The sequence below is a fragment of the Hemitrygon akajei genome, unplaced genomic scaffold (genome assembly GCF_048418815.1).
Source record: "Hemitrygon akajei unplaced genomic scaffold, sHemAka1.3 Scf000093, whole genome shotgun sequence".
In the NCBI taxonomy this organism is placed as follows: Eukaryota; Metazoa; Chordata; class Chondrichthyes; order Myliobatiformes; family Dasyatidae; genus Hemitrygon; species Hemitrygon akajei.
The window spans coordinates 506,619-650,797 of NW_027331979.1; the positions used below are offsets into that span (position 1 = coordinate 506,619).

Below are 144,179 nucleotides of genomic sequence, written 5' to 3' on the forward strand. Positions count from 1 at the left end.
CATTTTACCCAATATCGAACACCACATCACCACAGTCACTATGCGAACACACGGACTCGAGCATGTTTACAAAAAAAGATGTGGTACATACAAAACCATTCAATGCCCAGTTCTTGGGGGCTCTGAACACAGCTCCACAATGTTAATTGCAGCATACCGACCGCTGCTGAAAATATCGAGGCTAGTCAATAGCACCATGTCGCCTAACGAAGCGATCTGTGTGCTTCGGAACAGTTTTGAACGAAAGAACTGGCGGATGCTCAAGGGGAATGTCACAGAGAACAAATAATACAGATCATCGAACAGTACAGCAGCGAACAGGTCCTTTGGACCATGATGTTCTCCCGTTCAAGCTACAAATCCTTCCGACCTAAATTATATTAATTTCCCCCCACTTTCCTCAGAGTCATGTGCCTATCTAAACGTCTCTTAATATTTTCTAATTTAGTGGCCTCTAATTAGCATAGCAGGCAATGCATGCTTTCACCGCCCTCTGAGAGAAAAATAAAATAAAATACATATAAAACCATATACACACGTCCATCTTACACCTACCTCCTCTCACTTTTAATGCACGCTAACTGGTATGAAACATTTCAAACCTGGGTGGAAAAAAAATCCTCTATTTACTCTGCTATAAAAGAGCCCCATCTCCAAGAACATGTCAAATGCTTCAGTTCCAGCCATCTGGCACACTTTAGCCTGACAGGCCAGACCCAAAGAAACGGAAACGCAACTTTTGAACTGAAACTCAATGGATGTAAGATCCGCATGCAAGGCAGCGAGAATTCTGAACTATCGCAAGGAAGACACCCCTTACAGGGGCTGAGAGAAGAAGGATCATTTATGTGACCTAGGATCTGCTATTTTTCAGAGATATAAATTGGAGAATTGGTCCGAGTGAGCATTGAAATCTGGGAAACAATGGAATTCCTGTTTTAAACTGCTGGGCCGGGGTTAAAATTGATTTCTGCAAGACAATAAAGTGCAAACCTTGATAGATTAAGGATTGCGTAGTTAATTTATTTCCTAGATCAGTTGATGGCAGTCAACACCATAGATGAACAACAACCAATTATGCATCCTTTCTGGGAGTATATTTCTTGGGAAAAACCGGGCAGGGCACAAAATGTCTTTAGGATGTGTTCAAACTTAATTTCGTCGAATCACAAACCACACTTTATTTGGTACTTGCCGAATCACTCCACTCCCTCCAAATAATTTCATTTCAAGACGGACGTTATCCCGCCAGGTTCAAGAGCTTCTTTCGAATGCTCAGACTCGCCCTTTATGGCACTGCCATGCAGATTGTTCCCCCTTTTTCATTATCGTTTGCGTGTATCTGACAGAATTTCAAGTTCCCTCTTCATCAATTTTCACTCTTATCCTTTGCATTTGCGTGAGGTTTTGATACTGGACATTAATACCTTCCAGAGTGTGAGACAGATTCAAATATCCTTTTGGCAGTCAAAACAGAAGTATGAAACATTCCTGCTGTTGTACGGAGAGTGAATTAGAACAACGTAATCTATTGTGTCTTGCTCTTTACATCCTTTCATACCCTTATGGCAAACAGTCAGATGTTTTTTAACTATATTGTGCTTATCGAAGTAAGTAGTGATTAGTTACGAGATGCTTGAGATTACAATTTTATACTTACTGCTAAACAAGTATTAGCACACTATTCCGATGTATTATTTGTGACTTCACCTCCAGGTAAGGGATATAGCTTACCTCCTGTTAAGAATTTGAATACTTTTACTGTAATTTTAGGGAAACTGTTGATAGCATGAGTAGATACGAAAGAGGTCAAGTAAAATTTTATTGCAATATATATGACGATTAACATTGTAAGTACTTTCCCAGTTGAGGGCGTAACTGCATTTAGCATATCCATTATAACTACAGTTATAAACAGTTATTTCAATTTCTTCAATAGTGTGTTTGCGCTCTTTTACCTCACTGATCCTGCTTGCTACTTGATTGTGCGCCAACAGGCTTCACCAGACATTGGACCATAAATTCATTATGTGTTTTATTTGGTTAGGTCTTTGCGAATTTTGGCGAAATGTTGCACGTCAAATCTAGTTTCAATATCCTACATAAAGCATATTTATTATTTGTGAAGTGACAATTATGTTAACTTTGCCAGGTAAGTTACTTTTATCTATATTGTTCTGTGTGAACCAAACCTCTGTTGCGTTCAATCTATGAATTCTGCCGCAACTCGCTATTGTGAGTTGATTGTATCTTGAAGGGACTTAAAATTTCAGTTGTTCAGTAATTCCATTTGATATCAGAGAATGTACACAATATACAATCTTAAATTCTTACTCCGCAGACCTCAGCAAAAGAGATGAAAACACCAAAGAATGTATGAAAGGAACATTTTAGTGCCTGGAAGCCATCCCCTGTCCGCTTTCAAACACAAGCAGCAGGATAGCATCAAACCACTCTACACCGTCCCGCTCCCCGAATACTCCACTGGCTCAGCAAAAACTTAAAACTTAAACCACACCCGCCGGCTGTTGCAATCAATATCAAAGACCCTAAAGAGACCGTAAGCTAGAATGCATTAATAACCTCTGTACACCAAGCAGTTCGTAAGGCTAAAGGATCACTTTCTTACCATCAATAGAGAGAGAGAGAGAGAGAGAGAGAGAGAGAGAGAGAGAGAGAGAGAGAGAGAGAGAGAGAGAGAGAGAGAGAGAGAGAGAGAGAGAGAGAGGAGAGCAAGGGGCAAGACAGGGTCGCATTTATTTGGAGATTCTCGATTCGAGATTCACCATCAAATTCTCTATCAGTATCGAGAGAAAGAAGATAATGAGTGCTCAAGATCCAGAGCCTTTGACGTCCGCTGTTTCGATAATCTGCGATGCTTCTGTTGGCGACACCAGCAAGGAATGGAGTCGCGCAAAGCCACATTCCGGAAATACAGAGGTTCCTCGACGATCCTAAGGATACCTGAAAGGCCGCTCGGCGATTTCGGAGACCGGGAACTCACCGCCGAGAAGTGCCGTAATTTGATGCAACTCTAGATCACGGATTCGAAGAGGACCGCAGCCTTGGATCAAGAAAGAAGAGGTATTAGGGTGAAGAATTGTAATTGCCTCACAGATGGACTGGGACGTGTCTCCCTCTGAGGCCATCATTGGTTCCTTTACTCGGCGTTTCCTTATCGTTCCTCGCATTTCCTGCTCGAGTTATCCGATTTGTACTCCTTTAGGTGGGCGATTTTGTGTCTTCATCTCATCGGTCATTTTCATTTCGGCGTTCCATTTCTAAAGAGTTTGATTTCTGTCACTGATTGCCTCTAATTTTCATTCAAGGAACTTCAACACTGTTAAGGATGTGCAGAATTGTGTTTTTTTTTTCGATCCAAGATTAACTACAATTTCCGCTAATATAATTTAGTCAAGAGTATTATTTGCTTTCCAATTTTTATGACGTAATTCGTTTTGGCATATGAGTTATTTTTGTTGGGTCAATGCCCATATTCAGCATTCTGTTAATGTATGTTAAATGTTAGGGTGAAGCTCATCTTCGACAGCAGCATTCTGTGAACGTTCTGCATCTATGTTTATGATGTAACCGTCCAGTTATTAAACAGTTCAAATAAATGTTAATCATTATAGTTAATATTTTATCATTATTGTACTCTCGTTTGTATTTACACAGATTTTCATTTGCACATTGCTTGTTTATCGGTCCTGTTTGAAAACAGCTTTGAATGATTCTATTACGGTTCTTGGATATACTGAACATCTTGCGAGTAAGTGAAACTCACCGTTACATATAGTGCTGTATATACCTTGATAATAATTGTGCATCGTACTTTAAGGATTGCACTGTAACTTGTATGCGGTTGCCATGCAACACTCCTACATTTTTTGAAAAATAGTTTAGCAATTTCTACGCTCTACATTGATCCCCGGTTCGTTCACGTCCCTATTCTCAGAGAATATTGATGCAGTGTTCACTTTCTACTTCAGTCATCATCGGACCCAAGCACAATGCCATTGCTTTATCCACGACTTCCCGCTTCCTCCAAATGTTTATGTATAATTACCATACCTTTGGGATTCACCTGAGTTCTTTGTTGAAGAAAGTGTGACGGTCACTCTCGGCGTTCCAAATTCCGATATTGTGTTCCTTTCCGTCTTCACGCGACGGCCTGGTTAAGATTGTTGCTGCTATGCTATGAGTTATTTTATTTTAGTATTTCTGGTGTAAGAGTGTTGGATTCAGCGAAAGATAAGGAGCCACGTTGTCCGACTCACGAATGATGCATCAACCGATGACAATTCTGGGAAACATGAGGATGTTCCAGAGAACTGAGCGGGAAGTGATTTTCGAATCACAGTAGAGTGGTTTGCAGTCTTTTTATTGGCGGGAGGTGCACATGCACAGACGCCTGAGAGATCCCATCCGAAGGGGAGACCCGATTGCAAGGGAAATAGTTCGGAAGTTTCCACCTGTGATTAGTTATGAGAATTCAGTGTTGGGCGTAAAGCGGTAAACACAGTTACTACAGAAATGAGTTCCAACGCATATGTGCACATTGAAGTTGCTTTAACTGAAGCCCTTCTTCGTTATCTTCTTGATAAATTTCAAAAATGATAAATATGTTTTCTTTATAACTTCATGCTGGTGTATGATCTGCAATTTCCAATAACAGTGTATGGGAGGTATTTAGTTTGTATTGGCCCAAATCGGGGTTCCATTAATGGGAACATCATGAAATTGCTGTTTGTTTGAAGACCATTCACACCGACGCCAGACGTATATTGATTACGGAAGGTAGAGGTCTAACAGCTGAGTCACGTGGCTCTTAGCGGAATTTCGTAATGAGCTAAGTTGGTGTCCGTGCCCCATTGAGACAGTTACATTTATTAACGTGCCTGTCCCGGATTTTTGATGCTGTGTGTAATCTCTTTTGAGATTAGAGTTAGCGATTCATTTAACTGTTTTTTAAAATTGATGTGCTTAAGCCATCGTTTAGACTAGTGTTTGGTGAAACAGACATGTGTCATAATTAAGGTAATATATCATGGCTTCCGTGAGGGTTAAGGTTTGGTGAGATTCAAAGCAATTTTCCAGAACTCATGTTCGTGTTCTGAGCAGGGTGGACAGTCGAATCCCTTACGATCTGCTAATTAGATTGCTGAGTTCGCTAAATGTTTTGAGGAAATTTTCACTTGTTGAACGGAGTTTTGATAAATCATGTGGCAAGGATGTCGTGATAGATCAGGCTACCAGTAACGTGACCTGAAACGATCAGGAAGCCTCGAGAGGTGCTGGCATGGGCACTCCACATTTCTAAAGAAACGTTAGGTGATGGTTGTAGTTGAAGGTAAATACTTTTGAAAGCAAGTTGATAGACATAGATAGATAGATAGATAGATAGATAGATAGATAGATAGATAGATAGATAGATAGATAGATAGATAGATAGATAGATAGATACTTTATTCATCCCCATGGGGAAATTCAACATTTTTTCCAGTGTCCCATACACTTATTGAAGCAAAACTAATTACATACAATACTTAACTCAGTATAAATATGATATGCATCTAAAATCACCCTCTCAAAAACATTAATAAATAGCTTTTAAAAAGTTCTTAAATAGTTTACTAAAATACATTGAATGGTAACTTAAGCTCAGTCCTAACCCCGGTACTTTAACATATCTTGCCCCTGGCGGTTGAATTGTAAAGCCGAAAGGCATTGAGGAGTATTGATCTCTTCATTGCATCGATAGCAACCTGTCGCTGAAACTGCTTCTCTGTCTCTGGATGGTGCTATGTAGAGGATGTTCAGGGTTTTCCATAATTGACCGTAGCCTACTCAGCGCCCTTCCCTCTGCTACCGATGTCATACTCTCCAGTTCTGTGCTCACGACAGAGCCCGCCTTCCTTACCAGCTTATTAAGACGTGAGGTGTCCCTCTTCTTAATGCTGCCTCCCCAACACGCCACCACAAAGAAGAGGGCGCTCTCCACAACTGACCTATAGAACATCTTCAGCATCTCACTACAAACATTGAATGACGCCAACCTTCTAAGGAAGTACAGTCGACTCTGTGCCTTCCTGCACAAGGCATCTGTGTTGGCAGTCCAGTCTAGCTTCTCGTCTAACTGTACTCCCAGATACTTGTAGGTCTTAACCTGCTCCACACATTCTCCATTAATGATCACTGGCTCCATATGAGGCCTAGATCTCCTAAAGTCCACCACCATCTCCTTGGTCTTGGTGATATTGAGACGCAGGTAGTTTGAGTTGCACCATATCACAAAGTCCTGTATCAGTTTCCTATACTCTTCCTCCTTTCTTGTTCTCCTTTCTTTGAAGTGAGGAAAGGTGCCGTCTGATGTGAAAGCTCCAACGGGTTTTTCAGCGGGTAATTTAAATTCTGAGCTTGTTTCGGCAATTACATCATCAGTTGACGAATGTTAAAGTGTACCTGCGAAGACCCGGAGTTATCGTAGTGAGGAGTTCTTACCTAATGTCAAGTACATCCGCGATGGGAGAGGAGAATATGATGCTTGGGTGCAGCAGACGTCTTAGTTTCTGGATGAGTAGCGGTGCACAGCTAACAGGAAAGAAAACATAGCAGCTGGCAAAGAGTTGAACATATCTGGGTTATCATGTGGTGAGGTCCTCAAAGGCAGAAAACATGTTGGTCACTTCTGTGGATTACATGCAAAAAGAAGAAAAATGTTTGGCAGGACGGACTGCTCATCTGATCTTATGATGAAGTTTACGCACAAATTCCATTAAAGGGGAGGGGCGGGAACGTTCTGCTTACATTTCCAGGTTAAGAGAACAGCTGCATTTCTTGTGTCGTAAAGAGGACATGCTGCTGTCTGAGATTAATCGATGAAGGATGGGGCAAACTGTGAAGTGCGCGGTGTGACTTGACATGATCACATGTCCCTCGTGTAGGCCATTTCAACTCTTTCAGTTTCGGGGAGAAGTCTCTGGCTACCCACACAATAAATGCCTCCCACCATTTCCTACACCTTTATCAGGTGACCTCCCACTCTCCGTCTCTCCAAGGGGCAAAGACCAAGTTCACTCAGAATACTCTCGTCAGGTTTGATATCTAATCCAGTCAACATTCGTGTAGATCTCCTCCGCAGTCTCTCCATAATATACACATCCTTCCCGTGGTGAGCTGAGCAGATCTGAACACAATATTCCAAGTGGGTTCTAACTGACGTCTTACACAGCTTGAACATTACCGCACGGCTCTGGAATTCAATCCCATACGCCTTATTACATACACTGTCAAGCTGCGCAGCATCTTTGTGTATCCTAAGGATACAGACCCCAAGATCTCGCTGATCCTCCACACTGCCATGTCTAACCATTAATATTATATTCTGGAATGTGATATTCTGAAATAAACCACTTCCCACGTGTCTCGTTTGAACTCCATCTGCGACGCCTCAGCCCGGTTCTGCATCCAATTGATGTCCTCAAACCTCTGTCAACCCTCCAGACAATTCATTACACCCCTAACGTTTGTATCATCAGAAAAAAAAGGGATCGCTGTGGCCATCCATATTAACTCAACTTGCAATTCATATTTCTATATATCAATCTACGGCCTCTTCTACTGTCGCGATGGGGCCACACTCAGGTTAGAGGAGCAACAGTTTGGACTTCGTTGGGCTGGCCTCTAACCAGATGGTCTGTTGTTACTTTAATTTCTGGAATCTGCAGGATGTTCTTTTTTCTCTTTTTTTCTGAAACAGACAACGTTTATGAGGATAGCGAACCATAGATGCAGCACTTCAGCTAAAGGACAATGTCTGATAGTTGACCCACATTTGCAAATATACCCAAACTCTGTCTTTACATGAGAATAAAATTCAGGAATCCAGATTTCCTCTATGAAGGTAATAATTTATCATAGACATCAGTGATAATTGAAAGGTAATGTCAATTTCTGTTGAAAGTTTGCATAAACACTTGATGTAAAATAAAGAAGACAGAGGAAAAATTGTGCATGAATGATTAGATCTGAAGAGAGTTGGACGGTCCCTTCAAATGAAAATCTGACCCGAGTGCCTGTCTCCAACTGTATGGAATTCTCAGAAGAAACGGGGATGATTAAAACCATTGCCCCTTCCTCCCAAGTGGAAACTTGAGTGACAATGCCTGTTTGTACTGGCCAGCATTACAACCCAAGACATGATGACGTTTCTAATACTTGGATGTCCGTCACAATTATTTTCAACAAATAATTGTTGAAAAAATATTATGACTACTTATGGGTTAGATATGTAAAGTCTTTACATAGCGTTTTGTTTTATAATATGCTTCTGTTAAGCTTGCTGCAGCCATCCGACCCACCCCACTGCTGCACAGTTAAGCAGAAGTATATTTTTCAAATGTTCCGTTAAAATCATAAGCTTTCAATGTTCCTTGTTCTGGTATCAGCTTTCCATGAGATTCATATGTTCATACTCATACACCATTCCATAATAAATTACTTGCAATGGAACTCTGCAGTACCGTTGCTAAAACAAAAATATACGTTCACCAGCATTTAGTTCAGTTTTTAGACTTTCCTATTAAAACAATATCAGGCTCATGAGTGGCGAAATTAATAAATAATATTAAAAAAATCAGGGTCAATAAACTTTAGCCAAGGTCCAACCATAAGGAGCACCGTCCATTTAGAGTGAACAGATGTTTACTCCATTTCTGAGCACCTCTCTAAATTTCCTCTGTGTAAGTGTGTAGATGCACGTGTTGGTGCAGGTACTAAGGAAGTGCATCAGGAATTCAACTTGCTGCAAGATATATAGTGGGGTACTCAAATATTTGTCTTTGTACGAATAAATTTGCACTTTCCAGTTCATCGAGTGCACGACATAGGGAAACCACAATAATATGAAACTGGCTGATAGAGCAAACAACAGAATCATGGACTTTCTTCAATTCTGGATCCTTCTGATCCGCGCTATAGTTACGGAAACCTCGACCGACTCTATTTGGCAAAACAATGTGTATGACTGTTAAACGTTAAACAATAAAATTAAACAAATTGGTAATAACGGTGTGAAAATGTTGTCAATTTGCTCGTAGCCTTTCCACGCTGGTGACGTTAAATATTCTGAGGTGAAGACGCAGCGCCATTGAGCGTTGTTTATTATGACCTCTGGCTTCACTGTAAAGCAAAACGGGACGCACCTTGCACAGCTCACTACAATAACGGTCGCTATAACAGCAGTTGTGGTTCTCTCTGTGCAGTATCTTTCAGGTAGCTTTTGACAACATATTGCAACGAAACGATCGAAAGTGAAACCGACTGTCAGCCAAACGGAACAGTTCACGGTGGCAATACTGAGGAGAAGAATCAGAGCGCAGATCGGAGTAATAAACAGGAAATCAGCGTAGATATCAATTATATTAGACTGTTCCATGACAGCAGTAACGATAACCACCTGTTCTGACTCCCACCAAGTAACGTGTGATTCATTTCGTGAGTCCACACTTCCCTCGAGAAAGGCTCACAGTCCCCATTATATTTACTATAAGGAAAAAGAAGAAAATGTCATCTGTGTGCGGAGTGTGTGCTTTTGCGCCATATTCCTCAGCAAATTATTGAATGTTTCGAGTTGCACAGGTCCTATGCTGTGTTACGTAGGTTTGGAATCAGAGAGTGGAAACTCAGTCCGTTAGAGTCTCATATCTGCACAGCGGTAGAACAGATTGTCTTCTGTTTGCAAAACTTAAAGATATTCCTGAATCCCGAGCAATCTGTTAACTCCAACCAGGCCTGCCAGAACATGTGTTAGGGATAACAGCGACAGTTGAACAGTTGAGCGGGCGCAGAAAGAACACAAATCTAGTAACTTACCAAGAATAGCAACATCTGCAAGTACGGGACAGTAAACGCTCTCTATGTAGTAAATAGCTGGATATCCCATTTTCAACTTGAAGTAGCGATCAGTCAATCGGACAAGTAACTTTATGTACTGTTGAATCGTTCAATGAGCTTTTATGCAGCAGAGAGAAACTTCGCTCAGCTAATTAGTGTCACAACGTTGTCAGCACCATCGGCTACAGATCAGCGAACAATTACCCTGGTCTAATTTTGCATCTTGTGTCACAGTGCAATGGTTTTCCGTCCTCCAAAGATATTACACACATTGACTACAATATTTTGTGTTCAACATTTCAAAGCAGTTGCTGCAAAATTTATTTCTGCGTTAAGATTTACATTTCTTACACTAAATATTGCACCCAAAATTTCACACACGTTCGTGTACTTACAAAGCCATTTTATGCCCCACTCTGGGATCTCTAATCACATTTCCACAATCTGCTGATGGTCTGGGCGGATTAATCTCATAGAAATGCCAGTATAATGGTACACCATGGCCGGTAGAGAGGAAGAGGGAATGACTCCTGCCCACACTGATACGGAGTGAAGTTAAAATTCAACTACCCAGTATATTGTTAGCATGCGAACACAAAGTAGGGATCATTAGGCTACGTACATTTCCGGTATGTATAAGAAGTCCGCCGCTGAGTTCGGACGTAACAGTTTGTCACACTCTTGATCTCCATAACTGGTACATGTAATGATTAAGTGCCGTCCGTTCAACTTAACGAAAAAGTTACTCTCAGTGATTCTGGCAGCAATTTACATACTAACAAAAGCAGATGTTAAGCAAGCCCTCGAGGTGTCGACTGCTACAATTATCAAACGGGAAACACCCGACACTGATGCCGCTCAACACGTTGCCGATTTCCATGAGGCGTGATTGAGGGCATCTCTGTCCTGCAAGGAAGAACGAATCACCTGCAGAAGATGATGATCCAACGTACACAACCACTGGCATACCACGATTAGGAATGCTTACCGTCCGAAGCCCAGAACTCATTTAGGGAAACTGACCACCTGGCCATACGCCTCCAAATTACATTCTTATAGGATCTATCGTAAATCTAAGGACAACAAAGAGAAGGTCGCGGAAGGAACTGGAGAGGTTATGAGATTGTTTTGAGGCTGTTTTTCGGAGTTTGAAAATATAATGTTGAACGAAGGTGTCCCGGAAAATCATTCAAAATCTTCCCAACAAGGAAGCTCTTAGTGAATCAGGTTATCTGCAATCTGCTGTGGGCATTATTAGAGACTTCCAGCTCTGGCTATCAAAAAAAATAACATGATACTGCTACGAACTCGGGAAAGCCATTGCAGATGTGAGGTTGAAATCCTGGACCAAGCATGATCATCACAGAAAGGTGCTTTATGATATTGTGGGTATCACGGAGTCATGGCAGAAAGAAGATTGCATCTTGGAGCTTAATACCAAAGTCATCCAATCTATATAAAGGACAGGTCGGTGGTCTGAGGAGGAGTGCGTCTACTGTGAAAAAAAAAGTACAGGCAAATCTTAAGAAAGAAGTGACATAGGATAGGAAGATGGAGATTCCTTGTGAGTACAGTTAAGAAACTGCACGGCTAAGATGGCCCAGCAGGGAGTTATTCACAGTCCACATCACTGGCCACAATGTGGTTACAAACTACATTAAAAACAAGTATCATGGGGCATTTAAATATGCAAATACATTGCGATAATCAAGTTGATGCTCGATCACAAGTGAGAAAATTCGTGGAATGCCTCAGCGATGGCGTTTTTGGAGCATCTGATTGTTGAGCCCAATCAAAGATCAGCAATTCTGGACAGGACGTCGTGTCATGCGCTTGATATAATTAAAGAGCTTAAGTTAAAGGAATCCTTGGGAACCGGTAATTAAAATATGACAGAACTCACCCCGACATTTGGGAGGGTGAGGCTCTAGTCAGATGTGTCAGTATTGCCGTGGCTTAATGGGAATTAAACAGGCAAGAGTGAGAAGCTGGTCAAGCTTGATTGGAAGCGCACAGTAGCAGGGATAACGCGAAAGCAGTAATGGCTGGAAACTCTGACAACAATTCAGAAGGCCCAGGTCAGATACATCCCAATGAAGATGAAGTACCGTCAAGGCAGCATGACGGAACGCTGACTGACAAGGGAACGGAAGGCAATATAAATACACCTGACAGAGCAAAACATAGAAGGAATGTACAAGATTGGCAATTTTATAAAACCAACTACAGGCAACTAAACAAACCATAAGGTGACGAAATGTGCACACCATTTCCGATTTCAAATGGAAAAGCAGATGGGCAACCAACATTTCCGCCTCTCTCCCTGGCGGGTTGTTGTTTTGCTTGTTTTTTTAACGTTCATTTTGAAGTTGTTAACGTAGAATCCCCGAGGAGAGCCGCCGACGTGCACCTTGCTCAGCTCCAATGTAGCTGAGAATAGTTTCGAGTTAATCAGTATATCACCCAAGACTTCACCTGGACTGTACATCCCGGCTGTGTGTTGAAATAAAAAGTCAGACGGCTAAACAACTTCTGCATAAGTCCCTAATTCCTCAGGACATTCTATGGGGGCGTTATCGTCAACATCCTATCTGGCTGTGTCATTGCCTGTCACAGGAACTGTACCAGCATCGGTTTCATGGCATTGCAAAGTGGTGCCGAGTGTCGGGCGCATCTGTGGATGTGATACTTGATCTGTTAGGAATTCTACGTAGTGATTAAGGAAACTTTCCTTAATGTATCTGACAAACTCTGTCCCATATAGTCCTTCTACAGTATAGAATTCCTAGTCAATATGCAGAAAGTCAAAATCACCTACAGTAATGACCATAATGCTCCAGCAACAGACTGCGGTATCTCCTCAAACCTTGTCTCTATGTACTACGGAGTGTAATATGGGTGGTCTGTATTATGGGCAGTAATATGGTCCCAGAAACGTGCTCACATCTTTCCTAATTCTCTGTTCCACCCATAGTGCCTCACTCGTCAAGTCCTGCAGTCTGTTCTGTTGGGTAACGATACCCCTCCTTCTTCCATCCATCTCGCTCTATCACGTCTAATAAAAAGGAATCCCGGAATAATGAGCTGCCAGTCCTTCTCCTCCTACAACCAAGTCTCATTCATCGATACAATATCACAATTCCAGGTGTAAATACAAGCCTTGAGCAGATTGGCTTTTCTTTCGATACTTTTTCCATTAAATTATACACAGCTCAGGGCACTCATCGTATCATGATAAATCATTTGATTTCTGACTTTGTCTGGGCTCTTAAAAACATTTATATTCACAGCCTCCCCACTAACAGTTCTGGTGCTTTGGTTCCCTTGCTCCGGGCATTTCTAGTTTAAATTCCACTGTGAAGCACTAGCAAACCTTCGGTTAGGATATCAGTCCCCTTTTGTGCCTGTATGGAATAATTCTGCATTGTCAGTTCATGGAGTGCACGAAATAGGGAAACCACGGTGAGATGAAATTGTCTGATAGAACAAATTATAGAATCATGAACTTCCTCCGGTTATCCAATTCTGGATCCTTCTGATTCGGGCTGTTGTTCCGGAGACCTTGACGTACTCTATTTGCCAGAATAATATGCCTGACTATTAAAACATTGAACCATAGAATTAAACAAATAGGTGATAACGCGGTGAACATATTATTAAATAACTCGTAGTCTTTCCACGCTGGTGACATTAAATATTCTGACGTGAAGACGCAGCGCCATGGAACGTTGTTTATTATGATCTCTGGCTTCACTGTAAAGTAAAACCGGACAAACCTCGCACAGCTCAATACAACAACAGTCGCTAAAACTGCAGTCGCATGTTCTCTCCTTGCAGTATTGTTCACGTAATTTTCGACAGGAAATTGCCACGGAACGATGAGAAGTGAATCCGACTGTGAGTCAAATTGAACAGACAATGACGGCAATACTAAGGAAAAGGGTAAGAGAGTAAATCGGAGTAATGAACAAATATCAGCAAAGCTATAAATTATATTAGACCAGACTACAACAGCAGTAACAATAACCTCCTTCAGATCCGTTGTTGCTCCTCCCACCGAATGGAGTGTGATCCGTTTCGAAGGTCAGCACTTTCTGGAGAAAGGATCACAATCGCCATTAGATTAACTGTAAGAAAAAGAAAACAACCTCTTAGCGGAAAGTTACTCATTACTTGCTCTATATTCCTTGGTAATTTATTGAAATACTAAATTTCGAGTTTTGTTGCTATCATGCTGGGTCACGTCAGTTAGGAATCACACAGTGGAAACTCAGTCTGTCAGAGCTCCCCCGCTGCGTAGCAGTAGACTTGATTTTCTCGAGTTGGTAAAACAAATAATGTGACTGAATGCCGAACAATCTGTAAACACCCGTCAGGCCAGGTAGAACTGGATCACAGCGATCGTTGACACTTCAGCGGGTACAGAAATCATTTGTAACAACACACACAGAAGGCAGCTCTAGTATCTTAGCAAGAATTCCAACCGCTGCAAGTACTGGATAGTAAATGCTCACTGTCGGAAATCACTGGATATCCCATTTTCCAGGCGAAGCAGTGATCAGCGCCACAGAATTTGCCAAGTAACTCTTTGTACTGTTCAATCACTCAGTGACCTTTTATGCAGCAAAGAGAACGTTTGGAAGTAGGCACAGAGGAGACATCAGGGATGTTTTTTTTACGCAGAGAGCAGTGAGTGGACAGAATGGGCTGCCGGCGACGGTGATGGACGCGGATACCATAGGGTCTTTTAAGAGACTCCTGAACAGGTATATGGAACCCAGAAAAATAGAGGGCTATTGGTAACCCTGGTTAGCTTCTCAGGTGGGGATATGTTCAGCACAGAACAGTGGGCCGAAGGGCCTGTGTTGTGCTGTGCGTTTTCCTTACTTCTATATTTCTAGGCTCACTGGTGTGACAACGTTGTCAGAAAAATGAGCTACACGTCAATGAACAAACATCCTTGACTAAGTTGTGTCACTGTGCAATGACATTCGGTTCTGCCGGGATATTAAACATATTTATTCACGTTTTAGAAAAATTGGAAAATTTATTATTAAGTTGATTTTAGTGTTTTATGCGGAATATTGTACCCAAATTCCAAAAACACGTCACTATGGACACAATAGGACAAAAGAGAGTCGACCATATTTATACAAACGGACATGGTACTTACAAAGCCATTCAGGTTCCTGACCCTGGCTGCGCTGACCTCATCTTCATAATGTTAATTCTGCCATACCAACCCTTAATGAAAATTGAGAATCCAGTCAATAGGACAATCTCTATGAGTCCATCTCTATGCTTAACGACTACCTTGAATGGAATATCTGGGAGATGTTTAAGTGGCTGGCAAAAACCGGAAAGACACAGACATCGAAAAGTGTGCCTCATCTTTTATCAGCTATATCAGTACGTGTGTATAAGACTAAGGGAAGTCGTTGTGCCTCGTGAACAATCATCTGACAGCCGAACCAGAAGCCCTGCATGAGTAGAAACGGGCTGTGCTCCCTATTAATACACTGTTGAGCTGCCTTCAAGTCACATGACAGAGCAATAACAGAGCCGCCAACAGAAACATCATCTTTTCACTCAGGCGGGTAAACATCACCTACTCTCAGAAACTTCCTAGAGTGATGATCGGAATACGTGTCTGGCCATCAAGGGCATTACTAACAACAGAAGGAAAACCAGTCACGACAGCAGCAGTAATGTCTCCCTCTCTAACGCTCCAGAAAACTTCACTGCAGGCAACAAAACTCTGACCACAAAAGCTATCACCTTGTCCCCTAGGTGAGTAGACAGTTTCTGAAACATCAGTAGACGCTATAAAGACTCAATCCTCGTAAGGTTCCCAACATTCCAGGCCTGATGCACAGAAAGTCTGCAGACAATTTTATTGATGTTTTCACCAATATTTTCAACTCTTGAGTAATTGCAGTTGTTGTCTCAGTATGCCTGAAAGCAAGCACGTTCAGTATGGTTTCAAAGAATTGTACACTTCCATTGATATGCGACTACCGCCCAGTGGTATTGACGGCAAACACTTCATTATTTGCTTTGTTCAACTGGTCATGGAGCACTCCAGTCCTGCGACATTGGACACCCACAAATAAGTTTATCCTGAGAGACCTGGGATCCTAAAAAAACTGAGATCAAGAAACCTCGGGCGGGTCTGAGAGGGAGGCTTGGGAGTCAGCGAGATCAGGAGGACATTGAAAAATCCAGAACACATTGAATAAGCCTTGGAAACAATTGGATAAAAGAATAACAACCTTGGGAACGTAGAGAAAACCCTGGAAAACATGCAACTTGAAAACTAGTGAAGGATCCTTTTCAGATCTTGCTCACAGTGTTTTATCTTTCACGTTTTTTTCCAGAGGGAATGAGGATTATACTCTCAATTTTACAGATCAAGACAGCATAGACAGATTGGTTCGATCGATAAGCTAGCTGGCTCTCTGTACATCTGTTTAATATTCTACGTTACAGATTCCCAATCTCTACCATAACTTTCATCAACAGTTTAAAATACTCTTGATTTGGTTACCTTACTTGTGTATTTACACACTTGAGCCTTGGATCAGCTTTTGGAGCAGGGCTATTCCAGAATTTACACTATTGACTTGAATGATAATTTGTTGAATCAATTGAACGCAGAGTCAGGACATGCACTCAGAATGAAGGAACCTCTCTTCAAGCCACCAATGTCAAAACGGCATTGTTCAAACTTTGCTGGGTCCGTTACTTAGAACCATAGAAAATTGCCGAACAGAAACAGGCCTTTTGGCCATTTTTGGCTCTACCGATCCATTTCTCTGCCTAGTCCCACAGATCTGCACCTGGAACCTATCTCTCCATACATCCCTCCTCTATATACCTGTTCAAGTCTTTCTTAAAAGTTAAAAGTGAGCACGCATTTACCACTTCATCTGGCAGCTCATTGCACACTCCCACACTCCCTGTGTGAAGAAGGACCCACCCCCGTAATGTTCCCTTTAAACGTTTGCCCCATCACCCTTAACCCATGTCCTCTATTGTTATTTCCCTTGGCCTCAGCGGAAAAAGCCTGACTTCACTCTATCTATGCCCATCTTAATTTTATATAACTCTATCAAATCTCTCCTCATTCTTCTGCGCTCCAGGGAATAAAGTCCTAGCCTATTCAACCATTCTCTGTAACTCAGTTTCTCAAGTCCCGGCAACATCCTTGTAAATCTTCACTGCATTCTCTCAACCTTATTAATATCGTTCCTGTAATTTGCTGACCAAAACTGCACATAATACTCCAAATTCGGCCTCAACAACGCCTTATACAACGTCACCATAACCTTAAAACTCTTAGACTCAACGCTTTGATTTATAAAGGCCAATGTACAGAAAACTCTCTTTACGACTTTATCTACCTGTGACGCCACTTTTAGGGAATTTTGCATCAGTATTCCCAGATCATTCTGTTCTACCGCACTCGTCAGTACCCTACCATTTACCTTGTATGTTCTACCTTGGTTTGTCCTTCCAAAGTGCAATACCTCACATTTGTCTGCATTAAAATCCATCTGACATGTTCAGCCCATTTTTCCAGCTGGTCCAAATCCCTCTGCAAGCTTTGAAAACCTTCCACACTGTCCACTAATCTTTGTATCATCAGCAAATCTTCTGATCCAATTTGCCACATCATCATCCAGATCATTGATGTAGATCACAAATAACAATGGACCCAACACTGATCCCTGTGGCACACCAGTAGTCACAGGCTTCCACTCAGAGAAGCAGTCCTCCACTACCACTCTCTGGCTTCTTCTATTGAGCCAATGTCTAATCCAATTTGCTACCATTCCACGTATACCTAGCTACTGGATCTTCCTAACTAACCTCCCATGTGGGACCTTGTCACATGCCTTACTGAAGTCCACTTTCCTGGTAACCTCCTCGAAAAATTGTAATGGATTTGTTAAACATTACCTACCACTCTCAAAGCCATGTTGACTCCCCCAAATTAATTTCTTTCTATCCAAATACTTGCAGATCCTATCTCTTAGTACTCCTTCCAATAATTTATCTACTACCGACGTCAAACTTATTGGCATATAATTTCCCGGATTACTTTTAGAGCCGTTTTTTAAACAACAGAACTACATGAGCTATCCTCCTATGCTCTGGCACCTCACCCGTAGATAACGACATTTTAAATATATCTGCAATTTCAACACAACTTCCTTCAAGGTCCGATGGAATACCCTGTCAGGTCCTGGGGATTTATCTACTCTGATTTGTCTTAACGTAGCAAGAACCTCATCCTCTTAAATCTGTATAGGTTCTATTACCTCACTACTGGTTTGCCTGATTTCCTTGTCAGTTTCCTTAGTAGATACAGACGCAAAAAAACCTATTTAAGTTCTCCCCCATTTATTTTGGTTCCATACATAGCCAACAACTTTGATCTTCAAGAGGACCAATTTTATCCCTTACTATCCTTGCTATCTCACTTACCAATCACATCCTTGCCAGGGAATAACCTCTCCCAATCCACGCTTTTTAGATCCTTTCTCATTGGGCCTTTCCCAGTTCAGAACCTCAATCCGAGGACCAGATCTATCTTTATCCATGATCAAGTAGAAACCAATGGTTTTGTGATCACTGGACCCAAAGTGTGCCCCTACGCACACTTCCGTCACTTGTTCTAAAACTTTTCCGAATAGGAGATCTAATATTGCACACTCTCTGGTTGGTACCACTACATATTGATTTAGAAAACTTTCCTGAACACATTTTACAAACTCTAACCTGTCTAGACCTTTAACAGTACGGAAGTCCCGATCAGTAGGTGAAAAATTAAAATCCTCTACTATCACAATTTTATGTTTTCTGCAGTTGTCAGTTATCTCTCTGCAGATTTTCTCCTCTAATTCTCGCGGACTATTGGGTGGTCTATAATACAACCCTATTAATATAGTCATACCTTTCCTGCTTCTCAGCTCCACTCATATGACCTCGGTAGACAAGCCCTCTAATCTGCCGTGCCTGAGCACTGCTGTAACATTTTCCCTGACTAGCAATGCCAACCCGCCCCCCACTCCCACCATTCATCCCTCTGCCTGTATCATGTCTGAAACATCGGAACCCTGGAACATTATGCTGCCAGTTCTGCACCTCCTGTAGCCAAGTTTCACGAATGGCTATAACGTCGTAATTGCATGTGTCAATCCATGCCCTCAGCTCGTCAGCCTTCCCCACAATACTCTTTGCATTGAAATAGACGCACCTCAGAAGATTATTACCACCACACACGACCCTTCTATTTGAGACTTTGCATGAACTTTTAACATAATTTATTTTCTCTCCCGCTACACTATCTGTTCTGCCACTGTGGTTCCCATCCCCCTTCTAGTTTAAACACACACCCCAATAGCACTAACAACCCTCCCTGTAAGGACCTTGGTCCCCTTGTAATTCAGGTGTAACCCGTCTTTCTTGTGCAGGTCCCACCATCCCCAGAAGAGGTCCCAATAATCCTGAAATCTGAAACCCTGCCCCCTACACCAGTTCCTCAGCCAAGTATTCATCATCCAGGGCATCTTTTTCTTAACCTCACTGGCACGTGGCACAGTTAACAATTCTGTGATTTCCACCCTCGAGGTCCTGCTTTTTAACTTCCTACCTTGCTCTCTGCACTCACTGTTCAGGACCTCTTCACTATTTCTTCCTACGTCGTTGGTACCTGTGTGTACCATGTCATCTGGCTGACAACCCTCCCAATTCAGAATGCTGTGCACACGATCAGAGACGTCCCTGACCCTGGCACCCGGGAGGCAACAAACCAACCAAGAGTCTCTGTCACGACCATAGAACCTCCTCTTTGTACCTCTAACTATAGACTACCCTATCACTACTGCTCTTCTCTTTCCCCACTCTCCCTTTTTCACTGAAGAACCAGACTCAGGGCCAGAGATCCGGCTGCCGCAACTTGTCCCAGGTAAGTCATTCCCCCTCCCCCCCCCCCAACAGTATCCAAATCGGTATATTTGTTGTTGAGGGGAATGGCCACAGGGGAACCCTGCTCTGCCTGTCCTTTCCCCTTTTCTCGCCAGACGGTGACCCAATTATCTTCCGCTCTTTTGACCTAATTACCTCTCTGAAGATACTACTTATAACCTCCTCATTCTCCAGAATAATCCGGAGGCCATCCGGCTCCTGCTCCAGTTACCTAACGTGTGTAGTGCACTGTGTGAGTATTCGTAGGTCAGAGTGCGTATGACGTCAGAGCGTTGGTTAAGGAAAATGGAGATATGTTGACTAAACGTGCTTGTTCAATATACTGCGGTGTCCGAGTCACATCAATACTACACGGTGACAGAAGTGGGATTGCGAGAAAAAAAGGAGTAAAAGATGTCTCAGTTACAGCCACCGTCAAGTTTAAGCCTACGAGGTAATCTTGCTGAGAACTGGAAAGTATGGATCCAGCAGTTTAAGCCTACGAGGTAATCTTGCTGAGAACTGGTAAGTATGGATCCAGCAGTTTGAGCCTACGAGGTAATCTTGCTGAGAACTGGTAAGTATGGATCCAGCAGTTTGAGCCTACGAGGTAATCTTGCTGAGAACTGGAAAGTATGGATCCAGCAGTTTGAGCCTACGAGGTAATCTTGCTGAGAACTGGACGGTATGGATCCAGCAGTTTGAGCCTACGAGGTAATCTTGCTGAGAACTGGAAAGTATGGATCCAGCAGTTTGAGCCTACGATGTAATCTTGCTGAGAACTGGAAAGTATGGATCCAGCAGTTTGAGCCTACGAGGTAATCTTGCTGAGAACTGGAAAGTATGGATCCAGCAGTTTGAGCCTACGAGGTAATCTTGCTGAGAACTGGAAAGTATGGATCCAGCAGTTTGGGCCTACGAGGTAATCTTGCTGAGAACTGGAAAGTATGGATCCAGCAGTTTGAGCCTACGAGGTAATCTTGCTGAGAACTGGAAAGTATGGATCCAGCAGTTTGAGCCTACGAGGTAATCTTGCTGAGAACTGGAAAGTATGGATCCAGCAGTTTGAGCCTACGAGGTAATCTTGCTGAGAACTGGAAAGTATGGATCCAGCAGTTTGAGCCTACGAGGTAATCTTGCTGAGAACTGGAAAGTATGGATCCAGCAGTTTGAGCCTACGAGGTAATCTTGCTGAGAACTGGAAAGTATGGATCCAGCAGTTTGAGCCTACGAGGTAATCTTGCTGAGAACTGGAAAGTATGGATCCAGCAGTTTGAGCCTACGAGGTAATCTTGCTGAGAACTGGAAAGTATGGATCCAGCAGTTTGAGCCTACGAGGTAATCTTGCTGAGAACTGGAGAATATGGATCCAGCAGTTTGAGCTGTTTTACACCGCTAGCGGCGTAGCTGAAAAGACGGAGAAAGTGCAATGTGCTACGTTTCTGCATGTGGCGGGGGCAGAGGCAATAAAGGTTTGCAACACGTTTGTCTTCCAAGATGATGAGCGAGATAAAATTGAAGTGTTGAAGAAAATTTTTAAAGATTACTGCGAACCGAGAAAAAAAACTTACCGTACATCCAACACTTATTTTTTTACGAGGGCTCAAGGACCGACAGAGACCATAGACGCCTACGTAACAGAGTTGAAGAACAAGGCAAAAAACTGTGAGTTTGGACAACTGCAAGATTCCGTAATACGCGACAGGATTGTATGCGGAATACGAGATGATCGTGTGCGAGGCAGGCTATTGAGAGAGGTGGAGCTTTCATTAGAAAAGGCGATTGATGTTTGCCGTGCCAGCGAGATCACGTCAGGTCAGGTTAAAGTGCTTAATGAAGAGATTGAAGTGCACAAAATAAAAACTGTGAAAACAGATAAGAGTAGGACAAAAGCAACTCCACAGGACGCTCAAAAGGAAGTTAACTGCAACAGATGTAGTTATAAACATGAATACAGAAAATGTCTAGCCTTTGGTAAGGCATGCAAATTTTTCAGAAAAAAATCACTTTGCAAAGATGTGCAAATCGCAGGAGCCAGCAAGGAAAATGCATTCTGTGGAACAGAGTGAGGACAACCGTGATATGTGCATTGGCACAGTTGAAGTGGAACAGGAGGTATGCATCAAGAATATTGACAATGCAGAGATGCAGGATGAAGATGATTGGACTCAAGATCTGATAATAAACAGGAGGAATGTGGCATTTAAGCTTGTCACTGAGGCAAAGTGCAATGTAATGTCAACAGAAACATTCAACTCACTGGACATCAGAGGAAGACTGAGAAAAAACTGAGAGCAACATTGAATGTCATTGGGAAGACGAAGATAAGAAAAGTTTTGACACATTGAATCAGTTGGTTCCCAATGCACCGACACTCAAATTCTATGATGTCAATAAACCAGTGATGATGTCTGTGGATGCCGGTTCGGAGGGAATAGGAGCTGTTATACTACAGGATGGGAGGCCTGTGGCGTATGGATCACTAGCACTTACGGACTGCCAACGCCGACATGCTCAGATTGGGAAGGAATTACTTGCAATAGTTTATGTGTGTGAGAAGTTCCACCAATATGCATATGGCAAAGAAATCCAGGTTGTGAGTGATAGCAAACCACTTGAGAGCATATTCAAACAGCCACATCTCCAAGCTCCTATGAGGCTGTAAAGGATGCCTGTCAGGCTACAATGGTACACTCTCACAGTCACCTATAAGCCAGGAAAATAAATGTACATCGCTGATGCTTTGAGCCGTGCTTACCTCAAAGATCAAAAGGAAGAGTTGCTAGGAAAAGAGCTGGAGGTCAACTGGGTTACACCTCAGCTACCCATCTCTGAGGAGAAGTTGAACATGTTCAGGAAAGCGACTGCAGATGATCCTGAAATGCAAATGCTAAGAAACATTACAATGAATGGATGGCCAACATAAAGAAAAGACGTTCCAAAAGAAATACAGAAATACTGGACATTTAATGAGGACATCAGCTATGCATCAGGACTAATGTTCAAAGTCGCAAAATTCATTGTACCAAAACAAATTAAACAGGAAACGCTCAACAGAATTCATGCGGCACACCTGGGGATAGAGAAATGTAAACAAAGAGAAGGGACATTCTCTATTGGCCAGGTATGTCAACTCAGATAAAGGACATTATGTCTCAGTGTGCTGTCTGTAATGAAAGCAAAAACAGCAATCCAAGAAAGCCTTTGCTTCCCCATCCACTACCAAGAAGACCATGGGAGAAGATTGGCACAGATCTCTTTCACTACAATGGTGCAGAATATCTGCTTTGTGTGGACTACTATTCAAAATATCCGGAGATCACCAAGTTACGTGATATGTTAAGTCAAGGTGTCATTACCGCAATGAAGACGACATTAAAGACATGATATTCCAGATATTGAAGTTAGTGACAATGGTCCACAATATGCCAATGGTGAGTTTTGAGGTTCAGATAGATAGATAGATAAATACTTTATTCATCCCCATGGGGAAATTCAACTTTTTTTCCAATGTCCCTCAGAAAGCTGGGAATTTCAACATGTTACTTCCAGTCCAGGGCACGCTCAGTCCAATGGACAAGCAGAGAAAACTGTACAAACTGTGAAGAACATGCTCAAGAAAGCACAAAGCAGCAACAGTGGCCCTTACATTGCTCTGCTTGAATACCGCAACACACCGATTGAGGATGTGGGGTTCTCTCCTGCACAGCTGCTGATGGGGCGTCGTCTGAAGTCCAAGCTGCCAACATCCACAACTCTTGAAAGTAATGCTCAAGTACATGACAAGCTAAAGTACAAGCAAAGAAAGCAAAAGAGCTACTATGACAGACATATAAGACATTTGCCAGATCTGCAGCCAGGTGAAAATGTCAGAATACAGAAAGGAGACACTTGGCAACGATCTGTGTTTGTGAACATACATCAGCAACCAAGATCCTTCATAGTCCGCATGCCAGATGGAAGAGTCTACAGGAGGAACAGGAAGCATCTACTGAAGACAGGCGAGAGGGAGTTTCCACGTACAGATGCACAGAACATTTCCACAGGTACAGTCATTGAAACAAACAACACCAAGTGTGAGGGGCACAACGAAATCCCATGGCGCAATGAAGGTGAAGGTTCGGCGCTGGCCGACCGAGGTGGAAATGCAGACCGCAAAGACACAGAGGTCACTCGAGAGACTGACACTGATGAAGGACAAGCACAGTCACAGTTGTATGGCACACGGTCTGGGAGACAAGTCAAACTTCCAGCTAGATACAGAGGCTAGATCTACCCATAGTCACAAATAGTTTGAGGCAAAGACACACGTGTTATAACTTCCAAGGAGTGAAATAAAAGTTTTATTAGTCTGTGTTAGTAAAAGAAAATATACTGATGTTAGTATTGTAAGATACAATGTAGAATACATTATAAGAAGTTAAGATTTTTTTTAGTTTATGTCATGGCTGTTGCAATGTAAGAAAGGCTTACCTGGAGGAATTGTTTTGATAATTCAGTGTTATAAAAAAAAATCTTGAGAAGGGGCATGTAATGTATTGTGTGATTATTCGTAGGTCAGAGTTGGTATGACGTCAGGACGGTGGTTAAGTAAAATGGATGTCTGTTGAAATGGAAACCTACTGGGCCTGAACACCTTCCTCTGCAACTGGATCCTAGACTTCCTGACAGTCCGGATTTGGAGCAGCATTTCCAACACCATCACACTGAGCACGGGGGCTCCCCAGGGCTGTGTGCTCAGTCCACTGCTGTTCACTCTGCTGACCCACAACTGTGCTGCAACACACAGCTCGAACCACATCATCAAGTTCGCCGATGACACGAACGTGGTGGGTCTCATCAGCAAGAACGATGAGTCAGCTTACAGAGAGGAGGTGCAGCGGCTAATGGACTGGTGCAGAACCAACAACCTGTCTCTGAATGTGAACAAAACAAAAGAGATGGTTTTTGACTTCAGGAGGGCACGGAGCGACCACTCCCTGCTGAACATCTACAGCTCCTCGGTAGAGATCGTAAAGAGCACCAAATTTCTTGATGTTCACCTGACGGAAAATCTCACCTGGTCCCTCACCACCATCTCCATGGCAAAGAAAGCCCAGCAGCGTCTCTACTTTCTGCGAAGGCTAAGGAAAGTCCATCTCCCAACCCACATTCTCATCACATACTACAGGGGTTGTATTGAGAGCATCCTGAGCAGCTGCACCACTGCCTGGTTCGGAGATCGCGCCATCTCGGATCGCAAGACCCTGCAGCGGATAGTGAGGTCAGCTGAGAAGATCATCGGGGTCTCTCTTGCCGCCATCACGGACATTTACACTACACGCTGCATCCACAAAGCAAACAGCATTATGAAGGACCCCATGCACCCCTCATACAATCTCTTCTCCCTCCTGCTGTTTGGGAAAAGGCACCGAAGCATTCGGGCTCTCACGACCAGACTATGTAACAGTTTCTTCCCCCAAGCTCTCAGACTCCTCAATACCCAGAGCCTTGACTGACACGTTGACCTATTGTCCTGTCTATTATTTATTGCAATGCCTACAATGTTTTTGTGCACTTTACGCAGTCCTGTGTAGGTCTGAAGTCTGTGTTGTTTTTGTTTTTACGTAGTTCAGTCTAGTTTTTATACTGTGTCATGTAACACCATGGTCCTGAAAAGCGTTGTCTCATTTTACTATGTACTGTACCAGCAGTTTTGGTCGAAATGACAATTAAATAGACTTGACTTAAATAAACGTGGTTGTTCAATCTGCAGCGGTGTCCGAGTCTCATCAATACTACAGGTTCCTCATTTTTTTGTGTAGAAAGCTCTGCAGTACTTTCAACGCAGAAAGCAGCTCCCATAAACAATACACTTAATATCTGCAAACTTTCTGGGTGTTTAATGCCAAAGTAGAACCTTCTTACAAATGCAGATTTGAAACACAAGATATTCTGCAGTTACTGGAAATGCAGACACATGCACACAAGCTACTGGAGAAGCTCTGAGGTTCAGGCAGCAACTAAGCAGAGGAGCACACAGTCTAGGCATGCTGAAAGGGTTCGGCATAAACGTTGTGTATTTATTCCTCTACACATTTGCTGCCTGATCTGTTGCTTTCCACCGGTATTTTGCAGAAATTAAATAATTATTTTCGAGCAATCAGTTTTCTAATGTTTCAGATCTTTCCTTTGTAGTCATATCCTGCTGATCTGATTCCTCCTCCTCCTCGTAAACTCTAGGCCCCATCACTCTTTGGAGCACCAAAGCCCTGAATCAGGCTGGCAACTCCTTGGTTTCTGACTCTGCTTCATCTGACTCGCTAGTCTGCTGTCAGACTTTGGAGCCGCACTGCAACAACCAAGCTGTCTGAGGCTCAGTCCTTTGAAATTAGAGAAAATGACCTGTGACGAAATCCTAAGGTTTGTTCATTATGGACGGTGCCTTTAAAAAGAGAGAGAGCGTGCCGCTGATTCAGGGAGAGAGAGAGAGAGAGAGAGAGAGAGAGAGAGAGAGAGAGAGAGAGAGAGAGAGAGAGAGAGAGAGAGAGAGAGAGAGAGAGAGAGAGAGAGAGAGAGAGAGAGAGAGAGAGAGAGAGAGAGAGAGAGAGAGAGAGGAACCGAGCAGCTCGTACGTACGTTGCTATGGTGATAGAAGGGCGGAGCTATACAATGGACAGCTGGTGTTCAGCATGTTAAATGCAGATACAGGGTCAGCTGCTTCACTGCCTGGTTCGGAAATTGCACCATCTTGGATCGCAAGACACTTGAATGGATAGTGAGGTCAGCTGAGAAATCATCGGGGTCTCTCTTCCCACCATTACAGACATTTACACCACACTCTGCACCCGCAAAGCAAACAGCATTGTGATGGACCCCACGCACCCCTGATACAAACTCTTCTCCGTCCTGCCGTCTGGGAAAAGGCACCGAAGCATTCGGACTCCCACGGCGAGATAATGTAACAGTTTCTTCCCCCATGCTATCAGCCTCCTCAATACTCAGAGCCTGGATTGACACCAAACTTCTGCCCTCTGCCGTGCCTATTTTCCTGTCTATTATTTATTGTAATGCCTGCACTGGGCTGTGCACTTTATGGAGACCTGGGTAGGTCTGCAGTCCAGTGTAGTATTTCTTTTTTTCTGTGTTGTTTTTCACGTAGTTCAGTGTAGTTTTTGTATTATTTCATGTAGCAGCACAGTCCTGAAAAAAGTCGTCTCGTTTTTACTGTGTACTGTACCTGCAGTTATGGTTGCACTGACAATAAGAATTCACTGGAATTGGCTTGACCACAGTTCAGTTTCCGCTTTTGGAAGGTTGCCTAAAGCTCTCTTGCAGGAGCGACGGCCAGCCTCTCGTCTTAGTTCCACCCCCAATCCAATGGTCAGACTGAAAGAGTGGACCAGAAGTTGGCGACAATCCTGCGCTGTCCTGCCTCTTCCAACCCCACGTCCTAGAGCTCCCAATTGCTTTGGACAGAGATCGCTCACAATAAAATCCAGTCGTCCTCCACCGGTGTCACTCCCTTTGAATGCCAAAGCGATTCCAGCCCCCACTCTTCCCTGATCAGGAGCTTGACGTAGGTGTTCTAACTGGTGAACAGCCGATCCAGCGCTACAAGCGCACCTGGAGCCGACCCAGGGTTTCTGTGCTGCGCGCCGGGAAACAGCATTCCCGGCAGGCTGCTCGGCTTCGTCGACAGGTAAGGGCAGTCAAGCCAGGAAAGGAGGTCAGGTAGGCGTCAAGATACCATCTCCTGAAAGTCGAGATCTGGAAATTGGTTCCGAGCTATTTGGAACCGTTTGTAGTGGATAAGGCTGTCAACAAAGTGTCCTATAGGTTGCGTCTACGAACATAACTGAAGATCCACCCAGTCTTCCTCGTTTCCCAGCTCAAGCCGTTTGATACCTCACTCCTGGCCCCAGTCACCCCACCAGCCCATCCTCCCTGCCTGATAGATGGTTCCCTTGTCTATAAGATGCAGGCGCCTCCAGGCATCTGGCCGGGTGGGTGGTAAGGTCCAGTACCTGGTGGACTGGGAAGGGTATGGTCCGCGACTTGAAACGGACACAGCTGTGTGATCTATTCCAACACCAGCCGGCACTTCTCTGATCAGTTCAACATACATATCCCTCTTCTCCTGAAACAAGTTCTGTTTGTTTCCCGTCCCGGCAAACACACTTTACAGCGCTTGCTTGCTAACCGCAGAGGTAGCGAGGGGGTTCTCTGACTTTATTGCTCTCACTATTGCAGTCTTTTCCGCCCAAGTTTCATGCCCCTCTTTCCCCTCGGGGAGTGGTCTTCACTCCGGAGAACATGCTCAGCTAAAGGTAGGAAAGACCCTCGTCTTGGGCACTGGTCCATTTATTCGCCAGTGGTGTGAGGGCTGATACCGCCTCAGAAGTCCCACTCTTCGCTGGGACTCGTTAGATATTATATCGGACGACTCCGTTCACTCTCTCCGCTGAAACGTGAGCAACTTGGCTTTGAAGTATCCGTCCCCTGCTGCGGGACACTCGGCTTGCGATTCGGTCCGCCCTCCTACACTCCCCTCCTCCGGGCACGTATGGACAGCCCTCGATCACCCACGCATTTCCACTGCCGTTAAGTTAGCGGTAGCCTGATCTAAAGAAAAGGTTTTGCCTGCCATTTTGTCAAACCCATTCGCCACAATGGTAACTGTTCCTAGGGCTTTAACAGTACTTAAAGTGTCGGATGAACAATTCATTAATTCATTACCAGTAACCCCGTGGATTCGCACCACCGCTGAACCCCTGTAGCATCCGTAACCGCGTACCGTGATCACTTTACCGCACTACAGCTTGGCACAGGCGTAAATAAATCGGATCAATGCTCAGGGCAATCGCACAACATGCAACAGCATCGGCACCGGACGATACGCTCACAATGAAACACTCTGCTTCCGTTGGCTGCGTAAGTCTAGGAAAGACAATCTCTGGCCCCGCCAAACCCGCGAGATTCCGGCAAAAACCGACCCCCAAGCCCCCTCTTGTGCGGCGTGTTTTTTTAACGTGTTACAAGTAATTGCCACGAGATAAACACAGTACACCGTTTTAAATTTAGAAGAGAAAGAGCAAAAAAAAAGAAAGAAAACGGTCCATTTAAATGAAAAAGTCGGTTGTGTACAAGTTGCTACTCACGGTTTCCCCGTCGCCAAACCTACTTTGATCTCTGTCAGGGGTTTGTACAATCAAAACCCCGATCCATGTCGAGTACTACGATCTCTTCCCTCTCCATCATCTTAACGAAAGGCCCAAGCCCAAATTTAGTGTTCCTCACCAGAGAATCCTACCGTCCATCCCCGCATCCTAATTGGATGGCACAAAATTCTCCTATCTCTTATCTCCAAGAGTATCCCAAACAAACTTGTAGAGAACTGCACAAAAATAAATACAGAATAGCATCACAGTAAAAAAGTATATGATCCAGGTTATTACATTACAGTTAAATTTATGTTCATCTCATGGATTGCCCAGATCTTTGATCACTCAGCACAAGGCAGTTTGGTGTCGATGTGTAATAAGAGTCTCTGCCTTCCCAGTGTATTCCCGTGGCTATGCAGGTCTTTTTGTACACAACTGCAGGTCTATGCACGTTGTTGTGAAAGTCTATTTCCTTACAGCATGCGGCCTGCAGTTGTAAAGATCTGTATCCTTACAGCACCTTGCCATCTGTTCTAACGATCTGTAGGCTTGCAGTACGTGACAAGCTGTTGCAAAATCAAATTTACTTACAGCATGGTGCCGCCTACTGCAATGACCTCTGACCTTACTCAGGAGCCACCTGTTGTAAATATACGTATGTGTCCGTACAGAATGGTGTTTGGTATTATAAAGGCCTGTGACCTTACAATACAGTGCTGACGATGTTTTTATGTCAGCGTTATAGTGCAAAACTGGTATTGCCCAGCTCTGCGCGATCAGGGTTGTGCTTTAATAAAGCCTGCTGTTGTGCTAGAGTTTTGTATTGTTCTGTGCCCTAACTGGGAGGTGCTGTGCGCTGGCATCTCATTGTGCTTAGAAAACAGGACGAGTGCCTTTAAAGAAATGTGCCGTTATTACTCAAAATGACCTTGTGCACCTGGGTGGATTAGAGGTCTGTTGGAGATTTGGAGGAAATTTGTTACTATTATTGGGCACAGGACCATTGTGAGGCAGGGTCCGTTTAACCGATCGAGTCTATACCAGCTCCTGGTTCAATATTCCCTTTGCCCCCTTCCCCCAATCTCTCCCACAGATCGGCAGGTACACACAGATTCAGCTCAAGCTTCAATTTAATCGGAAAGCAAGGTGAGGAGTAACGGGTATTTCTCTGGGACGCTAAGCCCAGTGATGCCATCGGGGACAGCTTTAAACAATTGCTTTGTAACTCGAAGACAACTCACTCAAAATGCTGGAGAATTTCATCAGACCACTCAACAGCTTTGAAGAGAGAAGACAGTCGTCGTTTCGGGCCCAGATCTGACTTCGGGTGTGTCGTTTTGTATTTCGAGCGTCTGCAGATTTTCTCCTGTTTGTTTTGTAACTCTCTTATCACATTGTTTACATTTACCCATAAGTGGGAGAAGAGAATAGGGAGCAGGAAGGCATCTGAATTGTAATACTTTACATCATTTATTCCTAACGTTTCATGAGCTTCAAAATCCAACTCAATGGATATTTCACCGCATTTTTGAGTTCCTCTCGGAATTTGCTCTGAGTCAGGGCGTAAATACACGTGTTGGTGCAGGAACTGAGAACCTGGAGCATTCCCGATGTGTATTCTGTGATGTAACGGGGATCAGTGACAGAATAAACAAAACTCATTGAAATCCGTTCATAGATATAAAATACCACCTGTGTTACCCACAATGTTATGAAACTACCGGTAATGCTGAAGAGCAAAACGATGGATTTGCGTCGGTTCTCCGTCTCCCGGTCCTTGTCATTCTCTCCACTCATTTGTCCCCGGAGTCCCCTGCGGGCTCGACTGGCCGCTAGAATCCGCCTGACGGTCTGAATATTGAACAGCAAAATCAGAAAGAATGGGACACAAGGGGTTAAAATTCGGTGAAACATCTCAAATGCCGCCCACGAGGGAGAGCGTTTGAAGTACGGTGTAAAGACACAATACCAGGGAACACCGTCAATGATTTCTCGAGGCTCATGTACAAAGCCCCAGGGGACACACTCCAAACAGGCCAGCACACTCACTGTCCCGATAACCACAGCCGCCGTCCTCTCGGTGCAATATTTTGTTTTCAGCTTCTCGCAGCAAATAGCCACAAATCCATCGACGGTGAAAGCGACAGTCAGCCAGACAGAGGCCGCAGTGCTCGCATAAACCAACCACATCCTGAGTCTGCACACAGGAGTGATGCGCAGGAATGATCGGGGAAAATAAGTATCAGCAGTCCACCTTAGCAGCGGATCGGAGATAACGACCAGGAGATCGGCCGCTGCCATTCCCATCATGTAGCGAGTGACACATTTGGAGAGACCGCACCTTCCCCGGAACAGGATCACAATCGCCACCAATTTCGCTGGAAGAGAGACAGGGAACAGCATGTAGGGAATATACTGAACAAAGAGCAATGCAGCAGTGTGAGCGGATCCTTTCATGTTTTCAATGTATTGTTGCCTTTACCGGTGGGAGGGTGGAGAGAAGTCGCAGAGCTGACGGAGACAGAGAAGGAGTTTGTGCAGTAAAATAAGATCAATATGATCTGAATACAGATTCATAACTGATGACTGAAATGTGAAGTAGCAGTGGAAATCTAAAATTGTAAACACTTCTGTAGGAAAAAAAATGAGTATGTGGAAAAGCAGTTGACGATTCTTTCCTCACAACTGTTCTCAGCGAGGCCCCTGACACGAGTGTTAACTAGCTTCGCTTTCCACACAAGCTGCTTCGGGCATTCGTGCTTCCAGAATTCCCCGGGTGTGTTTCCAGTTTCCCCGTTTGCATCTTCAGTGACTTCATAACAGAGCATTGACATACCATCAGACACAGCGCAGTCTGACACAACCTCACAGACAGACATGGCACCTCCCACAGAATCCATCACAGGGAAGCCGGGGAGAGGAACTCTACGTCCAGCCTGAGCTCGGTGCCGTAGTCCCATGTTTGTAGCAGTGTCAGATGTAGACAAAAAGGAAGACATCTCACAGTACTGATAGCTGTGGAACAACACGTCGATGGCGTTAATTGCTCAGTAATGACTCCATTATGTTGTCCATCAATTCTTTCACATTTACTCATATCGTACACATTTATTAAAGATATGCGACGTTTATGATAGAACATGCAACTGCGCACAGTTGCTAAAGTGTTACTACCAGTCGATGGTTTAGTTGTTAAATCTAACTCAGACAACCGCTCCCATACAAACGTAGAGAATCAATTGTTATAATCTATGTGGAACAATATTTCCAAATGCAGTTCACCTGCTACAAGACCCGATCACAACATCATTGAACACAAACAGATGGGAGATCACTGTCTGACCCGTTGCGTTCCACAGGTGTTGGCGGAATCGCGACATTTCTGCAGCGGTCTTCAGATTCAGATCCCACAATCCACAATCCTTGTGTTTACATTCAATTCCTGAACATTGGAATATTAGGACTGGACCTGTGACAGTGGAAACCAGCGACAGAAATAATCACAATACTGGAATTAAGCCTCATTTCCCAGCAACAGCAGTTGACACTGCGGCTTACCGGGAATTCCAAAGGCTGAAATAAAAGGATAGTAGACGTCCTCTATCCGCCAGATGACTGGATACTCCATTTCAGTGAGAATGTGTGACCGCTTTTGCTCCTGACTCTACAGCTCCGGCAGACACTCTGAGCTGAACCTTTCCAAACGGCTCCGATTTATACAGAGGGTCGGTCTCTAGAGATACGATTATGCCCCTGACTAGCTTCCTTCGTTACAGTCACTTGAACGAGCACGTGAATTCCGCACCATTGACTCTGATGTAAATATCTTACCTGGGACATTTTCCACTCATGTGGTGGAGCTCTAAAGCCAAAGGATGATTATTGTCACCGAGCAGCCACGTTCACAGAGTTCACTCTTTTGATGTTTGATATTCATCTGTAAGGCGCTGACCGGTACTGTCCGATCTCTAACGTCTTTCTTTGCGGTTTCCCAGTTTAACTCTCTTTCAGTGTTTCACATCCCTCCTGGCCACACACATTGTCCAAAACACATACACGTGAACGAAGACAGACAGACACACACACACACCACAAACGCACACAAACACAAATACGAAATTATAAAATAGACAGAACAAGGTCGGCATTGCAAAGGTCAGATGACCTGGTTGCTCAGCTAAAAACATGAGGAATTCTGCAGATACTGGAACCGAGGACAGCACAAACACACAGAATGCTGCATAAACTCTGTTGAGTTCCTCTCGCAGCTTTGATGTTGCTGATGTAATAGACTTTCATGAGCATCTCAGATCTGCCAGAGGTCAAACGAACATTGAAAATATTTTTTTTTTCAAACTGCAGAGAAATGGCAGTCCAGTTAAATAACAAAATGTTACTCTATATTGGGAGATGAATAGATTCAGGGAGAAAGACAGAGTCAAACAGATAGACAGACAGGTTGACTCTGGCATTCTCTGCACTGGAAACTTCACACCCTTACCTCCCCATCATTGGCCCAGTTTCCTTATCCTACTCACCTCCAACTTCTTCCTGTCGAGGCACAAGGTAAAGGACAGCCACCCCTCTCTCACTGGCAAGGTGTGTTAGAGAACAGAGAAGTACTGACCGCTCATGGTTTGCACATTCACAGAGAGAAGAGATATTCAGTCCCACACTGAGCACAAACACGAGATACACGATTCCAATACAGCTGTTACACTCAAACCGAGGTGATCAATGTTTACACTGTATACCATACCAGGGTCCTACAGGTAGAGACACAGACCCAGACTCCATTTACCCACGCGAGGTTTGGGGAGGACAGTAACAAGAGCGTTCGCATTGTCAGTTTGGTGCAATAAAGGACAATCAGATGGAAGATTGGGAAACGATAAATCAGGTGTGGGTGGAATTTAGAAAAAGATACTGACAAGCACATGGTGTTCTGGATAATGCGTTTGTGTGAATTGACAATCAGAAGCAGTTCAAAGGCAGAACGGAGGAATAAATGGGGCACTTTCAATTTGGGAATCAGTGGCCAGAACAGAAACTGGTGTGTTTGGTCTAGGCTCCAACTGTTCGCTGTCGACATAGTAATTTGGATGTGGGTCCAAGTTGATTATATTCGTGTCCGCTGCAGTTACAGAGCTTGGTGGCAGAATCAGTATTGCGATAGGTAGAGAGACGGTTTGTGGACGCAGGCACAAGTGAATGAGAGACCATCTGCAATTGGACAGCATGTGGAAAAATGTTATTCCATCCACTCCGACAGGAACAAACTAGAATAGGTATTTTTTTTTTACTTCGGGAAAGAGATAACGATTCACAGAGACCTGGGGTGCTTGGAAACAAATCATTGGCAATTAGCATGCAGGTACAGTGAATAATCAGGGAAAGAAGCAGTCTTTTATCCAATGATGCCGGAGAATTGGAGAAAAGTAAAATGATGGATTTGTGGCGGCTTTCAATCTCCCGGTCCTTGTCATTCTCCACACACTTTCGTCCCCGGAGCCCCCTACGGGCTCGACTGGCCGCCAGAATCCGCCTGACTGTCTGAATACTGACCAGCAAAATCAGAAAGAATGGCACACGAGGGGTTAAAATGAGATGACATGAGATCAAATGCCACCCATGAGGTAGAGTTTCTCCACCTCAATGCAGCAGCACAATACCAGAGAACACGGTTAATTATTTCTCGTGTGCAAAGTGGTCACTCCTGAAACATTCGGCTCTCTGTTCCTTCGCTCTCCCATCTATCGCCGCCAATACCACACTGGCTGGCGGCCAATTTGTGATGCTTACCATTGACAACTGCTCTCCCATCATCGGAGAAATAGTCACACCCTTTTCCTCACCTTCCACCCACTTCCCTCCCTGCTCATTTAATCTCAAATCCTCATCCTCCCACTCCTTTCCTTCGGTGCCCCCTCTCACAACACTCTATTTAACCTTCTGCCGATGGCGTTTTCTGACGCGGTGCCACCCTCCATCCCACTTCCTCCACCACTAACTGAGTCACTGCCGCCTACTCATCATCTAGTCATCCTCCTTCCCATCCTATTGCTCACAAATCTCCTCCGTCCCTCCCCAATAGACAACGAACTGCCATGACTCCAGCTGTCATTTGAGACCTCTTGCCCTGTGACTCCTATCTTCTATCCACAACCAGTGACCCCAACCCCCTATCAGGGTCATGGGAAGGTAGCTGAAGTTTGAAGCCTTCAACCTAGTGACATCAGCAATCTGATTGACAAGGGGTGGATGTGGCTGAACCCCAGGACTGTGTGGTGGGACAATGTTGAGGAGGCTTTCCTCTGTCTGACCAAGGGTGTGTGAGATGGGAGAGTTCGGAGGGAGCTTCAGTACATACAGTATCTGATAGTGGGAGTGTGTGATGGAACCTATAGAAATAGCTTCACTGTGTCTGACCCCAGGAGTATGTGATGGCATAGTGTGCAGGGAGCCTTACTCCATGTCGAAACCCTGGGAATCTCTGATTGAAGATTGCCGAGGGAGTTTCACCGTGTGTCTGTTTTCGGGCGTGTGTGATGTAGAAGTAGGAGCTCCCAACCTGGGTCCAGGGTCCCCTCAGTTAATGGGAGAGTTCCATTACAGAGAAACGCTGGGAACGCCTGGTAAAGGGAGTTTCACTGTCTGTGTGCGGGAGTGTGATCACTTTACTGTCACTGATGTGGAGCCCAGCAGAGAGAGGGAAGACCCGGACACCCACTCACCACAACGGGACGTGGAAGCAGGGAAGCATCAACATCATTTTCCCTATTTTCTAGTACCCTCTCCCCTTTGGTGAGCTCCGAGATCTCTCCATCATTGATCAGGGAGCCCCGCCCACCACGCGATTATCGCGCTCCGCCCTCTCCATTAGTTCGGGAATCCCGCCGACAGCGCGAGCTCCGGTCGCTCTCTGCGATTGATCAGGTAGCCCCGCCCACGGCGCGAGCTCAATCCCTGTCCACCATTGGCCAGCGACCCCGGCTCTGCGCGAGCTCCAATCCCTCCCTACCATTGGACAGTATCCCCGACCACGGCGCGAGCTCAATCCCTCTCCACCATTGGCCAGCGACCCCGGCTCTGCGCGAGCTCCAATCTCTCCCTACCATTGGTCAGTGTTTCTGACCACGGCGCGAGCTCAAACCTCTCTCCACCATTGGTCGGGGAATTCCCATCGGTTGCGCGAGCTTCTCTCCGAGATTTTCATCCTCTTGGAAAACTCCGCTTGTCGCTTCTCAGCTTGACCGTGTCCGCGGAGTCTGAGGTGAGGGAGCGTCCGGTGTTTAAGGAGGGTCCCGGGGTGAGGCAGGAGAGAGTCTGAGAGGGTGCGTCCGGTGTTCAGTGAGGGTCTCGGGGGGAGGAGGAAGAGAGTCTGAGGTGAGGGATAGTCTGTTATTTTTAGTGAGGGTTATGGAGGTAGGGAGTCTGAGGTGAGATAGCGTTTGGTGTTTATTAAGGGTCTCGGGGGAGGGACTGTGAAGGTCAGGCAACACCCTAAGGTGGGCACGGACTGAGGGAGACTCCTGAGGTCGAGGGACAGTCTGAAATGCAGGGTCTAAGGGGACAGAGTGAGGGCAACTCGGGGAGAGGGAGGGAGTAAAGGGAGACTGATGGAAGGACCAAATAGAGCTGGCAAACATCAAGTGGTTAGAGGAAGGTCAGAGGGACAAAGGAGAGAAATGGAGGAGCAGAGAGTGTGGGACAGTGAAGAGGGAGAAAATGGGCAGGGAGGGTGGTAGGTAGTGACGGTGGGAGGGAGGAATAAGGAGAGAGAAAGCATGGGGAACAAAGCAGCAGAGGAAGCTGGAGGGATTGCCTGAGGAGAGACACTGGGACGGTGAGATTGTGTGGGGAGAGAGACTCAGGAGGAACATGAGAAGGAAGGACGAAGGAGGTTGGTCATTGTGATAGAAGGTGCAAGTGAGGGGAGAAAAAGGAGTGGGAGGGGGACAGAGTGAGAAGGAAGAAAGAAGCCCTTAGTCATTGGAAGCTAACCTTCCCAGTGTGCAAACGGAGGGAGGGTCTAAGGTGACGGAATTGCTTAAGACATGAAAGACCAAGGAAGCTGAACTCCTCAACTCCCCTGGGAGCTGAGAATTTGCAGGGACACCTGGATTCTCATTGCGGCCAATGCTCACTCCCCTCATGCTCTCCCTCGCCTCCACACCTACTCCAAGCTCATTGTCTACGATGTCGGAGATCCTGTGATGCAGTGATGATCATGGGCCGAGCGAGGGTTTGAAGGGGAGGGTCTAAATAAGAATGAAAGAATTGAAGGAGCTCCTCAGGTAGAGGGATGGACTGATAAGGAGGGAGATACTGAGGTGAAGGGAAAGTTTTTGAGCTTCTTATGATGAGGAACAGACAAAGTGAGCTCTCTCAGGGTGAGGGATGGACGAGGGTCTGAGGTGGACAGAGTTCCAATGGTGAGAGTCCACTGATGACGGGTCTGTTACAGGAAGGTATCAGAGTGAGAGTGATGGACTCTTGTCTGACGCAGAGGCAATGTCCGGTGTGGAGCCACACGGGAGCACTGAACAACAGATGGAAACCAGGCTGAGGTGAGAGATGGTGCTGAGACTGGGAGGCGGAACATTCTGGTCTTAGATAGATAGATAGATAGATAGATACTTTATTCATCCCCATGGGGAAATTCAACATTTTTTCCAATGTCCCATACACTTGTTGTAGCAAAAACTCATTACATACAATACTTAACTCAGTAATAATATGATATGCATCTAAATCACTAACTCAAAAAGCATTAATAATAGCTTTAAAAAAAAGTTCTTAAGTCCTGGCAGTTGAATTGTAAAGCCTAATGGCATTGGGGAGTATTGACCTCTTCATCCTGTCTGAGGAGCATTGCATCGACAGTAACCTGTCGCTGAAACTGCTTCTCTGTCTCTGGATGGTGCTATGTAGAGGATGTTCAGGGTTTTCCATAATTGACCGTAGCCTACTCAGCGCCCTTCGCTCAGCTACCGATGTTAAACTCTCCAGTACTTTGCCCACGACAGAGCCCGCCTTCCTTATCAGCTTATTAAGACGTGAGGCGTCCTTCTTCTTAATGCTTCCTCCCCAACACGCCACCACAAAGAAGAGGGCGCTCTCAACAACTGACCTATAGAACATCTTCAGCATCTCACTGCAGACATTGAATGACGCCAACCTTCTAAGGAAGTACAGTCGACTCTGTGCCTTCCTGCACAAGGCATCTGTGTTGGCAGTCCAGTCTAGCTTCTCGTCCAACTGTACTCCCAGATACTTGTAGGTCTTAACCTGCTCCACACATTCTCCATTAATGATCACTGGCTCCATATGAGGCCTAGATCTCCTAAAGTCCACCACCATCTCCTTGGTCTTGGTGACATTGAGACGCAGGTAGTTTGAGTTGCACCATATCACAAAGTCCTGTATCAGTTTCCTATACTCCTCCTCCTGTCCATTCCTGACACACCCCACTATGGCCGTGTCATCAGCGAACTTCTGCACATGGCAGGACTCCGAGTTATATTGGAAGTCAGATGTGTACAGGGTGAACAGGACCAGAGAGAGTACGGTTCCCTGTGGCGCTCCTGTGCTGCTGACCACTGTGTCAGACCTACAGTCTCCCAACCGCACATACTGAGGTCTATCTGTCAAGTAGTCCACTATCCAATCCACCATGTGAGAGTCTACTCCCATCTCCGTTAGTTTGTGCTTTAAGATCTTGGGCTGGATGGTGTTAAAGGCACTAGAGAAGTCAAGGAATGTAATCCTCACAGCACAACTGACCCCATCTAGGTGAGAGAGTGATTTGTGCAGCAAATACGTGATAGCATCCTCCACTCCCACCTTCTCCTTATACGCAAACTGAAGCGGATCCCGGGCGTGCCTGGTTTGTGGCCTCAGATTCTGTATTATCAGCCGCTCCATGGTCTTCATCACGTGCGACGTCAAGGCAACAGGTCTTAATGTCCACTGAGATAACCCTGTCATTATTAATGTGATTTATTGTGTCTCTCTCCTCTAGAGTTACATTATGAGACATCTGCACCTCCACAGGGGAACGCAGAACAAATCAGGAGCTTGACTGGGTCTCCAGGCTTCTCAACCCTGTCCCACTTCTCAAATCGATCCGGGTGGTTTGCCCTGGCCTCAAGTCCTCTCCTAAGCTGGCTCCACAAAGCTCTCAAATTTCCATTCCTTCACAGATTGATCCATCTCATTCAATAACTCCAGTGTTTAAGATTCTGGATTTAACACAGTGAGAAGAAGTACTGATGTACATCACTTTTAAATGACCTCACAATTTGTTATTTGAGTCAATAGACAATAAATGCATGAGTAGGCCATTCGGTCCTTTGAGCCAGCACCACCATTCAACGTGATCATAGCTGATCATCCACAATCAGTACCATGTTCCTGCCTTCTCCCCATGTCCCTTGACTCTGCTATCTGTAAGAGCTCTATCTAACTCTTTCTTGTAAGCATCCAGAGAAATGGCCTCCACTGCCTTCTGAGGCAGAGCATTCCATAGATCCACAAGATAGTGACACTTCACCTGTAGGTCTGTTGAGGTCATATACTGTGTTCAGCACACCCAGTGTGGCCCCCAGTATATCGATGAGGCCTGACGTAGATTGGGAGACCGGTTCTGCAAGCATCTATGCTCCATCCACCAGCACAAGCAGGATCTCCCAGTGACCACCCAATTTAATTTCAGTTCCCATTCCCATTCTGATCTGTCATTCCCAGGCCTTCTCCACTGTTGTGAAAAAGCCACATTTTGGCTGGGGAGTGTTATGTACCCCGAGGGTTTATATTTTCTGTGGACAATCACTTTAAAAATGTCAGTAGAATGAGGCCGGCTTTAGGACACTGACCACCACCCATGAACTGGTGCAGCTAGCGAGGGGGAGGGAGAGTCATTCAACACAGATGGGAGAGAGAGAGACAAGGATTAAAATGGATGATTTAGTATTATGGCTTCTTCGCTAATTGTTGCCTTTAACACCAAGGACATTTGGCCTGTTTGTGTGGATCCCTGCTGACACAGCAGAGTGATGCCAGGTGCCTGCTGACACAGGAGGGAGTGGCCAGTTTGATAGACATGGAGTTGATGGATGGCTGGTACCCCATTAGGGGAGATAAAAGACACCCGTTAGGATGTCTGCTGAGACACCGGCAGACACGCCACGAGACACTGTAAGCGTGTTGTGCACCCACAGGAAGGTGGGGGCTTGGAGGACCGAATTGGGAGGTCGGCCACAAAGCTCACAGTGTGACAACAGGACCGGTGGGGGTATGTGGGTGTGTCCACTCATGACAGAGTGACAAGCCCACCACGGAAGAACAGAATAACCGAATGACCACGTCAGTACAACGGAACAAGAAGACAATGGAAGATTTGCCTGCTACAGCTGCTCACATCTTGCTCTCTCTCTCTCTCTCTCTCTCCAACGTCACAACAGCAACTACCTCGCCTTAAACTGAACTGAACTCTGCATTATCTTAAGACTATTCATTTACCCCTAGACTACGATAGAGCTTGGTTTTGGTTCTTATTCCTACACTTCCGTATATATAATTGCTAACCTGTTTTTTTTTATGTATATTTGCATTTTTGTACTATATTACTTAGTTTACTAATAAACACTTTTAGTCACAGTTTCACCAGACTCCAACGTATAATTCCATTTCTGCTGGTTTGGTAACCCAGCTACAGGGTACGTAACAGGAAGAAAAATACTTTATATTGCGTTTGGGTACCCTCCAACCTGATGGTATGAACATCGATTTTTCAAACTTCCTGTAATCCCCCCTTCTCCCTTCCCATCACCTTTTTCCTCTCTCATGTAATTTCCTTGCCCACCCATCACCTCCATCTGGTGCTCCTCTCCCCTTTTTCTCTTTCTTCCATGGCCTAATGTCTCTTCCACCAATCAACGTCTTAGCTCTTTGATTCAGCCCTCCCCCTCCAAGTTTCAACTCTCCCCTGCCCCCACCTTTCTCCAATCCTGCCAAAGCTTTTCAGCCCAAAATGTTGACTGTGTTTATTTTGCCCTAGATGCTGCCTGGCCTGCTGAGTTCCTCCTGCATTTTGAGTGTGTTGCTCAGATATCCAGCCTCTACAGATTTTCTCTTGTTTGTGATGTCATTGTAATGTGTTCTATGTACAAAACACGAATGCCACTCAAACATAAAGCATTACAGCACAGGAACAGTCCATTTGACCCACAATATCTGTAATTACCATGTTGCCAGTGTGATCTAATCCCAACTTCCTCTACAAAGTGCATATCCGACACTCTGCAGGTGTGGAAGGATCAATCCTGCAGTCTGTCTCTCACTCTCTGTCCATTACAATCCTGTGTACGGTGTGAGAGCATGGACACAGACACAGTTTGGGTCTGGATATATTCTGAGGAGGTAATTGATCATAGATTAAGTAAAGGTCTCAACCCAAAACATTAACTCTTCATTTCCCTCTGCAGATGCTGCCTGACCTGCTGAATGCCTCCACCATCTTGTATGTTGCTCCAGATCCCTGCCGTCCCTGGTGCCACATACTGATGTTGTGTTTGTGAATGGAAACTGACAGAGAATGAACGATGGACTTTCCATGTCGGACAGAAAGACAACATCTGGTGAAAAACCACAGGACGACATTAATCAACAGTTGGAAACAAGGCCAAGGTGAGAGATGGAGCTGGAAACAGAAACAGGTTTATTATCACTGACATGTGTTGTGAAAATTGCTTTGTGCTGACAGGAAAGTGAAACACATAATTTGCAAAATAAATAAATACTACCAGAGACAAATAATGAGGTAGTGGTCTTGAGACTAGGAGAAGGTTTCATTTCCTCTGATCTTACAGAGATATTTTTGTTCTCTCATTCCTCTCCACCCCCACCCTGCTCTATGCTGTATTGAGGAGCTTTGGGGCCCTTTTTGAAGAAAGGGTGTGCTGGCATTGGAGAATATCCAGAGGAGACTCACAGGAATGATCCTGTGAATGAAAGGGTTAATGTATGTAAAACATTTGATGGTTCTGAGTAAGTATTTGCTGGAGTTCACCAGAATGAGGAGGATTTAATTGAAACCTATCGGATACTGAAATCCCTGGACAGAGTGGACGTTGAGAGAATGTGTCCCATCATGGTAAAGTCTAGGACTGAGGGTCATAGCCTCAGAATAGATGGACGTCCATTTAGAACAGAGATGAAAAGGAATTTCATTAGCTGGAGAGTGGTCATTGGAATTCATTGCCAACAATGGTTGTGGAGGCAAAGTCTGGTATATTTAAAGAGGAATGTTTTTTTAAGTGACCTGTTTTTACAGATTCCTCCTAAATAATATAATGTGTCTCTGCAGTTACTGTATTTCAAATAATATTACTGCATGTTTTAATCCTGTCTCTTTTTGACACCACATTTGCAACAGGAAACACACGGATTGAGAACAAAGGGCTGTTCATTTCACTCACGCAGGTATCACATGTTGAAAGCCACAAATGCAAATTCACCCACAGAGAGAGGTGACAGTGTTTCCTGGAAAATAGGGTGGTGACGTGGTACAGAGAGAGAAAGGGTCAGAGAGATACCATGCAGTTTCTAGAGCTGAATATTCTATTTCCCTGCAAAATTGACAAATTATTTACTCTTGCTTCTGTGGCCAATCCTGATCTAATAGGAATATCCCTCTGGTTAATTCAGCCTGGCTCTGTTCTCCTGTTCTCCACTGAATGCAAACAGACTGAGAACAGATGGATTCCACATCATAGACATAGGTAACATTTGATGAAAGGTCACAGAGCCTTTTATTTTTTGCAGTAGAGCCCAAATCCAGGGAGAATTAGAAAGCAAAAAAAACTAAAAAATTCAAAAGTCAATAGTATTCATTCCCATTTTCTCATTAATTAGTTGAATCTCTCACAGCTATTACAGAGACTAATGTTTTAAATTAGTGTACTAAATTTGACCAATGTGATGGAACAAGATTTGCTCATTATTCCTTGCAAGATTGCTCAAGCTGTGCCAGATTAGTGGGGAGCAGTGGTGGACAGCCATCATGAGGTCTTGCCAGAGATGTTCGATCAGTTAAAGTCAGTAATCTAACTGGGACAAGGATATTAGTTTTCTTCATTTGAAGCCACTTCATGATTGCTCTGGCATTGTGCTTTGGGTTGTTGTCTTGATAAAAGATGAACTAAGTTTTCTGCCAGAGCTAGCAGGTTTTTACCCAGAATCTCTGTGTTTAGCAGCATTCATCTTCCCAGCAATACTGACCAGATTTTTAGTCCCTGCTCTTGAAAAGCATCCCCACGGCATGATGCCAACTCCACCAGTTTGTCTTTTGTACATTGGTTGTAAGTCGGTCTTTATTTGTGTGTAGTTTTCATTGCTTCTATTGTATTTCTTTATAACACTATGAGTGTCTGCATGGAAATGAATCTCAGGGTAGTGTATGATGACATACGGTATACTGTATGCACACTGGTTATGAAATTACTTTGAACTTTGAAACTCTAGTCATAAAACTGGTAGCACGTACAGGCCTTTTTGCCCTTCCAGACCATGCTGACCATCAAGTACCTATCTATACTAATCCAAATTGAACACACTTCCTTCATCTCCTCCTACGCCTTCTTGATTCCAGTGCTCATCTGGACATTACACTCTCAGGAACTGCATTCCAAACTCTGAAGAGCCCCTGGGTAAATATACCTTTGACTACTGACCGTAAAACTGCACCGTCTGGTAATAACTATCTGGTCTGAGATGGCCACTGGTGACATTTGGACATTGTGAAAGGTGAGGGAGATCAGCCAGAAAGTATTGTTTAGCTTGGTCTTAATTTCAGAGCAATGAGATGTTGCAGTGTCTGCTCTGGGAGTTGAGCTGATGGTTAAAGAGCTGGATTTCCAAGTTTATCTCTCTGTCAAGTGCTCTGAGTTTATTAGGTTTGTTCAGTGATTGCATGGCTAAAGTGATATTTCAGAGGAGCAGACCTTAATTCAAGTTGCTTTTGGAAAAAGATAGGGATTTAGATTTTAAATTTGGAGGGAAGGTGTAGGTATTGTATTATAATAAGACAGGAGCTGGAAATCCATAAGCATGAGATTCTGCAGATGCTAGAATACCAAAGAAATGCATGTAAAATGCTGGAGGAACTCAACAAGTCAAGCAGCATCTATGGAAAGGAATAAACAGTTGACATTTCAGGCCTAAACCTGTGGGTGGGTGGGGGGAGGGTAACAAATATTGTTGCAGACAGGTTTGCTGGAGCCCTTGTACAGGTTTAAAGTACTTTGGCAAGGGATTGGAAACTCGGGTAACAGGGCTGAGGATGTGAAGTTTGTATACAAGTGGATACAGTGTATGGCTGAGACAATGAGGAAGGGTAGTCAAATCATGTTTATTGTCATTGAAATACGTAGATGTATACAGCCAAAGCAGACAAGATTTCTCTGGACCAGGGATAAAGCACAGATGTACACATAACACACATATGAGGCACAAAAACTTAGGAAAGTAAGAATAAAATCTGCAAATGAATCATGCATAAATACACAAAGTAAAGTGCATAAATTAAATATTGTCAAGTACAGAACCAATGAACTGGTGACATTACAAATGCGATGCTGCAGTGAGTTCAGAAGGCTAATAGCCCAAGGGATGAAACTGTTTCCCATCCTGACTCTACTTGTCTTAATGCATCAGAGTCTCCTGCCTGGCAGTAGAAAGTGAAAGAGGATGCTGGATGGATGGGTGGGATCCTAAGGGCCCAGTGTTCACAGCACTCCTGATAAATGTCCCTGATGGATGGTAGGGAAACCTTTATGACATTCTCCACCGTTCTCACTGTCCTTTGTAGAGACCTTGGATTCGATGCTCTGCTGCTCCCATACCAGATGGAGATGCAGCTTGTCAGGGCTCCTGCAAAATTTCACTGATGCAGGGTGCTCACGCACCTGAATATCCTTACAAAGTGGAGGCGCTGCTGTGTAGCCTCGTTCAGGGAGGTGATGTTGATGGACCAGATGAGGTCATCCAAGATATGAAGTCTCAGAAACTTGGTGCCCTTAAATCTCCACAGAGGAGTCATGTTGCACAGAAGGGGATGGTTCATCTGCACCTTCCTAATATCCACAGTCATTTTCTTGGTCTTATCCAAGTTCAAACTTGTGTTGCTGTTCTCACACTTCTGCTCCACTTCCTCTCTGTACTCTAACTCATTATTACCATAAGCACTGTAGTGTTATCTGCAAACTGTATGACACTGTTTGAGATGAATCGTGGATACAGTTGTGCATCATCAGTGCACTGAGCACACAGCCCTGGGGTGCACCAGTGTTCAGTTTTATGGATCTAGAGATGTTGCTGCCCACACGGGCTGACTGTGACCTCACCGTTATGAAGTCCAGGATCCAGTTACAGATGGAGGTACTCAGACCCAGCGAGGATGGTTTCCCCGCCAGTTTCTGGGGTATAATGGTGTTAAATCAATGGATTGGTTCAGCTTCAGACCTTTACCAAGGTTTTTGATGACATGCCTAATCTCTGCAGACTGCTGAGAAAGCAGAAGTGCTGTCATGCTTTATTCACAATTATCTTTCTATAATGGGTCCAGGACAGGTCCTCTGAGAGAGACACCCAGCAATTTAAACTTACAGACATGCTTCCCATCTGATCCTCCGGTGATTACTGGCTTATGGACCTCTGGTTTTCCTCTCCTGGTGTACTATCAGTTCTTTGGTCTTATTGACATGGTGTGACAGGTTGTTGTTAGGACATGACTCAGTCAAATGTTCTGACTCGATCCTATATGCTGATTTATCAGCAACTTGGATACAGCTCACAACAGTTGTGCCATCAGCAAACTTGTATATGGTGTTGGAGCTGTACTTTGCCATATCATAGAATTCTGAGAGAGAGGTGGCATTGGAGTTCATAATGGATCACTGAGAAACGTTGCTGGTGATGTAGTAATGGTGGACAAAGAAATGGCAAATGACCTTAATGGATACTTTGCATCATTCTTCTCTGTGGGGAAAAAAAAAACACAAGCGCTATGCCAGTCGTTCATGAGTTTTAGGGGACAGGAGTGAGTGTCATTGCTATTTCAAAGAGAAAAGAGCATGGCAAACTCAAATGTCTTAAGGTTGATAAGTCACTTGGACCTGATGGACTATGTTACAGATTCCAGAGAGGTTGCTGAAGAGATAATGGATGCATTCGTAATGATCTTTCAAGAATCACATGAAACTTGCATGGTCCCGGAGAACTGGAAGATTGCAAATGTCACTCCACTCTTTAAGAATGGAGGCAGGCACAAGAAAAAGAATTATAGGCCATTCAGCCTAACCTAACCTCAGTGGTGAGGGAAGTGCTGGAGTCCATTATTTTGGGTGAATGATTGGGGTACTTGGAGTCTAATGATAACATAAGTCAAAGTCAGTACGGTTTCTCTGAAGACAGACAAAGCTTGCCAGACAAATCTGTCAGAGCTCTTTGAGGAAGTAACAAGTAGGTTGGATAAATGACAGGCAGTGAAAGGCATTTAGATGGATTTCCAGAAGGCATTTGATAATGTGATACTGACGAGACTGTTTAGCAAATTAAACTCCTATGGCATTACAGGACAGATACTGGCATGGACAGAGGAATGGTTGGCAGACAGGAGACCGTGAGTAGGAATAAATGGGGCCTTTGCTGGATGGCTGCCAGTACCTAGTGGTGTTCCTCAGGGGTCAGTATTGTGATCTCAACTTATTGTGACCACTACTTACACATTTTGTTTGTCTATGAATTGGATAATATAATTGAAGGCTTTGTGACAAAGCTTGTGGATGATGCAAAGATAGGTGGAGGGATTGGTAGTGCTGAGGAAGCCATGTGATTGCAATAGGAATTAGACAATTAGTAAGAATGGGCAAACAGTGGCAGATGGAATACAGTGTTGGAAAAGAGAACGCATTTTGATAAAAGGGACAACATTACAGACTATTATCTAAATGTGGAGAAGCTCAAACATCAGAGGTGCAGAGGGACTTAGGAGTTCTTGTGCAACATTCCCAGAATTCTTCAAGGGGAATAGACCCCAAAAGCAAGAAAATACTGGTGAGCCTTTATAAGATGCGCGTCAGGCTGAGCTTGGAGTATGGTCAACAGCTCTGGGCCCTATATCTCAGAAAGGATGTATTGTCATTGGACAGAGTCCAGATAAGTTCACGAGGATAGTTCCAGGAATGAAGGAGTTGACATATGAGGAGTGTTCGGCAACTTCCAGTACTCACTGGAATTTAGAAAAATGCCCAAGGATCTCACTGAAATCTATTGGAAGTTGAAAGGACTAGACATGGTGATTTTGGAGAGTATGATTCCTATGGTGGGGTTATCCAGAACTGGACAGCACAGCCTCAAAACTGGTGGGTGACCTTTCAGAAAATAGGTAAGGAGGATTGTTTTAGCCAGAGAATGGTGAATCTGTGGAATGCTCTGCCGCAGACTGCAGTGGGGCAGAAAAATTTGTAGAGGCATTGGCAGTGATCTTTCAACAATCACTAGAATCTGGAATGGTTTCAGAGGAATGGAAAATTGAAAATGTCACTCTACTCTTTAAGAAGGGAGGGGGCAAATGAAGTAAATAATAAGCTAGTTAGCCTGACTTCAATGGTTGGTAAGAATTTCCAGTATTAAAAATAAAGTTTGGGGTACTAGGAGCCATGCGATAAATTAGGCCATATTCAGCAAGGTTATCTTGCCTGCCAAGTGTTGGAATTCATTGAGGAAATGACAGGTAGGGAACACATAGGAGAGTCCGTGGTTGTGTCTACTTGCATTTTCAGAAGGCCCTTGACAAGGTGCTGCACAAGAGGCTGCTTAACAAGGTAAGAGCCCATGGTATTACAATAAGGATGCCAGCATGAATGGAAGAATGCCTGACTGACAGAGAACTGGGAGTAGGAATAAAGGGGGCCCTTTTCTGAATTCCAGTCAATGACTAGTTTTGTTTCACCCTGATCGGTGTTGGGATCACTTCCTTACACATAATATTGTATGTCAATAGTCTGGATGACAGGATTGATGGTTTTATGGATGATACAAAGATAAGTAGAGGGAGGTAGCGTTGAGCAAGCAGGGTGCCTACAGAAGGACTTACATAGGTCAGGAGACTGTGTAAAGTGTAGCAGATAGAATACAATGTTGGGAAGTGTATGATCATGTACTTTGGTAGAAGGATTAAAGGTGTAGACTTTTTTCTAAAAGAGGAGAAAATTCGGAAGTCAGAGAATCAAAGGGATTTAGGAGTCGTCCTGCAGGATTCCCAAAGGTTAACCTGCAGGCTGAGTTGGTGGTCTGGAATGCAAACGTGATGTTAGCGTTCATTTTCAGAGGACTAGAATATAAAAGCAAGGATGGAATGCTGAGGCAGTTGTCTGTGTCAGACTGCCTTTGGAGTGTTAAGTAGTTTTGGGGCCCTTTTCAAAGAAAGGGTGTGCTGGCATTGGAGAATATCCAGAGGAGTGTCACAGGAATAATCCTGTGAATGAAAGGGATGATGCATGTAGAACATTTGTTGGTTCTGTGTAGGTATTTGCTGGAGTTTACCAGAATGGGGAGGATTTAATTGAAACCTATCGGATATTGAAATCCCTGGACAGAGAGTGGTCATTGGAATTCATTGCCAAAGATGGTTGTGGAGGCAAAGTCTGGTATATTTAAAGAGGAATGTTTTTTCTAAGTGACCTGTTTTTACAGATTCCTTCTAAATAATATAATGTGTCTCTGCAGTTACTCTATTTCAAATAATATTACTGCATGTTTTAATCCTGTCTCTTTCTGACACCACACTTGCAACAGGAAACACACAGATTGAGAACAAAGGGCTGTTCATTTCACTCACACAGGTATCACATGTTGAAAGCCACAAATGCAAATTCACCCACAGAGAGAGGTGACAGTGTTTCCTGGAAAATAGGGTGGTGATGTGGTACAGAGAGAGAAAGGGTCAGAGAGATCCCATGCAGTTTCTAGAGCTGAATATTCTATTTCCCTGCAAAATTGACAAATTATTTACTCTTGCTTCTGTGGCCAATCCTGATCTAATAGGAATATCCCTCTAGTTAATTCTGCCTGGTTCTGTTCTACTGTTCACCACTGAATGCAAACAGACTGAGAACAGACGGATTTCACATCATAGACATAGGTAACATTTGATGAAAGGTCACAGAGCCTTTTATTTTTCGCTGTAGAGCCCAAATCCAGGGAGAATTAGAAAGCAAAAAAAACTAAAAATTCAAAAGTCAATAGTATTCATTCCCATTTTCTCATTAATGAGTTGAATCTCTCACAGCTATTACAGAGACTAATGTTTCAAATTAGTGTACTAAATTTGACCAATGTGATGGAACAAGATTTGCTCATTATTCCTTGCAAGATTGCTCAAGCTGTGCCAGATTAGTGGGGAGCAGTGGTGGACAGCCATCAAGAGGTCTTGCCAGAGATGTTTGATCGGTTAAAGTCCAGGATCTGACTGGGACAAGGACATTAATTTTCTTCATTTGAAGCCACTTCATGATTGCTCTGGCATTGCGCTTTGGGTTGTTGTCTTAATACAAGATGAACATTAAGTTTTCTGGCAGATCTAGCAGGTTTTTATCCAGAATCTCTGTGTTTAGCAGCATTCATCTTCCCATCAAGACTGACCAGATTTGCAGTCCCTGCTCTTGAAAAGCATCCCCACGGCATGATGCTACCTACATCAGTTTGTCTTTTACACATTGGTTGTGTGTCAATCTTTATTTGTGCGTAGTTTTTCATTGCTTCTATTGTATTTCTTTATAACACTGAGTGTCTGCATGGAAATGAATCTCAGGGTAGTGTATGATGACATACAGTATACTGTATGCACACTGGTTATGAAATGACTTTGAACTTTGAAAACACTCTAGTCATAAAACTGGTAGCACGTACAGGCCTTTTGGCCCTTCCAGACCATGCTGACCATCAAGTACCTATCTATACTAATCCCAATTGAACACACTTCCTTCATCTCCTCCTACACCTTCTTGATTCCAGTGCTCATCTGGATATTACCCTCTCAGGAACTGCATTCCAAACTCTGAAGAGCCACTGGGTAAAAATAGAATCCTGATATCTGCTGTGAACCTTTGACTACTGACCGTAAGACTGCACCCTATGGTAATAACTATCTGGTCTGAGATGGCCACTGGTGCATCTGGGCATTGTGAAAGGTGAGGGAGATCAGTCAGAGATTATTGTTTAGCTTGGTCTTAATTTCAGAGCAATGAGATGTTGCAGTGTCTGCTCTGGGAGCTGGGATTTAGATTTTAAATTTGGAGGGGAGGTGTAGCCATTGTGTTGTAATAAGAGAGACCCTGGCAAATCATAAACACGAGATTCTGCAGTTGCTGGAAAACCAAAGAAATGCATGTAAAATGCTGGATGAACTCAACAGGTAAGGCAGCATCTACAGAAAGGAATAAACTGTTGACATTTCAGGCCTGAACCCGAGGGGGGACCAATATCATTGCAGACAGGTTTGCTAGAGCTCTTGTGGAAGTTTAATCTGCTTTGTCAGGGGACTGGAAACTCGAGTTATAGGGCTGAGGATGGGAAGTTGGTATACAATTAGATACAGTGTATGGCTGAGACAGTGAGGAAGGAAAGTCAAATCATGTTTATTGTCATCGAAATACGTAGATGTCTACCATCAAAGGAGACAATATTTCTCTGGACCAGGGGTACAGGGCAGATATGCACATAACACACATACAAGGTACCATAACTTGGGAAAGTAAGAATAAAATCTGCAAAAGAATTATGCATAAATACACAAAATGCATAAATTAAATATTATTGGGTACAGAAACAATGAACTGGTGACATGACAAATGAGATGCAGCAGTGAGTTCAGAAGGCTAATAGCCCAAGGGAAGAAATTGTTTCCCATCCTGACTCTGCTTGTCTTAATGCATCAGAGTCTCCTGCCTGGCAGTAGAAAGTCAAAGAGGATGCTGGATGGATGGGTGGGATCCTAAGGGCCCAGTGTACACAGCACTCCTGATAAAATGTCCCCAATGGATGGTAGGGAAACCGTGTATGTTACTCTCCGCTGTACTCACAGTCATTTGTAGAGACCTTGGATCCGATGCTCTGCTGCTCCCATACCAGATGGTGATGCAGCTCGTCAGGGCTCCTATAAAATTTCACTGATGGAGGGTGGTCACACACTTGAATATCCTTACAAAGTGGAGGCGCTGCTGTGCAGCCTCGTTCAGGGAGGTGATGTTGATGGACCAGTTGAGGTCATCCAGGATATGAACTCCCAGAAACTCGGTGCACTTAACTCTCCACAGAGGAGTCATGTAGCACAGAGGGGGATGGTTCATCTGCACCTTCCTAATATCCACAGTCATTTTCTTGGTCTTATCCAAGTTCATACATGTGTTGCTGTTCTCACACTTCTGCTCCGCTTCCTCTCTGTACTCTAACACATTATTACCATAAACCCTGTAGTGTTATCTGCAAACTGTATGAGATGAATCCTGGATACAGTTGTGCATCATCAGTGCACTGAGCACACAGCCTGGGGTGCACCAGTGTTCAGTGTAATGGAACCAGAGATGTTGCTACTCACACAGACTGACTGTGACCTTACCGTTATGAAGTCCAGGATCCAGTTACAGATGGAGGTGTTCAGACCCAGCAAGGGCAGTTTCCCCACCAGTTTCTGGGGTATAATGGTGTTAAATCAGTGGATTGATTCAAGTGATAAGCAAACTGGAAAGTGTGTAATTTAGCCAGAGAAAGGTTTTAATGCTCTCTATGACCAGCTACTCAAGTAATTTCATAATCGTTGATGGTAATGCCACCTCAGAACACTCATTTAGGTGCGCTAACACTTTCTTCAGTACGTTGCCATATTGAAAACCGAAGGTAAAATGGACTGTTCCAGAGTGATATTGAATATATCCTTCAGCACCTCAGTTAGCTGGGCTGCCCACTCTTTCAGGGTATATTGTTGGACCCTGAAGATCTGGATGGGTTGACTGTGGCCTAGGTAGGACTGAGCACGTCTTACCTCACCTCACCTTACCTCACGTCTTAATAAGCTGATAAGGAAGGCGGGCTCTGTCGTGGGCAAAGTACTGGAGAGTTTAACATCGGTAGCTGAGCGAAGGGCGCTGAGTAGGCTACGGTCAATTATGGAAAACCCTGAACATCCTCTACATAGCACCATCCAGAGACAGAGAAGCAGTTTCAGCGACAGGTTACTGTCGATGCAATGCTCCTCAGACAGGATGAAGAGGTCAATACTCCCCAATGCCATTAGGCTTTACAATTCAACTGCCAGGACTTAAGAACTTTTTTTAAAGCTATTATTAATGCTTTTTGAGTTAGTGATTTAGATGCATATCATATTATTACTGAGTTAAGTATTGTATGTAATGAGTTTTTGCTACAACAAGTGTATGGGACATTGGAAAAAATGTTGAATTTCCCCATGGGGATGAATAAAGTATCTATCTATCTATCTATCATACTCCAGTTTGTGTTTTCAAAGCCGTCCTGCAATGCTGCGATCACACCCTCAGAACTGGTTTGTCCAGTTTGATCAGTGGTTTGAATGTTGCAATTAGCATAACAGATAAGTGATCTGGGAGCCCAGTGTGGGGCAGAGGAACTGCTAGCTTTAATGTATTTTCACTACTGGTAGCAAAACCAACATAGTGCTGAAATTTAGGCAGGTGATAGGTTAAAATTGCAGTCAGTGTGATTGCATGAAGTTTGACTTTATTAGGGTCAACATTTCAACAATTCGGATGAGTGAGAATAAAGTAAAAAGCAAGGAGAGTGCAGCAGAGGTTACAAAAGTCTCCTGAATAAATAAAAGGACAAAAAGCTTTGAAAGGGATATAAATTGAACTGAAGCACAGTTAGAAATTAACAGCTATGAATGACATGGTGGAACATACACAAAATGCTGGAGGAACTCAACAGGTCAGGCAGCATCTATAGAAAGGAATAAACAGTTGACATTTCAGGCCTGAACCCGAGAGGGGACCAATATCATTGCAGACAGGTTTGTTAGAGCTCTTGTGGAAGTTTAAACTACTTTGGCAGGGGTATGGAAACTCGAGTGATAGAGCTGAGGATGGGAAGTTGGTATACAAGTAATACAGCGTATGGCTGAGACAGTGAGGAAGGATAGTCAAATCATGTTTATTGTCATTGAAATACGTACATGTATACCATCAAAGGAGACAAGATTTCTCTGGACCGGGGTAAAGTGCAGCCGTACACATAACACACATATGAGGTACAATAACTTAGGAAAGTAAGAATAAAATCTGCAAATGAATCATGCATAAACACACAAAGCAAAGAGCATAAAATAATTATTGTTGGGTACAGAACCAATAAACTGGTGAAACTACGAATGCGATACAGCAGTGAGTTCAGAAGGCTAATAGCCGAAGGGAAGAAACTGTTTCCCATCCTGACTCTACTTGTCTTAATGCATCGGAGTCTCCTGCCTGACAGTAGAAAATGAAAGAGGATGCTGGATGGATGGGTGGGATCCTAAGGGCCTGGTGTACACAGCACTCCTGATAAATTGTAGGGAAACTGTCTATGATAATCTCTGCCGTACTCATAGTCATTTGTAGAGACCTTGGATTCGATGCTCTGCTGCTCCCATACCAGCAATCCTGCAATACAGTTGTGCATCATCAGTGCACTGAGCACACAGCTCTGGGGTGCACCAGTGCTCAGTGTAATGGAACTAGAGATGTTGCTGCCCACATGGACTGACTGTGACCTTACCGTTATGAAGTCCAGGATCCAGTTACAGATGGAGGTACTCAGACCCAGCGAGGACAGTTTCCCCGCCAGTTTCTGGGGTTTAATGGTGTTATATCAGTGGATTGATTCGAGTGATAAGTGTCAGAAACGAGCCACACTCCCGAATAATGGCTTCAAGACAAATTCAAGGAAACAAAGTTTATTAACAGTTCTGCAGAGCTGGGCCCCTTCAGAGAAGGGAACCCTGAACCTTACAGGGCAGCAGGTTTTATCCTTCTTCCATACCACCCCTCCTCCCTGACTCGGGAGGTACATAGTCTTATCCCATTCCATATTTGGAGTTGTTTTTTTACACGTTTCTGTAAAACAATAATCCATATCTCAGGACTTCAATGATTCCACAAACAGTTAATTTTGTCAAGGCTTCTGCATTCATAATTAGATCACACTTGTTTACAGACTTTAACCCAGACATAATTAAATCACAGTTGTCCCTAGACATAATTAAATCACATTTGACCTTTGACTTTAACCCGGACCTGTCAGAAACGCACATCTTAATTTTGAATCTTACAATAAATACCACCCTTTTTCTTTTTAAGATGTGCGTTTCAGCTAGCATTTCTCTCACTCCCAGGGGGCCCACTTTCTTCTTTAATAGCATAAGTTTTAGCTCGTTTGTCCCATGATGGGTTGTCGCTACTGCCTGGAGCTGGAATATACTGCGCCTGATCAATGTTCGTATACAAGGAATCAAACACGGCAAAAGTAAGAGAATCATTAGACCCCCGCCTGCTACTAGGAGAGCGGTGCGCCACCAACTACCTCCCAGTAGCCTGTCTAGCCAACTCATGTTCCCCAGGGATCTCCAGGTTTGTACTGGCACGTGGGCCAGTTTCCGAATTTTGTCGGATATTTTTAACACGGCCTTTCCACTGTCGTCTATCTTAAGGCAACAGTTTGTAAGATTGAACTTCCCCCACCTTCAGAGGCCAATAGATAATCCACGGCCAGCCTGTTCTGGTATATTGCTGTTCGCATCTGGCTCTGCTGTTTTGCCAACAGCTCCAATGCCAGTGCCGTTTGATTGGTTATCACTTCCACCACCGCGTGCAGTCTAATAATTCGGTTTAACATGTAGACAGGAGTGTGATACCCCCACGACCCATCCTGGGCCCAGGTCACTGGCCCATAGTATTCAATGATGCGAGCTGGTGGCCACTCATCACCCCACTCGCCCACCTTTATCTCCCGTGTTTCTCTCCTTAATGAATCAAACAGCTTAATTCCCAGCTTCCGGTCACCCTCCTGATGCAGGAGGAAGAACTCCGGTCTTTCCTGGGACAGCTGAGACTTCTCATGGTCCCCCCCCTGTCCCATGTATCCTTTATTATAGACTTGGTAATAAGGTTTACTATTCTCCCAACATGTTTCTCTCTTGCTTAGATCATAGCATCGATCATTCACATGCGAGTGGGATACAAATGATCCTGGGAACACCCTCTGCCCCACTCGTACCACGGTTCTGCACTTGTCACATTTCCCTTCAATTTCCCCGACATATAGAATCAAATATATTACAGTCAATAATGTTACAGTCCACATAGAGTTCATTTTTGCTGCCTTTTCAGCCTCACCACCAACGGTTCTTCACCGGGAATACAGGTCCACTCAGTGTGGCTTTCGGGCTTCACCGGTCCTTTTACCCTGGATACGTGTGTCCACCCTTTTTCTTTTGTCTGTACAGCCGCCTCTGTTGTTAGCAGGACCTGGAAAGGGCCTTCCCACTGTGGCTGTAACTTCTCCAACTTCCAGGTCCTTACCAGAACCCAATCTCCAGGCACGATCTGATGTAAAGCAAAATCGAGCAGCAGAGTCTGGGCCAAGAGACCCTTTTTCCGCAGTTCTGCAAAGGAACGGGACAGTGCTAGTAAATAGTCCCTTACAAAGATATCACCCCCTTGTAGCATGGGGAACCCTTCCACCTTATTCCAATACGGGATGCCGAACAACATCTCATATGGGGATATTCCTATGTCCTTGCGGGGCGGTGTTCGTATTCTTAAAAGGGCAATAGGGAGACACTTAGTCCATGGTAGTTTGGTTTCTAACATCAACTTGGTCAGTTGTGCCTTTAGGGTGCTGTTCATTCGTTCTACTCTTCCCGAACTCTGGGGATGCCACGGGGTATGGTACTTCCATTCGATATCAAGTGCATCACAAATTAACTGGTGCGTATCTCCTTCTTGGTACGTGGTAGTGACATTCCCGTTATTCCAGCTATCCTTTCTGGGGTAATGCATCGCTGTCCTTTACTGACCCGGTTTCCCAGATACCTTACTTCCTTTTCTACAAATTGTAACTTTTTCTTTGAGACCCGTAGCCCCTGCTTCCCCAGGAAGTTCAGTAGTCTGATGGTGTCTTCCTGCACCCCTTCCTGTGTTGGCCTGGATAGTAATAGATCGTCCACATACTGTGGCAGTTGGCTCTCTGGAGCACATTGGAATTCTGCTAGTACTTGCTCCAAGACCTGCCCAAATAGGTTAGGTGATTCGGTGAACCCCTGTGGCAGGACCATCCACCGGAGTTGTCTTTTCCGCCCCGTCGTAGGATTTTCCCATTCGAATGCAAACATGTCACGACTGCTCTCTTCTAGCGGGCAACTCCAGAAGGCATCTTTTAGATCTATTACACTGAACCATTCATGGTCAGGGGAGATCTTACTCATCAGTGTGTAAGGGTTGGGCACTACCGGGTATCGGGTTTGGACTACTGCATTTAGGCCCCGCAGGTCTTGTACCATCAGATAAGTCCCATCTGGCTTTTGCACCAGGAGTATTGGGGTATTATACGGTGACATACATTCCTCCAGTAGTCCGTCAGCGATCAGTCCTTCAATCACCGGCTGCAGCCCTTTTCTTCCTTCCATTGAAATAGGGTACTGTTTTCTCTGTACTGGCGAACTGTTAGGTAATAGTGAGATTTGCAAGGGGAGACGTTCAAACCCCCCCGGTTCCCTTCCTGGTACCATACCTCCGGGCTTATTTTCCTATCGTCTTCTTCCCTGAGGGCAAACAGCTGTACCATTATCTTCCCGTTCCTGGGCACAGTCCCGATGCCTAGCCTGACTTGCAGATCCCGCCCGAGCAGGTTGAATCTCGCAGAGGGTAACAAAAGTAGGTCCTGTCCCGTTACCCTATCCTCATGTTCAATTTTCAAGTTTTCTATAACAGGTACTTGTATTATTTTGCCTCCAATACCGGATACTCCCATTACCTTTGTTCCGGTTCGGGCGCCGGGAGGTATCTGGATTACGCTAGATCTTTCGGCACCCCAATCTACCATAAAGGTTGTATCTGACCCTTGGGGACCTACTTTTAAATTTACCAGGGGTTCCTGCCGATAATTCATCCCCAAGGGGTGGAACCCCCGACCTCCCTAGTCTTCATCTTCCATCATAGCGTACGAGCGCACTTCCCGTCGGTATCTGGGGCACTCGCGCCTGAAGTGTCCTTCTTCGTTGCAGTGAAAACATCTTAAAGCCTTCCTTAGCCCTCCTCCTTGCTCCTGGCTACTACCTCGATCCAACCATGGTCCCCGTCTCTCTCTCTACTATCTGCGGTTACTTGTCGCACTGTCTGGACCATTATCCTTGGAGTCTTCTGCTTCTCTTCATCCCTTCTTACAAACACTTTCTGTGCCTCCCTAAGTAGTTCACTTAAGGGTTTAGTATTCCAATCTTCTAGTTTTTCCATTTTTTTTATTGGCCATGCTTTCGATACAAATTCAACACGAATCAGCTGTTGGCCAACCTCCGTCTCAGGGTCTTCGATTTGCGGAGCGGTAGGGGGCACATATGGGGCGGCAGGTGGTCGAGCACCTCCCATGTATTCTTTTTCTGTCCCCCTTCATTTATCGTTTTCAATTTATAACTATTTGTCGTTGGTAACCAGCATAGGGCATAATCACTTTCTTCGGGTTTAACGTTAGGTTTTGAATTCACGTACAGATTAAGGGCTTGTTGTACCCAATCCTCGCTAGACCCGAACTTAGGCCATCACACAGCCGACCCTTGGATCGGCTGGCGGGACCAGAATTCACAGTACTGTATCATTTTTTCTTTGACTTCCCTTTTCGCCTCCCATAATCCCAATTTTCTAACATCCGTCCCAACGGACTATCAGGGGGTACCCCGGGGTATTTTTCATCATTGGCGCCTGGATTTCCTTTACCCTTGTCTCTCTTAGACCCCTTATTCCCCATCTCGAGGACTTGCCCGGTTCCAATCCACCTGCAGGCACCCCGTAATTCCACAATTCTCGTGCACTACGTCTCTGCAGGAATTTAATTTGAATGTGACCCACCTAGCTCAGTCACTCCTGTCCAATTCCGGAACCTGTATTCCCGCGATCGCCCAGGAATTCACCTGCAGGCACCCCGCAGTTCCACAATTCTCGTGTACTACGTCTCTACAGGAAGAATCACCTGCAGGAACCCCGCAGTTCCACAATTCTCATGCACTACGTCTCTACAGGAGAAATCACCTGCAGGAACCCCGCAGTTCCACGATTCTCGTGCACTACGTCTCTACAGGAATTTAATTTCTTACCTGGGTCCTGTGCACAGAAATTACTCGATCGCTCACTGTCTCAACTGCCTCGACAACCCCTCTTTGTTTCCTTGAGTCCGCCGGATATCACTCGCTCAAGCCGCGCGGGGCGACAAGCAAGGAATCAGGGACTGCCGAACTCGGCAGAGTGCACCTTCTCCGATGTCCTTCCTTGCCCCCCTCACGGCTGGAGTGTGGATCCCGGACGAGCGCCCCAAGTTGTCAGAAACGAGCCATGCTCCCGAATAATGGCTTCAAGACAAATTCAAGGAAACAAAATTTATTAACAGTTCTGCAGAGCTGGGCCCCTTCAGAGAAGGGAACCCTGAACCTTACAGGGCAGCAGGTTTTATCCTTCTTCCATACCACCCCTCCTCCCTGACTCGGGAGGTACATAGTCTTATCCCATTCCATATTTGGAGTTGTTTTTTTTACACGTTTCTGTAAAACAATAGTCCATATCTCAGGACTTCAATGATTCCACAAACAGTTAATTTTGTCAAGGCTTCTGCATTCATAATTAGATCACACTTGTTTACAGACTTTAACCCAGACATAATTAAATCACAGTTGTCCCTAGACATAATTAAATCACATTTGTCCTTTGACTTTAACCCGGACCTGTCAGAAACGCACATCTTAATTTTGAATCTTACAATAAGCAAACTGGAAAGGGTGCAATGTAGCCAGAGAAAGGCTTTAATGCACTTTATGGCCAGCCACTCAAGTAATTTCATATTTGTTGATGGTAATGCCACCTCACGACACTCATTTAGGTCGGTTACTCTCACTTTCTTAGGCAGTGGGATGACGTTGCCATCTTCAAAACTGAGGGTAAAATGGACTGTTCCAGTGAGATGTTGAATGTATCTGTCAGCAACTCAGTTAGCTGGGCTGCCCAGTCTTTCAGAACCCCACCTGGTACATTATCGGGCCCTGCGGATCTGGATGGGTTGACTCTGGCCAGGGACTTCCTCACCTCAGCTTCAGCCAGACAGAGTATTTGCTCTGGGATGGTAAATTTCTCAGTACATGACTCTGTGTTTGCTGGTCACAGAATCCACATATTCCTCGATGTGAATGTGGTTGCCCTTGGTAGCACCCTTTCTGAGCATACTCCAGTTCGTGTTTTCAAAGCCGTCCTGCAATGCTGAGATCACTCCCTCAGAACTGGTTTGATCAGTGGTTTGAATGCTGCAATTAGCATAACAGATAAGTGATCTGGGAGCCCAAAGTGGGGCAGAGGAACTGCTTTATATGCACTTGGTCTGTTAGTAGAAGCCAGGTTCAGTGGACTTTCACTACTGGTAGCAAAACCAACATAGTGCTGGAATTTAGGCGGGTGATAGGTTAAAATTGCAGTCGGTGGGATTGGATGAAGTTTGTCTTTGACCTAAATATTAGGCTTAACATTTCAACATTTTGGATGAGTGAGGATAAAGTAAAAAGGAGAGTGCAGGAGAGGTTACAAAATTCTCCTGAATAAATAAAAAAACAAAAAAAGCTTCGAAAGGGACATAAATTGAACTGAAGCACAGTTAGAAATTAACAGCTATGAATGACATGGAACATACACAAAATGCTGGAGGAGCTCAGCAGGCTGATGGTGGCAGTGAGCAAAGAGCTTGGCCTTAGTGATGAGGATCTTTGATGATTGATGCTATTTCTCTACAGCCATGATTCATGTAGATGTGCTCAGTAGTTGTGTGGGTTTTACCCATGATGTACTGGGCTGAATCCACTACCTCTTGTTGGATTTTCTGCTTAAAGACATTTCTGTTCCCTGACCAGGCTGTAACAGAGCCAGTCAGCAGACTGCACCACACAACTACAGAACATTACCAAGGTTTTTGATGACATGCCAAATCTCTGCAGACTACTGAGGAAGCAGAGGTGCTGTCATGCTTTATTCACAATTATCTTTCTATAATGGGTCCAGGACAGGTCCTCTGAGAGAGACACCCAGTAATTTAAACTTACAGACAAGCTCCCCCTCTGATCCTTCGGTGATTACTGGCTTATGGACCTCTGGTTTTCCTCTCCTGAAGTATACTATTAGTTCTTTGGTCTCATCGACATGGTGTGAGAGGTTGTTGTTAGGACATGAGTCAGTAAAGTGTTCTGACTCCCTCCTATATGCTGATTCATCACCAACTTGGATACAGCTCACAACAGTGGTGTCATCAGCAAACTTGTATATGGTGTTGGAGCTGTACTTTGCCATGACATAGAGTTCTGAGAGAGAGTTGGCATTGGAGTTCATAATGGATCACTGGGAAATGTTGCTGGTGAGGTAGTAATGGTGGACAGAGGAATGGCAAATGAACTTAATGGGTACTTTGTATCAGTCTTCTCCGTGGGGGGGGGGGGAAGCAAGCGATGTGCTAGTGAGTCATGAGTTTTAGGGGACAGAGTGAGTGCCATTGCTATTACAAGGAGAAAAGAGCATGGCAAACTCAAACGTCTTAAGGTTGATAAGTCACTGGGACCAGATGGGCTACGTTCCAGATTCCAGAGAGGTTGCTGAAGAGATAATGGATGCATTCGTAATGATCTTTCAAGAATCACAAGCAACTTGCATGGTCCTGGAGAGCTGGAAGATTGCAAATGTCACTCCACTCTTTAAGAATGGGGAAATGCACAGGAACAGAAATTATAGGCCATTCAGACTAACCTAATCTCAGTGGTGAGGACAGTGTTGGAGTCCATTATTAAGGGTGAAGGTTTGGGGTACTTGGAGTCTAATGATAAAATAAATCAAAGTCAGTATGGTTTTTCTGAAGACAGACAAAGCTTGCCAGACAAATCTGTCAGAGCTCTTTGAGGAAGTAACAAGTCGGTTGGATAAATGACAGGCAGGGAAAGTCATTCAGATGGATTTCCAGAAGACATCTGATAATGTGATACTGACGAGACTGTTTAGCAAATTAAACTCCTATGGTGTTACAGGAAGGATACTGGCAAGGAGAGAGGAATGGTTGGCAGACAGGAGAGCGTGAGTAGGAATGAATGGGGCCTTTGCTGGATGGCTGCCAGTACCTAGTGGTGTTTCTCAGGGGTCAGTATTGTGATCTCTACTTTTTGTGACCACTACTTACACATTTTGTTTATGAATTGGATAATGTAATTAAAGGCTTTGTGACAAAGTTTGTGGATGATGCAGAGATAGGTGGAGGGATAGGTAGTGCTGAGGAAGCCATATGATTGCAGTGGGAATTAGACAATTAGGAAGAATGGACAAACAGTTGCTGATGGAATACAGTTTTGGAAATGTGAAAGCATTTTGATTAAAGGGACAACATTACGGACTATTATCTAAATGTGGAGAAGCTCAAACATCATAGGTGCAGAGGGACTTAAGAGCTCTCATACAACATTCCCAGAAGTTTGATTCACAGGTTGTGTCTGTGGTAAAGAAGGGAAATGGAATGTTGGCATTTACTTCAAGGGGAATAGACCACAAAAGCAAGGAGGTAGTCGTGAGCCTTTATAAGATACTAGTCAGGCTGAGCTTGGAGTATGGTCAACAGTTCTGGGCCCCATATCTCAGAGAGGATTTGTTGTCATTGGAGAGAATCCAGAGCAGTTCACAAGGATAGTTCCAGGAATGAAGGGGTTGATATATGAGGAGTGTTAAGCAGCTTTCAGCCTGTACTCACTGAAATTTAGAAAAAAAGCCCAAGGATCTCATTGAAACCTATTGGTAGCTGAAAGGACTAGACATGGTGATATTGGAGAGTATGTTTCCTATGGTGGGGTTATCCAGAACTAGAGAGCACATCCTTCAAAATTGTGGGGCAGCCTTTTAGCACATAGGTAAGGAGGATTGTCTCAGCCAGAGAATGGTGAATCTGTGGAATGCTCTGCCACAAACTGTGGTGGGGCCAGGTCCATGTGTATATTTTAAGGCAACAGTTGATGGTTCTCTGACTGGTCAGGGCATCAAAGGATATGGCAAGAATGTAGATGTGTGTGGTTGTGTGGGATCCAGGATCTGCCATGATGGAATGGTGGATTAGACTCGGTGGGCTGAATGGACTAATTCTGCTCATGTGCCTTCTGGTCTTGTGGTCTTATAGGACTGGGAAGATGTAGAATCCTTGTGGGTAAAGCTAAGAAACTGAAGAAGTTAAAAGACCCTGACAGGAGTTCTATGCCAGCCTCTGAACAGTAGCTGGGATGTTGGCTACAAATTACAACAGGAGATAGAAAGGTAATAAAAAAGGGCAATGCAATGATAGCCATTCGGGGTTCAATTTTCAGGAAGATTGGGAAAAACAGATAGGCGTCAGACCCCAAAAGAATGAATTTGTAGGATGCCTGCATGATGACTTTAAAGCAACTTCTTGTTGAGCACACTAGGATAAAGACAAGTCTGGATTTTGTCTTGTGTAATCAGACTGTGATCATAATGTGAAAGAATTCACTTTGCAGTTTGAATGGGAGAAGCTAAAATCGGATGTATCAGTATTACAGTGCAGAAAAGCAAATTACAGAGGCATGAGAGTGGACTTGGAAAAAGTAATTGGAAGGGGGCATTAGCAGGGATGATGTCAGAGCAGCAATGTCTGGAATTTCTAGGAGTAATTCAGAAGGCACAGGATAGATAAATGCCAAAGATGAAAAAATATTGTGAAGCGAGGATGAGGCAACTATGGCTAAGAGGAAGTCAAAGATAGCATAACATCCAAAGAAGGCATTCAATAAAGCAATGATTAGTGGGAAACTTTCAGACTTTAAAACTCAAGTAAAAGCAATAAAAACAATAAGAAAAGATGAAATCAAAAGGTAAATTTGTCAACAATATAAAGATACAAAAAGTTCTTTTTTTTCAGATCTACAAAGAGTACAATAGAGGCAAGAGTGGAAAATGATGCTGGAGAGGTTGTAATGGGGAATAGTAAAAGGTGGACAAACAATAATAACTTTGCATTGGCCTTCACTGTGAAAGGCACCAACATTATGCCGGAATATCGAGTATCAGGGGCAAAGTGAGTGTAGTTGTTATTACTAAGAGGGAGGTACTTGGGTAGCTGAAAGTAGCAGAGATGATTGTGGAGGCATTAATAGTAATCTTTCAACAATGACTAGATTCTGGAATGGTTTTGTGGAATGGAAAATTGCAAATGTTCCTTCACTCTTTAAGAAGGGAAATTTAGTGACAGGAAATTATAGGCAACAGGAAACAAATTGAAAACACAGGACTATTCATTTCACTCTCTCAGGTATCAAGTATTGCAAGCCACAGATACAAATTCACCTAGAGACGGGAGTGAGAGAAGTTCCTGGAATAGGGTGGCGAGGTGAATAGGGTGACTGTGTGCCAGACATTTGAGCATGTCAGGGGGCGGAGTGAGCGTGGGTGCTTCAAACACCATCTGGAAATTTGCCAATTGACAGCTGTTTAAAGGTGACGAGGTGGTGTACGGGAGAGAGATAGATCAGCCGGTCAGCTAGGAGGGGGAGAAAGATAAATGGAAAAGGGGTGGTTTGCAAGAGAAGGTCAGAGAGATGCAAAGTATTTTGTGGGGCTGTATTTTCTGTTTCTCTGCAAAAAATTCCAAATTATTTGCTCTTGCTTCCGTGGGCATTACAGACGTAATAGGACCATCCCTCTGGTTAATTCTATCCTGGTCTCTTCTCCTATTTGTCAACAGATGCAAACAGAAGGAAAACAGAGGGGTTTCATATCCTAGAAAGGTTAACATTTAGTAAAACATTATAAGTTGAAACACAAGGTGTTGCTACAATGTGGGGGACAGGGGGAGAGGAGGAGTTAGAAATTGTAAGACCGTAGAGCTGAGAGAGGAAGGGAGAGAGTCACAGAGTCATACAACACAGAACCAGGCCATGGGGAATTTCACTTCGCAGGTTGATAGGGAAAATCAGATTAGTACTGGATCCCAAAAGAAGGAAATAGAAGAATGCCTCCGAGATGGCTTTGTATAACAGCGTGTGGTTGTGCCCACCAGGGAGAAGGCCGTTCTGGATTAGGGATTGTATAATGAGCCAGTGATGATAACATAACTAAATTCACCCTGCAGTTTGAGAGGCAGGAGCAAAAATCAGATGTATCATTAGTGTGGAGTAAAGCACATTACAGAGGCTTGATAGAGGAGGAAGCTGAAGTTTATTGGAAGGCAACACTCGCGGGGTAATGGCAGATATTCACCGGTGGGATGTTCGGGGAGCAATCTGGAAGGCCCAGGATAAAGCAATCCAAAATACAATGTGGCTAACGGGAGGTTGAGCTGAAAGGGAAGTCAAAGAATGCATGGAAACAAAAGACAAGGCATAGATAGCAAAATTAGTGTGAAACAATAGGATTGGGAAGCTTTTAAAAACCAACAGAAGGCAACTTAAAAATGCAAGGAGTGAAAAGTGAAATATGAGGGTAAGCTATCCAATCATATGAAAGTGGAAACAAATAGATTGTTTTTTGGGTATATAAATAGGAAAAGAGAAGTGGGAGTGGACATTGAAGCACTGGAAATGTTGCTGGAGAGGTAGTAATGGTGGACAAAGAAATGATGGATGAATTAAAATGTATTTAGTTTCTATCTTCACAGTGGAAGACAGTATGGTAGAAATTCGAGTGTCAGGGGTCAGAGTGGGCATGGGTGCCTCAAACACCATCTATAAATTTGCCGATTGCACAGCTGTTGTTGGCAGAGGTTTAGTGGTGAAGAGCTGGTGAACAGGAGTGAGATAGATTAGCGAACTGTGTGCTGTCCGAACAACAACCTTGGACTTAACATCAGTAAGACCAAGGAATTGCCTGTGGACTTCAGGAAGGGGAACTCAAGGGAATTCATACCAGCCTTCATTGAGGGATCAGCAGTGGAAAGGGTGAGCAGTTTCAAGTACCTCGGTGTCAAAATCTCTGAAGATCTATCCTGGGCCAAACATTAATCAAATTACAAAGAAGGCATGACAGTAGCCGTATTTCATTGTCAATCTGAGGAGACTTGATATGTCACCATAGACTCTCGGAAATTTGTACAGATGTACAGTGGAGAGCATGCTAACTGGTTGCATCACTGGCTGGAATGGTATTGTGGTGGGGGGAGGAAGGTGCGGGCTGTACTGGTTCAGAAAAAGCTGCAGAAAGCTGCCAACATCCTGACTCCTCTAAGGTGCTATCCTCCCCAGCAGTGAGGACATCTTGAACAGGCGGTACCTCAGAAAGGCAGCACCCAGCATTAAGGACTCCATCACCCAGGACATGCCCTCTTCTCATTGCTACCGTCATGGAGGAGGTTCCGGAGCTTGAAACCAAATACTCATTGTTTTAGGAATAGCTTCTTCCCAACGCCCACCAACATCAGCATTATGAATGAACAATGAACTCACATACTCAACCTGTTTGCTTTTTCGTTTGTTTTGGTTCTTTTTAAGCACTACTAACCTTAATACTATATATAAATGCAATTACTACTGTAACATCCCACAAGATCTGAGGGACCTCTATGTATTGATTAAGGAAAAACTCTGAGCACATTTGCCAAACCATCCCATTAGTCTTTTTACACTAGTGGCATCCCAGTCAATATGTGGAAAGTAAGATCAGCTACTATCACAACCTTGTGTTTCTTGTCACAGTGTGTGATCACTACAAATTTGTTCCTCTAAATCCAGCTCACTATTGAGTAATTTGTAATCTGATCCCTTTAATGTGGTCACCCATTTTTTTATCCCTTAGTTCCACCCATTTATCCTTAGTCATTGATCTCTCCATCCTGTCCTGTTCGAACAGTGCCGTGACATTTTCCCTGACTAATAATGCCACCACTCTCCCCTTCAATCCTTTCTGCTTTGCTGTGTCTAAAACTACAGATCCATGGAATACTGAGCAGCCAGTCCTGCCCCTTCTGCAACAAAGTCTCATTAATAGCCATGGAGTCATTATTCCATATGCTTGCCCATGCCCTGAGCTCAGCTGCTTCTCCTATAATACTCGTTGCATTAAAATTTAAACTGAAATATACAGAACTCAGAAAATTAACCTTTCATGCTCAACCTTTTGATTCCCGACTTCATATATAGGCGTAACAATATATTTCCCCACAACCTCTCCACTATGTGATCCATTGCTCTGGTTCCCATCCCCCTGCAACTTGAGTTTAAGCTCCACCCAAATTCCACCCAGCCAACCATCACCCCCCCCCCCCCCCCACCTCATGCAGTAGCACAAGCAAACTTTCACCGCTTCTCACCAAATTCTGGAAAGTCTCGACCTTATGAAATCCCTCTCCTGCTACACACAACCGAGCATCTCCTCAGCAACTGTGGTATGCTGAATGCAGTTAGAGGTGCAAACGGACCTGGGAATCCTCGTGGTTAAATTCCAAGTTGAACTGACAGCAAGGAAGTTAAATCCAATAATAGCATTTATTTAGACGACAAAAATATCAAAGCAAGGATGTAACACTGAGATTTTATAAGGTATTTACTGGACTGTATTTAGAATATTTTCAGTAGCTTTGGGATCCTTACCTATGAAATGATGTGCTGGTATTGGAAAGCATCCAGAGGAGGTTCATGAGAATTTTTCTGTGAGTGAAAGGGTTAAAGTACACCTGAGGGTCATTTGATGGCTCTGTGTCTGTACTCACTGGAGTTTAGAGGAATGGGGTTGGGGGAGGGGTGATGAGGAGAAATTTATTGAGCTATGTAGTGGTAAATCTGTGGAGTTCATTGTCATAGATGGCTGGAAAGATAAAGTCTTTTGGTATAGATACAGCAGAGGTTAATAGATTATCGATTAGTAAGGGTTCAAATGTTATAGGGAGATGCTGGAGATTAGGATTATGGCAGAGCAGATTCAATGGGCCAAATGGTTTAATTCTGTCACGATGTTTTATGAAAAAATAACAAGGATTCAGAACTGTCATATTTCCATCAATGTAAGAACCAAAGGTAACAAGTACAGACAACCTAATATGGTGAGGGAAATGTCGAGGGTTAGGTAGAAAGAAGAAAGCTATTTCATAGATACAGACAGGATAAAAAGTATAGGGGATGGCTGAAAAGGAAATTGGGATGGCAAGGAGAAAATCTAAATTGGAGAAAAACAAATTTTGATGGCATTAGACGGGATTCGCTAAATGTGGTTTTGACAGGGTAGAGATGCCTGGTGAATGGGAGGCTTTCAAAAGTGAAATATTCAGTGTACAGAATCTGTATGCTCCTGTTAGAATAAAAGGCAAAGCCCACAGGTTTAGGGTACCTCTGTTATTGAGAGATAATAAGAGTCTGGTAAGGCAAAAGAAGACACAAATAAGGTGTATGCAGTTCAGTGTTCAAAGTTAATTGTAAATCCCTTATCAAAGTACAGATATGTTGCACATACAACCCTGAGATTCATTCTCTTGCATGCAATCACGGTAAGTACAGAATAGTGATAGAGTCAGTGAGAGACTGCTCCCAATAGGATGGTCAAACAGCCATTGTGCAAGGATATAATAATAATTAATTAATACACAATAAATATCAAGATAATGAGATGAAGGATCCTTGAAGGGGAATCCATAGGTTGTGCAGACAGTTCACTAATGAGGCAAGGAGTAATGACTGTTCCTGAAACTGGTGATGTGAGTCCTGAGGCTTCTGTACCTGTTTCCTGATGGCAGCAGGTGAGTAGAGAGCACAGCCTGGATGGCGGGGTTTCTTAATGATAGATGTTTCTTTCTTGTGACAAATTAGGAGAGCTAAAGGAACACATGAGGTTTCTCTGTCAGACGAGGTAAAAGAGAATCCCAATGGCTTCTAAAGACACATTAAGAGCAAAAGAAGAGCAACGGCCAAAATTGGTCATCTTAAATATCACCGTGGTCATCTATGAATGGAGCCAGATCCAGATAAAACCCTTATCAAAGTACAGATATGTTACACATACAGATATGCTGCAGCTCTGAAGAACTGCAGCAAAAGAGTAATGAGGTCATGAACCATATCCAGATTCCAGAGGAGGAAGTGCTTGCTGTTTTGAGGCAAATAAGCCCTGTCAAGATGTCCCCTAGCCTTTGTGGAAGACTAGTGTAGAAGTTGCAGTGGTCCTGTTAGAGAGATTTCAAATATCCTTAGGCAAGGGTGTGTGCCAGAGAATCGGAGGATAGTTAAATGTGTTCCATTGTTCAAGAAAGCCTCTAAAAATAGGCCAGGAGATTATAAGCCAGTCAGCCTGACATCAGTAGTGGGTGAATTATTAGTTAGCATTGCAAAGAACAGGATATATAAGTATTTGGCTAAAGAGAGTTAGTTAGAGATTGTCAACAAGGCTTTGTGCAAGGCAGGTCATATTTAACTGAATGTACTGGGTTTCTTGAGTAGGTTACCAAGAGGCTGATGAAGGAAAGGTGATGGATGTTTTTATGTGGACTTTCACAAGACTTTTTGCAACTTCCCACATTGGGAGGTTGGTCAGGAGGTTAATTTGCTTGATATTCCTGATGACGTAGTTCATTAGATTCGACATTGTATCAGTGGAGTGGCCAGCGAGTGGTAGTGCGCTGGTTGTCTCCAACTAGAAGCCTGTGGCTAGTGGTGTCCACAGGGGTTAGTGCTGAGTCTGTTGTTTGTCATCTGTAACAACAATCCGGTTGACAATGTGGTAAACTGGATCAGCAACATTGCCAATGATGTCAAGATTGTGGGTTTAATGGACAACAATAAAGGCTATCAGTGCTTGCAGAAGATCTGGAGCATCTGAGAGAATGAACTGAAAGGGGCAGGTAGAATTCATTGCAGATTAGGGTGAGATGTTGCAATTTGGGAGGACAAACCAGGATAAGATTGGTAGGGCTCTGAGGTGTATGAGCCAAGGAACCTGGAAATACAGATTTATATGCTTGAAAGCAGTGTCACAGGCAGATACATTTCAAAAGAGAGCTTTAGGTATAATGGCCCTCATATATCAGGGCATTGAGTATAAGACGTGATGTTATGTTAAGGTCAAAATATGTCAATTAAATTGAAAGAGCTGAGAGAAAGTTTACAAGGATCTGAATTACAAGGAAAGTTTGAATACATTAGGAATTTATTTACAGCTGTGTTTAGTCAGAACGATGACATGTTTAAGAGGAACCTGAGTGGAGAATTCACTCGGGTGGTGTCAGTGGAATGAGCTGCCAACAGAAGTGGTAGATGCAACTTCTATTGTAACGTTTCGGAAAAGCTTGGGTAGCTGGATAAGATAGTGACCATGGATGAGAGACGTATGGTATGGGTGAAGGTAGATGGGACTAGAGAGAACAGGCTGGCATGGGCTGAAGTTGTTGTTTCTGTGCTGTAGTGCTCCATGACTCTCTGACCAACACTGCCTGCCCCCCAATACACTAAAGGTCCACCTGCCAGTTGCCTTCCTAACTACGTTTGGCTCTTCCTGCAGTCTGAGATAAACACCCAATGGTTGACCAGTGTGACTACACTCTTACTTCTGTATAAAAGTCTTTGCATTTTTCGTAAAACTCTCTCTGAATCCTTTCTCAGTTATAGGCCCTGAACATGGTCCACTCCGTGGTATTGAACCATTTCCAACCTGACTGGAGGTTTATCCTGCGTCTACTCCCACTAATGTGTTAATCCATTACAGATGATCTATCCAGTTGCACAACTTCCACTCCACAATTCTGCCTATTTTAAACCTGACAATTGTTATCCTGTGACTATTTCGTCTCCAGCAGCTATGTGCAATCCTGTTCTTCAGCTCAATACTGACCCATCACTGAACCTATGGTTGTTAGGGGAAACGGACTGACAGGGAACAATAGGCTCTTCATTGCAGAGGCTCAGGATAGATGATGTTTGTTTTATTTTGCATAATTTTTCCAAACATACTGTTGCAAAGCTGCTGCACTGCCCAGCTCAGATTTCATTGCTTCGAGAAGCCGATGCGGAAAGTAGTCGACCTGTCGCTGAGCCTGACACCGCTCGTAGCAGAGACTGAGGAGGTTGTAGGTGGTCCCATCTCCCTCCAGTTACACACCCACATCTCATCCGGATTCACATGTGAGTAGACATCCCCAAACCTGCTAGAACTTGAAATTTGTCTTGTGCTCTGTTTGCATATGTGTGTGTTGCACAGGGACAGTGTGTGGGGATGGGGGAAGCGAGAGAGTGTAAATAAATTAATGCTGATGGACCTCCTCTGTCTCATCCATCTGTAAGGTTTCAGAAAACAATTCCTCACCTTTGTTTAGTGCCTCAATGAGGGAGATCTTGACTGTGTCCGTGGGTTCCCAGTGAGGGAGATCTCACCTCCATCTGTGGCATCTCAGTGAGGGAGCAAAGGAGATGAAACCTCTTACTGTGGGGTCTCGGTGAAAGAGATCTCACCTTTATCATGGGGTCTCAATGAAGGAGAAAAGGAGATCCACCTCTGCCTGTGGGGTTTCAGTGATGGAGGGATATATCTATCCTACTACAGATGGAAAACCATTTTGATCCTCAGTTCCCTCCCCTATTTACACTTTGTCCTCAGCCCCAGTGTGTCATTTCTCACTGAGTTAATTCCAATCTTTCATTTCCAGAATGTTACCGGCTGAGCTGATCATTGTGCTGTTGATCCTGGGTTCTCTGGGTGAGTAATGTGTTGTAGGGACAGACTGCGTGCTGTGTACAGTAAGAGGAAGTGGATGTTATTTATTATTTCTGTAGCTGAGCCTGTATTTAATGGGGGAAAAGTACTGAAGGACATGAGGAACATTATGAATCCAATTTGACTTTGGAACATATGGCATTAAAGTCGGTGATCAGAAACATCCAGATACCCGGTTTGATAAATAAACATTATGGAGTGGAGGGAGATGGGGAGGCAGAGATCTTTCAGCAGAGAATTTCAGTCTTGAAGACAGAGGAGAAAGCATGGGTGGCAATGCAGTGATTACACTCTGAGAGGCTGGGACTGGGGGAGTTTTAAGAGGCTAGAGGAGGTTACATTGGGAGGAAGTGGTGAGGCTATGTTGGGATGTGAAAGTAAAGTTGGATTGTACATTATGTAACCAGATTAGTGGACACGGATGGTTGGTGAAGGAGCCTTGGTACAATTTCAGGCATCAGAGTTTGTGAAGAGCAGAGAGAAGAGTGGGAGTTAGCAGAAGGTGTGAATGAGAGATGGACTGATGCAGAGGCGTAGCTGGGTGACGTTACAGAGCCGATTGTCACGGTAGGGAGAGGTGTGAATGGACCCTCTGACTGAGAGAGAAACCTCCGGAACGGAGGTGCCCGTGCTCCTTGGCACGGCTTGAGGAAGGACCAAAGGCAGTTCCAGTGACCCAGTTCAAACCTGATCTTCATGGAGCTTGCATGTTCTCCCTATGACCATGTGGACTCCAAACGGTTCTCTTGTTTCCCTCTCATGCCAGATGCCGTCAGGTTTGGGTCAGAGTGAGACAATATCTGTGGAGAGGATTAAAGAACTGATGTTTCAGTTCAGGTCTCTTTATCAGGACTGCAGGTTTGATTGGTTAAATGGCCACTGCAAATGATCCTTTGACTGGTGGTGAGTTAGATCCTGGAGGGAGTTGTTGGGTACATCTGGATGATAAAAAGTGAATCGGGTTGGACTGGGGTAAGTTGGTGTGTGATGCCCACTGTTCACCCGGTGAGCAGAAGTGCCACTTTCTGTGCAGGATATCCTGTATAAGAGCTGGGGCTTGATTGGTGAGATTCAGACAGGACCTTTGCTGTTAGTCTGGGGGTATCCCTGCCCAGGTCGCCTTCAACCTGACGCATGAACATTGACTTCTCCTTCAAGTATTTTATTCCCCCCCTTTCCTCTTCTTCTATTCCCATCTGGCCTGTTAATTCTTTTCATAACCTGCCTATCACCACCCCCTGCTGCCCCTCCTTCACTTTTTCTCATGATCCATTCTCCTTTCCTGTCAGATTCCTTCTACTCCAGCCCATTCCTTTTTCCACCAACATGGCTTGACCTATCATCTTCTGTCTAGTCCTTACTTCCTTCCTTTCCCCCCAGCCCCACCTTTTCTATTCTGGCTTCTTCCCCCTTCCTTTCCAGTCCCGAGTAGGGGTCTCAGTTCTAATTGTTGACGGTTTACTCATTTCCATCGATCCTGCCTGACCTGCTGTGTTCACCTAGAATTATGTGTGTGTTGCTCTTGCAATCAGTGTCACTTTATACACCCACCATCCAGTTTATTGGGTATTGAACTATTTTTTGTTTGTTTTTTTCATGATTCTTTGTAAACTCCAGAGACTGATGTGCATAAAATTCCCAGCAGTTTCTGAGATACTCAAACTACCCCCTCTGGCACCAACAATTCTACAATCAAAGTCACTTAGAACACATATCTTCCCATTCTGATGTTTGGTCTAAACAACAAATGAGCCTCTTGAATATGTCTGCATGCTTTTATGTATTGAGTTGATGCTACATTATTGGCTAATTAAATATTTGAATTAACGAGTTAGTGTTCAGGTATACCTAATAAAGTGACCACTGAGTTTATCCCCAATAACTTGGCCAACGCGGCAGTCTGAATTCCATTGATTCAACACTCTCTGGCTAAAGAAATTCCTACATATCTCTATTCTAAAGAGCTGTCCTTGTACTTAGAGGCTACGCCTTCTGATCCAACACTCTCCCACTGTGGACATGTCTCTGTTTCCAGTCTATCAAAGCCGTTCATTATATGACAGGGCAGGTAATGGGACTTATCGATGGGCACGTGGATGGTAGAAGCATGGAGGGTTGTGTCAACTTGCTCAGGATCATCCTGAATCCGTGTCCAGAATTGCTCCATCTCCTGTTGGTTTTATTATGTACGATTCAAGAATGGTCTCTTCTGTGGGTTCCAAGAGCTCTACTGATTCTGTATCCTTCCTGTGGTCCTAACCCAATTACTGACAGGATAATTGAAACACCCAGTCTTCACGCTGCTCATAAAGTTGCCAAAGCATTTATTCTTTGATCTTCCACTGATGTTGAGCAGCCTGTTGTGCACCTCACAAAGTGTATGTCCATTTAAACTTTCCCAATTTAACCAGCATAGCCTTAAATGCAAAATACTCCATGTATTTAGTAAATATGTCTCTAACTCTTTGTATTTCATCTGAAATTTGGAATTGAGAATGTTTGGTGGTTTCTTCTCCCAACACAAAGGCTTGACACTATCATAAGCGTGCCAGAAAACTTGGTCTCATATTGTTCATCATATTTCTTTCCCTGATCACGTCCACTACAAATTGAACAATTGAGACAAGGCACTAAGATGTTTTCTTTCTCTCTGCTGCACTGCTTGTTGATGCTGCCTTCCCCACTCATATCTCTGCCTTTGGCTGATTCCTCTGTACTCCCATACCCCTGCATCTTCTTGAAAGCTCTGAGCTACAGTTCGGAAACTTCAGAACGTAGATTTGGGCTGATTTGTGGAACAGTACTGACTTAATTGTACAGGGATATTCAACATGCTGCAGGAAAATTAGAAAACATAATGTATTGTCGACTAAATTAATTCAAAAAAGAAACACATTGATTTTAGACTCGTCATCATTTCTGCAGTTCAGAAATTAATCACTTTTTTTTCCAGCATTTCTAATTCAGTTATTCAGTACACTCAGCTTACGTAAAGGATTTACATGATGATATTTGAATGAAGTGATTTCATACTGAAACCTGAGTTCCGTGAGGGTTTCTAACCTCTTCTTTTTATTCTGGCATTTACCGTTTTATTGTGTATATGACATCATCAGTTTTGTTTCTAACTTTTAAGTATCAATGTAAGCTTCTCTCTGACAGACTGAGCTGCCTGCTTCAGGGAGTTAGTTGGGGGTTTGAATGTTCTATAGGAGTAAAAGACATTGGAGCACAATTAGGTCAGTCAGCCAGTCTAGGCTTCTTTGCTACGCCATCATGGCTGATTTATTACCACTCTCAACTCCATACTCCTGCCTTCTCCCGATAACCTTTGACTCCCTGACTAACCAAGAACCCATCAACCTCCACTTTAAATATGGGTCTCCTCAATCATCTATGGAAATTAATTCCACAGATGCACCACCCTCTGGCTAAAGCAATCCCTCCTCATTTCTGCTCTAAATGAATGCTGTTCTTTTCTGAGTTTGTCTCTCATGGTCCGAGACTCACTCACAAAAGGAAACATCCTCTCCATATCCATGCTATCTAGGGCTTTCAATATTCAAGAGGTTTCAATGAGATCCTAGCACATTTCTCGAAATTCCACCTGGAAAAGCCCAGAGTCATAAAATTCTCCATAGATTTAAACCTTTCATTCCCAGAATATCTCCTGGGGAAACTCTGCTGGACCTTTTCTTAAAAAAGCCCAAGAGAGCTCACAATATTCCAAGATTGGCGTAACCTCCATATGACATCCTTGCTCGTATATTCTAGCCCTCTAAAAAAGAATGGTAACAGTCCATTTACCTTCCTTTCCACTGACTCAGCATGCAAGGTAACCATTAGGGAATGCTGCACAAGGACAAGTAAGTTCCTTTGCAACTCTCATTAAAAAAAAATCTACCCGTTTATAAAATTGACTATGCCTTTATTTCTTCTACCAAATTGCATGATCATGCACTTCCCGACATTATTCTATCTGTCACTTCTTTACCCATTCCTCCAATGTGTCTAAGTCTTCCTACAGACTCCCTGCTTCCCAACATTACCTGTCCTCCACATACCTTCTATTCTCTGAAAACTTAGTCACAAAGCCATCAGATCCATCATCCAAATCATGGCCACATAATGTAAAAAAGTAATTGTCCCAAAACTGACCCTTATGGAAAAATCATCAGCAGCCAATCAAAAAAAAAGCCCCCTTTATTCATTTTTTTTGCCTGCTTCAAGTCAGCCTATATTCTATCCAAGTTAATATCTTTCCTGTAATGCCATGGCCCCTTATCTTGTTAAGCAGCTTCACGTATGGCAGCCTGTCAAAAGCCTCTGATAAGTCAAGTAAACAACATCCACCAACTCTCCTTTGTCTATCCTGTCTGCTATTTCCTCAGAGAAGTCCGTCAGAGTTGTCTGGCAAGATCTCCCCAGAACTAGACCATACTGACTTTGGCCTACTTTATCACATGCATCCAACATCTTCCCAACCACTGAAGTCAGACTAAATGACCTTTGATTTCCTTTGTTTAGACTCCTCCACTTCTTAAAGAGTAGGTAGACATTTACAATTTTGCATTGCTTCAGAATCTCGTAAGGTGCAAAAAATCAATAGTAATTTCTCCACAGTCTCTCACTTGTCTCTTTCAGAACCCTGTGGCTTAATCATCTGGTCCATGTGACTAATGTACCTTCAGACCTTTCTGCTTCCCAAGCACCTTTTCCATAGTAACGGCAACTCTCTTCTGTCCCCTGATTCTCTCAAAGTTTTGATGCAAAATACTCACTGAGTTCATCCATAATTTCTTTTTACCTCTCTGGTGTTATTTTCCAGTGGTCCAAAATCCACTCTTACTTCTCTTTTACTCTTTATGTATCTGACAAACTCTTTTGGTATCCTCTTTGATATTGTTGTTAAGCTTACCTTCATATTTCATCTTTTCTGTCATTTATTTTTGTTGACTTCTGTTGATCTTTGAAAGCTTCCTAATCCGTGACCTTCCAACTAATGTTTACTCTATTATGTGCTCTCTCTTTTGCTTTAATGCTGTATTTAATTCCCCTTGTCACCCACGGTTCCCTCATTCTTCCTATAGAATACTTCCTCATCTTTGGGTTGTATCTATCCTGCACCTTCCAGAATTCCCCCCAGAAACACATGTTCCCTGAAAGGAAACATAGTTGTTTCCCTGTTCTTTTTCCTCCCACTTCACAAAAAACTTGTAGGAATGGAGTTGTGTGAAGGATAGCAAAGGCTGAATGAACAGTGGATATTACCATTAATTTTCTCTTCAGAGCACCTATATATTTAATCCTGTCTTTTGTAAATAAGGGCCCCAGATTTTCAAAAATGTTTCATATTTATCTCTTAAATTATAAGTAATTTTTTCTAATGGAATACAGCCATAGATTTCTTTTTTCCAACAATCTATACTTAAATATGTATCTGATTTCCAAGTAATTGCAATAGCCTTTTTGGCTACAGCCAGCGCAATTTTTATAAATTCTTTCTGATATTTATTAAGTTTGAGTTTCGGTTTTGTCCCTTCAATATCACCTAGTAAAAGTAATATTGGATTATGAGGAAGTTTTATTCCCGTAATTTGTTCCAATAAAAGTCTTAAATTTATCCAAAAAGGTTGAATTTTAGAACAAAACCATGTAGAATGTAAAAATGTACCAGTTTCTTGTTTACATCGGAAACACTGATCAGATAAACTTGGATTTAATTTATTTATTTTTTGTGGTGTAATATATAATTGATGTAAAAAGTTATATTGCACTAATCTTAACCGAACATTTATTGTATTTGTCATACTGTCAAGACACAGTCTTGACCAATTTGTTTCTTCAATTTTAATATTCAAAATACATATACTAAAGTATATAGTAAAGTATATAGTATATAGTATTTACTATATAGTAAATACATATACTAAAGTTATTAAGAACTCCATGGGGCATGTGGAGACCTTCCAACAACCAGGCACTCTTTCTTTCTTTCTTTTCTTTTTTTCTTTTTTTTATATAGGGAAGTTAGGGGGGAGGGACTAAGGGGAGGGGGGAAGGGTCACATACTTTTTTTTTCTACACTTGTAATCATTTAAAAATTCAATTAAATAAAATTTAAAAAAAACAGTGGATATTACATAAAACCCAGATATCATTCTGTTCCTCAGTTGCAGCCTCCACCACTGGTGATCCGTGTGAAAATCACACCATCCTGGATCAGCCCTGGAGGAACTCGAATTGCTCTGAAACTCGGTGCAGTGGTCAGTGGATGGATGACGGAAAACTTACGGAAGGATGGTACAGATTTAGCAGGTGAGGTTCAACAGTCTTGGGTTCCCAATTACATCCTAATGGGATGCTGTCAGTGAATTTTTCATCTTCCTCCTGGCTGTTTCTATATACTGTATTGTGAGCTAGCAATATAAATCGCCTTCTAAATTCCCTAGCTAAAGCCAGTGTATCCGTTGGCGGAGTAGAGATATCCAAGGAGGTGTAAGGCCGTCCTTCCCTCTGCTAGCCTGCAGGTCCCCCTTAGGCAAGGTGTCCCAACTGCTTAGACCTTACCCCCCCCCCCCCACCACCAATAATCTGGGACACATGAAGCTGGGGAGCAGGTATAATAGCAGTTGGTGCATATCCCAGGTCCTGTTTATGTGACCATTGATGGCAGCAGACAATCTCCGAAGAGTATGGATATAGCTGGAGTCACCATCTTGTAAAGACACTGCCCAGTAGACGGGAATGGCAAATCACTTCTGTGGAAAGTTTTACAAATAACAATCATAGAAAGATCTTGATCGGCCATGGTCATAATACACAGTATATAACAAAATAACATAATAACAAAATAAATGTAAATGAGTCAGTTGAATTTTGTAGGTTTTTTTTGGTTAGAGGTGGTGATGAATGGTGCTAAAAGGATCACTTTCCAAGGGTACAGTCTGAATCTGATGGGCTGAATGGTTTCCTTCTGCATTCAGTATGTATATGATTAGGGTAAAATGTGATAGAATGGGTCATGCAGAGAAGCGAGGGATGTCACTTCTTTGGGGTGCCAGGGTGGGGGTGAAGAGAAGAGGAAACTCCCTCACTCATCTTTGAGGAAATGGTTATTTGCACAAGAATTTGGAAGGGCCAAAGGACAAACTGAGTTTCCTGTGATCTGTCCAGAGCTGAACAGTGTGTGGATATAATAGACCACAGTTCCTGATCTGGTCTGACTCTCTGATCATTGTTTCAGTCATGGCAATGTGAAGATTCCCGAGACTACGGTTCCATTCTTTCACTGCTCTACATGGAGTCCAGGCTGGTTAAAAGGTAGGTTTACAAGAATTTACCACAGTGATTATTGAGTTTGGCAAGATTGACAACGTCAGTCTCTTATATTCCAGACAGCTATGTTGGCTGGAGTCAGGGCTTTAGCTGGCTGCAGTAGGGTAAGCAGCAGCGTTCACTGAGTGGTTTCCTCACAGTTACTCAGTCTCCACTCCAGTTGTGGATCTTAATGGAGTCCAGAAGAGGGGCAGGTTTGCAGGACTGTTCTTCACCCCTTTATAGATTGAATAGAGCACCACTTCACTGAAAGTTCTTCTTTGGTTAAAAATTACCTTTTGCCCTTCATGACGATTGCGTTTAAGCCAACAATGAAAGCCCTCCATTGCCCAGTTCCATCTCCAAATGGCCCAATTCCATTCCAGTATTTTATGGTCTTATGGACAGGGATTCACAACCTTTTTTATGCCATATACCCCTCTCATTAAGGCCATAGGAGCAGAATTATGCCATTCAGCTCATCGAGTCAGCCCTACCATTCAATCATGGCTGATCCTTTTACCCCTCCTCTGCTCCACTTCCCAGCCTTCTCCCGTAAAATCTGATGCCATGGCTAATCAAGAATCTCTCACGCTCCACCTTAAGTACATCCAATGACCTGGCCTACACAGCTGCCTGAGGAGGGGTCTGTGGACCTCAGGTTGGGAGTCTCTGTCCAAGGGCTTTACCAGCATGAAGTGACCTCAGGGTGCATGGATCATGGGGAGGGGAGTGTGAACTTTTGACTGAGAATGGAACGGTTCTTGGATTATGAACCACTGTGCTTTGGTAGGTACTGACATCATTCCTTTTTGTACCGTGGGATCAGGTTCATTTTACAGTGTTTGTAAACTTCCTTCCAGTTTTCTTCCCAATGTGGGAATGGGTTCATTTTACAGTATTTATAAACCACATTCCAGGTCCCCATCCTGACATGGGAGCAGGTCCATTTTACAGTGTTTATAAACCTCATTCCAGGTACCCATCCTGACATGGGAGCTGGTTCATTTCACAGTGGCTGTAAACCTCATTCCAGGCCCCCATCCTGATGTGGGAGTGGGTTCATTTCACAGTGTTTATAAACCTCATTCCAGATCCCCATCCTGACATGGGAGCGGGTTCATTTCACAGTGGCTGTAAACCTCATTCCAAATCCCCATCCTGATGTGGGAGTGGGTTCATTTCACAGTGTTTATAAACTTCATTCCAGATCCCCATCCTGATGTGGGAGCAGGCGAAGTGACCAGGACCATCTGTTTCAACTGGGTCCAAAATAACCCGCAGAGACACACTTGCACTAAGCAAATGGACATCACAATCAAAAACTGCACAGCTTACTTTGTGTATAAGCTGAAGCCAACACTGGGCTTATATAGTGTGTATTGTACAGGTATGTTTCTCTTCATATTGACTCTGTAGATCTGTGTGTCTGTGTGAAGCCCAGTGCATTTTTGGAGCATCCAAGTCTTTCGACAGCCAGAGTGGCCTGAATTTTCCAGTGTGCCATTAGTGATCAGCTCACTTACTTTTCCCTGACCTCCAGAATGAGGCAAATGCTGTGACTGAATTCAATGACTTGACCAATAAAAGCTCGCATTCCATAAGCCACCTTAACCACCTTATCGAGCTGTGTAGCTACTTTCAAGGAGTTACGAACCAAGATCCCAAGATCTATCTGCTCAGCACTTAAGCTGAGGACCTTGCCCTCAACAGTGTAGTGTTTCTTCCCTTTTTGTAAGTTTGTCCAAAAGTTTCAGGTATTGAAACTCTGTGAAAATTTAGCAGGGGTGTCAAACTCATTTTAGGTCACGGGCCTGATTGAGCAAAATGCAGCTTCATGCGGGCCGGATCAGTCGGACGTGTGGGAACGCAGCTTTCGTTGCCTCCGTTTTTTCAGCCTGCTCTCATGTGTCTCAGTCTCTGCTATAACTACAAAGTGTTTCACTTTACAAATTCCGTTTCATATGAAGAAGACTGCCGAATAAACACTAAAAGCCCTGAAAACCTGGTACCTGAATAAACTCAGCATTAGCCATATCATACACCATAGGCGCTTCACTTACTGGGGCCAGCTTTAATAGTAATTAGATATTATCTCACGGGCCAAGGATAATTCCACCGCGGGCCGGATTTGGCCCGCGGGCCTTGAGTTTGACATATATGATTTAGAGGAACCTGAGTTACAGCAGTTTTATTGAACTGCGTTTAACACAGTTGAAGCACACCAAACACTCCAGCAGAAAACATCAATGAAGGATGACTATGAAGAGGCTGGGAATTTGTCCTGATATCCATGTACGCTAGCAGCTAAGCTAGGAGAGGTTGGCCATTGCTTGCAGGGCTTCCCACATTGAAACACAAAACACGAATACAGGACTTGTTTTCTGGCTCTCAGAGTGACCACGCAGAATGGGAGCTGAAGCAGAGACTGTTCTTTGAGTTTACTGGACACCATAAGACAGTAAGATATAGGAGAACCAATAGTCCATTTGGCCGTTCGAGTCTGCTCTGCAATTTCATCATAGCTGATACGTTTCCCTCTCAGCTCCAATCTCCTGCTTTCATGCCCATAATCTATCATCTCCACCTTAAATATACCCAATGACTTGGCCTCCACACCCTACTGTGCCAATAAAATGCACCTATTCACTATTCTCTAGGCTAAAGAAATTCCTCCTCAACTCCGTTCTAAATGGACACATTGTATGTGTAGTTAGTTTATTTCTTACATCCAATGGACTAAACACCATTATGTTGCATCTTCAGTGCATTGTACTAGCTATAAAGAAGGGAAATGTGGGAGGATATTACCCAAACACTAACATTGTATATTTCAAACAAGAGAAAATCTGCAGATGCCAGAAATCCAAGGACCACACACAAAATGCTAGAGGAACTCAGTGGCCCAAACAGCATCTGTGGAAAAGAGTATAATTGACATTTCAGACTGACACCCTTTGGCAGGACTGGAGAAAAACAGATGAGTAGATTTAAAAAGTGGGTGGAGAGGAGAGATTATAGGTGATACCAGAAGGGGAGTGATGAAGGAAAGAGCTGGGAAATTTATAGATGTAATATTTACAGGGCTGGAGAAGTGGGAGTCTAATAGGAGAGAACGGAAGGCCATGGAAGAATGAAAAGGTGAGGAGCTTCAGAGGGAGGTGATGGGCATGCAAGTAGAGAGGGATGGGGAAAACATCAGCTTTTTTTTCCATAGATGCTGTCTGGCTTGCATAGTTCCTCCAGCATTTTGTGAGGACTGTATACCTAATTGTGTATACATGAATGTACAGTTAGATCAATCTCGGTCAGATATACAATCGGATCAATGTGTATTGATAAATCTGATGGCCTGGTGAAAAAAGCCTGTTGGTCCTGGCCTTAATGCAATGGCACTGTATGCCAAATGGCTATTCTGAGGCTGTGCCCACTGTCCTAGACTCCCCTACCACTGAACACATCCACTGAGACAGGGGCTATGGTGACATCACTGGCAATGTTTATCTCTGTTTATTTTGTTCTTCCAGGATTGATTTTTTTAAACTCTTATTCATGGGGTGGTAGATTGTCACGGTGCATTGGAACACTAATTGCGTTGACGAGTTTCAGACAATTGTTGCAGGGACACCAGCCTTTCGGTCCGTTAAGATTGTGCTGGCCCATTCTCATCAATGCTACGTTGTTTGCGGATTGCTCTCCCCACATGCATATCAGTCGACCATATACCGGGGCAATATATGGTGGCTAATTAATCTACATATTTTTTAAAAAAGCAACCGGTGAAATGTGGTTACAAGCAGAAGGTGGCAAATATCATTCACTGAGAGATGACCGGGTTTAAAATTGGTTAATTAACCTTCCCAAGGGGAAGGGAAGAAATGGAAGGTCTGAATGCTGAGGTGAAAGGGTGGTGATTGTGACAATCATGAGCGATTGGCAGCCTGGTAACAATGGATAGCACAGTACTTTACAGTACCTTTAACCCAAGTCCAATTCCCACTGTTGAGCAAGGCTCACCAGAATGGATCCAGGAATGAAGGGGTTAACATATGAGGAGCATTTGGCAGCTTTGGGCCTGTTGTCAATGGAATTTAGAAGACTGCAGGGGAATCTCAATAAAACCTGTGGAGTGTTGAAGGGACTTGATAGGGTGGATGTGGAGAGTATGTTTTCTCTGATGTGGGGTATGCAGACCTAGAGGACACAGCTCTAAATTGAGGGGTGACCTTTTAAGGAAGTTTTTTTTTAACCAGAGTGGTGAATCTGTCAAATGTTGTGCCACAGACTTCAGAATTTGATGGTTTCCTGATTGGCGAGGGTTTCAAAGGATATGGTGAGAGGGCAGGTGTGTGGGGTTGAATGGGCTCTGGTATCAGCCTTGATGCAAAGGTGGAATAGACTCAATGGGCTGAATGGCCTAGTTCTACTCCTATATATTATGTTGCCTGCAAGAGTTTGTACGTTCTCCCTGTGACAGCACAGGTTTCCTTCAGTGCTCCAGATTCCTCCCATGGTCCAAAGATGTACCAATAGGTCATTGTAAATTGTCCCACAGTCGCGATTGGTTTAAATTGAGAGATGCTGACCAATGCAGAACGAAGGGCTGAATAAAATCTGAGAATAGCAGAGAGACATTGGAATGGTGGCACTGAAAGGAGGAGAGACAGAGAAGAGTAGCAGAGTGATGGACAGGATTGAGGAGAGTTTGCAAGAGTGTGGCAGGGAGCAGAGGTGGGCAATGCTGTGTGAGAGGTAGAGCATGGATGGCACTTGTTACAGGGGAGAGGGCACTGGGGGAGAGTGTAGCTGGGGATGAGGATAGCACTGGGGAATGGTGGTTGGAAGAGGGGACATAGCCCTCAGGATTTTGATCAGCATCAGTATGCAGAATGCAGGCGACCATTTCATCAGAAATTGATGACAGCGTTTCCTGCATTACCACAACTCTGGGTGCAGTTGACTAACGTTCTCCAGTACACCCAGAGAGAATGGCTGAGGCTGCTTTTTCTGTTACCCATCGATTTATCACCGGTGTGAGTTTGTGGGTGGACTGGACCAAGTTCAATGGAGCCAAGGTATGGAATAAGGCAATGTTTCCACCATTCACTTGTGGAATTGTTCACTGATTGGAAAACAAGACTGTTGCTTGTCCTGTGGGGATGGTGGAAGTGGGCTGAGTGAATAAGATGCTGTGTGATATCAGGTGACCCTAAAAACTAATCATTGTCACCATGTCCCTCAGTTACAGACTCCACACTGGGCGATCCGTGTGTAAATTACAGCATCTTTGATCAGCCCTGGAGGAGAATGAGTTCTTCCAGCACGAGTGGACAATGTATGTCTGACAAAAATCTTGAACAAGGATGGTACAGATTCAGCAGGTAAGAGGGAATAATGCATTCAAACCCAGCATGAATGGAGACTGAAGGGTGTTGGAAGGGGAATTGTTAGAAGACCAGATTATCAGTTGGTTGTCACAAAGGGGCAGCAGGCAACTGTAGGGATAAGAGAGCTGAGACATTCTGCACAGTGAGTGAGTGACCTGGAGAGAGAAATGGAAAATAGGGATGGAGAATTAAAAAAGAAAATCAGATGGCATGGGGTTTGGTTGAATGCAGACAGGGTGAAAATATGGTTCAATTTTCAAAGTGAATACTGTGCCTCAATTTAGGAATCCATTTTCCAATTGTTATTTCAGTTCCGGCAGATGGAAAATTCCCGAGACAGCAGTTCCACAGTATTGTTGCTGCGGGAAGAGACAAGGCTGGTTGGAAGGTAGGCTCAGAGTTCACAACAGTAAGGCTTTGCCTTTGAGGAGGGTCAGAATGATGACCCAGGTCTCTGCACAAGCCCCAAAGCATGGACACTGGTCTCCACGTCCCTGAAAGATGCCTTCCACAGTCACTCAAACCATACACTGGCTCTGAATCCAAATGCAGTCGGGCAGTGGAGTACCACTTTCCTGTTCATTTCTGGCAGTGGTGCTGTGGGTCTGACTGCTGACCACACTGAGGCTACGCTCTGCAACAACTGGGTTCCTGATTCTGCTGTGGATTCACTTTTGTAAACTTCAATTCAGAATGCCATCGGCTTACTTTTATTGTTTGCCACATTGGATGGTTGACGAGTTTTTTTTAATAGGTTCTCTTGTGTTTTTTTTTCTACTGTTTGGGATGGCCTGTAAGGAGTCACACCTCAGAGTTGTATATAGTATCCATATTCTGCTATTAAATGCACTTTGAGCTTTGACACCACTCCGGATCAGACCCAGGAAAGGTTCTGTGACTCCTTTGCTTGCCGTGCAGGAGCAGTTCCCAAGCAGCCCAACCTGTCTCAGGGCACCAGGAGCTCATGAGCTAATGGAGTTACTTAAAGTGCTGTTGTTTCTATTTCAAATCGTGTAAATTCAGCTTTTCATTGCTGATTATCTGTTTTTAATTTGTGTTTTCTAAAACTTTTGTGTTCCAATTTGATTTTAAGTTACATTTATATTTAAATTGTTTATTATTTAGAGATTAAATGTAAAATGTTTTCCCAAGTACAGAAATGTATATATTTATAACATGTGCAATAAGTATGGTCAAGGTGTCGGGGTCCGGTCCGTGAAGTCCTCATTCCGGTTCATGGTCTGGTCCTTAGATCCTTGTTCCGGGTTTTCTTGTTTTCTCATTTGTTCTGATGGGTGCCTTAATTGAGCCACCTGATTCTCGTTGTGGGCTGGCACATAAATACCCCTCAAAACAAGAATTCCCTGCTGGACTGCTCCCTTCCTTCTGAAGCCTTGCCTGCAACCTATACCTGTCTATGTTCCTTGCCCAGCCTGGTGCTGGAGATTCCTCGTCCTGTGGTTCATCCGCATCTGAATCCTTGGCAAGTATCCGTGGCAGTCATCCTGGCCCTGCGCTCCGAGGAAGAGTCCCGGCCCTGTACCCAAGAGCCTAGCTAAGCTGAGTCAGAGCCAAGCCAAAACGAGTCCAAGAGGCACGTCTGGTGCTGGAGATTCATCGTCCTGTTCTGGAGATTCCTCGCCCAGCCCTGGAGTACCTCGCGCAGCCCGGTGCTGGAGTTCCCTTGCCCTGTGCTGGAGTACCCTCATCGTGTCCAGGCATCTCTCTTTTTGTCCAAGCAACGACCAAGACCTTGTCCTGTCCAAGCCATGGCTTTGTGTGCTCATCCTGTCCTGTAGCCAAGTCTTGTCATAGCCTCGACCTGGGTTCCGGTTCCAAGTCAAGACCCAGCTTCCTAGTTCCAACCAAAACCTAGATTCTGGGTCCTTATCCAGGCACTGCTCCGGAGTACCGTATTTCCTGTCTGAATTTGATCTCCAAGTCCTCATCTTGTTCCTGTGCTTCGCCAAGCCTGATGCTGGAGATTCTTCGTTCTATGCTGGGGTGCCTCGTCCTGTCCTGCAACCACATCCTGTCCTTGCCAAGATTCTAGTCCTGTGTCTTCACCTGGATCTGGGTTCCGAGTCCGAGTCCCTGTCCTGTCTCTGGCTCGGAGTCCTAGACTGGGCAGCTAGTTCCAAGTTCCCTGTCCTGGTCCCGCTTTCCTATTCTTAGTCCTAGCCCTAGCCCTGAATCCTAGTCTTGTCCAGGGCCTGTGTGTCTATGTCCAGTGTCGTTTTGTCCCCACTTCCCTTGCTTTCATGACACACCTCATCCAGTTCCTAGTACTTCAGTGTCCGTGTCTTGCATTTGGGTCCGCTCCAGCAACGTCCACCTTATGACACAGGGTGTGTTGTAAGTAAAAATAAGTTTAATCAACAATTAATTCCTTTCCTGTATGATAAGTGGGCATCCCTCACATTTCAACTCTGCACTGGAAAAACATTGAGAGGTTGTAAACAAGGTCAAGTCCCTCAATATTTAGTAGCAGCAGAACCTTTACAGTTGTGCTTCAGCACAATATGATTTCAAGCCCAGTGAATGTCTCTTAACATCAGTGAATCTCAATAGCCTTTGACTTTCTTGTCTGCTCAGCCTGGGTAATGGCTTTGCCGCCAATTAACTCCTTAATCACATTTCATTTACTTATGCACACCACCGTTCTGAAGTTTGAACACAAAAGTGCCATTTCTGTACAGCAATTGGCCAGTGGTTACAGATAATGACCAATTGGTAATCTTGTGTTTGTTCAAACCCCATTTGCATGATGAATCTCTAATCACACAACAATAACACCAATATTAATCTTCAAGGTAATCTATGCATAAAAGGTCAATAATACTCAGAATTCGTATACAGTAACTGTTACCCTAGAATCCTTCATTTGCATCTTGTAATGCCAATTGACTCCAGTCTGCGGCTGTGCAGAGGGAAGCTATGTTCTTCAAAGACTCATCTTGCCCTATCCCACTTTATCCTCTGTTGGCTCTACACTTAACTTCCTTAATTGCTCCACCTTTCACCATTCACCCATTCCTGTTTCCCCTCTCTCATCTCATCTCCTTACTTGCGCATTACCTCCTAGCACTCCTCCCCTTTCCCTTTCTTCAATTGGCTTCTGTCCTCCCCTGTCAAATTCCCCTTTCTCCAGCCCTTTATTTGTTTAAGCAATCAACTTCCCAGCTCTTTACTTCAACCCTCCCCTTCTTCCAGTTTTACTGATCAACTACCACCTTGTACATCTTCCTCCCCATCCCACACCTCACTGTTCCATCTTCTCATCTTTCTTTTCCCTGTCCTAATGAAAATTCTTGGCCCAAATCACTGACTCTTTTCTCTTTTCCATAGATGCTGCCTGGGCTGCTGAGTTTCTCCAGCAATTGTGTGCATGGTGCATCAACTACTTTTGCCTGAACACTACCTAAACCCTTGTTTTGCTGCATCTTCTAATGCTTCAGAGACTGCCAGGGTAAACCTGGAGAATTACAAGCTCATAGCAGCTGTAGCTAACTTTAGAGGGTTAACTGATCATTTTTATTTTGATATTGTGGTTAACAGCAATAAGTGTTGTATGTGTGAATGTCTCTCTCTGAAACAATGTTTTGTTTGAAATGTGATCATTTGCCCTGGTGGTGCAGCTTCACCAGCTGTCCAATATGCATCAGGGGTGAGGCGGGAGTTTCTTGTCCAAGCTCTGGGCCCACAGACTCTCACCAGCAGGAGCTGGTCTCGGAGCAGGATCTGCAGCAGCGAGTTTGGATTGCAGGGTGGGGTGGGGTTGAAATCAGCAGCTTGCCATTGACTGAGGCCAGAGCAGATCATGGGTGAATCTGAACACTGCATTAGAATGGTGCAAATTCACATTTCTTGTGGGGCTGGGTACAGTTAATTCTGTTTTCAATTTGGTAAGATGGCAGCACACACAGATGCAGAGCCAATAAAAGCTGTATTTTTTTAAACCTCTTCTTTAAATCATAAATTGGACATTAAGAATTGCTTCAAGCACTACAGGTCTACTCCATCGGCATGTTGCTCCTTGGTGGAGGAGCTGGACCTGTTAGGGTCCGTTTTGCCATTAGAGTTGGTGTGCGAAGGTGGTGTGCAGTCCAACAGCATGTGTTATGGTTTTAGTTGTTTCTCCTATAATCGCAAGGTCCTGTTGGACATTGGTAATATGAAATGCTGAATGTCAGGTTCACTGGTTTAGTGTTGGGATCATCTGTAGATAGGACCGGGCATCACGCTGTGGTGTCACCTCTTTGCAGCCGTCCATGAGAGAGGCATCGGAGTTAGTGCCGAAGATGCTGTGACGTGCTGACCACGCTGATATTGGTGCTGCCCTCTAGTGTCTACTAGTGGAAGATGAGCTGGACTGGGTTCGACTACTTATTGCTGCGGGCTTGCTCTTGCCAGCACATTCATGGGCTCGGGGAATTGGGATATACTATATTATTGAGTGATTGTATGTTTAACTGCTATCTGATAGATGTTATATGTGTCTTGTGCTGTGTATTACTGTTGGCACAGTGTTTTTCACTTTGGCCCTGGAGCAGCATTGTTCTGTTTGGCTGTATTCATGGATGGTTGAATGACAATTAAACTTGTATTAACCTTATTGCAGGTTCCCATCCCACTGTGACAGAGGGGGAGGTGATGAGAAATGTTTGCTTCACCAAGAATGGAAACGACAAAACTGAATCTGTTATGAATGGAAACAACACTTGCCTGGATATTAAGATCAAAAACTGTATTGGTTACTTTGTGTATCTGCTGAAGCCGACATCTGCTGGTCACTCTGTGTACTGTGCAGGTATGTCACTGCTTTCAATCACACAGAGGTGTAAGGGATGAGGGGAAATTCTGTGATATCCTGAGTCATCAGTACCCGTAATGGACTCTGCCCCATATGTCCCTCTGAAGCTATCTGCCCAGCAAGTACAGTCTGTTGCAGCAGGTTGTCTACACGTGTGGCTAGACCTTACAATTACATTGTCATGAATGCTTCCTTGTACATGGATACTGCACATTCAGTTTTACCACTGCATCTTTTCTTTGGTGGAGTGACTCGTAGTTACAATGTGAACACTGAACAATTGTTTTCTGTACATGTCACGTCAGAATCAGAATCTAATTTATTATCACCAGTATGTGCCGTGAAATTTGTCAACTTAGCAGCAGCAGTGAAGATATTATATAGAATGAAAAATAAATGAATCAATAAATTCCAGTAGTATATATATGCATGTTAAATGATTAAAGAGTGCAAAAACAGGTGTTCATGGATTCAAAGTCCGTTTAGAAATCGTATGGCAGAAGGCAAGAAGCTGTTGCTGAACGGATAACTGTGTCCTTTCAGGGAATGACAGGCCATTCCCCCCATTATGTTAATGCTAGTCTTCAGTGTTCTACCTTATCCCCCCTTGCTTATTTAATTGTAACCCTTCAACTTTTTTTTGTAGTTTCCCAAGAGTTCCCCTGTGCTTGTTTCCCATCAGTATAGAATATGGATATTTACAATATCCATTTCACCTACTTGCAGTTCATTGGCATGAGAGAAGTAACTAGAGCACAAAGGATTCCCAAATCATCAGGGAAGACTCCACACTGACTTTCTCTGCACTGGAGAAACATTGGGAGGTTGTAAACAAGGTCAAATCCCTCAATACTCAGTAGTAGCAGAACCTTTATGGCTGAGCTTCACCACAATATGATTTCAAGACCAGTGAATGTCTCTGAATATCAGTGAATCTCAATAGTCTTTGACTTCCTCATCTGCTTAGCCTGGGCCGTGGTTTTGTCATCGCCAATTAACTCTTCAATCACATTGCTTTTACTTAGGCACAATGAAACAGCCTGGCCCCTGGCACAACACACTGTTCTGAAGTTTGAATACAAAAATGCCATTTCTATACAGAAATTGTCCAGTAGTTACAGATCTTGACCAATTGATAACATTGTGTTTGTTGAAACTCCGTATTTGCATGAGGAATCTCTGATCACACAACAATAATACTGATATTAATAATCAACATAAACTATCCATAAAAGGCAAATAATACTCAGAATTAGTAAAGTACAGTAATTGTTACCATAGAATTCTTCATTAGCAATCTTGTAATGGCAAATGGCTCCAGGCCCCTGCTGTGCAAAGGGAAGCTATGATTTTCAAGGACTTCCCTTCAATGCCTGGCTTGCTGAGATTGTTATCACTCATCCACTTTATCTTCCATTGGATCCAGATTTTAACTTCCATAATTGCTTTCCTTTCACCATTTGCCCATTCCTATTTCTGTCTCTCATCTCACTGCCTTACCTGCCTATTACCTTCTGGTGCTCCTCCCCCTTCCCTTTCTTCCAAGGGCTCCTGTCCTCTTGGAGCTGCAAGACTGCATGATTAAATGCATTCAAGATCCTCTGTCCCTCTACAATTTTTTGCTGTGCTTCGGTTATCCCATGTCGCCTCACTTTGTATGGGTATCTCTGCGCTGATATTTTTGGATTTCTCCAGAAATATTTCTGTTTGCTGCTTGTGTTCCAATCGAAACTTTCCAGTGTTTTCCTGCAGACCTTTATTCTTCAAAGCAAAGAATGTTGTTGGTATCAGAAAATTTGTTAGCTGCATTTTTCATAATAACAGCATAAAGTAAAGGAGCAGCGAGTTCCTGATACTTGCAGAACACCAGCTGAAGCATCCTTTCACTCACTTACATTTTTATTGTGACATTTTCCCTTGGATACCATGGGCAGCAATCGGTCAGAATCTGTGCTTTTTGATCAATTAGTCAGAATCTGTGTATCAAGTATCACCATCAATCCACCCGAATTGCTTTCTCAAAAGAACAATGAGTTACCATTGTTGAGGATGACATCCCGTTGCAGGTTTGTATTGACTGCAGTTGATAAACTTACATCCCAATAGACCCCAACTTTAGCACTTCCAACTATTTCAAATGGTTTTCTAAAGCCAATGAATCATTGTGTCATTGCAATTACCATGCCACATCTGTACCCTGGTATCATGTCAATATCATACCCTATGTCCGTACCATATTTTATTATATCTTGAGCACTGGAAAATACAGCTTGCCCTATTTCCTCTCTTGCTTCATTTAAAGGACAGGATGGACTTTGTGCCGGTCTAGCAGGTTTTCAACATGAAGATCCTGAAGTGTCCTCACCTTCATTACAGCATAACTGCTCGTGACACCAGTGAAATGGGGAAAATGAGTCTGAAGGCACACACTCAACAGTTCAGTAATAGTTTCTTCCCCTCTGCCATCAGAATTCTGAATGCACTTTGAACTCATGAACACAACCTTACTACTTTATTTCTCTTTTTGTGTACTAATTTAACTTCTTAATAAGAATGATCAATTAAACTAAATAAATATTTATGTATTGCCACATACTGCTGCCACAGAGCAACAGACATTTACTATCAAAGAATGTATAAATTATACAACCTTGAGATTGGTTTGCTCACAAGTAGACATAGAGCAAGACCCAATTTAAAAAAAACACAAATTAAAACAAAATAAAAACAAACACCTAATGCACAAGGGAAAGAAAATAAAACAAATCATACAAACAATTGAAGTGAACAACATTCTGAACCAAAACTGCTGACACACAACAAATATCATAACATTGTCTGCCAGTGACATTAAACCTGATTGTGATCATAACATTTCAGGCTGAAGATCCTCCATCAGCTTTACATTAGCATTTAGTGAAATGCTAATATCAGTCCCATCTTACACAGAGACCGATACAGAAGTGGTTGAGGTATTTACTTGTATCTTGTCCCCTCCACCAATGGTCATTAAAAGGATCCAAATTCAATACCAGTCCAACATCAAAAGGTGTATTTGATTTTAGCTGAATGCGCTTTCTTGCAAACTTTGCCATTCCAGTTTCAATTTTAATCTCAGTCCTGCTCGCATCGGGTCATCAGCTGTCAGTACATGTCCTTAGCACCTCTTTATTGTTTCATCGATTGGTGCTTGATAAACATACATAGGCATTGGGCTTTGCACCTGTTCTCATTTGGATGTTTCTCTCTTTGCAATTCATTATCTAATCTTTCAATAACTTTAACTGCTCTCAATTTCCTTTGTCACTAGATCTAGTCTAGTTTTAACCCTTTTTGAAATACAATTGTGCTCTCTCCAATTTAATCCATCCCCTGCACAACATATCACTTGCAATATCTCTGTTTGACGCAGTTCATTTGTAGGTTCAGAACCACCTCCTCTCCTGCTCGGATTGCCACATGCTGATTAAAGACTGTGCTCTCAATCACATTCCAAAACTTGGCTCTTTTTCTATACTTCCTTCTGCTCCTGCACAAGAGACAGGGTGATTTAAATCCACAATGTCTGTACATGTGTGTAAAGTAACATGCACACACGTACACCACACACAGAGGAACACAACGGGTCAGGCAGAATCTCTGAAAATAAATAAAGAGTCGACATTTTGAGCCAAGACCCTCTTCAGGACTGGAAAGGAAGGGGGACGACCGCAAATAAAAAGGTGAGGTTGGGAAGGGGGGAGGATGATAGGTGAAGCCAGGTATCAGTGAAAGATAAAGGGCTGGAGAGAAAGACGTGAGGTGAGAAGATGTGTTTCATTATGCTTTCCGCTGATTATTGAGGTCAAAGCTACAGATCATAGATATTTTGTCTCAGTCCAACATACTTTTGAATCTACACATTTCCTATAGAGCAGAAGAAGCTCATTCAGTCCATGCTGACCGCTGTGTACGATTCCATTTCATGTAGAGCATGGAAGCAGGCCATTCAGTTTATCAGATCCATGGTGAACATTGTGTATCATTCCATTTCCCATAGAGCAAGGAAACAGGCCATTCAGCCCATCATATCCATGCTGCCCACAGTTTGCTATTCCATTTCTCAACATTTGATTCAAAACCGACAATGTCTTGGCAATTTCAAAGTTCAAAATATATTTATGATTAAAAATATGTGGGCCATCTTCTCACATGTAGCCACAAAGCAAAGAAACACAAGTGGTGGCCTAATCCTGAATGAGTATCTGTTCACCAATAACTCGGGCAGTGTGTTTCAGAATGCAGACACTCACTGGGTGATAAGAATTTTTTTTTGGTATACCCTCTAAAACTCATATTCCTTAGCTGAAATCTATAGTCTCCCATCTTAGATACTTGAGCCTTGGAAACTGGCTTCTTCAAACTTATTCTGTTTATGTAACTCATTACCTTCTCTCTTCATTAGATCTTCCAATAGCAACTTCTGACCATGGAGACCCAAACTGGCTTCTCAAACCCAAACTGTCACATCCCGTACCAGGCAATTGCTGAGTAAATCTGTTCTGCCGTGTTATCTGGGATATCATTGGGAAGGGAGTGTAATTCCAGAACATAGAACATTACAGTACAGTACTGGCTCTTCAGTGCATGACATTGTGCTGGCCTTTAACCCAATCCTCCCCTCCAACATGACTCTCCTTTTTTATCTATCATCCAAATGAGTTTCTAAATTTCTTAAATATCCTCAATATATCTGTCTCTACTACCACCCCTGCTAGGGTGTACCATGTACCCACCACACCCTGAGTTGAATGGAGATGCATATACTTGAATGACTTGGATGTAGACATGTGAGGTGTGATAGTAAATTTGCTGGTGACATGAAGATTGGTGAGTGCTTTGCGGTGCTGGAGTTTCTCAGACTACATAGAGATCCATGTGTTGGTACAGTAAAGATGTCTGAAGATGCAGCATGGACTATCAAATGGAATTTCATACAGTTTAGATTAATCTATTAATCACATTTACATCTACACATGCATTTTGGGATATTGATAAGACTAATGCACACCGTGAATGCTCGAGTACGAGGGTGGATTGAAGGACAACGTCAGGGCATTCTTTGGCAATGACGAGGCAGCTATTTGTGAATGTAGATGTAATACAGACCTTTTTTTCGGGGTACAGAATACAGATTTTTATAAAGCTTTTGTCAGACATCGGTGGTATTTTGTTCACCTGAGCATGGGATGAATACACGGATGATTCAATGGCTGATAGCCGGGCTGGAGTTTTTCAGTTATGATGAGCGTATGGAGAAGTTAGGCATGTTCTGGAGCAAAGGAGGTGAAAAGGAATATCATATTGGTGTATAAAATGAAAGGGTACTGAGAGGGTCGGCTGTGCGTAACCTTTCCCATATCAATGATATGGAATTAATGGCTGTTGCAAAGTTTACAGAAAATACATTGATAGGTGGAGGGCAGGTAGTTCTGAGGAAGTACAGAGGTGAGAGAAGGACAGATGGTTAGGAGAATGGCCAACGAAGTGGCAGATTGAATACAGTGTTGGGAAGGGTATGGTTATGTACTTTGTTAGAAGAAATGAAAGTTTCTCTCCATTTTTTACATGGAGTGAAAATTCAAAATTCTGAGGTGCAAAGGGACTTTGGAGCTTTTGTACAGGATTCCCAAAAGGTTAATTTCCAGAATGAGTCAGTGGTGCGGAAGGTAAATACAATGTTACCATTCATTTCAAGAGGACTAGAATACAAAAGCAAGGAGATAATGTTGAGGCTTTATGAAGCACTAGTTAGGCATCACTTGGAGTATTGTAATCGGGTCTTTGCACCTTATTTTAGAAAGGTTGTGCTGATACTGGAGAGGGTTCAAAGGAGGTTAATGGAAACATTTCCAGGGTTGAACAGCGTGGCATAGTGTCACCCTTCAGAATAGAGGGTCACACTTTTAGAACAGAGATAAGGTGAATATCTCCTGCCAATGATTGGTAAATCTGTGGAATTTGTTGCTGGAGGACATCTTTACATATATTTAAGGCAGGGGTTGATTGATTCCTGATTGGCCAGGGCATGAAGGGATATGGGGAGAAGGCAGGAGAGGGAAAATGGATCAGCCACCTTGTAATTGTGGAGCTGTGTCAATGGGCCACATGGCCTAATTCTGTTCCTCTAGCTTATGGTCTTACATCAGAGGTAGATAAAACTAGGGAACGTGTAGCAGTTGTTTAGAGGGTGTGTGAAGGAGATCTTAACCCATGGAGCTGCAAATGCTTGGAATGCACTGACTCAGAGAGTGGTTGTTAACAGAATTTATGTGTTTAGCTGAGTAAGAATCATTTAGGCAAACAAATGCTATGGATCAGGTTGGGACTGATAGGAATGGGGGGTGGCTACTGTCAGCATGGATTTTTTTTATTCAGCATGATTCAGTGATACTGCCGTCAATTCAATAAAGAGAGCTGAATGTTGAAACTGCACTGGCAGTGTTTATGTGAGAAGGTGACCATTATTTTAGAGAGTGCAACTGAGGTTGGTGAGGCGAGTTACAAGAGGCATTAATATCAACACTTAATTAATATTGCTAATTAAGATTATTGTTTATACCATTGACACTGAGCGTACTCCTGCTACAGATTCCACACTCGGTGATCCGTGTGTAAACCACACCATCCTGGATCAACCCTGGAGGAGCACGGATTGTTCATTGGAAGAATGCAGAAATTACATGAATGATGAAACCCGGACAGAAGGATGGTACCGATTTAAGAGGTAATGGCAGGAGACAAAAATAAGTAATCAACAATGAAACAGAAAATATGCTGGGAACAAGGAGAATGTGAAGGAAAATTTATTTATTTTGTTCGAGAATTCTGGCAGTACCCATAAACATCTTTGTGGGTGGGAGAGGGACTGGATAAGCTTGTTTGGGATCATCATGCAGAAAGGAATGGATACATAGGGTTTGGAGTTATGAGTCAAAAATGGGACAAGTTATGGATACACAGAGATGGGGCCATCAGTCAAACAGGGATGGGATCATCAGCAACAGGCATGGAACTGGAAGTGGGTGCAAGAAGTCTGAGATGTAGCAGAGACTAAACATAAGAAGTGGGAAGCTCACAGCCCCTTTTCCCAGGTGATGGGCATTGATTCAATGGAGAAAAGCTCAAGGCATAAAAGAGACACCACAAGGGAAATACTGGAGAAACTCAAAACGTTGAGCAACGTCTATGGTGAGGAATAAATAGTCATTATTTTAATCCAAGACCCTTCACCAAGACTGCAAACAAAGGATGTAGAATCCAGTTTAAGAAGATGTGGAGGAGGTTTTCAATTGGAGAACAAGCTGGAAGGTGAGAGATGAGACCAGGAGACATGGAAGTTGGGGACGATGTGAGAAGCTGGGATTGAAGTCAGCACACCATCGCAGCCTTCAAAGCTAAACGCAGTGGAGTTTCCCACATTGCTGCCCCTCTCCCGAATGAGCAAAATATTCCTTGCGCTCGATTTGATGTTGCCAATTCTGAGCCCCTGAAGAGAACTGCTGATGTGACCTGTGGCTTGGTTATCTAAGGCCAAAGGGCGCAAGCATTTCCCACAAGTGGACAGTCGCAAAGCTGAAGGACTGGACGGCTTCCCAGGACGAGTACTCAGGATGTGTACGGCACAACTAACAGGTGTGTTTACAAACATTTTTAGTCTCTCTCCCAGTGTGGAGTGTCCTTCTTCTTCAAAACATCCACCATTGTACCGGTACCTAAAAAGACCACGGTAACATGTCTGAACGTCCTGTTGAATTCACCTCAAGAGAAAGCATGTTTTTTAGCAGCTGGTCAAGGACTACATCTGCAGCATGCCACCACCCACACTGGACCCCCTACAATTCACCTACCCACACTGGACCCCCTACAATTCACCTACCCACACAAAAGATGATGCAATAGCCACAGCTCTACACACAGTTATTACACACCTGGAGAAGAGGGATGTTTATCTGAGGATGCTGTTCTTGTACCACAGTTCAGCATTCAACACCTTAGTTCCTTCCAGGCTCAACAAGAAGCCCAGAGACATCGGCCTTCATTCTGCCTTGTGCAGATGGATCCTGATTTTCTGTCCGATCGCCGGCAGGCAGTAAGAGTGAACTTACTCACCTCTGCCCCTCAACACTGGTGCCCCTCAGGGCTGTGTCCTGAACCACCTCCTTTCCTCTCTGCATAGCCATGGCTGTGTCACCAATCACAGTTCCCATCTGCTAAATACATTTGCTGACAACTCTACATTGATTGGCCTGCTCTCAAATAATAATGAGGCAGCCTTCAGAGAAGTCATAATCCTGATAAGTGGTGTCAAGAAAACATCCTCTCCCTCAAGTCACAAAAGCAAAGGAGTTGTGGCCTACAGCTGGAATGGACAACTCTACTGACTTCAATGGATCTGGGGTTGAGAGAGTGAACAGCTTTAAGTTCCTCATCATAAATATCACCAAGGATCTCACATGGTCTGTACAAACGGTTGAGTGGTGAAAAAAGCACTTTCACCTCAGATGGCTGAAGAAGTTTGGTATGGGCCACTAAATCCTAAGAACTTTCTATAGGGTCACAGTTGAGAGTATCATGAAAGGCTGCATTACTAACTGGCATGGGAACCGTACTTCCCTCAGTTGCAGGACACTGCAGAGAGTGTTGCGGCAACCCAGCGTATCTGTAGATATTAACTTTCCACTATTCAGGACATTTATAAAGATGTTTGTAAAAAGGGGCCCAAAGGATCATTGGGGAATCGAGTCACACCAAACACAAACTGTTCCAGCTGCTATCATCTGGGAAACGATACCACAAAATTAAAGCCATGCTCAACAGGCTCTGGGGCAGATTCTTCCACCAGGCAATCAGACTGATTAATTCATGCTGACACAACTGTATTTCTATGTTATGTTGACTGTCTTGTTGTACATACTATTCATCATAAATTGCACATTGCACATTTAGACCGAGATGTAGCGTGAAGATTTTTACTCCACCTGTATATGAAGGATGGAAGGTAATAAATCAATTAAATTTGTGGTTAGAAGAGCTGGAGGAGGAAGGAATGTGATAGGAGTGGACAGTGCAGTAAAGGGACGAAGTAGGGAAGCAGAGGGAGGTGATGGCATTGACATGCGGCAAGGGAGGAGAGAAGGGGTTGAGTTGGCTACATTCTCTGTTTCCTTCCAGTTTGGAGGAATGCTGTCTGCTGAAATGGTCATGAATTTATTGCCAATAGATGTTGCATTTATTATCTGCTTTTGCACTTTATTTACAGTTTACAGTCCTGATGTTTACAGTTTAGAGATCCCGTTTATAGTTATTGTTCTAAAGATTTGCTAAATATGCCTGCATATTTGTATGTGGTTACAGTATTTACTCTGATAATAAATTTTACCTTGAACCTTGCCCAACTTACTAAGTTTCTGCAGCATTTTATGAGTGTTGATCAGGATTTCCTGCATCAGCAGAGTATTTTATGTCAAATTTCTCACTTCCTGAGATTAGCGAGAATGTCAAACCAATGGAATGGCCTGCAGTTTCTGCTCACTCTCTCAGTGGATGCTCAGTTGAGAATGAAGATGCTTTTTTTTTCAGTTCTGGTGGTTGGAGGATTCCTGAGACTGTCATTTCACCAAACAAGTGCTCCGGGACAAGTCCAGGCTGGTTAGACGGTAAGGTCATAGTGTGCAACAGGAGGGCTTCGTTACTTTTTAGGTAGGGCAGACTAGACACAGAAACAGATCTCAACATCCCCGAGACTTGCTCCCCACAGTCACTTAAGCCATGTTGCAATTCTGGTCCCACTTGGAATCTGGCAGTGGTGCATCAGCTTCCTGGTGATCACTTGTACATGTGGCTGGTCTCTGGTTCTGTCGATAAAGCCCTTTCCAGATAAGACCCGGTACAATTTCAGTTGTGGAGCAGCACACAGGGAGTTAAATGTAATCCACAGCAGCCCCAAGTTCATGAGGTAATTAATAAATCAATGTGATTTCTCAATGAAACTGTAATGTCTATCAAGGTTCTCAGTCATCCAGGTCATTGAATTTCAAGCAATTGCAAATCAAGGCAACTGGACTTGTTGTGTTGTCTGGAAGATGTTTTGCCACTCATCTGAGAGGCTTCTTCAATTCTGATTCATGGTGGGCAGTTTTCCGGCTTATAGACTTTGATTTGTTTAAAGGGAGAGCAATCACATGAGGGTCGTTAAGAGTCGTAGATGTAATGAGGCAATCATTAGTCTTATCTGTGTAAGTAGATGTGTCCTGGCATAGACATGTTAGGACTGTATTGTAAATAGTGATAGGCGGTGTTGTACCCAACCTTCTCTGTTCAGGGATGGGTTTTCCAGTTTGACGAAGATGGCTTCTTTAACCCATCTTTCAAATCATCCATCTTCCTGTCCTTGTTATCAAAGGAGTGTCCTTGTCCTTTATGTGTAGACGTACAGCCGAGTCTTTATTTGAGTTGTTAGCCCTCGTATGTTGGGCCAGCCATTTATGAAGTGGTTGCTTTGTCTCACCGATTTACAGATCTGTGCAGTTCTCATTGCTTGATACAATATTGCTCTGTCTATGTTTGGGTGTAGGATCCTTGAGGTGGATGAGTTTCTGTCATGTTTGTAAGTCTGAAAAGCACAGGGATTTGTTTTTTTTTCTTATAGACAACACAGCAAGTACAGTTGCCTTAATTTACTACTGCTTGATAAAACTGCAATGTTTTCAGTTAAACACAGTCGTTAGTTTTAATTTTGAAATTATTTTAAAACTCATGTTTCTTTTCTATGTTTATGTTACGTTTATATTTGAACATATCCAAAAATTATAATCAACTTACCACCAGTGCAATTGTCATCAGTTTTGTATATTTCCCGAGCCTGCAGATGTCCCTGATTCTCTTTGGAGATATTCAACAGTGGGTCAGCTTGCTCGTGGCTTCATTTTTGTCAAAGCACCTCAGGGAAGGACTCGTGTTTCATGGGACAGGGACCCACAAGTTCTCCTCAACAGAAGCTGTCCTCTGAGACTAGGTGTGGCTGTGGGAAGGACAGCAGCTCACACTGTCTGAGCCTGGTCCAGAGAGCAGGTTATGAACAATGGATGTGCAGTAGGTCTGGTTGCTTGTTTCCCATTGTACTGTGGAGACAGATATATTATACAATGTTTACAACCCTCCATTTCAGGTAGCCATCCCAGCGTGGGAGAGGGGGAGGTCAACAGAACTGTCTGCTTCAGCTGGGAGAAAAACAACTGCTCAACAAAGCGGACAATCAAGATCAAAAACTGTGGTGCTTTCTTTGTGTACTGGCTGAAGCCGACACACTGCTGTAATAAAGTTTATTGTACAGGTACGTTACCATTCCCCATTAACACACTTTGGGGGGTGGGCGGAAGTTATTTGGAAATTTTGAGACATCCCAAATGATCAGAACACATAGTTTGTTGAATATTCCAGTCAATCGCAAGATTATCTCGATCATCTCAGTCATTTCCCCTGTACCCACAATCCAAGTCAATCTGCCATGTCAGAATCTCATCCTTCTGGTCTGACATGAAACATCCTCTCCCACACCGAGGCTGACATGAACCATCCACTGACTGTGTCACATGACTGCTGAGCAACAATCTCGAGTCAGCACCTCCTCCTCCCATGAGGACCAAGCAGACACTTCTATCTTCCTGAGGCCCAGACTGTCTACCCTCCCTTTCTTTCACTTCCCTTTTGGTAAAATTGTTTGCCTCCATACAGAGAGATGTCCCATTCTCCAACCCTCAGACTGAGTCACCATTTCTTCTTCCCCAACCAAACCCCAAGACGGAACATATCATGAACAAGAGAATATCTGCAGGTGCTGGAGATCCGAGCAATACACTCAAAATGCTGGAAGAACAGCAGTCCAGGCAGAGACTATGGAAAAAAAAACGTTTGAAATTCTGGGCCAAGACCATTCAGCAAGACATATCATTCCCCCTTTCACCATTCCCAAGTGGGATAAATGATGTTGGGATGTGAAAGGAAACCGGAGGGTCACATGCAGCTTCCTCACGGATATCATCAGAAGTCAGGATTGAAGCCTGGTTGCAAAGCATCTGAGCCAACAGCTCTACCACAGACCATGAGATACAAGAGCAGAGTTAGGCCATTCACACACCCAGTCTGCTTTGCTAGTTAATCATTGTTTACTCATTTTCTTTCTCAACCCTGTTCTCCTGCCTTCTCCTAGTAACCTTTGGCACACTGACTAATCAAGAATCTATCATTATCCACTTTAAATACACCCAATATCATCACCTCCGCAGCGATGTGTGACAACAGATTCTACAGGTTCACACCGTCAGAGTAAATAAATTTCTCCGCATCTCTGCTCTAAATGGACACTCTTTAGATGCTTGTCCTAGACTTGCCCAAAATAGGAAACGTTCTCTACACACCCACTTTACCTATACTTCCGATATTCTATAGGTTTTAGTCCACTAATTACTGGCAGCCAGCAAGAAAAAAACCTCCTTTATTCCCACTCTGCTTCCAGCCGGTCAGCCAATTTTCTACATATGCTAGTATCTTTCCTGTTGGGCACTGTTCTTGTTAAGTAGCCTCATGTGTGGCATCTTGTCAAAGGCATTTTGAACATTCAAATAAACATCCTTTGTCTGATCTACCTGTTATTTCCGAAATAATTGTCAGATAACATTCCCACTCAAGGAAACCATGCTGACTTCTGCATATTTTATTGTGCCCCCAAACACCTCAAACCCTCATCCTATATGGTGGACTTGAACATCTTCCCACCACTGAGATCAGGATAACTGGCCTCTATTTTTTTTCTCCCTTTCCCTCCCTTCTTAAGGAGTGGAGTGAATATTTGCAACTTTCTAGTCCTCCTGTACTATCCAGGATCCAGTGACTGTCATCCACCTGGTCCAGGTGACTTAACTGCCTCAGACCTTCTGTATTCCATTCTCTTCTCCTCAGTAGCAGCAACTGCACTCACTTCTGCCCCCTGACACTCATGTTTCTGGCAAGCTGGTAATGTCTTCCACCATGAAGTCTGACACAAAATGCTTATTAAGGTCAGCCATCATTCATTTGTCCCCCATTACTGCTTCCCTAGCATAATTATCCAGTGGTCCAAAATCCGCACTCAACTTACATACCTTAATTTTTTCTCTATCTTCATTTACATTATTGGTTAGATAACCTTCATATTTCATGTCTGTGAAGGTTCTCTATCATCTAGTTCACTGTATTAAATGAAGCAGTAGTAAATCAAACAACTGACAGTTTATAAGCTGGAAAACTACCCACCATGGATCAGAACTGAAGAAGCCTTTTGGCTGAGAGGTGACATGTCTTCTAAACATCACAGCAAGTCCAGTTGCCTTGATTTACAACTGCTTGATAATTCATCTTTCATGTTTCCTCTCCCTATAGCTTTTTTAGGTGCCCTCTCCTGTTTTTCTTCAAAGCCTCTGTTGGATTTTATTTTTTTAGTAAGTTAGGAAAAAGACACAAAACTTGTTGCTTCACAGTTTTATTAGGTGTTGAGAGAATAAAGGGAAGTTGAAAATGGACAGTTACTGGCTAGTAGCAGAAAAAGGGGCAAAAAAAAACTGATGGTGATATCAGGCTCACCAGTGTCTAATTTTCCTCTTTATTTTTTAAGCCTTTTTAAACAGTGTAACAACATAGGCTATTCTCCAGCACCTCACCTGTCGTGAAGGATGATTTAAAGATCTCAGATGGTTCCCTAGTGATTTCTGCATTTACCTCCCGTAGGGTCTAACTGAACACCTGGTCAGGTCCTGAGGAATTATTCACCCTAATTTTCCTCAGGACAGCAAATGCCCTTCTGTAATCTTTGAGCAGTGGCCCTTCGGATAGATCAGAATTTGGAGTGGACATAATTCACTCAAGAAACCAGAATGCCAGAACAGTTTCTGAAAGAATCTGGAGGTCGTGTTGGAAAGACCCCAGACAAAGTCAGGAATCAGTAGGTTGAGTATGGTGTGACTTGTGTCCTGAGCTGCATATATTTCAATGCCAGAAGGTATCGTAGGAAAGGTCGATGAGCTCAGGGTATGGATAAACATCTGGAATTATTTCCTGGCCCAGGTTATGCATTACGAACCAGAGGGCAGGCTGTGCCTTACGAACCTGTTTGATTTCCTTGAGGATGTAACAAGACACATTGATGAAGTTAAAGCAGTGAATGTAGTGTAAATGGATTTCAGTAAGGCATTTGATAAGAAACTCCAGTCGCTGTTGCCCTGCCATCATCCCTGCTTTTGTCTGCTTAATCTCTCAACCTTTCTGTGTGCTGGGATTAATGCTGTCCATCCTCAGGGTATGGCAGTGTACTGCATACGTTAATTCAAAATGGCGTCTTTGTCTGTTAAAAGTAAAACTGCTTCTTTGTTATGATAACTGGAGAGAGTGTTGTCTGGCAGAGCATTCTCGAAGTTTCTCGCAGTCTGTTTAGGTTTATAATTGCGGATTGTATTCATTTGCTAACCAAAGGGGTTGGATGTCATTTTTTCCATGTGGGTCGCTGGAGGGGCAGGACAGGGAAAGTACTCACTCCAGGGGGCGACCCGTGCAGTGGGCTGGGAGTGGCGCCGTCCCGGGAGAGGAGGAGCGGCGGGCAGCATGTGCTTTAACTGTGGGAAAGAGAGGCATTTCAGGCCAAAGGTGTGTTATAGCTGTAGCTAGAGCTATAGCTGTGAAGAGGAGGGACACTTCCTTTCAATCCGGTGAGATTGTGAAAGACAAGGCGTCCCGCGGAGCAGCATTTGAGAAAGGGGGTGCCTTCCAAGGGCTGGACCCGGAGTGTAAACAAGGGACAGTGTGGTGTAAGCAGGCAAGGCCTAATGTGATCCAACCAGGGGAGGTTGTATTCATGATGGGGACCCAAGATTCGCCGGAGTGCCGGCGGGCGAAGCCCTGTTAGTAGACACCCCAGACGATCTTGAGGGGGAGACACGATTTCCAGCGGGGGCGCTGGTGAGGCCTGAGGTGCAGAAGCCAGCGGTGGTGCATGCGAGGCGGATGGCTGTAATTGTCAGGAACACTACGGCAAGAGAAATCGCCATTAAGAGAGGGATGCCGCTGGCACATTTATTCCTGTTGACAGTAATGTTTGGCACACCAGTGAGGGCCACTAAAAGGGTAGGATTTGAACACTAAAGGGAGCTGACCGCTGAGGCTTTTAACTTCGGGGATTCTCCTGTATTGCTGGAGTGGAAACGCAGTCTGGTGCAGAAGATGTTGAAGTTGGAAGCTGTTTTTTCTCGGGGGGGAGTTTGATGTGGGCGACTCCAACAGCACCCGCCACACCATCAGGGTGACGGAGGACACCCCGTTCAGAGAGAGGTTACGGCGACTGGCACCAGCAGATGTTGAAGATGTGCGGCAGCACTTGTGGAAGTTCAAGGAGGCTTGAATCATATCTGAATCACAAAGTCCCTAAGCGTCCCCAATGGTGGTGGCAAGGAAGAAGAATGGGAGGGTGCGACAACAGTGGCGAAGGAATTATGGGAAAGTATTTTGTTCATTATGGCCTCCCCCGGCGGATCCATAGTGATCAGGGACCGGACTTATCTATGAATTACTGACCATGCTTGGGGCTGAGAAATCCAGGACAACTCCTTATCACCAGCAGGGTGATCCTCAGCCAGGGAGGTTTATTCGGACACTGTTGGATATGATCAGGACGCTGGAGATTGGACAGAAAAGTAACTGGAGTCGATATTTTGGACAGTTGGTTCACTGTTGCAATTGTACTCGCAATGACGCTACAGAGTACTAGCCTTATTATCTGATCTGAGATGAAGAGGGAGCCCAGTGAGAAAGAGGGTGGGGGTCCAACAGGAATGTCCCCCATGGTGTCTGAGGCGGAAGGGTCGGCAGAAGGGGTACGGAGATCTCAAAGAAGAAGCCACACCCTCCCCCCCCCCCCCCCCCCGGAGCGGTTGACATATGCAGTGCCAGGAGAACCGAGTGTGATCTCTACCGCCCTGGGCAGTTATGTTGTTGCTTTGTGCACCTGGGTTGGGTTTTGTGCGTTGCAAGAAGCTTTGGGGAACTCTGGTAATGTCATGATGGCATGATTTTTCTTTTGTTGGTGAGAGAATGTACTGCGTATGATGATCAAAATTGCTTCTTTTCTAAAAGTAAAGCTGTTTCTTTGTTATGCTAACTGGAGAGAGTGTTGTTTTGCTGAGCATTCTCGAAGATTCTTGCAGTTTGTTTAGATTTAGAATTGCTGATAACGGGATGTATTCATTTGTTAACCAATGGGGTTGGATGTCATTTTTTCTTGTGGGTCTGAGAACGGGGTTTTCGCCATCTTTTGGGAGAGTGGGAAGAAGACGCCGAAGAAGGTGGACGTGTGCCGCACTACCTGGTCGATCACCTTGGGTGGTCCCAGGTGTGGGGTTGTGGAGGTCGGAGGACAGCGAAAGGCGATCGAAAGGTTCAATGGTTGAGTTCCAATGATGTGCACTAAATTGACTGAACTCTGATAAGTTTGGCGCCTTTTACTTTATTTTCTTTTCCTTCATATATACTGTATTGTTAGTAATCATTTAGTTGTAGTAAAATCTTTAAAGTATATTCCATAACTGTATTTGATGTGAGTTGCATTGGCTTGGGTTCCACAGCACCTGCGTATACAGGAGGTGGGGTTGGCGAGTGGCTGGAAGTTTCCCCTCGACATGTACCAGCCTGTTGCGTAAGGGTTACAGTAGTGACATGAAGGTATATGGAATGTCTGATGTGAGAACGGTGAGTGTCTTGTAATGAGTCGGGGAGCGGGCTGTGCTTAGACAACGAGGACTTGTTACTGGAGAGTTTATCAGTCTGGTGTCAGTCATTGTTGACAGATGGTCTCCAAACTAAATGTTGATTCTTTTCCTCTTCCTGCAGATGAAGATTAACTGACTCAGCATTCCTGTGTTTTCTGCTATAGTTTTAGATTTCCAGCATCTGCAGTTCTGTTTTTATTGTCGGCTGTTCTCTTCAGTTTCATTTCATCCCAAATGGGTGGTCAATTGTCTGTTCCTCTGTTCCCATCATGCACACTGTTTATTACAGATCCAGCATCTGTACCAACCCTGCATCTAGAGGGGACAACTCCTGAGCCAAGTGATGATTTTTCCACGATCACGGACACAGAGACAAGCTCAGGTATTAGTTGTGGCGTTGTGTTTTAAACAAACTCCTTTCTGAAATCATCATCCATCAGATTCAACTAGAATCAAGGAGAGTGTGGGATTGACTGAGGGGAGAATGGTGATAGGGTGACCAAGTAGAGGGGTAATCGAAGGACTGAGGAGAGCAGGGTGTGGGTGGACCTTAATGGTGTGGGAAGACCGAGGGGAGGGGTGAGTTGAATTTAATTGAATTTAATTTATTTCTTTATTTTATACATCCTTCACATACATGAGGAGTAAACATCTTTGCATTATGTGTCCATCTGAATGTACAATGGGCATTTCTTAGTAATTTATAATAAATTGTATGTACCACGAACATACAATTGTATCAGGATGAATTAATTAGTCGTAGTGGCCTGGTGGAAGAAGCTGTCATGGAGCCTGTTGGTCCTGGCTTTAATGCTGTGCTAACAATTCCGATGGGATCAGCTGGAACAGTTAGGGGTTGAGGTGACTCGGGTCCCCAATGATGGCTTGGCCCATTTCTACACACCTGTCACTGTAAATGCACGGAGTAGTGGGACGTTCACGTCGACAGATGCACTTCACTGTCCACACCACTCTCTGCAGAGTCCTGCAATCGAGGGAAGTACAGATCCCATACCAGGCAATGATGCAAACAGTCAGGATGCTCTTAATTGTGACCCTGTAGAAAGTTCTTAAGATTCGGGGACATGTCAAACTTCTTCAACCATCTGAGGTGAAAGCGGTGCTGTTGTGCTTTTCTTTTTACTGCTCAGCAGGTATGTACAGACCACGTGATGTCCGTGGTTATGCGTGCACTGAGGAATTTGAAGTTGTTCACCTTTTCAATCCCAGATCCATTGATGTCAATAGGGGAGCCTCTCTCTGTTCCTCCTGTAGTCCACAATCAGCTCCTTTGTTTCTGTGACATTGAGGGAGAGATTGTTTTCTTGATACCACTATGTCAGTGTGACAACTTCTTCTCTGTAGGCTACCTCCTTATTATTTGAAATGTTATATTCCCTTGTTTCCTGCTGGTAGGAAATTCTGTCTCTCAGTTCGCACAGATTGTTTTCCAGGGACTGCATGTTAGCCAGCAGTATGCTACGGAGCGGCGGCCGATTGGCACGCCATCGCAACATCACCAGGATGACGCTGCTTCTCTCTGGCCTTCAGTGCCGCTTCTGTGATAGCGATGAGTAATAAATGAGCCTTGGCCATGGATCGTGTAAGCAGGGTCCCCAGTGTAGAAAAGGCGGCGCATTGTGGGAAAATGCCATCTTCCCGATGTTCAGAAGAGTCAGCTCGTCATATTTGATGTGACTACCTGCTTCTTGAACAAGAAATGCAAAGGAAATTGCAGAAATTATCATACACTTAATGTTGGTAAGGAGCCCACAACACACCAGCCGTACCCAGTGCCATCTTATAATACTTGGGTGAGGGAGGAAGCAATGTGTTGAGGGAATGAGTAAGGGTAGAGTAAGATACCGAAGAAAGACATATGATCGAGGGATTGTAGGGGTGATGGAGAAACTGATGGGAGAAGAGTGATGGAGCAACAAAAAGAGTGAGATAGGCGACATGGATAGTGAGGACAGAGGGTTGTGATCAGGCCAAAAAGTTGTGAGAGTGACGAAGGTGTGAGTGATGAGGAAGCAAGTAAAAGAGTGTTGCATGTCAGCACTGACCAATGGGAATGGAGACAATTATGTAGATTTCCAATGAGCTTGGGGTGGGGGAGTACAACTGGGCCTGGTAAATGTGTGAATGGGATAAACAGAAGATCGTGCATTGAGATAAACTGGAAGTGAAATGAATATACAGATGCTCTGATTAATTGAGTGACTGCAGTAGACAGGGTCATATCTGAGGATCCCTGGATGTTGCATCCTCAAGGATTGTTCTAGAGTGAACGATGATCAGGCAAGGAGTATCTCAGAGTGGGAATGGAAGGAATTGTCAAAGTGTCCTGGATGGAATGATGGAGCTGATTTGGACAGAATGATTTAAGGTTATGATCGACATGTTGGAAGTGTTTTTCCCTTAGTCTTGTCCCATTACAAGGTCATTCAATACTTCCTCTCCTACACTCACCATGTGGGCCTGATTTAAAACAGATTCAGGATCCCTTGGAAAATTACAAATGTCACTCCACTCTTCAAGAATGTAGAGAGGTAGAAGGAAGGAAATGTTAGACCAGTTATTCTGACTTCAGTTTTTGGGAAGATGTTGGATGCCCAAATGGGTGGTTAATTGTCTGTTCCTCAATTCCCACCATGTCCCCCTGTTTATTACAGATCCAATATGTGTACCAACTCCACAACCCAAAGGGACAAGTGCTGAGCCAAGCAATGATTTGTCCACGATCACGGATCCAGATTCAAGATCAGGTATCAGTTCTGGGGATGTGTTTTACACAGACTCCTCTCTGAAATTATCATCGAAGTTATTCAACCAGAATTAAGTGACTGAATGAGGTGACGTGGGTGACGAAATGACTGAGGGAGATAGGTGACGGAGAGAACGAGGAGGGTGGTTGATGGAATGAATGATGCTGATGGGTGACGGAATGACTGAGGGAGATGGGTGATGGAGAGGCCGAGGGTGATGGGTGAAGAGGGACTTTGCTGATGGAGTGACCGTGAGATGGGTGATGGAACGGCCGAGGGAGACATGTGACAGAGGAAAGTGGAAACCTGGAATAGTGCTACATAATGGGTCTGACCAATTGGAACAGAGACATATACCTAGGTATTCCAAGCAGTGGGATGGTGGAGGCCTTTCAGCCTGGTATGTGGGTGAGCAGTGTGACCAGAAGTTTGGTCATTCAGCTAAACATGAAGTGAAATGAATGTAAAGATGCAGGGAATGTAAAGTATAGAGCGTCAGATATGACTATCACTGGATGTTGTATCCTCGAGAATTGTTCAGAGTGACGGACGTAGACTCAAGGTGGGTTTGGAGGGAAATGTCAAAGAGGGATCTAGCCATCACTTCAAAAGATGGAGGTGGTTTGTTTCCTATGACTTATGACAGCTGAGTGGACCTCTCATTGGAGAAGCATGGGGAATACAGTGAATGGTGATTGGGTGAGTGGTGTATAACCTCACACTGCGGCTGTGATGGGCATTTGCTAGTATGATGGATGGTTGGTTTCGATGATTCCTGCAGTTTCTCCTATCACAAGAGAGCTCAATATTTCCTCTCTCCACACTCACCATGTATCCCTGACTTAAAAGGGATTCAGTGTCTCTGGGGAACAGTAGGGTACAGAGCAGGTCTTTGCCAAAAATCCCATAGCAATCCAAAACACTGTTGTCAGTGGCAGGTTTTGTAGAAAATTAGCCTCCTGCTTGTCTTTCTCCATGGTGAATGCCTGTGTGACCATAACTGGAGAGAGGTTTATTGGGAAACTGAAAGGTCTGAATGTAGATAAGTCACCTGAACTAGATAGTGTACCCCTAGTGTTCCAGAAGAGGTGGCAAAGAGACTGTGGAGGCTTTTGGAATGATCTTTCAAGAATCATTAGATTCTGGAATGGTTCCGGAAGACTGGAGAATTTTCAATATCACCCACTTTTCAAGAAGGCAGAGAGGTTGAAGAAAGGATGTTGGAGACCCCATTGTCTGTTCCTCTGTTCCCAACATGTACCCCTGTTACTTTCAGATCCAGCATCTGTACCAACTCCACAACCCGAGGGGACAAACCCTGAGCCAGGCGATGATTTGTCCATGATCACAGACTCAGATTCAAGCTCAGGTATCAGTTGTGGGGATCTGTTTCAAATGGAATCCTCTCTGACATTATCGTCCAAGGGATTCAACCAGAATCCAGGGACTGACTAATGGAAGATGGGAGACAGAACAGCCGAGGGAGATAGGAAATCGACACAAACCTGTAGGTTTTCCATGCGGAGTGGGGGTGGGGGATGTCACTGGGCCTGGTGTGTGGGTGAGCGGGAAGAAGGTCGTGCATTCAGACAAACATAAATTGTTTGGGGATAATTGAGCGGCCGTAACAGACAGGGTCAATTCTGAGTACCCATTGTTGTTCCATAAGAGAATTGTTCTGAAGTGGCTGATGTACAGGAAAGGAGTGACTCAGAGTGGGAATGGAGAAATTGTCAAAGAGGGTTCTGAACATCTTTTGGAAAGTTGGAAGTGATATGTTTAGGACTTCTTAGGACAGCTGAGCAGACATTGGAGGAGCATGTGGAATGGTCGGAAGAGTTCTGGATAAATTTATATGGCTGCTGTGCTGGGCATTTGCTTTTAAGATGGAAGGAAGTTTTCGGTGATTCCTGTTGTCTCCCCTATCACGAGCGAGCTCAATACTTCCTCTCCTAAGTTCATAATGTGTTTCTGATTTAAAACAGATTCACAGTCACTTGGGTGCATTAGGGTACAGAGCAGGTCTCTGTCATCAAACCCATAAATAACTACAGGTACATCAGTCAGTGTTAGGAGTTGTCGAAATCAATCCTCATAGAAGTCTCTATGGTGGAGATTCGACTGGTCTGTGTTACCAGAACTAGAGAGAGAAGATTCTTAGGAAACTAAAAGGTCAGAATGTGAATGAGATGGTGTGGCCCCCAGAGATCTATAACTATAGGCTAGTTGTTCTGATCTCAGTGATTGGAAAGATGTTGGAGTCCAATATTGGTGGCCAATTGTTCCTCTGTTCCTACCATGTACCACTTTTTATTACAGATGCAGCATCAGAACAAACTCCGCAACCAGAGGAGACAACTGCTGAGACAGGCAATGATTTGTCCATGATCACGGACCCAGACACAAGCTCAGGTATCAGTTGTGGGGATGTGTTTTACGCAGCCTCATCTCTGAAACTAGCATTGAAGGGATTCTACCAGAATCAAGAGACTGACTGAGGGGAGATGGGTGACAGAGTGACTGCAAGAGTCACGGAGGGAGAAGGGCGGGTGACCGAGCCAGATGGGCGACGGAGTGACTGAGTGGAGAGGGGTGAGGAAACAACTAACATTGTTACATAACGGGTCTGAATAATTGGAAAGGACAGAAATATCAAGTTATTCTGAGCTGTGGGTTTGGTGGAGACCAGTGGGCCTGGTATATGGGTGAGCAGGATGACCAGAAGATCATACATTCATATAAACAAGAAGTGAAATGAATGTACAGATACAGGGGTAATTGAGTTACATAGCACAGAGGGTCAGAAATGAGTATCCCTGGATGTGGCTTCCTTGAGAATTGTTCCGAGTGATGGACATACAGACAAGGGGTGAATCAGGGTGGGTATGGAGGGAATTGTCCAAAAGAGTTCTAGCTGTCACTCGTAAAGCTGGAGATAATTTGTTTGAGACAACATAGGAGAGCTGATCGAACGTCTCACTGGAGGAGCATGTGGAAAGCAGGTGGTTGAGTGAGTGGTGTATAACCTCACATTGTGGCTGTGATGGGATTTGCTGGTACAGTGGAAGGATGGCTTTGATTCCTGTAGTATCTCCTATCACAAGCGAGCTCAGTAATTCCTCTCCTGCACTTACCGTGGGTCCCTGATTTGCAACAGACTTAGGGTCTTTTGGAAACAGTCGGCTATAGAGCAGGTCTTCCCCACAATCCCATAAACATCTACAAGTACATTTGTCAGTGTTAGGGATTGTAGAAATGGAGTCTCGCAAGTCTCCATAGTGGTATTTTCAATGCCTGTGTTATCATAACTGGAGAGAATTGGGAAATAATTGGGAAAATAAAAGGTCTGAATGTAGATAAGTCATCTGAACTGGATAGTGTACACCTGGACTTCTGGAAGAGGTGGCTAATAGATTGTGGAGGTATTTGGAATTGTCTTTCAAGAATCATTAGTTTCTGAAATGGTTCCAGAAGACTGGAAAATTACAAAATGTCACACCACTCTTCAACAAGGTAGAGAGGTAGAAGAAAGGAAACTATAGGTCATTTATTCTGACCTCAGCCGTTGGAAAGAATTTGGATTCCCAACTGGGTGGTCAATTGTCTGTTCCTCTGTTCCCAGCATGTATCCCTGTTTATTACAGATGAAGCATCTATAACAACTCCACAAACTGAGGGGACAACTCCTGAGTCAAGTGATGATTTGACCACGGTTATGGACACAGATACAAGCTCAGGTATCAGTTGTTGTGATGTGTTTTACAGAGACTCTTCACTGAAATTTTCATCTAATTTATTCAACCAGAATCAAGCGACTGCCTGAGGGGAGATGGGTGATAGAGGGTCCGAGGGATATGGGTGACGATGTGGCAGAGGGGGATGTGTGACGGAGTGACAGAGGGAAAAGGGGAGCTGAGTAGCTGAGAGAGCTGTGTGATGGAGGTGCTGAGAACAGAGTGGTGTTTGAGGGCCAAGAAAATGTGGGATTGACCGAGAGGAGAGTGTTAGGGAAGCAAGTAAAATAATGTGGCCTGACTGGTCTGACCAACATGAATGGACACAAATATCTAGGACTTCTGAGCAGTGGATGTTGCTGAGGCCACTGGGACTCGTCTGTGGAACAGCAGGATGAACAGAAGGTCATATGTTTTGAGAAATCTGAAGTGAAATGAATGTATAGATGCTGGGGATATTTGAGTGACTGTAGCATACAGGGTCAGATCTGAGTATGCCTGGATATTACGTCTAAGAGAATTGTTCTGGAGTGTCTGATGTACAGGCAGGATTGACTCTCACTGTGAGGGGAGGGAATTGTCAAAGAGCCATCTAATAGAAAGATGGAGGTGATTTGTTATGGACAACTTAGTTCAGCTGAGCGGCCCACTCACGCGAGGCGGATGTGGAATTCAGTGACTGGTGGATCGATGAGTGATGTATAAACTTACATGTTGGAGCAAAATTTGTCCTGTGATGGCATGACTGAATGTTGATTTTGGTGATTCCTGTAGGTCATTACATTACAAACTTGCTCAATACTTCATCTGCGACATTCAACTTGTGTCCCTGATTTAAAACACATCCATCTTCTCTTGGAAACAGTAGGGTACAAAGTATGTCTTTGTCCACAGTCCCATAACCACATACAAGCACATAGTCAGTGGTAGGGTACTAGCCATTGAGGCTCTCCTGTATGACTGTGTTGGAAATTTGTATGTCTGTGTTTCCATAACAAGAGAAGATGTTCTTGGGAAAAAGGAAATTCTTAATGTAGACGGCTCACCTGGACCATACTGTGTACACCCAGGAGTTCTAGAAGAGGTGGCTGAAAAGATTGTGGAGGTATTAGTAATGATCTTTCAACAATAACTAGATTCTATACAGTATATTTCTGGAAGACAAGAAAATTTCAGATATCGCTCCACTCTTGAAGAAGGTAGTGAGGCAGAAAGAAGAAAACTATCGGCCTGTTATACTAATCTCAGTGGCTGGAAGCTATTGGAGTTTCAAACCTGTGGTCTATTGTCTGTTCCTTTGTACCCACTATGTACCCCTGTTTATTACAGATCCAACAACTGTACCAACTCCACAACCCAAGGGGACAACTCCTAAGCCAAGTGATGATTTGTCCACGATCACGGACCCAGATACAAGAACAGGTATCAGTTGTGGGGACACGTTTTACACAGACTTCCCGCTAAGGTTATCATCCAATGGATTCGACCAGAATCAAGCGACTGACTGAGGGGAGATGAGTGATGGAGCAATCAAGGGAGATTGCTAATAGAGTACTGAGGGAGATGGGTGATGGATGAGCCGAGGGAGCTGAGTGATGCCACGGCCGAGGGAGATGGGCGACGGAGCAGCTGATGGAGACAGGTGGCCAAGGGAGACGGGAGACGGGTGACGTAGCGGCCAAGGCAGATCGCTGATGGAAGTGCTGAGGACAGAGGGGTGCGGCTGGACTGAGAAGTTGTGTGAGAGACTGAGTGGTGAGAAGTGATGAAGCAAGTAAAAGAGTGGGACTGACCAATGGGAATGGACACAAATATCACGGCATTCTGAGCAGTGGATGTTGGGGAGACCACTGGGACTTGTACGTGGATCTGTGGGATGAACATGACATGAAATGAATGTACAGATGCTGGGGATAAATGAGTATTCAGGGTGTAGCTTTCACTGCCAGATCCCAGTGTTCTTGAATGTTACATCCTGAATATTGTTCTGGAGTGTCTGATGTAGAGGCAAGGATTGACTCAGAGTGGGAATGGAGGGAATTGTCAAAGAGCCATCTGGTAGAAAGATGGACGTGATTTATTATGGATGTCTTAGTTCAGCTGAGCAGCCCTCTCATGCGAGGAGGATGTGGAATTCAGCGACTGGTGGTTGCGTGAGTACTGTATAACCTTACATGGTGGAGCATGGCTTGGCATGATGGAATGCTGATATTGGTGATTCCTGTTGGTTGACCCATCGCAAACTCGCTCAACATTTCCTCTCCAACACACCCCATGTTTCCCTGATTTAAAACACATACAACATTTCTGGGAACAGTAGGCTACGGACTATGACTTTGTCCACAATCCCATAACCATTTACAATCACATTGTCCGTGGTCGGGGTGGTACATATTGAGGCTGTCCAATGTCTCTGTGGTGGAGATTTGAATGCCTGTGTTTCCATAACAAGAGATCGAGTTTCTGGGAAACAAAGTTCTGAATGCAGACAAGTCACCTGGACCATATTGTGTACACCCCTGAGTTCTAGAAGAGGTGGCTGAAAAAATTGTAGAGGCATTTGTAATGATCTTTCATGAATTACTATAAGTTATATATGTTTCTGGAAACAAGAAAATTACAGATGTTGCTTCACTGTTGAAGAAGGTAGTGAGACAGAAAGAAGGAAACTATCGGCCTGTTATCCTGATTTCCGTGGTTGGGAAGATGTTGGAGTCCAAAACCGGTGGTGTATTGTCTGTTCCTTTGTTCTCACCGTGTAGCCCTGTTTATTACAGATACGACATCTGTACCAACTCCACAAACCCAGGGGACAACTCCTGAGTCAAACAATGATTTGTCCACGATCATGGACCTGGAGACAAGCTCAGGTATCAGTTGTGGGGACACGTTTTACATAGAATCCTCTCTGACATTATCATCCAATGGATTGAACCAGAATCAAGGGACTGACTAAATGGACATAGTTGATGGATGGATGGAGAGAGATTGATGATAGAGTCACCGTGGAAGCTGGGTGATGGACGGGCTGAGGGAGCTGAGTGACGCAGCGAGTGAGGGCGACGCAGGGGCCGCAGAAGGGTGATGTAGGTCCCGAGTACAGAGGGGTGTAGGAGAGGCCGAGGGGAGAGTGGGGAGGAAGCAAGTTAAAGCGTGGTGCATGGCATGTCTGAACAAGTGGAATGGACAGAATTATCTCAGTGTTCTGAGCAGTGGGATTCAAGTAGAATTATGGACTGACTGTTCGGTCTCAGAGCGGCCGACGGAGATGGGTGTCAGTGTTCCTGAAGGAGGTGGGTGAACGAGTGGCTGAGGGAGATAGGTGCCAGGAGTGCTGAAGCCAGAGGTGTTGTGTGGGCCAAGAAGATGTGGGAGAGACTGAGGAGAGAGTGGTGAGGAAGCAAGTAAAAGAGTGCTGCATGACGTGTCTGACCAATTGGAATGGACACAGATATCTAGGTATACTGAGCAGTGGGTGTTGGGGAGGCCAATGGGACTGGTGTTGGATGTGGAACTGCAGGATGAACAGAAGGTCATGTGTTGTGAGAAACATGTAGTGACATGAATGTACAGATTCTGTTGATGACTGAGTGACAGTAGCATACAGGGTCAGTCCCAATATTCCTGGATGTTACAGCCTTGAGAATTGTTCTGGAGTGTCTGACACATAGGGAAGTATGGACTCAAAGTAGGAATAGAGGAATTTTCAAAGAGACATCGAGTAGAAAGATGGAGGTTATTAGTTATGGACAGCTTAGTTCAGCTGAGCGGACCTCTCAAGCATGGAGGATATGGAATTCGGTGACTGGTGGTTGGGTGAGTGCTGTATAAACTTACATGGAGTGGATCGGCTTGTGATGGTCTGATGGAATGCTGATTTTGGAGATACCTGTAGTCTAGTCCCATCACAAACTTATTCAATACTTCCTATCCAACTCTCATCATGTGTCCCTGAAAGAGACACATTCAATGTATTTTGGGAACAGAACGGTACAGAGTATGACTTTGTCCACAACCCCATAACCATCTGCAAGTCCATTGTCAGTGGTAGGGGTGGTAGAAATGGAGTTCTAAAAGAAGTGGCCAAAAAGATTACGGAGGCATTAGTAATAATCCTTCAAGAATGACTAGATTTTATATGTTTCTGGAAGACAAGAAAATTACACATATCGCACCACTCTTGAAGAAGGTAGTGAGTCAGAAAAAGGGAAATTATCGGCCTGTTATACTAATCTCAGTGTTTGGGAGGATGTTGGAGTCCCAGACTGGTGACCTATTACCTGTTCCTTTGTACTCACCATGTACCCCTGTTTATTACAGATCCAACATCTGTACCAACTCCACAACCCAAGGGGACAACACCTGAGCCAAGTGATGATTTGTCCACGATCACGGACCCAGATACAAGCTCAGGTATCAGTTGTGGGGATGTGTTTTACAGAGACTCCTCTCTGCAATTATTGTTCAACAGATTCAACCAGCATCAAGCAACTAAATGAGAGGAGATGGGTAACGGATGGCACAAGGGAGCTGGGCGACGGAGTGGCCGTGGGAGCTAGGCGACAGAGTGGCCGAGGGAGCTGGGTAACGGAGTGGCCATGGGAGCTAGGCGACAGAGTGGCCGAGGGAGCTGGGTGACGGAGTGGCCGATGGAGCTGGGTGACAGAGTGGCCGAGCGGGCTGGGTAACGGAGTGGATGAAGGGGTATGGCTGACAGAGTGGCCGAGGGAGACAGGTGTAAGGGTTACTGAAACAGGTCAGTGAACGAGTGGCTGAGGGAGATAGGTGATGGGGTGCTGAGGACAGAGGAGTGTGGAAAGGTCCTGTAGGTGTGGGAGTGACCAAAGGTAGAGTGCTGAGGAAGCAAGTAAAAGCATACATGGTCATATTCCAGCATTCCTGGATGTTAAATGGTTGAGAATTGTTCTGGAGTGTCTCACATATAGGGAAGAATTGACTCAGAGTAGGAATGGAGGGACTTGTCAGAGCCATCTAGTAGAAAGATGGACATGATTAACTATGGACAACTTAGTTCAGCTGAGCGGACCTCTCATTGTTGGAGGATGTGGAATTCAGTGACTGGTGCTTGAGTGAGTGCTGTATAAACTTACATGGTGGAGTGCGATAGGCTTGTGATGGTCTGATGGAATGCTGATTTTGGAGATTCCTGTAGTCTAGTCCCATCACAAACTTATTCAATACTTCCTATCCAACTCTCATCATGTGTCCCTGAAAGAGACACATTCAATGTCTTTTGGGAACAGTACAGTACAGACTGTGACTTTGTGCACAGCCCCATAACCATGTGGAAGTCAGTGGTAGGGGTAGTAGAAATGGAGGATCTCCCATGTCTCTGCGGTGGTAATTTGAATGTCTGTGCTTCTATAACAACAGAGGAGCTTCTTGGGAAACAAAGAACCGAATGTAGACAAGTCACCTGGACCAGATAGTGTACACGCAAGAGGTCTAGAAGAGGTGGCTGAAAAGATTGTGGAGGCATTAGTGATAATCCTTCAAGAATGACTAGATTTTATATGTTTCTGGAAGACAAGAAAATTATACATATCGCCCCACTCTTGAAGAAGGTAGTGAGTCAGAAACAAGGAAACTATCGGCCTGTTACACTAACCTCAGTGTTTGGGAGGATGTTGGAGTCCCAGACTGGTGGTCTGTTACCTGTTCCTTTGTACCCACCATGTACCCCTGTTTATTACAGATCCAACATCTGTACCAACTCCACAACCCAAGGGGACATCACCTGAGCCAAGTGATGATTTGTCCACGATCACTGACCCAGATACAAGCTCAGGTACCAGTTGTGGGGATGTTTTTTACGCAGACTACACTCTGAAATTATCATCCAATGGATTCGACCAGAATCAAGGGACTGACTGAATGGACATGGGTGATGGACGGATCAGGGCAGAGGGTTAACGTAGCTGCCGAAGGACACATTGCCGTAGCGTCCAAGGGAAACTGGTGACTGTGCGGCCGAGGGTGTTGGGTGTCAGTGCGCCCGAGGGATATTGGTATCGGAGTGGATGAGGGAGACATGTGTTGGAGTGTCCGAGAGACCCGTGTGTCGGAGCAGCCGAGGGAGATCGGTGACGGTGCAGCCGAGGGGGACGGGCGACAGACTAACCAAGGACAGAGGGGTGTTGGATGGCTCAAGTGGTGTGTGAGAGACCGAGGGGAGAGTGTTGAGAGAGCAAAAAATCTCTTGGATGATGGTTCTGAACAATGGGGATGGGCTTGGGGTTTGCCATGCGCAGCGGGGATTGTATCGGTCACTGTGCCTGGCATATGTGTCCGTGGGAGGATTGACTGTAACATACAGATGTGCCTTTGTTGGTAAGTTGGAAGTCTAGTTGTGGTGATTCCGGTAGGCTCGTCCCATCAGAAGCTAGCACAGTACATCGTCTCCAACACATAGTGTCTCTTGCGAGCAGTAGGGTACAGAGCATGACCTTGTCCACATTCGCATAAACATCTGGAACGGCATTGTCTGTGGTTTGGTGGTTGAAATGGATCCTTTTGCAAATTGCAATGGTGGAGCTTTATCTGGACTGTGTTACCATAATGAGAGAGGAGATTCCTAGGAAACTGAAAGGTCTGAATGTCGATGAGACATCTGAATGAGATGATGTACGCCCAGAGTTCTGGAAGAGCGGGCTGAAGAGATTGTGGAAGGATTGGTTATGATATTTCAAGAATCATTAGATTCTGTATTGGGTCTGGATGTGAAAAATTACTAATTTAACTCCATTCTTCGAGAAGGCAGAGACGCAGAAGGAAGAATACTACAGGCTAGTTATTATGGCCTCAGGGTCCAGATGTTGGATTACCAACGGGATGGGCTATTGTCTGTTCCTCTATTCTAACCACGTGCCTGTTTATTACTGATTCAGCATCTGATCCAACTCCACAACCCAAGGGGACAACTCCCGAGCCAAGCGATGATTTCTCCACAATCAATAACCCAGAAACAAGCTCAGGTATCAGTTGTGGGGATGTGTTTTACAGAGACTCCTCTCTGCAATTATTGTTCAACAGATAAAACCAGCATCAAGCAACTAAATGAGAGGAGATGGGTAATGGATGGCACAAGGGAGATGGGTGATGGAGTGGCAGAGTGGGATGAGTGATGGAGTGGCAGATTCGGATGGGTGACAGAGTTGCTGAAGGGTATGGCTGACAGAGTGGCCAAGGGAGATGGTTGTAAGGGTTCCTGAAGCAGATGAGTGCACTAGTGGCTGAGGGAGGTAGGTGATGAGGTGCTGATGACAGAGGAGTGTGGAAAGGTCCAGAAGGTGTCGGAGTGACCAAAGGTAGAGTGCTGAGGAAGCAAGTAAAAGAGTGTTGCATGACGGGTCTGACCAATTGGAATGGACACAAACATCTAGGTGTACTGAGCAGTGTGTGTTGTGGAGGCCACTGGGACTGGTACGTGGAACTGCGGGATGGACTGAAGGTCATGCATTGTGATAAACATGAAGTGAAGTGAATGTACAGATGCTGGGGATAGTTGTGTGACCATAGCATACATAGTCAGATCCCAGCATTCCTGGATGTTACATCCTGGAGAATTGTTCTGGGGTGTCTGACATACAGGCAAGGATTGACTCAGAACGGGAATAGGGGGAATTGTGAAACAGCCATCTCGTAGAAAGCTGGAGGTGATTTGCAATGGACGACATAGTTCAGCTGAGGGGACCTCTCATGCGAGGGGCAAGTGGAATGCAGTGATTTCTGATTGGGTGAGTGGTGTATAAGCTTACATGGTGGAACACAATGGACTTGCGATAGCATGATTGAAGGTTGATTGTGGTTATTCCTGTAGTCTCGTTCCATCACCGGCTCATACTATGCATCCTCTCCAACACTCACTATACATCCATCATTTAAAACACGTTCAGGGACTCTTAAGAGCAATCGGTACAGAGCGCAACCTAGTCCACTGTCCCAGAAACATCAACATGCACTTTGTTAGTGGTATGGGTTGTAGATCTTTCAAGAATCATTACAAATCCCTCCACAATCTCTTCAGCCTACTGTTCCAGAACACTGGTGGTGCACAATCTCATTCAGATGTCTCATTCTGGAATCATTCTGGGTGAGTGGAAAATTACGATTGTAACTCCACTCTTCAAGAAGGTAGAGAGGCAGAAGGAAAGATACTACAGGCCAGTTTTTCTAGCCTCAGTGACTGGGAGATGTTGGAGTCCCCACTGGATGGTCAATTGTCTGTTCTGTTCCCACTATGTGGCCCTGTTTATTACAGATTTAGCATCTGTACCAACTCCACAACCTGAGGGGACAACTCCTGAGCCTGGCGATGATTTGTCCGTGATCAAGTGCCCAGAAACAATCTCAGGTATCAGTTATAGGGATGTGTTTTACAGAGACTCCTCCCTGCAGTTCGCATTCAACAGACTCAACCAGCATCAAGTGACTGACTGAGAGGAGAAGGGTGACGGAGTGGTCAAGGAGGATGTGTGTCAGTGAGTTGAGGGGTTTGGATGATGGAGTGATCCAGGGAGATGTTTGAGGGGGTTGCCATGGGAGATTGGTGTGTGGTGTGTGGGAAGGCCAAATAGGTGTGGGAGGGCCAAAAAGGTATGGGAAAGACCAAGCCAGAGGGGTGTGGAAATGAGTAAAAGTGTTGCATGTTGGGCCGGATCAATTAGAGTGGACACAAATATCTAGGTATTGTGTGCAGTGACTGTTTGGAGGCCATTTGCTCTGGTACGTGGCACAACAGGTTGAAGGAAAGTGCATGTGCTCTGATAAACATGAAGTGTTTCTGAAGAATGTGCAGATGTTGGTGATAATTGAGTGACCGTAGCTTTCAGGGTCAGATCTGAGTTTCCCTGGATGTTGCATCCTAGGCAAATGGTCTGGAGTGTCTGACGTATTCGGAAGATCGGACTTAGATTGGGAATGGAGTAATTATCAAAGAGGCTTTGACCCAATTGGTAGAATGTTGGAGGTGATTTGTTTGGGATGACTTAGGATCTGTCATGGGAGGAAGATGCGGACTGCAGAGACTGGTGGTTGGATGAGTGTTGTAAATCCGTACATGTCCAGGCCTGATGGGCATACGATGGTACGATAGAAGGCTGGTTGTGGTGATTCCTATAGTCTCTTCCCATCACAATCTAGCACAATACACCCTCTCCTAAACTCAGCATGTGTCTCTGATTTAAAACACATTCATGGTCTCTTGGGAACAGTAGGGTACAGACCAATAATTTGTCCACAATCCCAGAACCATCTACAAGCACATTTGTCAGTGGTAGCTGTTTTAGATATGGACCCTCACCCAAGTCTCTGTGGTGAAGCAATGGCTGGTCTGTGGGATGAAGGGAATAATATCCCAGGTTACACAACCTCTCCTTATAACTTAGGTACTGAAATTCAGGCAAGTGTCTTGTGAATATATTATAACAAGTGTCTTGTCTTGTGAATATATTATAACAGTCTTTCTGATTTGGTGACATGTTTCCTAAAACTGATGAATGAAGCTGCATGTCTGGTATTCTGAGTGCAGCCTCATCACTGCCTCATAGCACCACAACATAACTTGTCACTTTCTATAGTTAATGCCCTGACTAATGAAGGGCAGCATAGTATGCATTAACAAGAACAGGTGAACCACCCAGCCAACTGAATGTACTGTATTTGAGGAAATGTCCATTCTTGAAAAGAAAAAATATGGAAACCTGTTCACACTGCATGGAAGCTCACTAGAAGAGAGTCTAATATCAAATAATTTTGTATTTTTAAAGCTCCGTAGACCTGATAACTGTTTTTTCCTCACAAGAGCTCAGAGCTGAATGAGCTATAGTGATTAATCTGAACATCCATCTGCTGCTGTTTACACATTCAGGAATTCTGCAGAAAGAGGGGACATCTCATTGAAACCCTTCAAATTGTGAAAGACTCTAAGAAGTAGATGTGTAGAGGATGTTTCCTCTGATGGGGGAGTCTAAGACCAGTGGACACAGCCTCAGAATAGAGGGATGTCCACTTAGAACATAGATTAAGAGGAATTGCTTTAGGCACAGAATGGTAAATCTGTGGGACAGTTGCTACAGGTGGCTGAGGATGTCAAGTCATTGGGCATAGTTAAGGTAATGGTTGGTCACGGCATGAAGGGAGAAGCCAGAAGACTGTGTCTGAGAGAGAACTGTGTCAGCCATAATGAAATGGTGGGGCAGAAAATGGGCCAAATGTCTTTATTCTGCTCCTATATCTTATGGTCGTATAGGAGCATAATTAGGCCATTTGGCCTACCATGCGTACTCCCCATTCCATAGCTCTAAACTTCGCTCTTTGCCTACTTCCCTGTAACCTTTGACACTGGAATAATCAAGCAAATATTAGCCTCCTTTCCAAATGACTTGGCTTCCACAGCTGTCCACGGCAATGAGTTCCACAGAAACTCCCACCCGCAGGTTGAAAAAAATCCTCCTTATTTGATGTTATTTATTTATTGTTTATTTAGCGATATTGAGCAGAGGAGGCTCTTTCAGACTTTTGAGCCACGCTGCCCCAGCCACCACCGACAAACCTGATTAACCCTAAACTAATCATGGGACAATTTACAATGACCAATTGACCAACCTGGTGTGTGTTTGGACTCCGGGAGAAATCCTGATAACCCAGGGAAAACCCATGCATTTTGCATGGAGACATACCAAATGGAACCAGAATTGATCTCCAAACTCCAGAATGCTCTATGCTGTAATAGTGTCGTGCTCACCACTACGATACTGTTGTGCCCATCTCTGTTCTAAATGGACCTTCCTCAAGTCAGATGCTTCAAAGGCCATTACTAATGCTTCCTCAACCCCTTAGGCTGCTTGTTTCAGATCCCTCTGGGTGTAGACCAACTGGATCAGGTGAATTATCTACTTTCAGGCATTTTCTGTCCAAGAAACTTCTTGAATTTATGGCATTCTGCTTCTGTCTGCCACAGTGAAGGCTGACACAAAATAATTATTTTGTTTGGCACCTTTTTTTCCTCCCACATTACTACCTCCCAGTGTCAGTTTCCAACAGTCCGATGCCTACCCTCATTTCTCGTTTCCTCTTTATATGTCTAAAACCTCTGAGAATTTTTAAAATATTATTTGATAGCTTTCCTTCATATTTCATCTTCTTTCTTATGTTTTTTTAGTTGCCTTCTGTTGGTTTTCAAAACTTCCTAATCATGTATCTTACCACTAACTTCTTCATCTTTGGGGTTTCTATCTTTGCCTTCAAAATTGCCTCCAGAAACTCTTACCATTGTTTTTTTCTCTCTTATTTCACGTCTTAATAAGCTGGTAAGGAAGGCGGGCTCTGTCGTGGGCAAAGTACTGGAGGGTTTAACATCGGTAGCTGAGCGAAGGGCGCTGAGTAGGCTACGGTCAATTATGGATAACTCTGAACATCCTCTACATAGCACCATCCAGAGACAGAGAAGCAGTTTCAGCGACAGGTTACTATCGATGCAATGCTCCTCAGACAGGATGAAGAGGTCAATACTCCCCAATGCCATTAGGCTTTACAATTCTACCGCCAGGACTTAAGAACTTTTTAAAAGCTATTATTAATGGTTTTTGAGATAGTGATTTAGATGCATATCATATTTTTTACTGAGTTAAGTATTGTATGTAATTAGTTTTGCTACAACAAGTGTATGGGACATTGGAAAAAAAGTTGAATTTCCCCATGGGGATGAATAAAGTATCTATCTATCTATCTATCTATCTATCTATCTATCTATCTATCTATCTATCTATCTATCTATCTATCTATCTATCTATCTATCTATCTATCTATCTATCTATCTATCTATCTATCTATCTATCTATCTATCTATCTATCTATCTATCTATCTAATGTCCCTTTCCAATCAAAATTTACCAGCTCCTCTCTCATGCCTCTGTAATTCCCTTTAATCCACTGAAATATGGATGCATCTGACTTCATTCTACCTCTGAACCTGTAGGGTGAATTCTTTCATATTATGAACAGTGCGCCCTAAGAATCTATTACCCTCAGCCAACCATGCATCTGTACCATACCCCTATTCCTGCCTTGACTAACGTGACACTGGGAGTAGACCAGAGAAGTCTTGCTCTTCTGACTCTTCCATAACTCCCTATACTCACTGTGCAGCCCCTCTTTGCCATTTCTACCCATGCTACAGGTGCCGATGTGCACCATGGGCTCTGGCTGCTCATTCTGTCTCAAGAATATTTTGCAGTCTCTCTGCGACATCTTTGACCCTAGCACCTTGCAGGCAACATACCATCCTGGCATTTCCTTCTCAGCCGGAGAATCTGCTGTCAGTCCTCTGAACTACTACGTATTCTTCCACTATCGCTCAACTTGAATTTACCCTTACCGTCTGAGCCTTAAAGTCGGCCATATTGCCACGACCTGGTGGATGCTATTGTGCTTTGATAGGTCATCCCCCCAGCAGTGTCCAATGAGTCTACTTGCTGAGTGGAGTGATCACCGGGGAACCCTGCGCTAACTGCTTACACCCCGTAGTTCTCCAGGTGATCAGCATATTACTCTCTGGAGCCTGCAATCTGGGTGTGAATACTTCAGTAAAAGATTCATCCATGAAGTATTTAGGCTCCAGGACATTCTGAGTATGTCCAGTTCAATTTCCCTGATCTCCTCAGTCAGGAGCTGAAGTTGGCCGTCCTGCAGATGTAGTCATCAGGGAGACTCTTGGGTACCCGAAGATCCCATATGATGGAGGAGGAGCATTTCACTGCCTTAGCTAACATCCTGGCTACAATAGATATATCTTTGGCTCTAAAATCTTAAGCTTAAGATCTACAATCAACTAAATGACTGCAAACAATTCAGCACCTTGGTCTCTGACTGTTCTTGCCAAAGCCTTTTGAGTGAAAGCCTGACCATTCTATCACTGACTTACTCCAACAATGGCCGTTCCACCTACAACTCATTTTTCATTACTGACCCTTGATAAGTTACTAACAATCCAAGTGATTCCTGTCAGGTCTCGGTCACTTTTAAAAGCTGGTGCAGGAAGTCCACAAGGAACCATCTTCAACTCACAACGTGACCTTCTGCGCGGCAGGCATGTCCTGACATGTGAAATCCACAAAAACACTCCAATTCACTCCGCGATCTCCCACTCAGCAGATATCAATTGGAAGAATAATGGTTACCTCCAGAGGAGAGGAATAAGGAAAGGGAGATGGGTCCCATGCCAGGATGCAGGGTGGAGATTGCAGGAGTAAAGGAAAAACCCAGGTCTGGGATTGTCCACGTGCACAGTGGTGTCTTCAAGCTCAGGTGTGAGTAGTGCGGATTACTGAAAATAAATATTAGTTGCACATTACTTCCATGAAATTTATCCCCACTCAGAAGGAGGGTAATATCAATTGTTTGTGGGGGAAAGATGGTGAAGGTAAGAGCGATAATGCTGCCTTCAACATGGAATCCTCCCTCTGCTCTACGAACATCTGTCCCAGCCCAATGACTTTTCTCAAAGTTCACACCCTCAACTCTCTCTGTTGTTTTATTCCAGATTCCCAGATATCCACAAGTGAAAAAGCCAGAAATTCATCATCTGGAGAATACACCCAGGAACCATCATCTGTCCCAGTGGGAGATACGTCCACAGGTACCAAATTCTGTTTCTGTCAGGCTCATTCAGTCTCTCCTATTCTCTGACCACAAACAGCTCATGGATTAATTCACCTGCTAGATATCCAGTACAGTGCAGAGTATTGCCAAAAGTGTTAAGTCCTGTGACACGTAACCTGTGACGGGTTAAAGAATCAGCAGAAATGGAAAACACTTTGGCGTCTGGTATTGCTATGAACTAATAGTATTTATTAGTAACTATGCAATACAGTACTATAAATGCAGATATATTACACAGGTTAGCAGTGATATGTATGTGTGTGTGTATATAGTGTGGAAATAGGAACAAAACTGGGCTTGTTCAAACCTAGGGGTGGATGGATATAGTCTGACGATCATGAAGAGAGTTCAGTTCTGTTTGAGGTAGTTAGTTGAGTAACATTGGAAAGAGGGAGAGAGAGAGATGAGCTGATGCTGTCCATCTTCCCGTTGTCTTCAGAAATCCTGTTGAAGTCACCGACTGTGACCATAATATATGCGACCATTCTTCAGTGATGGAATTATCACCCAGGCAAGGGTGGACACACAGAGGAGGTTTATGAGGATGATTCCAGGAATGAAAGGGTTAATGAATGAGGGGCAATTGGCATGTTGGGCCTTTGGTACTGCCTGGAATATAGAAGAATGAAGGGGGATATAATTGAAACCTACAGAGAGTTGATAGGACTAGAGAAGTTGGATGTGGAGTTTCCTGACTGGTCAGGGCATCATAGTCTATGGTGAGAAGACAGATGTAAGGAGTTGAATGGGATCTACGATCAGCCATGATGAATGGCAGAGCAGATTCATAGAGGTTAATGGCCTAATCTGTCCCAATGGCTTATGGCCTAATTGTAGAGGTGAATGGCATCAGTTTTTCCATCTTTCTCATCTCTGCCACATTTCAGCATCATCTGAGATCACTCAAGGTGGTGGTCTGTATTTGAGCACTGTACCAATAGCTGGAATTACTGAGAGGGATACTTCCTGGAAGTTCATTCTATCTCATGCTGAAGACAGTGACAGTTGTTTAGGAGACCAATTTGATCATGCAGGGCTAAGTGTCTTAGAGATTTCACCAAGGTAGGAAATCATGCTTTTCTCCAAACCTCTGTCTCACCCTGATGACGTATTTCAGTGATTGCAACTTGTCAACCTCTTATGCTCTTTATTTTATTGTCTCCATCTGCTGACTTCCAAAGCTGAAGGACACAGTGAGTCATCAACTAAAGGACCCATTCAGGAAACATCCTCTGCCCAAGTTGAAGAAATGTGCTCAGGTATTGTTTGTGTGTGTGTGTGTGTGTGTGTGTGTGTGTGTGTGTGTGTGTGTGTGTGTGTGTGTGTGTGTGTGTGTGTGTGTGTGTGTGTGTGTGTGTGTGTGTGTGTGTGTGTGTGTGTGTGTGTGTGTGTGTGTGTGTGTGTGTGTGTGTGTGTCTCTGTCTCTGTCTCTGTCTCTGTCTCTCTCTCTCTGTTGTGGGGACGCAACTTGGTTCAGTGTAAGCTCCTCAGTCAATGCTGCATCCTCAGTTAATGGACATAATGTGAGATCCACCCTCTGGAAGCAGGAACAAATACCATATCAGCACATTGTTGGAGGAACCCCTCTGAAAATATCTCATTTCTTGTTTCAACATCACAGCACACCCTCTGCTTACAGTTCCTCAGCACATTGCTACTATGCTCCACCCTCACCTTTACTCTCTGATAGTCTCTACATCTTCTCTCTGTATGCCCCCACCCTTCAGACCACAAACCTCACACTATACAGTCCGTACGTCTCATCTTTGAAGATTGCTTAATCCCATTCATTGTATTCTGAATTAGACTCAGATGAGATCCCTCCCTGTCTCCTGTCTCTACTCCCAGTCCATCGAATCTTCTTTCCCTGCTGAGCCCCCTTTGTGCCACAGTGCAGATCATGATGTTGTGCATTCCCTGGTGACATAGTGTCTGATCTTACCTTCACAATCGCCAAACCTGTTGGTGTTGCTGTCTCTGGGTTGGACCAGGTGGAAATGTGACTCAAAACTGCATTAATCTTCCAGTCAAGGGGCTCCCAACAAAGGAGCAGTGTGAGGAGATGATTAACACGGCCCTAGTGTTACACATTGGACAGAACAACCCTGAAAACTCCGACAAGTTTCTCCAACAGGTGAGACATTTATTCCTCATTTACTCCGGTTTGAAGAACCTGGCTAATGTAGCTGTGGTTGTATCTCCCCATTTTCCCCTCCCATGACCAGTGACCACTGTTTCTCATTGAATGGTGGTTATCCATCCACTGTGAGGAACAGTGGCTGCTCCCAATTTCCCATTCGTAGTTAACATTGTTTGCCAATTTAAACTCTTCATCAACACAAATTGAACATCCTACCTTTTCATAGTTTGCACTTAACCCGTCAGCTTTACTCCTTCATTCCCAGATGCGTTTCATATTTCTATTGTAGGGAAAGGGATTTAACTGGTTTGAGGGGTTTAGTGCAATCATCTTTGGGTGGTGGGTCGGAGATCTGTCTCTGCCAAATGAGGTGTTGGTTTGCTCTTTTCCTCTGGTGACCTGCAGGTCACCCTTGCATAATGTATAGCAATGGTCCCAACCTCCGGTCTGCAGACTGATACATTGCTGCGAAGAATGCAGCGAGAGCCAGAATAGTACTCAGCACATCTTTAAGAAAAAAGCCAAAATAAACAAGCTAATTAATTAGTTGCTGCCCGGCACGTAAATGTTAGCCGAGATCAGAGGCAATTCAATCGGCAACTAATTAATTTGTTTGTCTATTTCGGCTTTTTTCTTAAAGATGTGCTGGGTGCGTTCTGGCTACTGCTGCATTCTTTGTGGCAATTTATCGGTCCGCAGCCTGGAGGTTGGGGATCACTGATGTATTGCACTGCTCAGCCCCTAGATTAGGGTCATGTGAAACCATGGGTGCAGGTGGTGACTGGTCGTATGAACAGATGGTACAGATCACAAATCTTGATTATATCCAGAATCTGAAGTTTATTGACAATGGATGGGATCACACATCTTGTGAAGACACTGCCCAGAAGAAGGCAATGGCAAATCACATTTGTAGAAAAGTTTGTATTGCTTGCATGGTGGGTGGTGGTGGGGGGAGGGGGGCTGATACTTTTCTTGGTTTACTTATGGGAGGGGGCAGAAACCTTGAGGTTCTAACGTTTTCTGTCATTCATTCTTTGTGGTTGTGAATGTCTGAGAGGAGTACAGATTTCAGATAGTGTTTTGTGTACCTTCTCAGATATTGAACCATTGAACATTCATTGGATACACATGATGATGATGAGTGGAATCATGTAGCTCACGGTTTCCCAAACGTTTTTATGCCATGGAACTTTACCATTAATTGAGGGACTGTGGACTGCAGGTTGGGAACCACTGATCTGGATTGAGGGAGATGAAATGAATTCTCTGGTTTCTTTGGAGGTTATGGGTAGTATACCATTTTATTATGGGGGCTGGAATATGTGGCCTGAGATGAAAATGTTGTCCTGCCCAGTTAAAAGACAATGTAATCCTTATTTTGGAGGGAGGAGCTACATCTATTATGGAGCAGAGACTGTCATGGTTTGGAGGAGGGGAAAAGTCCTGAATGTGTGGAGTGTAGGGGGCTTCATTGTTTTGAAAGCGGAGATGGTCAGGTGTGATGGGGAAGATCATTCCTCTCATGTCCACACACAGAGATTTCCATGAACTTTCAGCACAGGGTTTCCTCTCGTGTGTTGAAAGATGATTTCCCCTGGTAGGTGTAGGGTTGCAGGTTGCTTTATGAGGAACGCAAGTAGTCTGAATCCAAAGGAATGGGATTCTCTTAGTGTGTAGAAGGTGTGATTCTTGATGTGAAGGAGAGCCAATCTCTTGATGTCCTGTGATGGATTCTGTGGGTGATGTAGGAGGTGTGCTGGTGGATCTGGTGTCCTGGTCTGAGTCATCATCCCCACGCAGTGCTGTTTAACTGTGTTTCTTCAGTTGTCTCTCACCGTCGACTGTCCATTCAATAGGTGAGATGCCGAGAGAGCAGGTAAGGCTTGTCCATGTGTTATGGTTACACAGAACCAAGAATGCAGGAAGAAGGAAAGGAATTGATTCTCTGGATCCTGAATTACAATCATTCATTGTATCACTGGATAATGGGTGGGGTTGCTGGTGATGAGTTACTGTGGTGGGGAATCTGGGATGATGGTCAAAAATCAAAGCTATAATTGTATGATTATACATCTCGACTTTACATGTTATACAAATTAGTGGAAAACCAGTTAATCTCTCATTCTGCCAATTGGAAAGAATGCCAATTGACCAGTTAACCCCAGTTAGTGTGGTTAACATTATTTCCCTTCCATAATCAATATTACTTCAGTTCTCCATCATCATCATCCCACATTTTCATAGTTTGTTCCACAGTCAGCAATGCTCCGTCCTTCCCAAATGCCAGTTTCCCATCATATTTCCCAATGACCGGCATCTCCACTCAGCTACAGTTGCCAGAGTTTGGTGGTGCTGATGATCACTTTCTGACTTTACTGGTGTTTGAAGAGATGGTTTATCCTTTACTTTGAGCTATTCTGGTTCCCTTGATTTGCAGAGTAGAAGGTTTTCCATGGTACTCGTTGAAGTGTTTCCCTCAGATTTGGAGAGAAGAGTATTTCCCAAGTTGTGTAAAGGAAGTGGCAATCTCACTTGTTCTGTGAAATTGAATATGCGGTTGTGGCTGGGCGGTATGTGGGAATTCCACCAGTCTGACGTTTGGGTTTCCAGTGGTGTAGAGGAGTGGGTGAAGAATGCACACAAAAAAGTGGTTGTAAATGCCCTTCAGCACAGGCAGCACTGGGAAGGCGAACCAGACTTTGTTTCAGCTGAGAGAACCTTTGTTGGAACTAGATGGGGAAGAGGGTGGGGTCTGGGGGAGAAAAGTGTTGCTCTGTCTAAGAGACAGGGATACATTGCACTGGGAAGGCAGTCTGTAAGATGGTTAGTTTTTTTCTGATGTAGGAAAAGGAAGTTAGCTGTAATAAGAGGACTTATGGAATACCCTAGACTGAGGGAGTTGAGCAGGGTCCCTAGCCTTCTTTTTGGAAGTGCAGTATACAGCATAGTTCTTTTTCTTTTTCATAGGGGAAGGGTTGGGATCTGAATAATTGGCTTTATCCACAACCAAGGAAATGGGGAATACTTATTTTGTACGAAGGAGTTCTTTCTGGTTTAGGCAGGAACCAGAGGAAATGGATAGTCTTGCATGCAGAGTGAGCGATCTTTGTAGGTTTGGAAAAGATTCCCTGTGTGATGGGAGCGATGATTCCCCTGATGGCCTCATGGGGAGATGTCCTTGATCTGCATGTTGGAAGGTGATTTCCAACACCTGATGAGTTTAGGGTTGGTTGTTGATTAATCAGGAAAATTAATGATCTGTTTTGGAAGGGATTAAGTCTCCCTGTGTTTTGGGGATGTGCTTCCTGTTGTGAAGGAGAGGGATTCTCAATGCATACGGATTGATTTCTGTGGATGATGCTGAGATGAGGCAAGTATTCTGCTGTCCTGCTAGGGGTCATGAACCCAACACAGTGCAAATTCCACACAAATTACTGAGGGAACTCAGCAGGCTAGGCAGTCTCCATGAAAAAGACTATTATTGATGCTCTCATGCGTTCCAATTCTCACTGTTTTTGGGCTCTAGTATGAAAAAAAGGAGCATGTGATTCACAAATAAAAATGCTCAGTTTAATTGAACAAAATCGCTGGTTGTAATATTTAGGGGAACAAAGTGTTGGAGGCTGAACACTTTAGGGGTCATTGTAAATTGATAGATCAATATATAATAATGAGAACCTGAGCTGTAGAGTCCTTGAAACTGAGTCCATAGGTTGTGGCTTCAGTTTAGTATTGAGGTGAGTGAAGTTATCCATGTTGGTTCAGCAGCCCAAAGGTTGCAGGGTAACAATTATCCTTGATCTGGTCATGTGAGACCTCAGACACCTCTACCTTCTGTTCAATGGCAGCAGTGAGAAGAGAGCATGGCTTGGATGGTGGGGATCCTAGTTGTCCTATGATCTGCTGAAGGGTTTCTGCCCAGAACATTTTCCATTGGTGCAACTTGGGCTGCTGAGATCCTCGAGGATCTTCTGTGATTTGCAGCATCTGCAGATTTTCTCTTGTTTGACAGTGCAAATTGACCGTGTTTCTTCACCTATTCGTGTTCCACAGATGCGTGAGATACTGATAGAACAGACCCCCTGCAAGTACGTCCTGTCCAAGTACAAAAAATAAACAGAACAGAGAATGCAGGAAGAGTGAAAAGAATTGACACAGAAGATCCTGGATTATGGTCATTCAATGTATCACTGTATATAATCTATTGGCGGAATGGCAATGGTGGTGGGGTGTTGTCGTCGGGAATCTGAGACAGTGGGGGTGGATCTAAGCAAAAGAAAACACATATTTATCTGTATAGTCCGTCTTCTGCATTTCCTAAATATTATTGATAAACAGGTTACACTTTTCCATTTTCAAAGTTTAAAGTACATTTTATTTGTAAGGGGTTTCTTTTTTTTTTTGTTACTGCGTACGTTAATCAAAATGGCTTTTTTGTTTTGTTAAAAAATGGAATGCTTCTTTGTTATGGACAAGAAAGGAATGGAGGGTTATGGGCTGAGTGCGGGTCAGTGCGATTAGGTGAGAGTAAGTGTTCGGCATGGACTAGAAGGGCCGAGATGGCCTGTTTCCATGCTGTAATTGTTATATGGCTATGATAAGTGTTTCCTCTCACAGCTCGTTTGGGTTACAATTACTGATAACGAGAATTTTATTCATTTGTTAACCAATTGAGGTAGATATTATTCGCTCTTCTGGGTCTGTCAGTTATTGTTGGTGGGCTTTTGGGGAGTCAGCGCGAGGGGATGAGAGAGAGAGAGGACACGATGCTGTAAACTGGGCGATGGAACAGACCCGAGCGGGGGTCTGAGGCCAGGATTATTGGCGAGGAGAGGAGACGAAGACAGGGAGTGCTTACGGGTGATCCTGAGCTACGAGTCGAGGAGGTCTGAGGGGATCGAATGGTGGCCAGAAGACTTTGTTAATTGAGCTCCAGCAGTTGGGCACGAAGTGGTTTGGACTTTGATAATTTTGGCGCCTTTTACTTTTCCTTTTATATTGTATCTCTGTTAAGTACATAGCTCCAGTAAGATCTATAAAGTGAACTCATTTAATCTCATAAGGTGTACTGTCTGTTATTTGGCATGTTGGGGACATCACACATCATCCACCCAGATTACCCAGTATGGCGGGGCCAAAGGCTGCTCCCCCTAGATGGAAGCGACCTGAGTGAGCCTGAGGCTTACCAGGGGGTTACATATTATTAAAGCAATTATACATCACCATAAACAACCCTGAGATTAATCCTGTTATCATCTATAGAAGAATAATCACAGCAGAATCAACGATAGATTGCCCAACTAAGGCGTTCAACCAGAGTGCAGAAGACAACAACCTGAGTAAATACAGAATGAAGAGATGATGATAAATAGAAGTCCTACATTTCAAAAACATGAGATGAAGAGTTCTTGAAAGTGAGTCCATTGGTTCTGGAAACATTTCAATGATGGGTGAAGTTATCCCCTTTGAGTCAAGAGCCTGATGATTGAAGAGTGGTAACTGTTCCTGAAACTAGTGGTGTGAGTCTGAGGGCTCCTGTACCACAAGCTTGATGGCAACAGCGAGAAGAGAGCATGTCCTGGGTATTGGGGATTTCCTGATGATGGATTCTGCTTTCCTGCTATAGCTCTTCATGTAGATGTGTAGGACAGTTGGGAGGGCTTTACCCCTGATGAACTGGGCAGTAACCACTACATTTGGTAGGATTTTCTGTTCAATAGCATTGGTGTTTCCATTGTGCCACTGCCAATTAGTTGTCAATGATTGAATGTAGTGGCTAAATCCTACCAATGAAAGATACATTCATGATATCCTCATGTGTTTCAGTAATTGGTTCTGCATTTGATCCTAGGCAGCATATGTTCCCCTTTTATTTCAGTAGTGATATTATGCTCATTTATCTCCGTTGTGAACATTAACACACTAAAGACACCCAATAATGCACAAATATCCCTAGATGGCTTTAGTTTTAGCTAGCGGCCCTGTTTGGCCTAGTGTTTATTGTTTTCTTCTCCTTTTTACAGTAATCACATTAAAGTCTGTGACCTATTGACCTGATTCAGTGTCCGTCAGTCCACACTTGGGCCATATTATTCGAACCGCGGTGACAGGCAGAGAGAATAAATCCAAACAGATTGCAGATAACACAAAATATGCTGGGGTGGCCTTAGGTTACAGGATAAAATTGATAACCGGGGAAAAACAACAGAGAAAACTTGTCTCACTCTCCAGGAACTCTCCTTTCCATCCCCCGCATGTCCACTGACTCCTTGCTTGATGATATTTGTCATTTAGAATCAAAAAGTTTGGGAATCCCTGATCTGCAGTATCAATGCTCCATAATTTTACCGTTCAGTAAAGTTTCTCCTCAGCCCCTGACATCGCAATGAAAATGCATGATTGTTCAACCTCAACCTTCTGATCATAAACCATAGGGACAGGCAGCATCCTGGTTAACCTCACCTGTAACTTTTGAAAACCACCTGACTGTAATAAGGTGATCAGTATTGCACACTGTCATCTGATTGCCATCCAGCTGTAATAGGTGTCCATTGATCTGTGCTCACTTCCCCAACCAATAACGACAGAGACCTCAATAAAGACAGGTCATTACCATTCTGTTGACTGGCATAGCCTCATCCTGGAACAAAGAGCATAGAGAAGCTGCAGATCATCTGACTCTCCAAAAGGAAATGCCCCAACTAGCTCAACCGATCATCTTGAGACACTCTCCAATCAAGGCAGCATCTTGGTAAATTAATTCTGCACCCTATTTAAAGCTTCTACATCTGTCCAGTAATGAGGGAAAGAGACTGAACACAATATTTCTGTAATAAATTCTCGGGCCCTCTTAGGGGCAAGGGAGAACATTGGGCTCCAACGTTTCTAGAGCACATGATTGGATAATTGTTATTTAACAATGTTTTTAATCGTTCAGAGTTCCTTGTGTTTCTCTCAAGCGACTGAAGTGGAGGTCTCATGCCTTCCGTGAAGTTTATTTTGATAGGCTCAGCGATTCTGTGTGACTTGTATTATTTAAGTGGATGCCCAATTAGCTCTGAATGTATCTTTAGAACTATTATGAATAAACGCTCATGGCTGTCTCTACATTGTGGTCTTGTCCTTCCTCTGCAATTGTGTTCCGATATTGTCAGGGCCCATTGTGACCATTCCAAGTGTGGTCTAACCAGAAATTTACAGATCTGCTCATTACCTCATGTCTTTTGAACTCATCCCACCAGCTAGTTAACGCTTGCACAACATATGACATGTAAACCACTCTAACATCTTGCATTGTAACTTTGTGGGATCAATGTATGTGACAGTAAAGATTCCTATTAAGAATCTGCCATTAATCCTGTTTCTGCCTTCAGGTTTGACCTTACAAAGCGAATTACTTCACGTATTTACGGATTGACTTCCACCTGCCGCTTCTCAGCTCAGTTCTGCAATCTATCGATGTCCTATTATAACATGCGGTTTTCAACACTTTCGGCAGGACCATATAGTCCGTGCCGGACAGTTATTTTTCCTAACCCAGCGACCTGCACCTGGATCATAACCCTTTGTCCTTGAATGTTGAAGCTTCCCTTGTTGAAATCAAACTTGCATTCACCGGTTCCTCTGGCAGCTCATTCCATACTTGCATGACCCTCTGTGTGAAGAGGTTTCTTCTCGGCTTCCACTTAAGTATTCCACCTTTCACCCTGTGCCTATAAGTCTGAGTCTAGACTTACCTAGCATCAGTGGAAAAAAAAACCTCTGCATTATCCCCTCGTAAAAAGATCTGGTGTATTTGGCCAATAAGTCCTTTTCGGGCTTCCATCTGGGTACAAGTATTAATTTTAACAGACTTTTCAATGACAAATTCTGCCACCTTCATCAGGGATGATGAATGGGCATTTATTGTCTGGTGGTATTTATAATCCCGTTGTCCATTCTTACTGATTGGTTAGTCCTCATCCAATCAGGTTGTCGTTGTCGCCCATTGTCTACGATCGATTTCCAAAACTCTTAATTAGAGCGAGACCTTCATCTTTGTTAAATTTCTTTTCCCCAAGCTTGAGTTCCACGGCTTCCTTCACCAGGTGGTCCCAAAATCCAACAAATGCAGTGCTCTGTTACCGCCGATTTTTCCGGTAGCCCAAAGAAATACACCACCTGAGCACCTTCTCTCTTTTTCCAATTTACTTCCCAGCTCTTTACATCATCCCCTCCCCCTTCAAGTTTCATCTATCACCTTGTGTCTCTCTCCCCCCCGCCCCCTGCTTTTAAATTTACTCCTCCGGCGGTTGTTTACTCCAGTACTGCCGAAGGGTTCCAGCCCGAAACGGCGACTGTACTCTTTTCCTAGATGCTGTCTGGTCTGCTGAGTTCCTCCAGCATTTGGTGAGTGTTGCTGTGCTCCTTGATGCGGGTCTCCATCGCGTGTCCCATCTGGCCAATATACCCTCGTCCGCATTCACAGGGAATTCAGTAATCACCAGCCGTCCTGGGTCCCAGGTCATCTTTGACCCGTATAAACTGTGATTTGAGCTTCCTTACGGGTTTGTGGATGATATTAATCGGGTATACCTTCCGGAACCTTGTGATCCTCCCAGAAACAGTGGAGACACAGGGAATGCAGGTGGTAATGACACGTTCCTCCGCATGGTCAGGTCTCCTGGGTTTTCAGTCAGCCATTTCTAAAGGCCCAATTGTTTTCCTTCACATTATAGCAATTCTGTTGGAAAGTCGTGCATAATTGTCTTATTTTTTCATAGAGACTCTTCGGGTCAGAAATAATTTTCACATGATAAATCAAATAAGAAAGAACCACTTTATGTTGGGAAGCGTCATAGTGGCAGTTATTGTTGAGCTGTCAGTCCATAAGACTGGGTTTCCAATAGACCCCATGTCCGAGGCTACTGTCTGCTTCCCACCGTGTTGTAATGTCCAGGATAGGAGGTAACCATTCGTCTCAATCTCCATCGTAATTTGAATATTTGTATGTATGCTGTTCAGATGGCCCTGGAACTGTTGGAGCGTCTGGAGTCCATGTGGCCTCACTTCGAAAGTGTCATCAACATATCAGAAGAAGCATTTGTGGTGTAAGTGCGATGAACTCTGAACCCTCTCCTCAAAGTCCTCCATGTAGGAATTGGCAAAAATCGGTGTCAAGGGCGATCCCGTGGTCACTCCGTCCATTTGTACATTATGGTTCCCCTTATAGAGTAAGTACGCTGATGTAAGGGTGTGTGCGAATGATCACAGGTCAACCCTCGGCCGCAGGAGAACCAAGCTGTCCTGAATGGGAACTCAGCCACATCGAAATCGATTATTATGTCCTCCGGCATCAGCTGGATGGTTTTTTAAAATCGTTTTTACGAAGTCAGTCGAATTCATGATGTAATGCTCATACCCCCAACAAAGTGAGACAGCATTGTCCTTAAATGCTTAGTGGGGTAGTATGTATGGAATTCGATTGTAAACTATGTGGGGCTGCTGAAACCTGATTTGATGAGGACTAATCGAACAGGATAGATGGACAACGCAGACCATGCTGTCTCCCTCTGTTGGGGGGTGTGAGCATCTCTTCACAAATTCCACTGACTTCGGAACACTCAGCTGCCTTGGAGAACATAACAGTCAGTTTCGACGTGGTGCCCCTATCACGCACCATTGACTTGAAATTGCCTGTAATTGATATTGAAATTCATAATTCAAGTAATAATAACTGTTGCCAAGATTAAGGAAAGCATTTTCGTTGGTCAACAAATCAAACCAAGAATATCGCATGGAAGTCCTTCATGAATATTGCTGCAAATTTGCTTGGCAACTACAGAGCGCCAAACGACGTGCAGATGTTGGACAACATGCTTGAAGCATACGGAACCATGAAGTGCAGTATGTCATTGAAGGTTCATTTTCTGCATTTCCCTTTAGTCCTCTTCCCTGGAAATCCTGGCGCTGACAGTGACGACCGTGGTGAAAGGTTTCACCAGAATAATGCTCTCATGGAGAAACAGGGCAACTGGAATCGATCAATGATGGCTGATTATTCTTGGATACTGAAGCGAGAATCCTCAAACACTGAGGACCAACGAAAATCATCAACAAAATCTTTTAGCTCATTTGAACTATTGCAAAGCGTCAGCACCATTATGCAAGAGTACACATAATATTCAATGAAAGTTAATTTCTTATTTCCCAAAATTCCTACGTGATGCATGTACTCTGAAATCATGTTTGTGTTCAGCGTCCAGCGGTCAAACATAATCAAAGCCAAAATTCCAAGGAAGCACTTCCAAAAATATTTGTTGTTAGATGTAATTAATCTATGTATATATGTTATGTCATAGCTTGTGCTTTTTTTTAACCTTGTGTTCTTTATCTTATGGTTTTTTGTTCTGCATCCAGGTTAACTATTATTTCATTCTTCTTTGAACTTGTCTATTCGAAATGACATTGAATAATCTTGAATCTCCAATCATGAAGCTGCCAGAAGATATAATGGAAACAAGTACAGTTACAACGATTTAAAGAATGGGAGATGATCTAAGATCTTTAGAGAGTTATGGACAAAAACACGCAAATGACAGCAGTTGAGGACAATGCCTGGTATGGCGTTGACATGTTGAGGATGTTTCATGTCATGTGCCGCTCTTGAGGCAGTGCTGAAATCAATACAATGAGACTGATCCCAGTTCAGATATCCCGACATGTAGTTGCTTGTTCAGAGCATGCTTTATTTCATTTTACTGCTATGCTGTGTGTAAGTATTTTTATTTTAGCAGCGTTATTTTCCCTGAAAACGCAGCGTGTGCTGTTGTTAAGCTTCATAGGCTAGTGATGAGGGGTCATTTGCCAAACTTAGGAATGATGTGTCAGCCAATCGAGTTCGTTTTGGAGCGTGTTGTAACATTGCGGTCAGTGGATGCTATGGAAATTTCGAGAGAGCTGGGCGTGATCTGATTTCCGAAGGACGGTAGTCCGGTTTGGGGTGTGGAGAAAGGAAGACGCTTGGAGGAGCACACCCAAAGTGTGACCCTATGGCCAGGAATGATTTGTGCTGTCCAATGGTTTCAAGGAGGATTGGCACTAATTATTAGGCAGCCAGTTTGTTCGAGAGAAGTTCGACCTGTGGCTGGTGACTTGAATTTAGTATCGTGAGTAAAGCAAAACAGCCAACTAGTACAGAAAGGAGCTCCAACGTTTATAAGCACATTTAGACTGGTTTATCTGCAATGAGCCACTTTATTTTTATTTCATTTTTCTGCTATCTGCTAAAGTTGAAACATTGGTAAATATATTTCCTTTGTAATTATAAGCCAGTGTACAATTTGTTATTTCCTGGCGAACGCCAACTGTGCATGGGGAAGCATTTACCCAACATTCACCACAGTTAATGTTCACTCATTGGATCATTCAAACTTCCCTATTTGGTTGAACCAAAATCATACGGCCTTAGTCGTGTGTTACTCAAGGAAGGCGGTTTTGTCATCGCTGAGTCACGTGGCTGATAGCAGAGTTAGCTAATGACCCAAGTTTGTTACGAGCCAGGTGAGTGGGCTACACTAGAATGAAATTTATTTTGCGACATTAGAGAATTGGTGAAGAAATGAAACAATCCATAAATTCAGGACCCTGTGTTTGAAAAGTGAAGACAAGTAAATGGGACCTTGGATGTCACCAATACTGTGGATTGTATTACGGCAAGAGAATGCAGCCTTTCCGAGAGAGTACTGAGCACTAGAAATGAAACTCTGCCGGGAATGCAGGAAGTTGTCCATTGTTACTATTATGTGCCATGAGGTACGACGTGGGCGATCATGGTCTTTTCATGACCATGATTGACTCTGGCATTCTTTTCTTTTCTGTAGCTTGCCATCTCCTTTTCCCAGGCGGTGTCGTTACAAGAGCGGTGACCTGAGCCATTATAAGTACTATTTCAGAGTATGTCTAGTGGTAATGGTCACAGAAACAGGTGCACCACTTGCTTCTATGGCATCGCGTGACCCTGATAGTTGGTTGGGAAGGTTAAGCATCTGCTATTCATTGTCCAAGGGTGATCTGCAGGCTAGCAGAGGGTAGAAACTTGTGTACTTCATCTGTGCACTCTGTGCGGGTTTCGGGCTCAGAGGTTGAGGGTGTGGCTCTTTGTTCATTCAGCCACTCTGTCACCACTGTTACGTATTCAGGCAACAATAAATATATATGAGTTAGGCAAGGGTTTTTATAACAAATAACACGTTTATTAAACACTGAAAACAAACCCCCCAAAAGTAAACAAACACTAGCGTAACCGGAAAACAGCTGCTGTGCGGCAGATTCACAGTTCTTAATAGCGTTGCAGTTCAAACAGTTCTTAAAGAGGTATTGAAAAAAAAAGCAGTTCTTTAAAGTGGTATGCCGAAAGTTCAAAAGCTCACAGTCCATTTAAAAGGAGAGACTTTTTAAGGTGATTTAAATTCTATTCCACGTCGTTGTCCTTCGATCCCCGGCGTCGAACTTTCCCACGAAGAATTTTATGAGATATAACGGCTTAAAGGCACTGACCTTCCTTCCACACTATTCTCAAATCCTTTCTGGTCAAACCCAGGGATTAACAGCAAGAATAGTCAACGGAATCCTTCCGAATGAGGATCAAATAAAGTCGAAACCCATCCACCGTCGAAAATCGATTCTCCTCGATCTTTAACTTCCGAACTCCGATATTCACTCTCCACTAGCAGTATTGTAAGAAACTGCTGGCAATGACCTTTTAAACTTTAGGCATTATATAAAACTTCATTTTTCAACTAAACTGTGTCATAACATTAAATCACGCAGTGACATGAAGTCAGCTTGGCAAACCCAGCCACGAACTGCCCCACCTGACAGGGTGGGTCTTCCTTTTATAACCTGTAAAAAAACCTGTCACATGACCTCTACTGGCGGGAAAATGACATCACTCCACCATCACAAGACCATTACCTCAAGTCCAGTATAACTTCAACCCCAGTCACGTGACAAGAGTACCACTGTCACGTGTCACGGGTACGTAACACCTCCCTCCAAAAGAAAAACATTTTTGGTCTTACAAGAACAAAAATTTTAACAATTACTTACAAGAAAAACAAATGTATAAATTATATAACATACACAATATACAATACAGTAGGAGTGTTACAATAGAAAAAAACTAACCACTCCAAAAAAAATTACATTGTACATTCAACATCGAGATAGACAATCAGCAACCACATAATCTTTACCTTTAATAGGAGTTATCACAATATTGTACTCTTGTAACATCAAACTCCAATTTAATAATCTTCTGTTTTTGTTTTTCATCTTACTCAGAAAAACTAACGGATTATGATCAGTGTAAACAATAAGTGGTTTTCGAGTTGTACCAACATATACCTCAAAATATTCCAAAGCTAAAACAAGAGATAACAATTCTTTCTCTATTGTTGAATAGTTTCTTTGATGCTTATTAAATTTCTTAGAAAAGTAAGCTACTGGATAATCAACCTCATCACCCTCATTCCTTTGCATCAATACTGCTCCCGCAGCTTCATCACTAGCATCTACAGCTAATGAAAAAGGTTGTTCAAAGTCAGGTGCCTTAAGCACAGGTTGTTGACATATCATTGTTTTCAATTTTTCAAATGCTTCCTGACAAGGCACTGTCCACACAAACTTCACATTCTTCTGCAGAAGGTGAGTTAATGGAAGGGCAACATTAGCAAAATTCTTACAAAATTTTCGATAATATCCTACCATTCGCAAAAATCTACTGAGAGTTCTTTTTCCCCGTCGGAGTGGGAATCTCTAAAATTGCCTGAACTTTTGCCTGAACGGGAGCTACCTTACCTTGACCTACAACATAACCAAGGTAAGTCACAGTGGCATGTCCAAATTCACTCTTAGCTAAATTAATAGTTAAGTTAGCTTTTGAAAGCCTTTCAAACAATTTCTCCACCGCAATTATGTGTGCTTCCCAAGTATCATTTCCTGTCACTAAATCATCAATATAAGCATCAGTATCTTCCAATCCCTGAATCACAGAGTTAATCATCCTCTGGAAAGTACCTGGGGCATTCTTCATCCCAAATGGAAGAACATTATACTCATATAACCCAGATGGAGTTACAAATGCAGAAATCTCTCTACCTCTGTCCGTTAATGGAACACACCAATACCCTTTCAATAAATCAATCTTTGTAAGGAACTTTGCTTTTCCAACCTTATCTACACAATCATCTACTCTAGGAATTGGATATGCATCTGTTTTCGTTACAGCGTTCACCTTCCTATAGTCCGTACAAAACCTAATACTACCATCAGGTTTTGGCACCATAACACATGGCGATCTCCAATTCGAGTTAGAATTCTAATAATATCATTCTCTAACATGTATTCAATTTCTTTCTCAGCAAGTTCACATTTTTCCATGTTCATCCTATATGGATGTTGTTTAATAGGTTTGGCATCTCCAACATCTACATCATGTGAAACTATAGTAGTCCTTCTCGGAACATCTGGAAACAAATCCTTATATTTAAAAATCAATTCCTTCATCTGTTGTTGCTGCTCTAGTTGTAAATGTGCTAATTTCTCATCCATATTTTCCAGTATGTTCGAATTAGCTAACCTAACAGAAACAATGTTGGATTTAGAATGAATGTCAGATGAAGCATCTATCATGTTCCCAGTTACATCAAACTCATTCTCACTAACCATAACAGTCACAGTATCAGATTGTTTCCCAAAATATGGTTTAATCATATTTATATGGCAAAGTTGTGTTGACCTTCTACGATCTGGAGTTTTTATGACATAATCCACATCATTGATTCTAGACACAATTTCATAAGGACCATGAAATCTAGCTTGTAAAGGATTTGTCTGCACTGGGAAAAGAACCAGCACCTTATCTCCAGGCTTAACCATCCTCATCCTAGCTTCTTTATCATACCAAGTTTTCATTTTCTCCTGAGCCAACTTTAAATTTTCCTTGGCTAAGCTACAAGCTTTATGTAACCTGTCCTTAAATTTCAAAACATAGTCCAACAAATTAGTGTCTACTTCCTTACTAATCCACTGTTCCTTCAATAAAGCTAAAGGTCCTCTAACTCTATGCCCAAACACAAGTTCAAATGGACTAAAACCTAAAGATTCCTGTACCGATTCCCTTACTGCAAATAAAAGTAAGTTTATACTCTCATCCCAGTCACTTTCATTTTCCACACAATATGTCCTAATCATATTCTTGAGGGTAGAATGAAACCTCTCCAAGGCACCTTGCGATTCTGGAAGGTATGCAGACGAAGTGATTTGCTTAGCTCCCAATTTATAAACTATCTGTTGAAACAATCCAGACATAAAATTACTGCCTTGATCAGTTTGTATTTCCTTAGGCAATCCAAAATAAGTAAAGAATTTTATAAGAGCCTTCGTCACAGTTTTAGGTTTTATATTCCTAAGTGGTACTGCCTCTGGAAACCTAGACGAAGTACACATGATAGTCAACAAATACTGATAACCAGTTTTTGTCTTTGGTAATGGACCAACACAATCTACAATAACTTTAGAAAACGGTTCACCGAATGCTGGAATAGGTTGTAATGGAGCTACTGGTGTAACCTGATTTAGTTTACCCACAATTTGACAAGTTTGGCACGTTTTACAAATCATCGCCACATCTTTTCTTAGACCAGGCCAGTACAAATGTTTTAAAATCTTGTCCACAGTTTTCCTTACCCCTTGATGTCCACCTAAAGGCACACTTTGAGCTAAAGTCAAAATCTCATTTCGATAAACTTTAGGAACAACTACCTGATAAACAACATTCCATTCCTCACTTCCTCATCAACACTCCTTTTTCCAAGTAATATCCTACTGACACCTTCTCAATTTCACTATCTAGTAAAGCTTGTTCCCTTAATTTTATAATCTCAGGATCTCTATTCTGCTCTGCTATCATCTCCTTCCGAGACAGAGATAAATCTTCATAGTCAGACTTACTCCCAGAATCTTGTTCAAACAACAAAGGTAAGAAAGTCTCTGACACATCCTCAAAACTCGAATCCTGAGTTGAACAGTCATGAGTAACAACCTCATTCTGCACATCAATTTTTTTAGCCATAGCTCTAGTCACAACACAGGAAGAATCTGTGTTAGAATTCAACTCTGGTTCCTCTGACTCCATTGTCAAATGCACTTCAGGAAAAACTTGTCCACCTGCCAAGTCATTACCTAACAATAAAGAAATACCCTTCACAGGTAAGCTATGCTGTAATCCTACTTTAACAAATCCTGTAACTAACCCTGACTTTAAATTTACGTTATGTAAATGTACAGGCATAAAATCACTTCCAACACCTCTTATGTAATTTACCTCACCAGTATCACTCTCTTCATTAAACTTGGACACACTATCTAACATCAGTGATTGAGAAGCTCCAGTATCCCTAAGGATTTTTATTGGCACCA

The 144,179-nt window shown here is 43.8% G+C and overlaps 1 protein-coding gene across 1 annotated transcript; it reads left to right on the forward strand.

Moving 5' to 3' along the window:
* The first annotated feature begins 70,333 nt into the window (after positions 1-70,333).
* Positions 70,334-106,971, forward strand: LOC140722926 (uncharacterized). Its single transcript, XM_073037557.1, has 12 exons — positions 70,334-70,458; positions 70,980-71,029; positions 77,221-77,365; positions 78,294-78,370; positions 79,575-79,754; positions 83,607-83,745; positions 84,063-84,139; positions 88,373-88,561; positions 95,195-95,330; positions 103,474-103,756; positions 105,250-105,320; positions 106,848-106,971. Exons 2-12 carry the CDS (start codon positions 70,981-70,983, stop codon positions 106,969-106,971), a joined length of 1,470 nt encoding a protein of 489 aa, XP_072893658.1. The 5' UTR covers positions 70,334-70,458; position 70,980.
* The last annotated feature ends 37,208 nt before the right edge of the window (positions 106,972-144,179 follow it).

What these genes read in the sequence shown, in the direction of transcription:
- LOC140722926 (XM_073037557.1), top strand. Translation starts at nt 70,981, where the DNA reads ATGTTACCGGCTGAGCTGATCATTGTGCTGTTGATCCTGGGTTCTCTG. An exon ending in GGATGGTACCGATTTAAGAG is followed by an intron (nt 95,331 to 103,473) that starts GTAATGGCAGGA and finishes TGATCCAACCAG; the next exon opens with GGGAGGTTGTATTCATGATG. An exon ending in CAGTGAGGGCCACTAAAAGG is followed by an intron (nt 103,757 to 105,249) that starts GTAGGATTTGAA and finishes TGGGTTCCACAG; the next exon opens with CACCTGCGTATACAGGAGGT.